The 141,362-nt window shown below is 36.8% G+C and overlaps 1 protein-coding gene across 1 annotated transcript; it reads left to right on the top strand.

The window, feature by feature from the left end:
- Positions 1 to 20,726: 20,726 nt before the first annotated feature.
- Positions 20,727 to 131,359, top strand: LMBRD1 (LMBR1 domain containing 1; the record flags this gene model as incomplete). Its single annotated transcript, XM_080699980.1, has 16 exons — positions 20,727 to 20,801; positions 27,650 to 27,826; positions 45,068 to 45,128; positions 66,337 to 66,434; positions 69,394 to 69,461; positions 75,393 to 75,481; positions 79,490 to 79,563; positions 86,789 to 86,914; positions 91,967 to 92,119; positions 96,776 to 96,840; positions 97,581 to 97,683; positions 98,215 to 98,319; positions 100,946 to 101,095; positions 102,220 to 102,298; positions 130,979 to 131,070; positions 131,246 to 131,359. 16 exons carry the CDS (start codon positions 20,727 to 20,729, stop codon positions 131,357 to 131,359), a joined length of 1,629 nt encoding a protein of 542 aa, XP_080556106.1.
- Positions 131,360 to 141,362: the final 10,003 nt, after the last annotated feature.

The raw sequence follows: 141,362 nt of genomic DNA, 5'->3' as shown, positions 1-141,362 counted from the left end.
ATTAATCTTGGCCTCCTGAGCATCCAAGAAATGGCCCCAAACCAGGCCCCACAAGAAGAACTGAAATCTTCTTTGGTAGGGTTGGGTTTCAAGGACTTCAAGAGTGTAGAATTCATTGGGAATCCCATCCATTGTATCAATTCCTGTACTGCATAGTGTTTTCATCCTTTCCCATATTTCCTACTGCTGGTTAACTTTCCACTTACCTCCTTCTTGCTGACGCATAGCTTGTGTTTCTTGCTCTTGGTTCCTGGTGTTTAGTTGCTCACTACTTCTGCCTTGAGACTTCTATTGCCAGATGTTAGCTACTGCCTACTTTCTGTATTTCTCCTTCTGCTCTGTTTATTAACTGACCAACTCTCCTGAATCCAAAACTTCCCAAGTTTACACAGTTTATCCCCATTTTCGTTGTTGAGCAAACCTCTGGGGGCTGCCTCCCTCATGGCCTACCATCCAGCCTACAGACTGGCTGTTTTCCTCTTCCCTGGGCTCACTATCTGCCTACAGAACCAGGATCATACATGGCATAACATGGCCATGAGTGTGTTCTACTCTTCCCTCAATAAAGGGTTACATCAGGTTCAAAGGGCATGGCACTTGGAGACTAGATTTGACCGAGACAAAGATCAGTATTTATAATAATATAACATTCAAGCTGTCAATCACAAAACTTTGTTGAAAATATCATAGTTGTATAGAAGGTATCAAGATTGTGTGTGTGTGTGTGTGTGTGTGTGTGTGTGTGTGTGTGTGTTACTAGAAATTGAATACAGGGGCATTTCTACCTTTAAGCTCCAGCCCTTTTCATTTTTTATTTTGAAACATTCTCACTAAATTGCTGAGGCTAGTCTTAAACCTGTCATCCTCCTGCTTTAGCTTCCCAATTACTGAGATTAAAGGTATGTGCCACCATGCCCAGCTCAAAATACTTTTATAAGGTGAAGCCTAAAAGATTTTAGGCTTCTCTCTTGCAGATTCCAAGCTCTTGATGTGAAGCCACAGATGCGTGGCTTCATGCAAATGGCTTTATGTGAGTCATAGTGTTAAAACTCTTGTTTTTTAGATACTCTCTTCTACTGTCTAGTATTATGTGTATATCACACATAAAGAAGTAGGTAAGTAGTTATTTTAGAAGCCTAAATGATATTTAAGCATAACTATTCATGTAAACTGATAGTCATAATATTAGGAGTAAATTGATTGGAAGCACTTTTGCAATTATATTGTTTAGTAAAGCAACATAATAATTGTGCCCTCCCTAAGCCCTTTTTTATTCTGTATTTATGTTCATGAAAATCATACGAAATTGATAAGAGCATATTGAGTCATCCAAATCATTTGAAGCACTTGATCACTGAGTAAACTCCTGTGCAGTTTATGTATCCTGCTCTCTTTCCACTGGGTAAAGGTCAGATGACAATCCAACAGAATGTATCAAAGTGATTCCTTGTTTGAAAAGAAAAATGTGATGGCAGAATGCATGGGTCCCATTACACATGCTCATGCAGGTACACTAAGCTCCCAAGAACCTCTTTGGTTCAGCAGTGTTCTATTCACACTGTGAACAAGTGATTTTAAAAATACTACCTTAAGCCATGCATGGTGGCTCACGCTTGTAATCCCAGTGCTTGGGAGGCTGAGACAGGAAGATCGCACAGGTTCGAAGCCAGCCTCAGCTACTTGGTGAGGCTCTCAGGAACTTAGTAAGACCTGTTTCCAAATAAATTATAAAAAAAAAATAGGGCTGGGGTGTAGCCCGGAGCTAGAAAGCCCCTGGGTTCCACCCCCAGTACCACACACACAAAAAAAAAAATACTACCTTGCTGGGCATGGTGGCATATGCTTGTAATCCCAGCATTTGGGAGGCTAAGACAGAAGGATCACGGTTCGCGGCCAGCCTCAGCTACTTAGTGAGGCCCTTTGAAACTCAGTGAGACCCTGTTTCAAAATAAAGAATAAAAAATAGGGCTGGGGATGTAGCTTGGAGATAGACTGTCCCTGGGTTCCATCCCCAGTACCACACACACACAAAAAAAATACTATCTTGTACATCTATTTGATACTTTATATGAGCACAAAATATGCAACCATAAATAGTTTTATTTCCAGTTCCAGCAATAATTGAATTACATACCCATTCAGCGTATTTCAATGGTGTCAATACCCACATTTTCTCCAAGTGAAGAAGAAAATTCATACAATTTATCAAATGACTTCACTTTAAAACTGGAACTTAAGAATTATTTGCTATAAGAGATTTAGTTAAGCATAAATTCTGATTTTACATAGTTAATAAACAAAGACCTAAAGTTATTTTTAAAAATTATTCATTAATTGTAGTCATATATCTTAATGGGGTGTAAGAGGGTAGAGGCATACATGAACACATCACTTGTTTAGCCCTTCCCCAATTCTCTCCCCATTTCCTACCCCTTCCCTCCTTTTCATGTTTAACTTACTGATTGTCTTTGATATGCTTGTGAATGTAAATCATGTACATTAGGGAATTTCCCTCTCCCCCCCTCAGGTTGCCTTATTTACACATCTATATATTCTCCTTCATCTAGAGTTTCTCCTATGACCCATTTTCTCCCTAGCTTCCACATACTAGGGAGAGCATTAGAATTCTTACTTTTTGTGACTGACTAATCTCAGCATAAATGGCCTGAATTCCCCAATAAAAAGACATATACTGGCAAAATAGATTAAAAACCAGAATTCATCTATCTGCTGCCTGCAAGAGACACACCTTACAAGTGATAATAGTAACAAACCAAAGGTAAAGAGCTGGAGCAAAGTAATCCATGCCAACAAAACTCGAAGGAAAATTACTCTGAGATTTCCCCTAATTTCAACTAGAATGGCAATATTAAAAACACAATCAACAACAAATGTTAGAGAGGATAAGGAAAAGTGGGAACTCTAACACATTGTTGGTGGAATTGCAAATTAGTACAACCACACTGTAAAACAGTATGGAGGACCCTCAGAAGAATGGGAATGAACTTACCATATGACCCAGCAAAACCACTTCTGGGTATCTACCCAAAAGAATGGAAACCAAACTACCAAACTAATTTATGCATATCTATGTTCATAGCTGCAAAATTCACAATTGCCAAACTATGGAACCAGCCAAGATGTCCGTAAACAGATGAGTGGATTACAAAACGATGGGACATGTACACAATGGAATTTTACTCAGCTATATTTTTATTTGGAAACAGGGTCTCTTAAGCCAGCATGGCTGACTTCGAACCTGCCTCCCAAGTATGAGGATTACAAGTGTGCGTCACCACGCCCAGCTTTACTCAGCTATAAAGAACAAAATTAAGTCATTTACAGGAAAATGGATGGAACTGAAGACCTAAAGTTATTAATACCATTTTGTAATGTGTGATTATTGGAAGAGGCATTTTCTACATTTGTGTTATTAAAATCAAAATCCCCAGCAAATTAATTTAAAAGAAGACATGATTATGCCTCTTTCTACTATTAGACTCAGGACGGGATGATTTTATTTCAACATTATATATCAAATTAAAATAATATCAACATTAAAATAATGATATTAATTACTGTATTTCTAAATTTTGCTTTAATTTTATTTGTTTTAAAGTCATATAAATTCTATAAGCTCCAGCTTTTTATATGTAGTTTTAAACTTTTACTCATTTAAACGGAATCATAAAAATAATTTCAGGGGACTTCCGGGAAGATGGCGACCGAGAAAAGCGGGGCTTAAGAGCCCCGCTAACAACAAATCTCCATTACCACAAAATCAGCGCCTTTCAAAGCCAGAAAACAACATCACCAGAGAAACAAAAAAAATCACCAGGCTCCAGAGAGAAAGCAGACTGAGAACAGAGCCACAGAGGAGATCCTCACGCCCGAGGACGCGGCTTCACGCCCGAGGACGTGGCAGCAGCGCCATACTGCCGGTGGCACCGGCGAATTCACGGGACGGCCACAGCAAGCTGAGGGGAGCTGCTGCGGAACAGCCAGGCGGGATTTCTTGGCGCAGAGGGCATCTAAAGCTTCCAGTGGCTGAGCTCAGCACACGCTGCAGGGATTCAGAGTGGAAATCAAAACCAAGAAAAAAAAACGCCAGCCCCATAGCCGAGGGCGTAGCAGCGGCGCCATATTGCCACAGGTGGCAACAGCACCGAATTCACCGAATTCAGTACAGCTACATCTGCGTACTCAAGAACAGTGAGTCAAATTGTGGGCCACAGCGGAGAAATCCCAGTACTGTACTCCCTGGGACTTGACCCAGTGGGAGAGGGGCGGTGGCAGTGATATCACACCATAGGAGAACGTGCAACCTGGCACCCCCCACAGTCTAAAGCAGCCTCTATCGACTCTCTGGGTCGGAGACTCTGTGATACAACCCAGTAAAGGAATAGTGGGGTCTGAGATACTACTGACTCGAGATCCAGAACACCTTAAGTGAAGTCATAGTGACCCAAGGGAAGAACCCAGAGAAGGCACAAACTTCCGAAATCATGGGAAAGAGGAATAATACTGGAGCAATGAATGCTCACAACCCCACAACATCAGAACCCAATAAAACAGAAAATCAGAGATTTCTAGAAGATCAAATCAGGAAAATAACTGTAGAAATAATAGAGGTGCTTCGAAAAGAACTCAGAGAGAGCCAAAAAGAGATAAAGGATGCAATTAATGAAGTAAAGGCCTCAATTCAAAGCACAAACAACCGATTAGAACACATGGAGAACAGAATCTCGCTCTTAGAAGATAATCATTCCAAAAATGAACGCATAGTTTCTAATCTAGAAAAAAATATCCAACAGCAGGAATCTGATATTGAAGAAATATGGGCCCATTTTAAGAGAGCTAACCTAAGAATAATTGGAATAGAGGAGGGAAAAGAAAGTGAAACCAAAGGGATCAACAATCTCTTCAAGGAAGTAATAGCAGAAAATTTTCCAGACATAGAGCAAGAGGTCAATACGCAGGTCCAGGAAATGTATAGAACTCCTTTTAGACAGGATCGGAGAAGAGGATCCCCATGCCACATAATTGTCAAAATGACCAATGTGGAAGCCAAGCAGAGAATCTTAAAGGCAACAAAAGCAAAGGGCCAAGTGACATTCAGAGGCAAACCAATTACAATCACTCCAGACTTCCCAAACCAAGTTATGAGAGCCAGAAGGGCTTGGAGTAACATATTCCCAATTTTGAAAGAAAACAACTTCCAGCCAAAAATTTCCTACCCAGCAAAACTTTCTATCAAATTAGATGGGGAAATAAGAAGCTTCCATGACAAACAGAAACTGAAGGAATTTATGTCTTCAAAACCAGCACTAGAGAAAATACTCAAAGAGATTAACTACAAAGAAGAAATAGGTAACACACATCAGAACTAGAGAAACAAGATTTTCCATCCAACAGACAACTAAGATTGGTTATCTGTGGAGATTCATTGTTTATGTTAGTCTTTTACCTATCTCTAAAGGGTATTGTTTGGGTCATAAAACCTCACAACATTGAAATTGGCAGTGATTTCTTGGTTATGATTTCAATGGCACAGGCAACAGAAGAGTATACAAACTCCCTAAAAAATAAAAAACATATTGTATATCCAAAGACAATGTAAACAGAGTTAACAGTTACTAATAGAATGGGATAAAATATTTCCAAATGCTACTTCTGAAGGTATATTAATATTCCAACTAGAAATCCTAAAAATTAACAACAATAAAGGCAAACAATTTTCTCCTAAAAGTTTATAGTCTTAAGATTTATATTTAGGTCTTTTATCTATTTTGAGTTAATATTTGTATATGGGATTAGGTAAGGGTCCAATTTTATTCTTTTCCATGTAATTATTATTTTTCAACAATATTTAGTTAAAAGATTATTATTCCCACCACCAAATGTTCGTGGAAACCTTGTCAAAAATAACTTGACAATATAGGGAAGAATTTAGCTCTAGGCTTTTATTTAACTCCAATGGTTTATATATCTGCCTTTAGAATAGTACTACACTGTTTCAATTATTGTAGCTTTATATGGTTTGAAATCAGAAAATATACATCTTCTAGCTTTGTTCTTTTTTGAGATAGTTTTGGGTATCTAGAGTCCATATTCCATATTAGGATAGATTTTTTTTCTTAAAAATAAATATATAAATATATGATAGTTTCACCTAAAAAATAGAAAAAATAGATTCTCTGGTAAGAAAGAAAGCAAAAAGAAATATTGAAATGTTATCTTTAAGTCATCAAAAGCTTGGTATCAGACAAATGAAACTGTTATGTGAGATTATCATTTTTAATTTTTGATAAATTGCTATAATACTAGATGTCAATCACTAAGCCAAGCATGGGAGGGAGGGATAGGGAGAGAATGGGGTGGGGATCGGGTGGGGGCTGACTGGGCAATGTGTGCATGTATGTCTACAAAAGTATGTATCCCACTATGATGTATGAATACAGTGCACCAATTAAAAATTAAAAAAAAAACTACTATTCAAGTTTTTTAGAGGGTCATTTGACAGTATCTATCAAATACTTGTATCTTATACCTAGGAAGTATATTTCTAGAAATTTGTTTTATAGAGATTCTAATTCAAGAGAGTATATCTGCAAATATATGTATAAATATATAAGCATACTTATGTTAAAAAAAATAATTTCAGTTGATATTGGATTCTCCCAACGTGTTTCCTTCTTAAGAAAAAAAAAAGTGGTAAGAAGGAGGGGAGACAAAACCCAGACACCAATACTGGGCAGGTGATTTGTGAGTGGAAACAGTGTACATAAAAATTCAATATAAAGAGGGGAGACACTGTAGTATCAGAGGTGGTGCTGAGGGTGAAAAGCCTGCCATTCTGGCTTTTGGGGAAGTTTCTAAGAAGGAGCCAACAAGAGGGAGGTGAGAATATTTTTCTCACCTATAGGACATGTCCAGAAGACCAAAATTTTCCATTTTTGTGCGTGTGTGGGAGGGGTCCACTTTTAAAAAATAAAAATGATGAAATTCATATATTCTATTTAGAGTAAGAGGCAAAAATTGGAAAATTGTGACAACTGACAAATACCATAGACATCACACAATCCAAAAAGCCATGATTTGATTGTCTCCATACTATCAAATTCTGGGTCTCTTCCATCACCCACAAACTTCTGGTTTTGGGCATTGTGAGATATATCCCTATTATACACTTACCACTGGCCTTGCCTTTCGTGGCACAGTGATTGTTAAACTAGGATCTTTTAGGATTAGTTTAGGATTCATCCTAAACTAATAGTATCCCTAACTCTACCTAACCCTGTAGGATCCTCAGATTGCCTGTGGCCACTCCAGTGATACTTGTGTGAGGGAGAAGTGTAATGGAGGGAGAGTTAACTGCATTAAAATGAAACTATATTACTTACAAATATTGTACAGAATACTTGGGACCACATGGCCACACTGGTAGGAACTCTCCGAGCCATGGAAAATACCTGTGTCAGTGGGCCATTAAGTTTAGGCCTTTTTAACATCATGGTAAATCTACCCGGCAGACCTGTGAGTAAATGAGAGCAAATTCTAAAGAAGACTTCAAACAGTTTATTTAATCACCCTTGTTACCCTTTGGCAGCTTCTCAAGAGGCTGAATAAAGATTTCACTTGCTTCTAATATACCTAAACCCAACTGGCATTTCTCTGAATATGAATCCATAAGACTGGATTATGAGTAGCCCCAGAATCACATACATTACAAGGCAATTAGATAGTAGTGAACAGATTGTTAATATCAGTAGATACTTAAGACTGAGTGGTATTAAAATGTTTCAGAAATTAGAATTTGCATATGGTTACCAGAAAACAAATCTAGCTTGATGAAAAATAAGTTCTAATCATTGGAAGTAAAACAATTCCTTCTCATACACAAAGCTCTATTTTTCTTTCAATATTTAGTACATCAGATATTAATTGCTATAATCACTTATGAAAAAAATGTAGGTTTATTTTTCAGTTTGTTTAAAAGATTAGAAACAGAATTTTCTTTCTTCTTTCTTTCTTTCTTTCTTTCTTTCTTTCTTTCTTTCTTTCTTTCTTTTTTTTTTTATTGCGGGTCTGGGGATGGAACCCAGAGGCATTTGACCTCCGAGCTACAGCCCTGCCCATTTTTTTTTTTTATTCTTTATTTTGAAACAGGGTCTCACTGAGTTGCAGAGGGCCTCATTAAGTAGCTGAGGCTGTCTGTGCACCATAATCCTCCAGGTCTCAGCCTCCCTAATGCTGGGATTACAAGCGTGCTCCACCACGCCCAGCTTAGAAACAGAATTTTCTTGAGAGTTTTCTATCAAATCTAACTATCAAAGCTGTCATCCCCTTTAGTATGAAAAAACTTTTCTAAAGTGATAATAAATTCAGAAAGTGTGCATGCAGACACATTTTGTATTCATGAAATTAACTTTAAAAATAAAAATTTAAGTGTCGGGCATGGTGGCTTGGGCTTGTAATCTCCGCTCTTGGGAGGCTGAGACAGGAGGATCGTGCTGGTTCGAAGCCAGCCTTGCTGACTTAAGAGATCCTGTTTCCAAATAAAAATATAAAATAGGTCTGGGAGTGTAGCCCAGAAGTAAAAGGGTTTCCAGGAACCCCAGTACCACCAAAAATAAAATAAAATAATAAATAAAAAATAAATAAAAAATAAAAATGTAAGCAGAGCATGGTGGTGGACACTTGTAATTCCAGCATTTGGGGGGCTGAGACAGGAGGATGCCAGTTTGTGGACAGCCTTAGCTACTTAGTGAGGCCCTTTGGAACTCAGTGAAACCATTTCACAATAAAAAGAATAAAAAATAGGGCTGGGGGTGTAGCTCAGAGGTAGAATACCCCTGGGTTCCATCCCCAATACCACACACACAAATATAGAAAAATCAAAATTTGATATTCTATTGATGATGTCTTTTTCCTTCTTGTACTAGTATTGGGAATGGCTTAGGAAGATTTGAGAAAGCTCTGAATATTAATATATTTCTGAAGGGTCCGAGAATCGCCCACCAACCCAAATATCGAAGGACTCACAAGGGATGTAAAATGCAAGCCAGGTTTATTGTGCTGCAGCTCTGTCCCGGCTAGCCAGGGGTCGAATTTCGACCCCGGGCTCACTCCACAGTCTGGATTTATAGCCCCAGGAGGGAGTGGTTACAACATCAGAGCCCGCCAAAAGTCTGAGCCCGCCAACCTTAGAATACAACCAATCAGATACAAGGACAAACAAGTACAACCAATAATTTTAAAACATGCATCCACACATGTCAGACCCTGCTAAAGACTGCTTATCTCCCTTATGGTATGTGTTCATTCCCTAGGGCTGCCTTTCCCACCCACCTTGGCTGGGCCAGGCTTATCTCTGTACTTAGGACTCTGCCTGGAAAGCAGATTAGCATGGCCTTGTTTGCTGATCTGGCTCAGAGATATGGGGATGGGGCCCATGTTCAAAGACCTTGGACAGCAAGCTGGAGATTAGAGGCTTTGACCTGGTGGGTCCCCTGCCCTGGTCCTTGAATCCTGCAACCTGGGCAGCTGGGCTTACGGATCTTCATTCTGTTTCTAATCCTACCTTACTTCTATATCTTAACTCTATATTCTAATATCTTATTTCTAATCCTAATATGGGAGAAGACTTCTCTAGTTAACTTTTCATGCTGGGGTGGGGAAAAGCGCTTCTTCCAGCCTGCTTTCCAGCATCCCTACAATTTCAAAAGAAAATAATTGATATATTTCAAAATAGTTGTGTCAAAATGGTGGCAGACATGGGTAAAGAAAGGGCTTGGTTTCTGCCTAAAAGAAGGCAACTATTCCAGTGTAAATTAACCTAGCTCAAAGTAATTAACAAGTCAATAGAGGAGAGCTAGGGCTTCCTCTATCTAAAGACAGATCTTAAGAAAGGAGAACTAGGCCTTTCTCTAAAGACAGATCTACATGATTGGATAAGCCAGCTAGGATGGTAGGAGGGGTCGACCTTCATGGAAGGAGACACCTTGCTACACTTTATTGGGGGAGGTACCTTACAGGGTAACGGGAGGTACCTTATAGGGATGTTCACTACGTCAGGATTATGTGAACAAGATGGAGGTCATGGGTATAAAAGACCAAGTCCACGTGTAATCCCTTTGGTGTACTCATTCGAGTCATCCCTCCATGCCAGTCTAGTATGGAGCTGTACCTATTCTCTGTATGTCTATATTTTAATAAACTTCTTTAAATCTTCAGCAACTGTCCAAGCTATGCATATTTATTCTTAGCTTAGGACAAGAACCCGCAGTTTTTTTCCTGTCTTTGGTCGTTTTGGATTTTGTTATGGGTTGGGGGAAATTGTGTCTGGGACCCTAGCAGGGGTCCCCGGGGAACAGTTTCCCCAAACCATATTCTCCCAATCCGTAACACTTCTAAGCTCTCATTTGTAGAAATAACATTAGCATTTTATTTTGTACAATCCTTAAGCTCTATACCAGCTAAACATTACTAAAATGGTGCTAAAAGTGAAATCAATATGGAATCAACATTCCTGAAGTCCCTTGGTCTATCAAGATTTGATTATCTGAGTGTGGTGGTACAGACTTTTAACCCCAGTACTTGAGAGGCTGAGATGGGAAGATTTCAGGTTCATGGCCAGGCTCAGCTACTTAGTAACATCCTTCACAACTTAGTGGAACTCTGTTTCAAAATAAAGACTAAAAATAGGGCTGGGGTGGACCTTGGAGGTAGAATTCCCCTGGGTTCAATCTCCAGTTCTGCAAAACAAAACAAAATAAAACAAAGCCAAAAGACAATTAGTTATATCAGAGAGCACACCCAAATAGTCTAAGCTAAGTGAATAAACCTCCTAACTCCAAACTTAAGTGAGAATATGAAAGACTTACCAAAGTTTTAACATTTTTTTCAGGGGTAAAACTAACCAGTTGTAGTTATTTGTTAAAATATTAGCTTATTCATAGTTTAAATGGGAAGCATCCTTTTAATAGGAAACTATATTTAATATAAATATGAGGCCATTATATGAGTAATTTAACTATTCTGAAGAGAATTAGAATAGTCTCTAAAACATAGATGTCACTGGCTGTCTTCATTATATATACAATACAAAATGAACAATGGATTTTAATTAAAACATGGTTGTTGGGTCTTTTCTTATTTAGAAATATCAGTTTCTCATTAACTATGCAAAAATTAAAGTAGTATTTTTTCCACTACTGTTAGAACATGCTATAGAATCTGTTACAGTTTGAGAATATGATGTTATGGTTTTGGAGAAACTGTCCCCGAGGACCCCTGTTAGGGTCCCGGACACAATTTCCCTCAAAACACACAAAAAAACAAAAACAGAAAAACTGCGGGTTCTTGTCCTGAGCTGAAGATAAGTATACAATAGCCCGGACTCATGCTAAAGATTTAAAGAAGTTTATTAAAAAGATAGAAATACAGAAGACAGAGCAGCATATACCCAAGCGTAACATGAGGGGCTGGTTCGAAAGAATTCACCAAAGATACAATATGTGGACCAGACATTTTTATACACATGTCCTCCATCTTGTTCACATAATTCTGAAGTAGTAAATGTCCCTGTAAAATTCCTCCCCCAATGTGTCTGCTTTCAGGAAGGTCAAAGGTTGACCCCCTCCTCCCATCCTAGCTAGATTATCCAGTTATTATGTAAACCTGACTTTAGAAAGAGGAAGCCCTAGCTCCCCTCTCCTATTGACTTGCTAATTACTTTTAGCTAAGTCAATCTAAGTTTCAATAGCTGTTTGCTTCCTGACCGAAACCAAGACCAAGTCTTTCACAGATTTGCCCCTCACCCAATTTTTGAAATATCTTAATAATCAGAGCTTTCTCAAATCTTCCTAGGCCATTCCCAATACTGGTACAGAATCTGCGAAAACAACTTTATCTTCACCAGATGTCCCTTGTCCTGGGTCTTACTCCCTTGTGAACAAGTCTTTCCTCTTCTGCTGGGTTTCTTCTATTTGCTTTTCCAGAAGCATTTTCTACCCTTCTTCCCTCTGTCCTGTTATCTGGAAGGTTGATCATTATGTTTTACATTAAATAGACTCCTTTGCTTTCTAAATAATAATAATAATAATAATAATAATAATAATAATAAAATAATAATAAATAAAATAATATTTATTTTGATGCAGGTTCTAAGGGTCTTGCTAAGTTGCTGAGGGTGGCCTCAAACTTGTGATCCTTTAGTCTCAGTCTCCCAAGTACTGAGATTACAGGCATGTACCACTGAGTCCAGCTTCTTTCCTAATTTCTGAATCTTGTCAAATTACATCACATACCTCTTTCAGATGTACTCTTTGTTAGCTGATAGAATCTTGACTGATTGTCCCCTCCCTCTTACCCAACTACCTCAGTTCTTCAGAGTTCAAGTTGGCAATAAGATAATTCGATAACCAAATTTAGGTTGATATGTAAGGGTGGCATGTTTCTATTCATCTTAGAAACAAGTCAGAGTCACTTCTTCCAAATCCACTTTTGGTCTCATTTCATTTAGCTCTTCCTGTTGTCCCAGCTTTCTCTCACCAAAAGTCCTTAGAGTACAGTTTGCATTTGTGACCTTTGCTGTCCTGAATCTTCTTTAGTCCTCAATCCAACCTCTTCCTAATCAGTCCACTGAAAGCATTCTGGGGAAGCCCTCGATGATGTCCACATTGCCACGCTCAGTGGGTGCTTACTGCATTTAACACTGACAACTGAGACTCGTTTGCAAACAGTTCTCCCTTTGCTTATGACATGTTCTGGTTTTTCCCCATAACTATTCCTTTTCCTTGGTTCACCCTTAAATTTCTTTTTTTTTTTTTTCTTGCAGGTCTGAGGATGGAACCCAGGGGCATCCGACCTCCAAGCTACACCTCCTGCCCTACTTTATTTTTATTCTTTATTTTGAAACAGGATCTCACTTAGTTACAGAGGGCCTCACTAAGTAGCTGAGGCTGTCCGCGAACCGTGATCCTCTGGTCTCAGCCTCCCAAATGCTGGGATTACAAACGTGCGCCCCTACGCCCAGCTAAAAATTTGTTATTTTTAAGGTTATCTGTTTAGTTATTGTACCAGTATTGGGAATGGCTTAGGAAGATTTGAGAAAGCTCTGATTATTAATAGGTATATTTCAAAAATAATTGTGTCAAAAGGCAGACCTGGAGAGAGAAAGACTTGGTTTCAGTTTCCAAGCAAACAGCTATTGAAACTTAAATTGACTTGGATAAAAGTAATAAACAAGTCAATAGGAGAGGGGAGCTAGGGCTTCCTCTTTCTAAAGACAGATCTACATAATTATCTAGCTAGAAAGGGAGAAGGGGGTCGACCTTTGAACTTCTTGAAAGGAGACACCTTGGTGGGGGAGGAACCTTACAGGGTTTTTACTAGGTCAGAAGTGAACAAGATGGAGGTCATGGGTATAAAAAAGTCTGGTCCACATGTTGTATCTGGGTAAATTCAGTCGAACCCCCCCCCCATGCCTGAATGGATGGGTCTGTAACTATCTTCTATATTTCTATCTTTCTTAATAAACTTCTTTAAATCTTCAACAAGAGTCCAAGCTATTGTATACTTATCCTTAGCTCAGGACAAGAACCCGTGCTTTTTTCTGTTTTTTTTTTTTTTGTTTGTTTCTTTGGGGAGTTTTCAGGAAATTATTCCCAAGTGGTCTAACAAAGATCCCTGGGAACAGTTTCCCCCAAACGGTAACCCTCACCCCCCAAATCGTAACAGTTATTATTCTCACTTATGTCTTTAACTTTAGTAATAACTTCCCAAACTGTATTTCTGTGGCAGGCCTCCTGGCTGTTTCCTACCTACACATTCTATAAACAGGAGCTATCCATGTCCCTGAGACCTGTCAAATTCAAGACCCCCAAATCAGACCCACTACCTTTTCCTTTAGTCTAAGGTGTTGTAGATTATAAGATGTACCATCATTTTATAAGCTATTAAGAAAAAATGATGCCAATGATTTTTTATTTTTTTAAATGATGCCAATTATAGTACGAAGATCCTATTAATTTTATAACAGAAATGTTGAAATGTAACAGAAAGAAATCCATATTAGCATTTATGAAGTACAGTCATGTCTCAGTCAACCCTCACTCCCAACTGCTCTTCTAGTGCGTTCTTTAATTAGTGGGATCATTATTTTCTACCTTTCTCAGTTCAGAATCCTGAAAGACATCTCTAGTAGTCAGTTGTAGGTGTCAAATTGGCTTGGCTATGGTTCTCAGTTATTCAAAGGGTAGCTAGGTATTGCTGTGAAGTTGATGTGATAATTATCACAAAAATATTCAGTTGAGTAAGTCAATGGAGTTATTACTGATTATTTGAACACGTTTTGTTCAATCAGTTGAGAAGCCTGGACAGCAGGACTAAAGTTTCCCTTAAAGGTAAGAAATTCTACCTGTGGACTACCAATGCCAGTTCCTGCATGAGAGTTTCCAACCTGCTCTTCTTGACAGCCCACTCTGTGGATTGCAGACTTGTATAGCCCAGCTGCCACAACTGCATAACCCAATTCCATTCATTCTCCTCTCTCTCTCTCTCTCTCTCTCTCTCTCTCTCTCTCTCTCTCTCTCTCTCTCTCTCTCTCTCTCTGTCTCTCTTTGATTTATATCAGTCCTACTAGTTTAGTTTCTGTGCTGGAACTCAGATAAATGCCACACCCTACTTCTTTCCCCTCTGTCCTCCACCTTTCATACCTGGACACCATGACTTAGAAATTAATTTTAATTATTAATCACATAAATGTATCTTTTCCTTTCAAGCAACAGCCTTGATTAGCTTTTTCACCTCATACCTTGGCTGTGTAGCAACAGTGTCTTTGTTGAAAGGAATCCTGCTTTAAGTCTTCCCACCTCAAACCTAGTATTCAGATTAACATAAAGGAACCTTTCTAAACAAACAAACAACAAAACAAACAAACACACTGACTATACCTTTCCTCTGTGTGGAACACTTCACTGTTTCTTATCAGCTATAGGATGAACCCTAAGTTTCTTGGTGGGCTGCATACATCGATTTATGATCTAGGTTCTTCCTGGCTAATTCCTGCCACTTTCACATTGATACCTCAAGAATGAACATCTCAGACTTTTCAGTGCCACTGTCCATGCTTTTTTTTTGACGGAATGTTGCTCACTCTCCTAGTCTGATAACCCCCCCCCTTCTTCTTCTTGTGGTACTGGGATTGAACCCAGGGACATCCTAGCTCCAAGCTATACCCCCAGCCCTAATATATTTTAGTTTTGGAACAGGGTCTCACTAGGTTGCTGAGAGTTTCACTGCCTGCTGAGGCTGTGCTGCAATCTGTGGTCCTCCTGTCTAAGTCTCCCAGGTACCAGGATTACAGGTGTGTGCCACCATGTCTGGCTCTTTTTATCCTTTAAAATCTAGCCCACTATTACCACTATTAGCTTTCTCTAAGTCCAATGACTATATTTAATATATTTTTATTTAAAATATTTTAAAATCAGCCAGGTACAATACTTGTATTCCTAGTAATTGAGAGGCTAAAACAGGAAGATCAAAGATTCAAGACTAGCCTCAGAAACTTATTGAGACCCTGTTTCAAAACAAATGGATACACAAAAAGGGCTAGGGTGTAGCTCAGAAGTAGAATGCCCCTAGGTTCAATCCCTAGTACCCAAAATTCAGTTAAAATAGTTGAAAATCCATATTTTTATCTTTATATGATGATAAAACAATAAAAATGTTTATATATTTGACAACAACAACAATGTAAGGATAAATGTATTTAGTCTATCAATTTTTAGAAAATCTAGAGATCAATTTTAAATTGTTTAACATTGTGCTACAGATATAGGTTATTTAGACATGAGCATCTTTAGTTCCATTTATTCTAAAAGGACCAAGTGTTTCATACAATTTTATGACCTATATATCATTAACAACTGGGAATTGAATATCAGAAGTTATACTTTGCTGGACGTGGTGCATGTTTGTAATCCTCGTGCTTGGGAGGCTGAGACAGGAGCATTGCACAGGTTTGAAGTCATCCTCAGCTACTTAGTGAGGCTCTCAGCAACTTAGTGAGACTCTGTTTCCAAATAAAATATAAAATAGGTCTGGGATTATAGCCCTGAGGTAGAAAAGCCCCTGGGTTCCACCCTCAGTACCATAAAAAAGGTTATACTTTGAATTAAAATATAAGCTGAGAAGCTCTTCCCACAAATGAATAAGACAAAACCACACAATGAAAAAGAAAAAATGTTTGAGTAGAAGAGCCTTATTGTTAGGAAAAAATTGCAACATATGCTACAAAAACACCCATTAAAAAGTTATTATTGTGTGCTATGGGTAATTGTAAAATGTCATAAATTTAAAGGCAACTTTTATTGTAATTTCTACTTCTATTACAAAATGACTTTGACATTACCTTATGTTTGAACTGTATATGTGAGTTTATTTTTTATACCTTAAAATACATAAACATCAAGCTTAAGAAGTGACACAATGGAAAATAGTTGGAGGTATTAAATAATATTTTAACATTTCTAAACTATGAATAAATCATTTCTTTCATAGCCAGAAGAAAAATCTTTTTAAAAAACTAGTACACATTACCAGCTCATGTGAGAATGCTTTTTCCATTAGAAGTTTATAAACAGCATCCAGTGAGAACTTATATTTGTAGGAACAAGGAAATATGAATTTCACAATTTACATTATGAAAATGTGTGCAGTCTAATTTTAGGATAACAAAATGGAAAGTTGCCTATGTGTCTGCACATCAAAAATACCCATATATTAACACTTCAGTGGTATTTTTTCTGTTTGATGAAGTAGATGAGCTATTTTTTTAAAATATACTTTATACATGTGGGCTCAAATAAAAGATATTCTGATTTTGAATGAAAATATAGACCACAAATTTAGTTTTTCCATGAATTGGCTCTTGTGCAAAACCTCTGGTTCCCCACTGGTTTATATACAAACGAGCAAATGCTTTAGCAGAACCAAATGGGCTTCAACCATATGTACCCCCAAAAGCGCTTCCACAAAGAAAACAAGAAACTTCTTAGGGCTGTGATACTAATTTAGTTGGTTGACAGTGGGAGGACTGATGAAAAAGGAGATAATTAGTACTGAGAAGTAAAGGTAGACATGGTCACACTTCCTTAGTCCACATTAGTGTTCATGCTAGATCATGCTAAATCCTTGTGATAAAAGAATAATTATAGGTGGTTCCATGGACCACAACAGAGAACTAAATACTAAATAAATACCTTAGGGTCAAGAAAGACATGTGCAAAGGTACGAGGTAGCAAGGCCTAGTAACCTGTAACCAGACTGAGGAATTAAATAGTTGAAGAAATTGACAGTCAGAAGGGGATTATCTGTATGTAAGCAATTGAACTGCAGATAAAATGACAGCTGGAAAGACAAATTTTGAGGCTTTCTAAGTGTCTTATTTGGACAGTCCCCAATGTTTTCAGTTTTGAAGAAAGTAACAGATTTTTAAAAATTGATATATAATAGTTCTTTTCCTTCCTTCCTTCCTTCCTTCCTTCCTTCCTTCCTTCCTTCCTTCCTTCCTTCCTTGCTTGCTTTCTGTATTGGGGATAGAATCCAGAGGCTTTCTACCTCCAGGCTAACTTCCCAGACCTATTTTTTATATTTTATTTGGAAACAGGGTCTGAGTAAGTAGCTGAGGCTGGCTTCAAACCTGCCTGATCCTCCTGTCTCAGTCTCCCAAGTACTGGAATTACAAGCTTGTGTCACCACACCTGGCACTATAATAGTTGAAAAAGCTATCAACATTTAAACGTGGTGCAAGCTGGGCGTTGTGGCACACACTTGTAATCCCAGTACTTGGGAGGTTGAGACAGAAGGATCCAGGTTTTGCCGCCAGCCTCAGCTACTTAATGAGACCCTCCACAACCTAGTGAGACCCTGTTTCATAATAAAGAATAAATACTAGGGGTGGGGGTGTAGCTCAGAGGCAGAATGCCCCTGGGTTCCACTCCCAGTATTGCAAAACAAATAAAAAATATAAAATCAGTGGTGCAATACACAGTTAATTTAGATACTCAATAAATTTCACCATGGCTTAAATATAATTTCAGGGTGCAAATGGTATCCATTAGTGTAATCTCCATTATGCAATTAGCTTGACTCATTTTTCATCCACTGAGTCCTGAAGTCATTTCCTTGGGCATCTCCTAGGTTGCTGATCATTGTAGTAGGCTTCAGACATTTACCCATCTGCTTTCCAGTTCCAGGCCTATGTAAGCCCCTTCTTGGTCTTCAGGTTTGTGGAAGAGAACAGTCCACTTCTCTGTTCTCATTATTTACCTTGTGTTCCATGAACATAAATAGTTCTTTCAGGCTTTTTAAAATTTTTCTCGTAATACTTTCAGTATTATTTTTGTTCTTTCTATTAATTCCATTGTGTACACATCCCATTCAAGCCACTCCCAATACTATAATACTTAAGTGGTCATAGACAGCAACAAGACTAATACAGTTAAATAAGTGGGCTTATTTCAATAGAGGGCACAAAAGATATTAAAAATGTTCAGTCCCAAATCAGTAAAAACTCTTAATTTCATACATAATTTTAAGCAGTGGGATGAATTTTCTTATATGTGCAACACTTAAAAAGGATTTTTAAGTGTGTTTTTAAGATAATTTATTCTATACTTCTTAGGCTGGTCATACCCAAGTAAAATTTCAATACCTGTATTAGAATGGGTAGAAGATAAGCTAATGAATAGATTTCTTTAATGAGAACTCTGCTGAACCCTGTAATTCTACCCTTAACCTTAAGGAGTGGTATGTATGTGTTTATGGGTGGGTTGAAGTAGAGTATTACCCTCTAACCCCTAGCCTACTAAGAAAAGTGCTATTGTTTGGATCTGGACATTTCTCTAAAGGGTCCTGTATTAAAGGTTTGGTTCCCAGCCTACGGTGCTACTGGGAGTTGGTGGAAGCTTTAGGGGTGGGGCCTAGAAGAAGAAAGACCACCAGGGGAATGTCCTTGAAGGCAATATTGAGACCCTACTTTCTTCTTCTCTCTTTGCTTCCCAGTTGCCTTGAGGTGGTGTGTGCCATCACAGGCCAAAGCAACGGGGCTAAGGGATCATGAACATAAATCTCTGAAGCCATGAACTGAAATAAACCTTGCTTCCTTTTAAATTACTCATCTCTGGCATTTGTCTCTGCGACAGAAAGCTCACACAGATGACTCAAGGGAACTACTTGGAGAATTTGAAATATGGTCCTTGAAATTGTGAGACACAGAGGGTTGACGCCTGACTTTGGGCTGAGAGAACTACAGCCGTCTCTGAAGTGGGGACTCACTCTTGTGGAAATAGCCAGAAAGGGCTGAATTATTGGTTAGTAGAACTAGGAGAATGCAGCTACACTGGGATTAGACTGTGCTTTCAAGGTTGTCAATGCAAAGTACATAAGAATGTTCCCAAAAAGGGGGATTGGGGCTATGTAGGGGCATAGGGCTGTCTTGGATCTTTCCAACCCAGGGGGCTACGAAGAGAGGATTTGAAGACCTTAGCAGGAAAAGGCAAAAGTGTATCCTAGTACATCCTAGGGTTGATGGAGGAATTCTATGGGACTACTTGGAATGGAGGTGTTACTTGTTTAAAAAAAAACAGCTATAAAAGAGGCGCCTCCAGGGATCTGAATGCCCCACAGGACAGCCAAGTTCAGGCATCTGCAGATTTAGAGAGCTTGAAGCCAGTTTATGATGGTGCCAGTTCACATTAAAACTGAATCTCTCTTCTTCTCTTCTTCTCTCCTTAGGCTATCCTGGCAGAAAATACCTGCTCACCTCTGTAACTACTGCAGGCCGCTACCTAAGTAAGGAGTAGCACTGCCACATAATAAATTGTAAAAAATGGTATTCACTCATAAAGTTATGTTTTGACTACATCACAAGCTATGCTTGTCTGATTGAGTTGTTAAATATGCACTCACACACAAATGGACCCAGGCAAGCTATCCCTGGAATTGTCTCCCTCTGCCTCAAGTAGGGGCCTACAACAGTGCTTACTTCTGAATATTACAGGAGCCCACAACTTTATTATAAATATGTGCATACAATGAGATATTTTTTAGTGTATAAAGCCGTCATGGAAATTCATAGGCATGCATAGATCTAAACAGAAAGGCCATCACATCACATTACATCAAATAAGGCCGTGTCCTGCCAAGCAGTTACCCGGAAGGGGCACCAACACCAGAAAACCAGAGTCCTTGTCAGACTCAGCTATCCTGCGTCCCGGTGAGTTCTGCTCATCACACCTGTACACTAGAAACAGACTTCATTTGCGGGAAGTGCAAACCCTGAAATTCGTTTAGATTTCCGGAGCCACCCAGTTCTTCCTTCATGGGTTCCTTGTCTTTTCCGGCCCATCAATTTAGGATGGGGCAATGATTCCCAAAGAGTTGCATTGCCCCGGAGCCCCCTTCTTAGGAGCCCAGCAGGCGCGGGGCTGCGGCGTGCTGACGTCACCGCGTCCCCGGCGCGCCCCGCCCCCAGGCCGGCCCTCTCGCCCCGCCCCACCCCGCCACGGCCCGTCGCCAGGGGACGCTCGAGGGTCTGGTCTCCTGGGCAACCGGTGGCCCCGCCCCCGTAACCTTTAGGGTCGCGGGTTCGGCGTCCCGTGCCCGCTCCCTTCCCGCCCTCCCCGCCCCGGCCAGCCCCGCCGGGACCGGAAGCGAAGATGGCGGCGGCGGCTGCGGGTGCGGCTTCCGCCGAGCTGGTGATCGGCTGGTGCATATTCGGCCTCTTATTACTGGTAGGGGAGGCGCTAGGAGCTTGCACTGGGGGAGGAGAGGGGCAGGTCGCGAGCTGGCCTCTCGGGGTCCTGGAGACCCCGCGCCGCCTGCCTGGGCTCCGACCTGGGGCTCGAGGGGGCGTCGATTTCCCGCGTCCTTTCACCCGCGGCGTCTCAGGTGCAGGCTTCCTTTGTGGAAACTCGTGCTCGATCCCCTACTTGGGGTCTGGGCTGGTGAGGTCTGGGCTGGTGAGGTCTGAGACCCCAGAGGTTAAGAGGGTGTGGCGGCCTGGGGCCCCTCGTGAGATGAAGCACAGGGTGTGGGGCGCCGCGCAGGACCTTCCCCAGTCGGTAGGCACTGGTGGTGTTGACTCGTCGGGTTTTCTAAATGTGTTTTGTGTGTTCCCCACCCTTGGCCTTAGTGTCGCCAACCTCCAGTGCCCATTGTGCGATTCTCCTTGGTGACGTCAGTTGTGGCATGTTCTACCTTCTAGGTGCCACATTCCTTTCCAGTCTCTTACTAGATGTGGAACAAGTGTAAGGGCAGAGGAGTAGCCCCCGTGTGGCCAGGGTCAGGGCCTCCGGTGCCTTCTCTTCTATCCATCTGATTTCTGATTAAGTGCTCAAAATGTGGACCTCGCTGGACCCGAATGGCCTGGTTATTACTTCCCTTACCCAAATTTAAACAATTTCAGTTTGTTTCTCCTTATATCTCTCTACATCCTCAGAACTCTTTATTGTTTCCTTCATCCCATCCTGTTACTTCGTGTTTCAGTGCATTTTGACTTCTTGCTTTACAAACAGAACAAGAAAAAATTTTACTTCTAGAAATCAGACTACTTGATTTTATTTTATCACATTCCCAGGACGTCTGACTTCTGTGTAGTATGTTCTGCAAGTAAAATTTTCTCAGGAGAAAGTCCACCACAAAACAGAACAACGAAATTGCATGAAAATCTAAGGAAAGGCTTCTGTTTACCTTCACTTTCATAGAAATGCCTTTACACTGGAACATGCCTTGACTCCTCCCATTGGAGGAGCTGGAAATCTTAAAGGTTGGCTGTGGTCTCCAAGTTATTCATTCCTTTACCTCAAGAATTGCTGGCTTATCCAGTCCATCAGATTTAGTTTATTTAGAAGAAAATGAACAATTATGAAACCAGTAGTAAAGTCTAGCAGGACTGTCCTGGCCGTGTGAATGAATAATCATTTCAGCTACAGCACTTTCGCTGTGCATTGTAGATGGATGCAAACAAAATGAACTGTAGGTGGGAAAACTAAAATTCTTGAAATGTGTTTTAAGCAGTGAAAGCCAGAGTTTGTCTTTATAAAGAAATAGGACTTATGGAAATAGAGAACAATGTTCAAAGTGAGAATTGAGGTAGACTTTGGACAGATGAAAAAGAGAAGACATTTTATTTGGTGAAATCACAGTAGGAACAAATAGAATTAGAGTTAGAAACTTGGATGCTAGAGTGGGAAAACAATAGTTAATAAGGGCCATTGTTTAAATTTCCACAAATCAGCTGGGTGTGATGGCACACGCTTGTAATCTACGAGCTTGGGAGGCTGAGAAAGGAGGATGGAACAGGTTCGAAGCTAGCCTTAGCTGCCTTAAGAGACCCTATCTCCAAATAAAATATAAAATAGATCTGAGAGTGTAGCCCGGCAGTAGAAGGCCCCTGGGTTCCCTCGCCAGTACCACCAAAAAAAAAAAAAAAAAAAAAAAAAAAAATCCACAAATCTTCTTAATTCCTGGTTTATTAGACAACTGGATTCTCATGTCTACTTTTTCATTCATCTTTGAGATAAGTTATTTTGACTGAAGTATATGAAAAAAATCCGGTTTCAGCGGTATGTAATTGGAAGTGATGGGCAGTTCTTAGATAGTTGTGGGTATTTGCTACACTGAAGCTCAACAAGGGAAAATTCCTTAATATTTAGTTGCAATGTGGAATCTAAAACCCAATCAGTGAATTTTTTGTACTGTTACATTAAAATTTATTAGTCAGGTGTGGTGGTACATAATCCCAGGTTTTGGGGAGGCTGAAACAGGAGGATCACAGATTCAAGACCAGTCTCAGCAATTTAGAGAGACTCTTAGCAGCTTAGTGAGATCTTGTTTCAAAACAAAAAAAAAGAATTGGGGGTGTAGCTCAGAGGTACAACTTCCCTGGGTTCAATCCTCAGTACTACATTAGTCCAAGTATGCTTTAAATGGACCTGTCCTTTTACCCATTCATAGCTTTATAAAATAATGTGTTGGCCATTTAGAAAATATTCACTTACCTATCTTAGAAAATACTATAGAAAATACTCATAATGTATATCTTAATGCATATCATAATGTGTATAGAAAATACTCATAATACATATCTTCCAAATGTGGATTTATTTCATTACACAATATCAAAATATTATATTAAATCACCACTAATCTTGTCAAAAATGCCTCTAAATTTTCTTATTATTGAGAAGTTGTCAAGTTCACAATAGTGGACACAAGTTTTTCAAAGTTCTAATTTTCATTTGAAAATTTGAATTTTAACTTTGTTCATTTACTAAAATTGCTAAATACTCAAGTCTGAATAACCATAGTTTAATTGTTCTTTCAAGTAAATAATATGGTCTTGTTTGACAAGAGTGGCTACTTTGATTTTCAGCTTTTAAGCATGGAAGTATTTTTCCCGGTGACAGCCACCATACCTTGGTATATAGCAGGGCTTTATGCATGCTTCTGCGTGTGTGTGTGTGTGTGTGTGTGTGTGTGCGCACTCACGCACGTGTGCCTGTGTGTGGTACTGAGGATGGAACCCAGGGACATTCTGCCTCTGAGTTACATCCCAGCCCTATTTTATTTTTTATTTTTTAATTTAATTTAATTTTTTTAAACGGTACTGGGGATGAAACCCAGGGACATTCTACCTCTGAGCTACACCCCTAGCCCTAATTTTTAGTCTTTTTTTACTTTTTTTTTTTGTACTGGGGGTGGAATCGAACCTCCTGGCTATACTCCTAGACCTATTTTTTTTCTATATAGTTTTTGGAAACAGGGTCTCACTAGTTGCTGAGAGCCTCACTAAGTTAGCTGAGGCTGGCTTCGAACCTGTGCGATCCTCCTGTCTCAGCCTCCCAAACTCAAGGATTACAAGCGTGCACCACCACACCTGGCTTACTTTTGAAACAGGGTCTCACTGAGTTGCGAAGGGCCTCACTAAGTAGCTGAGGGTGTCCATGAACCGGTATCCTCCTTTTCCGCCTCCTGTATGTTGGGATTACAAGGGTGTGCCACCATGCCCGGCTTAGTTTTTATTTTGAAACAGGGTTTTAGTAAATTGTGGAGGGCCTTGCTAAATTGCTGAAGCTGGCTGTGAATCTGCAATCCTCCTGTCTCAGCCTCCCAAATACTAGGATTACAGGCATGCGCCACCACACCAGGCTGCATGCCTCATATTTTATTCCACATATAGTTGTAAAAACCGTGGGCCAAAGTTTAATAAAATTAATTTTTACTGCTTCATCAAGTACAATCTCAAGTTAAATAGTGCTTTTTCCAGTGTGCAGTAGTGAAGAATGAGTGATTACTGGCATGGTTTGGTGCCATTGTCTTCACTAGCAGTTTTACCCACATGGCTTATGAACCATGAGTGTAAGTATTAGCACAGTGTAAAAGGCTAATGGCATCTTTAATGAGAATAGTGTTTAATTTTTGAGACTTCAGGAAGAGTTCTGGGAATGAGCAGGGGTCTGGAGACTTCACACTTTTGTACTGCTTTCATCCATCTTCTAAAGAATCAGAAGGTACATGTTTTGATTGCGGGCAAATAATGTACTTCAGTTTCTGCTCTAACATAACTAATGATTAGATTTGGTCCATCATACTTATAATTTGTGTTTACTATATCAATTCTAAAGTATGCTATTTAGCTTCCAAAGTCTTCAGTACTTTAGCTGAAATTTCAGTTTTTCAGATTTCTATTTTCATTTTCCTACTATTTTAGATAGTCTTTATTTCTCTAAATCAAGCTTATTCTTGTTACTCAAAGTGTGGGCATTACCTGAGAATGTGTTAGAAATACAAAATGTAAGGCCCTGGTCCCACAGAATCAGAATCTGTAGTTTAACAGGATCACAGGAAGAATTGTAAGCTTGTAAGTTTAATAAGTAGGCCTTTATTCTCATTATTTCCTCTGTCCCTTTCATTTCAGCCTTGGCCACCCATGAAAACTGCCTAGGGAGTTTTTAAAATCCCAGTGCCCAGATTTATTAAATCAGAACCTCTTGGGAGGGCTTGGGGGTACTATTTACCAACTTATTTATTTATTTATTTATTTATTTATTTATTTATTTATTTATTTTTACGGGTTTGGGGATGGAACCCAGGGGCATTTGACCTCCGAGCTATACCCCCTTCCCTATTTTTTTATTCTTCATTTTGAAACAGGGTCTCATTAAGTTGCAGAGGGCCTCACTAAGTAGCTAAGGCTGTCGGCGAACCATGATCCTCGGGTCTCAGCCTGAATGCTGGGATTACAAGTGTGTGCCACCATGCCCAGCTCCAACATTTTTTAATTGTTAAAGTTATATATTAGTTTTCTTTCCTTTTCTTTTCTTTTCTTTTTTCTTTTCTTTTCTTTTGCGGGTCTGGAGATAGAACCCAGGGGCATTCGACCTCTGAGCAACAACCCTGTCCTATTTTTTTTTTTTTTTCTTTATTTTGAAACAGGGTCTCACTGAGTTGCAGAGGGCTTCACTGAGTAGATGAGGCTGTCCACGAACCGCGATCCTCCAGTTTTGTATCAAAATTTGGGTACCTAAGTCTTAAGTCTCTTAATTTTTTCGGGCTCTTCTATCACCAGCTGAAATGCCAGCGATGTGAAGGAATAGTACAAATAATGCAGATGGATTTCAAATGCATAATGCCAAGGGAATGAAGCCGGTTCAAAAGACAGAATACTACATAGGTGTATAATGAAATTCTAGAAAAGACAAGCTGTAGGGACAGATGAAGATAGTAAAGAGAGTTGTTAACTACAAAGGGACAAAGGAAAATTGGGGATAGGGGGTGAAATTGTTCTTATATCTGGCTCATGGTAGGAGAATTTGGAAGATGTAAAACTAATTAGATGGTTTTTCTTTCTTTCTTTTTTTTACAGTACCGGAGATGGAACTGGGGGCATTCTACCTCCGAGTTACATCCCCAGTTCTATTTTTTATTTATCATGAAACAGTGTCTCACTGAGTTGCAAAGGGCCTCACTAACTAGTAGCTGAGGCTGGCCGTAAATCGTGATCCTCCTGTTTCAGGCTCCTGAATGCTGGGATTACAAGCATGTGCCACCACGCCCGGCCAATTGGATGGTTTTATTCAGGCTTCTAACTCACAATTTACCGTCTTCTCAAGTTTGGCTCAGACTAGAATCCTCAGGCATTTCTCACTAAGTCACTGATTTGATGAGGACTGGGAGAGGCACAAAGGTATTTTAAAACTACCCAGGTGATTCTAACAGATAAGGCTGAGAACCATTGATTTAGTGCCTGTCTGCAATTCCCCTGAAATTAAGTTGAACAAAGGTTCTCAAAGTTCCTGGAACAGGAGCCAGCCCCATTGTAGAACCCATTTACTAATGCAGATTTTTAGGTCCACACCAGACCACTTGAATCTGAAACTTGGGTGGGGCCCAGTAGTCTTTGTTTTATCAAACCCTGCATGTGATTCTGATGCTCTCTAAAGTTAAAGAATCACTATAAAGTCCTATGCTCTGTGAGTCTCTAGAAAGGCCTTGGTAACTATTAAGAATATCTGGTTTAGCCGGGCACGGTGGTGCACGCTTGTAATCCCCCTGCTTGGGAGGCTGAAGATCACACAAGTTCGAAGCCAGCCTCAGCTACTTAGTGAGGCTCTTAGCAACTTAGTGAGACCCTGTTTCCAAATAAAATATAAAATAGGTCTGGGAGTATAGCCCAGAGGTAGAAAGCCTCTGGGTTCCACCCCCAGTTACCACACACACACACACACAAAAGAATATCTGGTTGACAGCCGGGCGTGGTGGCGCAGGCTTGTAATCCCCGTGCTTGGGAGGCGGAGGCAGGAGGATCATGCAGGTTCGAAGCTAGCCTTGCTGGATTAAGAGACCCTGTTTCCAAATAAAAATATAAAAATAGGTCTGGGAGTGTAGCCCGGAGGTAGGGTTTCCAGGAACCCCAGTACCACCAAAAAAAAAAAAAAAAAAAAAAGAAAGAATATCTGGTTGATTAGAGATGTCAACTTCAGTACCTCTGGGAGCCCCTTCCCCCACCCACTGGAAAGTCCCTTGCCATGCAGACGAATCCATTTTCAGTGTTGACTTTTTTTTAAAGGCTTTTAAAATTTTGAATTATAGCAATTATTATAGTAATTGCATGATGATTGTTGACAGTTGACTGTAGGTGAATCTTGAACTGTCATAACAGGGCAGAGGTTACTTTCCATCTAACGTATTGTCTATTATGGTTCATTTATAGGACAACTTCTAGTTAGATCTCCTTTAGGTTGAGAGGTCTACAGAGCAAAAGGATTCAAAGCTAGTTATAATTATGACATAGCATGTAACCATTAAAAGTTATGCTGTGTTTGGTGAGGATTTATATAACTGAACACTTAATAATGAAATAATGATGTGTGTGTTTACACCTAAGTGAAATCACATAGCATTCATGAAGTAGATTTTGAAAATTCTAAATCTTAAGGGCAAGTTATGGGTTTTCCTTATATATGGAAAAGAATCATCACATGACATTAAATTTCCTGCTGGCAACATTTCTAAAATCAGTGATAGGAAATAAATAGGGTAATAAACATTTCTTTTTTTTTTTTTTTTTCTGTTCCAGGCTATTTTGGCATTTTGCTGGATCTATGTCCGAAAATACCAAAGTCAGAGGGAAAGTGAAGTTGTCTCCACCATCACAGCAATCTTTTCCTTAGCAATTGCACTCATCACATCAGCACTTCTACCAGTGGATATATTTTTGGTTTCTTACATGAAAAATCAAAATGGCACATTTAAGGTAAGCATTATTTTACCATGGGAACTTTTTTTCAAATTCTTAGGAATTAAGTGTTTAAATTTGGTAGTCCAGTATATTTTGTGTTTTCTTTTTTGTAGCTGGAAATAAATAAGAAATGTGTAGATGCCAACAATGCAACCTGGTAGATTAGAAACCAACTGTGTTTTTTTTTAATTGGTGCATTATAGACATGCATGTACAAGATTGTAGAGACATAGATGATACATTACTCTTTTAGCCCTTCCTTACTTCCTACCCCATTCCCTCTTCCCTCCTTACTTCTCCTGTTTGGCTTAGTGATTGACTCTGATATGTTTGTGAATGTACATCATGTGTATTAGGAAATTTTCCTCTCCACCCCTTTCATTCCCCTCAGGCCTTCTTATTTCCTCATCTATGGTTTCTTCTTCTTGATCTAGAGTTCCTCATAAGTAGTGCTGAGGCTGTCCATGAACTGTGATCTTCCTGTCTCAGCCTCCCAAATGCTGGGATTACAAGTATGGGCAACCATGCCCAGCTGAATTCCCACTCTTCCACATCCTCTCCAGTATTTGTTGTTGTTTGTGTTTTGAATGATTGACATTCTAATTGGAGTTAGGTGAAATCTCAGGGTAGTTTTGATTTGTATCTTGTTGAACATTTTTTTATACATTTATTGTCCATTTGAATTTCTTCTTTTGTGAAGTATCTATTTAGTTCACTTGCCCATTTTTTGATTTGTTTTCTTACCATTGAGTTTCTTGAGTTTTCTATATATTCTAGATATTAGTTCTCTATTGGAGGAAAAGTTGGCAAAAATTTTCTCCCATTCTGTTGGCTCTCTGCTGAGGTTCTTGATAGTTAATCAACACTAAAGGCCTATAATTTCTGGAGCTTTGTTTATTTGGTTTTGGAATTAATGTTGTGTTGGCTTCATAGAATGGGAGTGTCTTGTTCCTTTTTCATGGAATAGATTGAGGAAGGTTTATTGGGATTAGCTCTTCTATAAAGGTTTTATAAAATTCACTTGGAAAATCATCTGGTCCTAGACTTTTGTAGGCTCTTTATTGCTTTAATCTCTTTGATTTAAATTTTCTGTATTTTGACTCAGTTTCTGAAGGTTGTATATATTTAGAAATTTCAATTTCTTTTAGATTTTCTGCGTTTTATTATTGGGCAAAGAGTAATACACCTTTAATGATTTTGGACACAGGTAATTAAATAGTTGATTTTAATGATATGAGGTTTTTGCTTCTGAAAAATAAGTGGCATTTTATTTATTTCTTTTTTTTTTTTTTTGCAGTACTGGGGATGGAACCCAGGGGCATTCTACCTCTGAGTGACACCCCTGGCTATAATTTTTTATTTTTTATTTTTGAAACAGGGTCTCACTGAGTTGCAGGGGGCCTCACAAAGTAGCTGAGGCTGTCTGCAAACTGTGATCCTCCGGGCTCAGCCTCCTGAATGCTGGGATTACAAGCATGTACCACCACGCCTGGCCCCATAAGTGTCATTTTAGAATTAAATTCCATAAAATTACTAATTCTTGTGGCTTTGTATACAGCTGTGTTTCATGGAGAAAAGATTTTGACATTTTAAAAATATCTGGATATTCTGTTTAAAAATAGTATAGTACTGGGAGGGAGGCATGTAGCTGGGTAGTACATCTCCCCTCCCCTACTTAGCATGTGCAAGGTCCTGTTTTCAATCTCCAGCACTCCAGAAAATAAAAAATAGTGTAATTCCAGATGGACAACATCATACTTCTAGGATATTTTTCTTTCTAAACACTGAAATCAAAAAAGTACACACACACACACACACACACACACACACACACACACACACCTATTCTGATATAATTAAAGCAGTATAATTGTCCCTTGTATAATTATTGTTTGAATAGAAAATATTTTAGTTTTGAATTTAGGATGTTTGATTTGTTTAAATTTTGTGGGGAAATGTTTTTATCTTGAAATTTCTAAAGTAAATACTTTCACATATTAGAGAAAGCATCTGATTTCTTACTTTTTGTGAATGACTAATCTCACTTAGCATAATGTCCTGCAGTTCCATCCATTTCCCTGTAAATGATGTAATTGTGTTTTTTTTTTTATGGCTGAGTAAAATTCCATTGTGTACATATCCCACAGTTTTGTAATCCATTCATCTGTTGATGGACATCTTGCCTGGCTCCATAGTTTGGCTATGGTGAATTATGCAGCCATGAACATAGATACACATGCATTAGCTTGGTAGTTTGGTTTCCTTTCTTTTGGGTAGATACCCAGAAGGTGTATTGCTGAATCAAATGGTAAATTTGTTTTCATTTTTCTGAGGATTCTCCATACTGTTTTCCAAAGTGGTTGCACTAATTTCCATTTCTACCAACAATGTTTTAGAGTTTCCTCTTCTCCATATCTTTGTCAGCATTTTTTGTTGTTTGTGTTTTGAATGATTGCCATTCTAGTTGGAGTTAGATGAAATCTCAGGGTAGTTTTGATTTGTATCTCTCTTGATTGCTAATGATGTTGAGCATTTTTTCATGCATTTATTGGCCATTTGCTTTTTCAGTATCTATTGAAATCATCATGTATATTTTTGTCTTTGGTTTTGTTTATATGATGAATTACATGGATTGATTTTTGTATGTTGAGCCAGCCTTGCATCCCTGGCATGAACCCTACCTGGTCATGGTGTATGATTTTCTTTATGCGGTTTTGAATGTGTGTTGCTAGTATTTTGTTTAGCAGTTTTGCATCCAAGTTCATCAAAGGTATAGGCCTGTAGTTTTCCTTCCTTGACCTGTCTTTATTTGGTTTTGGTATTAATGTGATGTTGGCTTCATAGAATGTATTTGGTAGAGTCCTGTTCTTTTGTATTTCATGAAATATATTGAGACGTATTTGGATTAGTTACTCTATAAAGGTTATATAGAATTCACTTGGGAAACCATCTTGTCCTGGGCTTTTCTTTGATGGTAAGCTTTTTATTGCTGTTTCAGTCTCTTTGCTATTGGTTGGTTTAAATTTTCTATATTTTCTTGACTCAATTTAGGAAGGTTGTATTTATCTAGAAAGTTGTCAGTTTCCTCCAGGTTTTCCATTTTGTTGGAGGAGTATAGTTTTTCAAAGTAGTTTCTGAAAATCTTTTCGATTTCTACATTGTCAGCAGTGATATCTCCTTTTTCATTTCTTTATAATTTGGGTTGATTCTTTTTTTTTGTTAAGTTGGCTAGTGGTTTATCTATCTTGTTAATTTTTTGAGAAACCAGCTTTTGGTTTTGTTGATTTTCTGTATTTCTTTTTAATTCTCAACTTCATTAATTTCTGCTCTGATTTTAATAATTTCCTGTCTTCTACTGGCTTTGGAGTTAGGTTGTTTCTCTTTTTCAAGGACCTTGAGCTGTGTCATTAGGTTATTATTTGGTGATTTTTTTGTTCTTATGTGAGCACTCACTGCTATTAATTTTCCTCTTAATACTGCCTTTAAAGTGTCACAGAGATTTTGATACGTTTTATCTCTATTTTCATTTGTTTCTAGAAATTTATTGATTTCACCTCTTACTTCTTCTATGACCCATTCTTCTTTCACAAGTGTGGTGTTCAGTCTCCACATGTTTATGTGGTTTTTCTTATAGTTGATTTCTAGTTTCATTCCATTATGGTGTGAAAAGACACAGGGAAGTATGTAACATTTTTTGAATTTGCTAGTGCTCTTTTTGTGGCCCAGAATGTGATCTATTTTGATGAAGGTTCCGTGAGCAGCTGAGAAAAATGTGAACTCCGCTGTAGTTGGCCAAAGTATTCTATATGTGTTCAACAGGTCCGTTTGGTTAATGTTGTTCTTTAGGTCTGAGGCATCTTTACTGACCTTTTGTCTAGAAGATCAGTCTAATGGTGTGAGAGGGGTGTTGAAGTCTCCCAGTATTATTGTATTAGGATTCATGTGTGACTTAATGTCACAAAGAGTTTGTTTTATGAAAGTAGCTTCACCTATGTTTGGGGCATAAATGTTGATTATCGTTATTTCCTCTTGTTGGATTGTTCCTTTTACCCGTAAAAAATGACCTTCTTTATCTCTTCTTTTTTTTTTTTTTTTTTTTTTTGGTGGTACTGGGGTTCCTGGAAGCCCTTCTACCTCCGGGCTACACTCCCAGACCTATTTTTACATTTGGAAACAGGGTCTCCTAAGCCAGCGCACGCTGCTGGCTTCGAACCTGCGTGATCCTCCTGTCTCTGCCTCCCAAGCGCGGGGATTACAAGCGTGCGCCACCACGCCCAGCCTTCTTTGTCTCTTCTAATAAGCTTGGGCTTGAAGTCTAACTTGTCTGATATCATAGTTGCTACTCCTGCTTGTCTTCGAGTTCCATTGGCACAGATTCCTTGCCCTAGCCCTTTACCTAAGTTTGTTACTATCTTTACTTGTAAGATGTGTCTCTTGCAAGCAGCGGATAAATGTTCTAGTTTTTAATCCATTTTGCCACTTTATATCTTTAAATTGGGGAATTGAGGCCATTTACATTCACTGTGATTATTGAGAGATGATTTTTAATTCCTAACATGTTAAGATTTTATTTCAGTTTGAAATACTGTTTGTTCTTCTTTGCTTAGTTGTCTGCAGGATAGAAGTTCTTGTTTCTCTGGTTCTGGTGTGTATTACTTATTTCTTTTTTATAGTTAATCTCTTTGAGTATTATCTCTAGTACTGGTTTTGAAGACATACATTCCTTCAGCTTCTCTTTGTCATAGAAGCTTCTTATTTTCCCATCTAATTTGAGAGATAGTTTTTCTGGGTAGGAAATTTTTGACTGCAAGTTCTTTTCTTTGAGAGTTTCGAATATGTTACTCCAGTTCCCTTCTGGATTTCATGACTTGGTTTGGGAAGTCTGGAGTGATTCTAATTGGTTTGCCTCTGAATGTCACTTTGCCTTTTGTTTTTGTTGCCTTTAAGATTCTCTTTTTGGCGTCTACATTGGTCATTTTTACTATTATGTGGCATGGGGAACCTTTTCTCTGATCTTGTCTAAAGGGAGTTCTGTAAGTTTCCTGAACCTGTGTATCGACCTCTTTCAATATGTTTGTTTGGAAAAATTTCTGCTATTACATCTTTGAGGAGATTGTTGGTCACTTTGGTTTCACCTTCTTTTAGCTCTTCTATGCCAGTTATTCTTAGGTTAGCTCTGTTAAGATGGTCCCATATTTCTTCAGTGTCCAATTCCTGCTCTCAAATAGTTTTTTCTAAGTTGTAAACTATGGGTTCGTTTTTGGAGTGATCATCTTCTAGGAGCGAGATTCTATTCTTTTTGTGGTCTAATTGATTGTTTATAGTTGAATTGATGCCTTTACTTCAAAGATTACATCCTTTATTTGAGACTCTCTAAATTCTTTTCAGAAGTCCTGTATTATTTCTATAGTTATATTCCTGATTTGATCTTCTGGAGATCTCTGCATTTTTGTATTATCAGGTTCTGTTATTATGGGGTTGTGGGAGCTCATTGCTCCATTGTTGTTCCTCCTTCCTATGATTTCAGAAGTTTTTACCTGTTGCTTTTTATTCTTTATTTTGAAACTGGGTCTCACTGAGTTGAAAAGGACCCCACTAAGTAGCTGAGGCTGTCTGTCCACAAATCGTGATTCTCCAGTCTCAGCCTCCTGAATGCTGGGATTACAAACCTGTGCCACCATGCTTGGCTAACTATTAGCTCTTAAAGAACTCAGAGATAAGCCGGGCATGGTGGCACAGGCTTGTAATCCCCATGTTTGGGAGGCGGAGACAGGAGGATTGCGCGGGTTCGAAGCAAGCCGCGCTGGCTTAAGAGACCCTGTTTCCAAATAAAAAAGTATAAATAGGTCTGGGAGTGTGAGTGTAGCCCAGAGGTAGAAAGGCTTCCAGGAATCCCAGTACCACCAAAAACAACAACAACAACAACAACAAAAAACAAAGAACTCAGAGATAGTTTTAACCCTGAAATTATTTTTAATCTGATACACTTAGACAAATAGCATGCACTATTTAGAATAATAAAGCAGAAATAAAATGTAAAACATGCCAACTTAAATCTTCCCAAAACACAAACTGTATAACAACTCAAAAATTCTGATGAGTAAGGGAACAATTCAAATAAGGCTAAGTACACACATGAAGGTATCACTATCAATCTCAGTAACATGGAGCAGGGTGGGATAAGGAGGGGAATACACCAAGTGCTCTACTTGTATATGTTTGTATCATTCTGAATCTATGAAATATAATTACAATGCACCAATAAAAATATACAAAAATTCTGATTTGGTTAAATAATAGCTATAATACTCTATGAGAAATATCTAAGTCATGTGTTTAAAAATCCAAATAATCTTAACTATTCCTACTGAATTAAACTTCTCTATTTTCTTATAAGACTCAAGTAATATAAAGCTACTCCTCCAATGCAAATTAAGCACATTTTGGATACATTATTACTAAATTCTGAGCCTTTAAAAAAACAAAAAATAAGTTGATTAGGAAGTGTACTATCGAGGCGGGTGTAGTGGTGCAAGCTTGTAATCCCAGTACTTGGGAGGCTGAGATAGGAGGACTGAGGTTGAAGGACAGTCTGAGCTACTTAATGAGGCCTTCTGTAAATTAGCAAGGCCTTATTCCAAAATAAACAATACAGAAAAATAGGACTCAAGGTATAGTATGGAGGTAGAATGCCTCTGGGTTCCATCCCAGTACCGCCAAATTAAATAAGTAAAGTTTACTACTCACCAAATAATGTCAGTTTCAGTATGCTACTACACTGAATTGCAAAGGAAAGGTCAGAACTATCAAAAATTGTTATAAAATCTCCATCTGGAATTAAAAAGAAGAAACATTTAGTTTTAGATTTGCAACAGGAGTAAGCTAAGGTACATAAAAAATTAAAATCCAAAATGGAGGTTACAGAGCATAATTAGAATCTCCCATAAAAATCTTAAACAAACACTAAAGGATCTAGGAAAGATGTATCATATCCTCATAAGCAAATGTAGCTAAAGTTACATGCATTACATTTTACTAGTCACTAAGAGATTTGTCAAAACAATATCACAGATTATTGATTTATACTAAAATCTTTTCATTTAAAAAACTTTAAATATATTTGTCAAAAATGAAAGAAACCAGGCATGGTGGCACACGCTTGTAATTCCAACATTTAGGAGGCTGAAACAGGAGGATCGTGGTTCTTGGCCATTCTCAGCTCCTTAGTGAGACCCTTTGCAATTTAGTAGGAACCTGTTTTAAAGTAAAGAATATAAAATAGGGTTGGGGGTGTAGCTCTGAAGTAGAATGCCCATGGGTTCCGTCCCCAGTACCGCCAAAATGAAAAGAAGAGAAAAGAAAAGGAAAAGAAAAGGAAAGGAACAGATTCCTAAGGTTCACATCCTAATTCCAAGTACAATAAAATTTACTGACACAAATGGAAGTGAAGTCATATATAACAGTAACACTGACTTGCTTTAATCAATGAGTAGAGAGTGAAATCTTTCAGGTCACTGATCATTTTGACACTAAGATGAAAACTATCAACTTTCCCCGGGGGGGGGGGGCAAAAAACCTGTATATACAGAAAATCATACATATCGAAGACTGAAATCCTCCTCAGATCCCAGGGATAAAGCATACTATAATTAGCATTCCAATGCATGTCCCAAAGTTTTCTAAGAACTAAGGAAAAAAATGTTCCCTAGAGACAAGAACAGAAAAGCAGCCAGACAAGGTGGTAGTCAGGGGCCTGTGTGGGGTATCTTTGCACAGTTTGGTGGGAAAGAGTTCAGTCCTGTGAAGGCTAAGAAGCTTCTCCAAGGATGCTCTGCTACATCAATTTTAAAACAGACTAGGGAGACTTATTTTGGATAAAGATGCAATAGAAACCATAAATGAGCATTTTATAATTGTTTTTAGTTCTATGTAACCAGATCCACTTCCTATAATGCACATGTATAATGTACAACTCTCTGGAATTCTCCTCATGAACACATTTTTAAGAAAATAAGATACATATGTAAAAGAAACAAACTTCCCATAACTGGACTTTTTCCTTTCCTGAATCCTACAACAGAAACAGTATCTATGATAACAGGAACTTTACTTTAGCTGTCCCTTTACTCTAGTGCCCAACAGACTATGAAACATGTATCTGAACAATTAGAAACATTTTTAAACATGGACATGCTTGTATCACTGTTTTACTAGCCATAAAAAACAAAATTACATTATTTGCAAGAAAATGGATGGAACTAAGGAATATTATGCTAAAAGAGATTAGCCTCTCAGAAAGTGAAGGGCATAATGTTTTCTCTCATATGTGGAAGCTAGAGAGAAACTGGGAAACAAAGACTTCAGATAAACAAGGAGAAATACTAGTAGAATAGGGGAAGGCAACTTGGGATGGGGAGCAGGGAAGGGAAAAGGGAGACTTGATGAAGTAAACAGTTCAAATAACACTATGTAGTTATATGAAGTTATCAATTTCAATCTCAATAAAGCATGTGGGGATTGGGAAGGAGCAGGGTGGAATCGGGGAAACATACCAAGTGCTGTGTGTATGTATGTTTCTATCACTCTCAACCTCATTTTGATGTATAATTACAGTGCACAATAAAAGCATACAAAAATACCATAAAAGAGAAATAAAATGTGATAACTAGACATGAAGCACAAATTTCAACAGTAAGTAAACCCCAAGTTAAAGATCTTCAAACTATGCCCAATGGATTAATCCCTGATTGTATAGGACTATGAACTAAGAATGGTATTGATACGTAAGAGGTTATAAAAAAATAATGATGAGACAAAGGCTACATGTGATTGATTCACAAAGCTATAATACTATGATTCTTTATAGAAAAAGTTTGTGGACCCTTTCCATAGACAAAAATAAGGGATTTAAGAGAAAGCAAACCAGTGAGGTCAGTTTAAGATATACCAAGTTTGAGCTAAGAACAGCATCATAGGTTAAAAAAGAATGCTATTAAAAATTTGAGTTTTAAAGTCAAAACAGAGAAAAGGTAGTATCAAATTAAGGCACACATCTAGAAGTCAGAGGTGAAAGCAAATGTACTATAAGTAGATGCAATTACTAAAGAAAAACATAAAGAAATCTATCTCCCTTAATGTTCATTAACACGACTAACTCAAAAAATAATGAGTGTGCTTTTTTAAAAATTTTTTTTGGTGGTACTGGGGGTGTAACCCAGGGGCTTTTCTACCTTTGAGCTATATTCCCAGACCTACTTTATACTTTATTTGGAAACGGTTTCACTAAGTTGCTGAGACCCTCACTAAGTAGCTGAGGCTGGCTTCGAACTTGTGTGATCCTCCTGTCTCAGCCTCCCATTGAGTGTACTCTTAGATTATACATTACAGGAGGAAAGCTAGATGTCGCTAGACAGCCAGCTTATCAGCACTTGATTTACACTCCCTTTCAACAGAGCCAGTTGTATAAAGTGGCTATCTAGTCAGGGATATTTTCTATTTGTATCATGCCAAAGCCATATGACTGAGTTTTGGCCAATGTAATGTGGTCAGAAATTATATATCACCTTGAAGCCTAGAAGGTGAAATTTCTTAATACTCTTTATCTTCATCTATCTGCCTGCTGGATGTCAATGTCCAAGGTGCTTGTAAGCCATGTGTTAAAGTTAACAAAGCTGTCAGCTTGAGTCCCTAAATGATTTGAGTGTTGAACCACTGAGATTTTAAGACTTTTTTACAGTGGGAGGAATTACTTTAAGCCACTTCAAAAGGAGGTGAAGCTATTAGTGATAAAAAGAAACCCAGGATAAACATGGTCTCAGAGACATAAAAGAATAAGAGTATTTCAAAAAGGATGGTGTGAGATGGGCATGTTAGCACACATTTATAATCTCAATCACTTGGAATTCTCCTGCAGGGACAGCAGTTTCACTTAAGATTTAGGTATGCACTGGTCTGGATCTCTGGCGGATGTGGTGAGCTCAGCTGCTGGAAGTTTTAGCTGATCTTTGCGCAGGAAGAACTGATGTATTACAACCGACTGATCTACAGCTGCTCACTTTAGCTCCTTGTTTTCCTTTTCATGTCTGAAGTCTGGTGCTGTGAGACAAGATGGTGCCAGTGTGGGATCTGCTCCTGCAAGGCGGGTGGGTTTTTTTTCTGCTCTCTGGTTGTTCTTTTAGTCTTCTTTTTCTCTATCCCTTGTATTTATGGTTTTTATTCCTCTACCGATAGTATTTTCTAGCTATGTAAAGTGCTGTTTTTGAGGCAGTGGAGATCAGCAGGACTCATAAGTGCTGTTTCTCTTGTTTGCCATCTTCCTGGAAGTCCAATCTTATTATATTAAAATGGTTGTAATTATATCTTAGAACTTTGTATTCCTTGTTGAACCTTAATTATATTTATTTGCTAAATATAGCATGTGCTGGATAAGGTATGTTTTGAAGATTACAATGAAAGTAAATGAGGTTGTTATTCTCATGGAGCTTACTGTACTATAAGGCCAGAGCAACAGTCAACAAATAAAGGTAACATCACTGATAAATAAATATGATAAAGAAATATAGATTAATATGTGAGCCTAATTATGTTGTGGGTTACTCAGAGACGGGAATAGTAAGGCCTAATGCTAAATGAGATGAGACCAGAACTAGAAGTCAATTAAGTAAAGAGCCAGGGGGAACATTTTGGGAGAAGCAGAAGCAAGTATAGTGGTTCTCATGTAGAGATGAGTTTGGCTTATTTAGCTGCAATGTGTTGTGGAGAGTTTTGCCTTGGTATAAACTAGGAATCAGAGGAAGGTCAGTGTCAGATTCTTTATGACTTTTGAATTATGCTAATGAGTTTAAATTTTCTCATAACTGTAATGGAAATCTAATGAAGGCAAAAATATAGGTAAGTTGGGAGTAGAGTAGTGTTAGTAGAGAAAGATGATTAACGGTTATACATAATTTTGAGGTTGAATTGCTTGGATTTGTTGATGGATTAAATATGAGAGGGTGAAGAAAGGTGAAGAAAAGGGTGTTTTCATACACCTTAGAGAAATAGGGAAACCTAGAAGAATAACAGGTTATATGCATATTCATGGATAAGTGAAGAAGTATAGAAAAATAAGTTGTATTTTGAACCATTTGCCTTCAGAGTCCTTTCTGTATATTTTCAAGTTGAAATATCAAGTAGGGAGTTGAAGTTCCAAAGAGTGTTAAGGCTGGAGTAAACTTCTGGATATCATTTAGAGCTACAGACTGACTAGCGTCTGGGAAGACTGAGTAGTCAGTGAAGACTTGAGGATTGGACCACGGCCTGGATTGTTACATTATGTAAAGGCCAGCCAAAAGAAAGAAGCTGCAATCTGAGAAATAAGAAGAAATGTAGAAGAGGAACTCAGGAGAAGACTGTATTTCAGAAAAAGAGAATGGTAGCTTATTGTGAGTGGTGTTGAACATGGTTAAGGGGGTCAGGTAGAGATGGACTTGGATTTGGTCATTGGTGACCAGAAGAATAATTTTAGTGTGGCCGTTTGGGGTTGAGGTTGGAGTGGGTAAGGTATGGACAGTGAGGTAAGGGAGTGCTGACAGCTTTTCAATTCAGGAACTAGAGTCAGTGGAGGTGTTTTATTGTGGTGTTAGTTATGAATTTAATCTTTCTCTGTTTAATTGAGTTTACTGAGTTTGGTATACTTTAGGAATCAGAAGAGTTGGAGAATTTTTTGAGAGAAGAGAGGGTGGCATTACAGGTATAAGGTCCTTGAGAAGTCAAAGGGTATAGGGTTCTCAAATGAAAGGGTTGATCATAAGCAGGATGGCCACTCTGAAGGGAGGAAGGCCTGAAATTTGGATACAGTTGGAAGTAGGTTTTGGATTGGGTTGTGCATTGAGTGAGCTCCTGTCTTTTGGCCTCCGTTTCTCTCAGAGACCTCTTTGTGTCTCTCCACCCTTGACATTTTCTGCTGCAGTTCTTTGTTGTGGAGGACTCTGCTGTGCGTTGTTGGTGTTCAACAGCATCTTTGACTTCTGCTCACTAGAATTTTTGCCTGTGTAACCATTCCTTCCTCCTCATCAGTGTCTCCAGACATTGCCAAACACACCTGGGGAGCAAAACGGCTCCTGAATGAGAACCACTGAGCTAAGGTGAGACCATCATAACAGTGAGGAGGAGTCATGTTGGAGTTTTAGGTTAGAGGATTTAAAAAATCCATCTTGCCAGGCGTGGTGGTGCATGCTTGTAATCCCAGCGCTTGGGAGGCTGAGACAGGAGGATCACACAGGTTCAAAGCCAGCCTCAGCTACTTAGTGAGGCTCTCAGCAACTTAGTGAGACCCTGTTTCCAAATAAAATATAAAATAGATCTGGGAGTATAGCCCAGAGGTAGAAAAGCCCCTGGGTTCCATCCCCAGTACCACCCCCCAAAAAATAAATTAAAAAAAAAATCCATCTTGCCAGGCATGGTGACACATGCTTGTAATCCTAGTCATGGGAGGCTGAGGCAGGAGGATCTCAGGTTTGTAGCCAACCTCAGCAATTTATGAACCCCCCACCCCTTCCAAAAAAATCCTTAGTAAGACCCTGTTTCAAAATGAAGAATAGAAAATAGTGCTGGGGGAATAGCTCATAGGTAATATGCCCCTGGGTTCCATCCCCAGTGTGACCAAAATAAAACAAAGCAGAACACATCTTTACAAGCAGAAAAGAGAATTTACATATGGGACTCATTATGTTTTTGTTCTAGGGAATTCATATCCTTTTCCTGTCTTCTATAATATTCTTATTTAACAACTTGTATTTAGTACTAGATTTTGATTGTTTTACATTTCTTTGGGTCTTAAATGACTGATGTTTCTTTTAGTTTCTACTTTTGGGAGGTGATAGTTTATAAAACATATCAAAGACATAGTGGTTCTCAAAATGTGGAAGAAAGGAGGTTTTATAAAGTAAGCTCTCTTGACATTGTATCAAATACTTTGGAGACAAGACAGTGTATAAAAGCCAAATACATTAATAGTACTTGAGTGATGTTGTATATTTTATACATATTTGTAGCTCTAAAATAGTAACAGTTGTACTCTTTATTGCCTTAAGAATTGGCTAGACAGAATAATGTGCAGAGTAAGAGATGTTAAATTTGAATGATTATTCAGCTTTAAATTGCTTTCAGACTTTCTATTTTCATTTTTTTTCTTCTGAGATTAGGCTCTTGTTCATTTTTCATCAGGGATGGAACCAATGGGCGTTGGACCTCTGAGCTACCAAGGTCTTATTTAATTACTGAGGGTTTTGGTAGGTTGCTGAAGCTGGCCTCAAACTTGGGATCCTCCCTCAGCCTCCTAACTACTGAGATTACAGGTGTGTGCCACTATGCCTAGCTGCTCATATCCACTTTGAAATTTGGACATTTATGTAGTTCTTAATGAGGGCATAACTACCTCCTGGAGTTGTTTCGGAAACTTGTGGGGACTTTGCACAATGTCTAAGAAGTAAGAAGGGATGGATGTAATTATAATATATAGCACATTGATACGTTGCTTTTAGTTTGTCTTCTTCAGAAATCTTCTAAACTTCAGTTTTGATGCATAAGCAACTACTAAAGAAGCACAACCCTCAGGAACTGAAGCTTTGATTATATACATATTCCTTTGGATATTTAAATCATGAGAGAAAATTTCAGTCATTGCACCAAATTCTCCTCAGTGCTTTTTCATTCTATTTTTAAGCACTGTTTATACTTTGTTTTTGGTTTTTGTATATGTTTGGGTGTTTCTTTTATTACGGGCATTTTTGGATTTTTTTTTTAGGGAAAGATTGCATGTGCTAAAACTACTAGTTACAATTGTTTTGTTTTCTTCTACTCAAAAGTCTTCATGGATATTTATGGTATTTTATAGGTCACAGAATTTTTCATATCTACATAGTATTCTCTGTTATCAGTGTACAATTATATGTTTTACCATCTTTCCCCTGGACATTTAGATTGTCTCCAGTTTCTTTTTTCTTTTAAAAATACCTCAACACTACATTTGATATGGCTAAGCAAGGAGCTTTTAAGTGACACTAAATAATTGTTACTTGGTGCAGGGTGGCATTTGCCAGGATAAGGATCAGCAAGCACTCAGGTTCATGTATAACTTGACATTATTCAAGAGATAAGCTCCCCCATTTGCCTCAGAGGGGCTTTTCAACCTCCTGTCTTCTCTCAGAGGGTAGAGAAGAGTGGACTTATAGGTTGATAAACACTTTGGGCTTGAATGTCAATAGTCAGAACTGAGTATAAGTTGTTCATGGTGTCAGGACATTCTAATTGCTGAACATCCGAAGATGTTGGGCTCCCATGAGAAACTGAGTGTAGTTCTTGTGTGGTAAAGGAAAGCCTCATTTGGGCCACCCTTTTGGGAGACAAATCAGTGGGAATCCTAAAGTCATTCATTGGACAGTACTACTATTAAAAACATCTGTGTATAATTATTTATCTTAATGTATCTTATGTGTGAATATTTTTAGGATAGATTCAATAAAGGCAGTCTAGGCCATGGACCAGAGAGTCCCAAAGTAGGTGATACCACCACCAAGGATGATGTACACAGATTCAGGGGGGACAGTAGTAGCCTCAGATATAATTGGGAGGGCGGCTGAATAAAAATTAGAAAGCAATGCCGGGCATGGTGGCGCACGCTTGTAATCCCCATGCTTGGGAGGCGGAGACAGGAGGATCTCACAGGTTCGAAGCCAGCCTTGCTGGCTTAAGAGACCCTGTTTCCAAATAAAAAATATAAAAATAGGTCTGGGAGTGTAGCCTGTAGGAAGGGTTTCCAGGAACCCCAGTACCACCACCAAAATAATAAAATTAAATTTAAAAAATTAGAAAGCGATAGAAGTGTCCAAGATGATGCTGGGTTATTTTTTCTCCCTAAGCTTGGGAACCTATGACCTAATCTATCCCCACCACCCCCCGGTACTGAAGATGGAACCTAGGGCATTCTACCTCCAAGCTATAACTCCCAATCCTATTTTGTATTCTTTATTTTAAAAATAAACAGGGTCTCACTAAGTTGTGGAGGGCCTCACTAAGTAGCTGAGGGTGGCTGCCAACCTCGATCCTCCTAAGTACTAGGATAACAAGCGTGCGCACCATGCCTGCCTTACTAATCTGTCTTCCTTCCTATTTCTGGGTAGAAAATGGCATTTCTTTCATGTTTTGCCACTAACTACTGCATATCACTGTTTATTATGCCAATTAGTAAGTGAAAGGTTGCTATGATAGTAGATTTTATCAGTAAAATATAGTGCTTGTGAAATTCCTTACTTGTTCATTTTCAAATTATTTCCTGGTGTATACGTATTTAATTTCTACTCTGTCCTTCATATATTGAGGTCCTTTTCTCTCTCTCTCTCTCACTTTCTCTCCCTCTTCTCCCCCCCCCCTCTCTCTCTCTCTCTCTGTCTTGTTTTGTTACTCAGGCTGGCCCTATATGTAGAGTCAAGAAATCTTCCTGCCTTAGCCTCCTGACTAGTTGGGACTATAGAAATGTACCATCATGCTTGGCTTAGTACATTGGGATTCTGATTGGCAGTATATATTGTTTTTATAGATTAACTTGGAGGGAATTGCAATCTTTTCATATGGGAATTTGTAACATACCATTTATTTAGATCTTTTATAGTCTATATTTAATTAGTTTCTTTATATAGTTAACTTTTTTTTTTGGTGTGTGTGGTTCTGAGGTTCCTGAAAACCCTTCTACCTCCCGGCTACACTCCCAGACCTATTTTATATTTTTTTATTTGGAAACAGGGTCTCTTAAGCCAGAGAGGCTGGCTTCGAACCTGTGCGATCCTCCTGTCTCTGCCTCCCAAGCGTGGGGATTACAACTGTGCGCCACCACGCCCGGCTTAGTTAACAATTTTTAAAATTTGGCTTCTTAAGCTCTATTCTTTGTAGGTATCAGGAAAATACTGTTTTTATTATACATTGTGTATCTGGGTTGACATTTGTAGAAGTTTGCATTTTCCACATTTTTGTTCTTTTATCTATTTATCAGCAAGAAATTAATAAATGCTCATTTTTAGAGGTGTTAGGAGAAAAAAATGAAAAAATTTCTGAGATATTTTTAGAAAATTAAGAGTTGGTGCTCTTCCCTAAGAGCATTTGTATGGTATGCTGACATTGACATGAGCTCTTAAAATGTATATTAAAAGCTTGACCTGAAGCCAGGCGTGGTGGCGCATACTTGTAATCTCAGCACTTGGGAGGTTGAGACAGAAGAATCGCACAGGTTCGAAGCCAGCCTCAGCTACTTAGTAAGGCTCTCAGCAACTTAGTGAGACCTGTTTTCAAATAAAGTATAAATTAGGTCTGGGAGTATAGCCTAGAGGTGAAAAAGCCCCTGGGTTCCACCCCTAGTACCAAAAAAAAACCCCCCAAAAAGTTGACCTGGATTCTTATTTGAACCTCACTACTTAAAGCAATGATCAGTCCTATAGACTCTCCAGGTTTATTTTTTCACATGCACAAAATTTAAAGTGTGAGGCAAAAAGACCTGCCATTATAACTTTATTCAGACTATATAACTTTATTCAGTATATAGATTTTTTCTATTAAAAATTTATTTGAATTATGTCTTCTACATTTAATAATTTAAAGAACATATGTGGCATGATGCCAAGGAGTTTAGGTTGCCTTTTAGGGTTTATTTTTTTAAGTGTGTAGTCTGCTCAAATATATAATTCTAAAATACAAATCAGACTTGCCGATTTCTGCCTAAAACTCATAATATTTTATTTACATTGCACTCAGGGCAAAGTCTGAAATATTTTCCACAACTCATAAATCCCTCCAACACACCCTTCCTCTTCTCCGCTTTTACCTGCCTCCTCTCACCTCCAGTGAACCTTTATTTAGCTTGTAATATTTTATACCATTATGTATATTCCTTCTTCTCTTCCCTCTCTTATACTGTCTTCTCTCCTTTTCTCTGAGAATATATTCTCTTCCTTCTGGTCTCACATTAGATAAATTTTAGAAAACCATCCATTCTCTTCAGTCTGAGGGGCTTTTGTGTTCTCCCAGAACTATGTTGCTATGTAAGCTTTAGTATAGGGAAAGTTGCCTGTTTACTTGTCTGTTTCTCATTTCTCAAAGATATATATCTTACTTTATTTGAATTAACGATTGATTCTAGAAGTGATATTCAGTCATTAAATATTAACTATAATTGTTAGGGAAATAGATGTTAAAATTAATATTTCTACTATTACTTTTTTATCTTAGGACTGGGCTAATGCTAATGTCAGCAGACAGATTGAGGACACGGTGTTATATGGCTATTATAGTAAGTATTTTTCAGTTTTATTTTCTATTTGGGCTGCTAATCAAAATGTAGAATAAGGCTACATATAAACTTTTAACTTTAATATCACATGAGATTACTGTTTTTTATACCAAAAATATATAATCTGTGCTCATTCTCAAGATCCTAAAGTTTTTTAAACCTCCTTTGCTACATTTAGGTTCACTTAAAACAATTCTTTGTGATAGTTCAATCAAGCCATTTTAAATTTCACATCTCTTGTTTTGTCAGCATAGCCAATTTCTTACACTTATGCTTCTGACTTAAAAATCTGTTTTAGCCAGGCGTGCTGGCACACGCTTGTAATCCTCGCACTTGGGAGGTGGAGACAGGAGCACCGTGCAGGTTTGAAGCCAGCCATGCTGGCTTAAGAGACCCTGTTACCAAATAAAAAGTATAAAAATAGGTTTGGGAGTATAGCCCAGAGGTAGAAGGGTTTCCAGAAACACCAGTACCACCAAAAAAAAAAAAAAAAAAAAAATCTGTTTTATAGAGTTTCTAGGTTGATAAATAGTAGAATATTCATCATGGAAAGTTATCATTAACTTTATTACATTCTTCAGAGACATATTAACCCAGGGATTATGGTGAATTGGTACTGAACCTTGTCCCTTTTTCTCCATATTAGATTATAATTGCCTTATAATAACCATGTTTCTTTCTCTTTGAATAATCATGAGAATTGTGCTTTTATAAAAATATGTAATTTCTGATTTTGGAAAGGCATGCCATTTTTTACATCAGTAAATCAAGATATTATATAATATTTTAGTAGACCATTAAATTGGAAATGATAATATTTAGATAAAACACTCAAGTTTCTTTTGATAGAATACTTTTTTCAAGTATATCAATAGATTTTAATTTAGCTGTTCTGGTTCTAATTTTACTTTTTCTCCTGCTCTAAAAATTCCTTGCCCCCATGAAATCCTATCACTTTAGTACAAGTTTTAGGAAGATTTCTGTAGTATTTTAGTGTAGAAGCTAATATTATAAAATAGTTATTATTAAATAAATTAATTTTGAAACTGTTGAAATGGTTCTATGTTAAAAAGTATATTGCCTTTTTTTTTTTCTTTGTGGGTTTGGGATAGAACCCAGGGGCATTCGACCTCCGAGCTACACCCTCTGCCCTAGTTTTATTCTTTACTTTGAAACCAGGTCTCACTGAGTTGCAGAGGCCTCACCAATTACCTGAAGCTGTCCGCGAACCGCGATCCTCTGTTCTCAGCCTCCCAAATGCTGGGATTAGAAGCTTGCGCCACCATGCCCGGCTTATATTGCCTTTTTAGTACAAATTTGTTGGAAGGATATAAATTATGTCTTCCAAAATAGTTTTGGGGGAGGAGTCTGTCACTTTTATAACACTAAATTATTATCCTGTAGAGCATGTGACAAGATGAGCATGTTTACATATTAGTGAGGTTGAGTCCATCAGTCATACCTTATCACTGAACCTAAAGGCCACTGACTAGTCTGTTGTAATCAAGGTCACAAAAGACTTGAAAACCAGACTATTACATCATATAGCCTTTTTCAGTTGCTTACATGGGGAGAATTAAAACTAAAGAAAAGGATGTTAGTGAATATTTTTCTCCATCCTCCCACGGATAGTATGTCCTCTGTCCTCTCATGGATAATGTGTCTTAGTATCATTTTAAATGCATAAGAGATGAGTTAATCATCTATTCTCCTGGATCCTGAGAACTAAAAAATCCCTAAACATTGTTTTTTTCTATTGCTCTTTCAGATTCTACATTCATCTAATCTCTCATCAAAACATTCTCATTTTCTATGGCAATGTGAACACAATACAATCATATCAATCCATTCTCATTGCCAGGCACTGTGAAAGACTTTCCTATTTAGGATCCTGTTTAATTTTTATGATTGCCTCACCCCATCCTGTTTTTCCTTTGAATTTTTCTGTTTTTTTGCAGATGAAAAAAATTGATGTTAAAGATCACTTAGCTATTGAGTGGCAGAGCCCAAAGTAGATCTTATTTTCTAAGCTGGAGCTATTTTGCCATTAAGTGAGCTGTCTTTTAGTAAATGACTCTGGGGATGTTAGCCAGATGAGTGGTTGGCAGCATTAAATCTCCAGGGCAGTTTCAGAAGTCATCTGGGAACCTTTTAAATAATACAAGATGCTAGATTATATACAGAGAGATTCTGATTTACTTGATTTGATAGGTACCTTGGTAATCTGTTAGTAAAAAGTTAAAGGAACTAATTCTAATTTTATGATAGGCAGGTTTATGAAACAGTGGTGGTGGCCTTGGTTAGGTCTTTCATGAGGTATCTCATGTGTCTGCTGTATCTCATGAGCTGTGTCTGCTGCTCCTTGGCCCCAAGAAATCCCTGGCAAGGATGCGAAGGACTTGAGGTGAAGTAAGCAGTGGTAGAACTCCAACATTTTAAGCGACTTGCTCTTCAGGGGCAGAAGGTTTTGGATTAATGAGACTACTATGCTTTATCTTCTATGGTAAAGTTTTTATCTGTGGTTTTAAAAGAAATTCTGTAAACAAATCATTTAGCAGTCACTTTTCTAGAATTTTGGAGTTAATGTTCAGATGCTTAAATCATGATAATTTAGAGTAGATTTTCTTTCAACGAGATGCTGCTATAGGTTTTTTTTTCTGTACTTATCAGAATTTTTAGGGGCCAATTTAGGTGGTGGTCTAAATGCTGGTTATCTATGAAGATAATCAGTCAAAAAGATTTAAACTTTTAAATTTTTATAAAGTAGTTTTAGTTGTCTTCCTCAATAAAAAAGGTTTGTTAGTTTTATCTACTTTCAAATAACTGATGGGAATTTATACCTTCACTGCGTTTTCATCCTCCATTACATTGAAATTCATTGGTCTATTTGTACTTTGAATGAGTCTTTTATCCAAGCTTGAATTTTGACATTTCATCACCTTATTCATTTGGAAAGTATTGGTCCACTAAATAATACAGGTCTTTCAAATTTGATGCATAAAATTATATTAAAAACATATTCAAGCCGGGCGTGGTGGCGCACGCTTGTAATCCCCGCGCTTGGGAGGCGGAGACAGGAGGATGGCGCAGGTTCGAAGCCAGCCGTGCTGGCGTAAGAGACCCTGTTTCAAAAATATAAAATAGGTCTGGGAGTGTAGCCCGGAGGAAGGAGGGCTTCCAGGAACCCCAGTACCACAAAAAAAAAAAAAAAAAAAAAACACATATTCAAGAGGAGGAAGAAAATGGTGACTGTGGTACGCAGCACATCTCAGTAGCTTTACCAAACGAAAATCAACTACCAAGAAGGCATCTCCTTGACAAGAAAAACAGAGCAGCGAAGATACATATGAATAAAAACACAAAAAAGGAACCACAGCAGAATAAAATCCAGTAGTCAGAACACATGATAGCAAAGAGCCCAGAGTACACATCTGACCTGGTGAACACCACTGCTGTGGAAGCCCATGCCATCTTGGACTGCCTGCCTGAGCTGTGTCTGCTGCTCCTTGGCCCCAAGAAATCCCTGGCAAGGATGCGAAGGACTTGAGGTGAAGTAAGCAGTGGTAGAACTCCAACATTTTAAGCCACTTGCTCTTCAGGGGCAGAAAATAAAAGATTGAACAGCCCATGTGTTTACCAGAATCCCGCACCTGCAGCAGTGCACTGTGCCCTCTAGAGGCCCGGGTCCACAGGACTGTAACGTAACTGCGTTTCTCAGCAGATGACCACCCAGAGAAGCTGCAGGGACCTCGGTGGTCTAAGATTTGGCAGCCCACCCCTTATGTGGCCAGGTTATTACCTACAGAGACACAAGAGAGGCCTATAGTGCCTGGGGCACAGTACCCGCACAGGGTTACAGGTAATCATTCCAACATTACACTGGACACCCTCTGCCATTGTGGATAGAGAGGCTCAGGCCCAGGGCTGGAAAGAGCAGAACCCTGCGCTTACTCAGAACCCATTTACAGGGACTCACACTGCCCTGAGACCTGAGTGCACAGCTGTGAGAGGCGAGAGAGGGGCGTGGGTACTCAAAATGTGGATCCAAAATCTGACTGAGAAAATGAGAGATATTGTAATATGTTCCAGAACCTACTAAAGTGAACAGACATTAAATGGCTGAAGGTATTCATGCATACCCAGGAGGACTACAGAGGTCAAGTCAACCCTTTATGTGTATATTTGCAGTAATTTTTTTCATTGTTGTTAGTTTTTAAATTTTTAAATTTTTTTGCTTGGTTTGTTTTTTATTTGCTACTGTTGTTATTATTAGTTGTTTGGTTGTTTTGTTATTTTCTGCATGTTTGTTTGTTCCCTTCCCCATTCCCTTTACAAGCTTCCTCCCTCTATCACATCTGCTCTCTTCTTTCAAAACTGTTTTTTCTCTTTCTGTATCTCCTTGGTTTATATTCAAGCTGTTTTATATTTATATATCTAAATACTCTACACTGACCATAAGAATCCTACTATATATTTACTATCTCTCTTCTCAACCAGATACTACCTTATTATTATTAAACTCTCATTCAACTTGATCATATCCTCTATTTTACCCTATTCCTATACCCATTACCACAGATCCCTACCCCTCACCATTAAAAACCTTCTGTCACCTCAAAATCCCTACCACTAAGGTGCTCCACAGGAAAGGACAACCAGATCCTAAATATAAATTAACCACAGCTGAGAGAAGGAAACACTCAACAGACTGCACATAACTGCTGAACTGACTCTTTGACAGAATACCTTACCTTAGCACCTAAAACCCATCAACGCCACCATAGCAAATAGGCAGAAGAGATCCTGATAGCTGGGTAATAGTAGACACAGTTTTCAGAATTAATATCAAAGTGTGAGTGACAGCTGGAACCATCTTTTCCAATAGCACATGGAACAGTACCTATCAACAATGACTCACAAAGAGAAAGAACATGCCAAGACAACAGAAGCACAAACCCAAGAATTATGAAAATATAAGAATGAGGAACAGTGAGGAAATAAGGGAAATCAAGAATACTGACCTATAAGAAATGCAAGGAGAATTCCGAATTCTGATTTTCAATATGATGAAAGGCCTCAGAGTAAGTGTACAGAAAATGAAAGAAGAAATTGAGACGTTAAGAATCAGAAAGTGGCCTGGAATGAAATGTAATAATAAATGAAATGAAGATAGCAGTAGAAAGAAATTCTGGAAGATTAGGTGAAATAAAAACAGAATATCACTGTTAGAAGACAGTTTTGTTTATTCAAAACTGAAAGCAGAGTTAACCATTTACAAAAGAGATTACAACAACAGAACTTAAACATCCAACAACTCTGGGACTATAGCCAAAATTTTGAGCCAGCCTGGGTGTTTATCAACAGATGAATGGGTTACAAAATTATGGGAAATAACATACAATGGAATTCTACTTAGCAATGAAGAACAAAATTATGTCATTTGTAAGAAGATAGAAAGACCTGGAGAACATTATGTTAAGTGAGTTTAGCCAGACACAGAAAGAAAAGGGACATATGTTTTCTCTAATATGCCTGAGCTAGGGAGTATATGGGATACCAGAAGTAGTCCAGGTAAAGGAGGAGATCCTCAGTGAAGATAGGGAGGAAGGGTAGGGGAGGAAGGAGACTGAGGTTCATTATCACCACTATTTTTATTAGAATGGTCTTTAAAACTCAAATCCTCAATGTAGTAGATTCAGATTTTCTTAAATTCTGATTTTCTCTTGAAAGATTTTTTTTTTATCAATGGTGACAAATACTGCCACTTATTTACTTTCTTTGAATTCTCACAGGTTTCTGTCAGTTGTTTTGTTGTTGTTGGTGGTGGTTTGTTTTGTTTCTGAGATGACATCTCACTATGCTTTCCAGGCTAGTCTTGAACTCCTGCACTCAAGTGATCCTGCATTTGTAGCCTCCTGAGTAGTGGGAACTGCCAGTGCATACCACCATACCAGGGCTTACTCTTCATTTTTAACAAATTCTTTCATCATTGCTCATCTTGAAAGTTGGGATCTAAAAATAGGGATTTTTAAAAATGTGGGCATTGAGGCTCCTACCTACAAGAGTACAAACACACATGCTACTGAGACACAAAGTAAATATTCTTTATGTATACTTTGATTTCCACCGAATATTTAAGAAGATATATACTCAAAGGTTGACATTTATTAGACATTTATTACTTCCAAGGGAGACTTTTATAGGGAAAAAGTCATACGTTTTCTCTAATATGCTCATCTATATGATGTTGCCTTTATTGCCAAATAATCTCTCTAGCTTTCATATATAAGAGAAAACATACATCTACTTGTTCTTTGGGACTGAGTGTACTCACTTAGTATATTCTTGAGTTCCATCCATTTTCCTGCAAATGGTGTAATTCTGTTCTTCTTTATGGCTGAGTAAAATTCCATTTTGTGTATATACCAAAGTTTTGTGACCCATTCATCTGTTGATAGACTTCTAGGCTGATTCTATAATTTGGCTATTGTAAATTGTGCTGCTCTGAACATAGATACTCATGCATGATTATAATATTCTGATTTCATTTCCCTTGGAAAAATGCCCGAGTTCTGTTGCTGGATCATATGTTGGTTCAGTTTCCAATCTTCTGAGAAACCTCCACACTGATTTCCAAAGCAGTTGTACTAGTTTGCATTCCCACTAACAGTGTAATAGAATTCTTATTTTCCCACACCCTGGCCAGAATTTATTGTGTTCTTGATGGTTGCCATCCTAACTAGAATGAGATGGAATCTCAGTATAGTTTTGATTTGCATTTCCCTGATTGCAAAAAAAATCAACATTTTTTCATATACTTGTTGGCCCCTTGCATTTCTTTTGAAAAGTGTCTATTCAGTTTGGCTGACTTTTTTTCCCCTAGTGTTAAGCTTTTTAAACTCTTTGTATAATCTAGATATTAGACCTTGTCCACTGGGTAGGTGGTGAAGATCTCCCATTCTGTAGGCTCTCTGTAGAATCTTGATGGTTTATTTTGCTGCATACAAGCTTTTAAATTTAATGCTAACCTATTCATTTATTCTTGTTTTAATTTTCTGATCTTTTGGAGTCTTAATGAAGAAGTTTCTACCTGTATGTGTATGTTGGAGTTTTGGGCCTGTACCCTCTTCTAGCAGTTTTCAAGTTTTTTGTAAAATTTGTAGGTCTTTGAATCATCTAGAGTTGACTTATGTGCAGGGTAAGAGGTTAGGGTTTAGTTTCATTTGGATAGCCACTTCTCCCAGCAGCATTTGTTGAAGAGGTTGTCCTTTCTTCAGTATATGTTTTTGGCACCTTTATCAAAGATCAACTGATGATAGATATGAATCTTTGTTTCTGAATCTTCTATTCTGTTCCATTGGTCTATATGTCTATTTTTTCCACCAATAGCATGCTGGTTTTTTTTTTTTTTATTACTGTCACTTTATAGTACAGTTTGAAATCAGGTATTGTGATGCTTCTAGCATGGTTCTTATTGCTGAGAATGGCTTTGGCTATCCTGGGTGTTTTGTTTTTCCATATGAATTTTATAATTGATTTCTTTAGACCTGTGAAGAATAATGAGGGTATTTTTACTTAGAAGATCCAATAAGCTAATCAAGAAGACTTCTTGAGGTGATAGTTTTAGCAAAGGAGCAGATAAAAAAATTAACCTATGAAAATAATTACATTCCCTTAAACTAATTATGAATCCACTGAAAAAGAGATACAGAAAACAATTCCATTCACAATAACCTCAAAAGAGATAAAATACTTAACAAATGTAACAAGGAGATGAAAGATCTCTATAATGAAAATTATAAATGACTAAAGAAAGAAGAAGATGGAAAAAACTCAAAGATGAATGATCTAATCTTGAAGATTAAGACCAAGATCTTATCTTGAAGGAAAAGATATCGAAGAAAAAGCAACAGAACCTCAGAAACCTGTGTGTCAGCATCAGCCTTACCTATAATGTATGAATAGACATTCAGAATGAAAGGAGAAAGTAGCAGGAAAAAAAAATTGAAAAACATATTGTCAAACCTCAGTCCACACATCTAAGAAGCTCAGTACAGTTCAGGTAGTAAAAATAGAGATCCACACCTAGTCTCATCACTGTTAAAATAGTGAAAAACAAGAAGAAAATCTTTAAAGTAGGGTTGAGAGGAATATGCGAGAGCATCTGCATGATTTATGAGTAACTTCTTTTTTTTTTTTTCTTTTTGGTGGTACTGGGGTTCCTGGAAGCCCTTCTACCTCCGGGCTACACTCCCAGACCTATTTTTTATTTTTGGAAACAGGGTCTCTTAAGCCAGCACGGCTGACTTCGAACCTGCGCGATCCTCCTGTCTCTGCCTCCCAAGAGCGAGGATTACAAGCGTGCGCCACCATGCCCGGCCTATGAGTAACTTCTGAGGTCAAACAATGGATACGAAAAGACATGAGAACTCAATGGCCACAAAATTATCCTCAGAAAATGAAGGTGAAATACATTTTAAGATAAAACCTGAGAGACTATATTGCCTCATTAAAAAAAAAAAAAAAAAATGAAGTAGGTCCTTTAGGATGAGAGAGTCACTAGATATAAAGTCATATTCACAGGAAAAAGTGAAAATCACCAGAATTTATTAATAGAAATGGTTAATCATTATGATAAAGACACTGCAATTTTTCTCCTTTCACCTTTGTAAATAAGATAAAACATTTTATAAAGCAGTGTTGGATTTATAATTTATAATTGTAATATAATATTAGCATACAAGAAAAAAGAAGAACTATAGCTGTATGGGACCTCTTCGAAAATATTTTGTCTATATAATGTGACTAGTTATTAGAAGTAGAGTGTGATGAATTAAGATATATAATGTAATTTCTGTAGCAACCACTAAGAAAATCACTAAAAAATATACAGTAAAATAAGAAAGGAATTAAAATAGTATACTGGACAATAATTATTTAATGCAAAACAGAGCAGTAAAGGAGATGCTGAGAACAGTAGCAACAGCAAATATTCAGAAGCCATGATAAAAACAAATGGCAAATAAAAGTATAGCCTTATTAATAATTATGGTACATTAAATATAAATATATAATCTAACTATCCCAATCATATAGTCATAGTGAATAGAAAATGAAGATCCCACTCAATTTGTTCCCTATAAGCGAAATACCTTAGATATAGAGGGATAAATGGTATAAAAACAAAAGGTTAGAAAAAGAGATGCCATGCAAATAGTAATTATAATAGCTAAAATAACTTTTTTAATATCAGACAGAATTAAAACATATTACTAGAGATGAGAGCATTTCATAATAGCTAAAGCATTAAGGATAAAATGATTATAATTGTATATATACCTATTAACAGAGCTTAGTGATAAGTGATAGGAGAAATAGATGATTATGTATTAATTAGATATTTGAGTAGCCAGCTCTCTATTAATAGAATAACTGAACTGAAAATCAGTAAGAGAAAAGGAGAATTAAACACAATTACCATATGGATATAAAAAATTCTGTTTACTAGAGGCAGAGTACAACTTGCTTCAAGCACACATGGAACCTTCTTCAGTATAGAGTATATAATGTACTATCAAACAATTTTCAGTAAATTTAAAAGGATTAAAAATTATACCAAGTGTGATTTCTAATTATGATGCAGTGAAGGTAGAAATCAACACATGGAAATCCACTAATATTTGAAAATCAAACAATCCACTTCTCTGGGTGTGGTGGCGCACGCTTGTAATCCCTGTGATTGGGAGACAGAGACAGAAGAATCGTGCAGGTTCGAAGCCAGCCTCGTGGATGTAAGAGACCCTGTTTCCAAATAAAAAATAAATATATAAAATAGGTCTGGGAGTGTAGCCTGGAGGTTGAAGGGTTTCCAGGAACCCCAGTACCACCAAAAAAAAAAAAAAAGAGGATTTTAAAGGAATATTATAAATAACTTTATAGCAAAAAATTAGACAGATTCTTAGAAAGATACACATTACCAAAACTATTTTGAGAAAAATATTTGTATAGCACATAAATTATTTTATATATTCCCACAAAGAAAACCCCAGCTAGGCGTCATGGTGCACACTTGTAATTCCAGCATTTGGGAGGCTGAGACTGGAGGATCGCGTTTTGTGGGCAGTGTCAACTACTTAGTAAGGCCTTCTCTAACTTAGTGAGTGAGACCCTGTTTCAAAATAAAGGATAAGAAATAGGGCAGGGATTGTAGCTTGGAGGTCGAAAGCCCTGGGTTCCACAAAAAAAAAAAAAAAAAAAAAGAAAGAAAACTCCATATTACATTTCTTTACTGATAAATTCTATTCTATATTTAAAGGCAAAATTATATCAGTTCTTCACAAAACCTTTTAGGAAATAAGATTGAAAACTTCTTAACTCTTACCTTGATACCTGAATCAGACAAAAGAAACTTTGGAATAATAATCTCATGAAATTGAAATATATACAAAACCTAACAAAATACAAGGAAATTGGATCTGTCATTGTACAAAGGATTATATACCATGATGAATTATATATGAATTCATCATTAGAATGCAAGGCTGGTTTGATTACAACTCTAAGCAAAGTAGTTACAGAATGGAATTTTCTCAATCTGATGAAGGGCATCTATGAAATACTAGTAGTTCACTTAGCTGTGGAAAACTTGAGTGCTTTTCTGTAAGATTAGGAGCAAAGTATCAATGTCTACTCTTATCACTGATACTAAACTTTGCATAGGGGATTCTATCCAGTGTACAAGTCTAAATAAATAATATCACTTACTTATTACTTAAATATTTGTTTAAATATATCCAAATTGGACAAAGAAATATGATTTATTTTTTATAGGTAACTCAAGATCCTTTAGGTAGAAAATATAAAGACACCTATATAAAGACAAATACAACCAATAAACAAGGTTAGCAGGATCACAGGATGCAAGATTGACAGGAAAGCTAGAAAAAGAATTTGAAGCAAATTAGGAGAACAAGTCCAGTCAGAAACCATCAATAGGAAGAAAAATATAGAAGTACAAAATTTCTACAAACAGTATAAAATTATTTCTGATAGAAATAAAAGAATATCTAAATAAATAGCAATTCCCTGTTAAAGGATTGGAAGAGACAGTGTTATAAAGATGCATTTATGGCAGTTTTTCTTTAAACTTAGGAAGTAATTGACCATAGTTCCTATCAAAATCACACAGGTTTTTTACTTTTTTTTTTTTTGAAAAATTGACCAAGCCAATCCTAAAATTTATACAGAAGTGAAAAGGACTTAGAGTTACCAAAAACAATTTTGTAAAAGAAAAAATAAGATTGGAGAAATACATGATCAAATCTCAAGACCTACTATGAAACATAGTACTTAAGACTAGTACTGCATAGTACTTAGACTAGAATGGAAGAGTAATGGAATAGAATTCAGAGTCTAAAGATAACCCTTTATGTTTTAAAAAATTCTTGGGAAAATAGATATTTTTGCTCCTCATCATATATCATTCACAAAAATTGAGTTAAAGAATTTATGTAGACTTAATAAATGAGGTTGTAAATCCAGGAGAAAGAGCCAGGCATGGTGGCGCACACTTGTAATCTCATTGCTGGGGAGGCTGAGACAGGAGGATTGCCCAGGTTCAAAGCCAGCCTCAGCCACTTAGTGAGGCTCTCAGCAATGTAGTGAGACCCTGTTTCCAAATAAGTTATTAAAAAAAAAAAAAGATCTGGGAGTATACCCTGGAGATAGAAAAGCCCCTGGGAAGCCGGGCGTGGTGGCGCACGCTTGTAATCCCCGCGCTTGGGAGGCGGAGACAGGAGGATGGCGCAGGTTCGAAGCCAGCCGCGCTGGCGTAAGAGACCCTGTTTCAAAAATATAAAATAGTTCTGGGAGTGTAGCCCGGAGGTAGAAGGGCTTCCAGGAACCCCAGTACCACCAAAAAAAAAAAAAAAAAAAGAAAAGCCCCTGGGTTCCACACCCAGTCTCTCTCTTTCACACACACACACACACACACACACACACACACACACACACACACACACACACACATATACCACAATCCAGAAGAAATAAAAGATGACCGTGGTGAGCTGAGGCTAGACAAAGAATTCTTAGATTTATCACCAAAGGTATGTTTTATAGGTGAAGACTTGATAAATTGTGCCTCAATTTTATTAAAAATGAAGAGAAGCCCATTGTGGTGGTTCATATTTGTATGCCCAGCTCATCATGTGTTTGAAGCAGAATTGCTCATATGCTTGAGACCAGTCTGGATGACACAGTAATAAGATCATGTTATAAAAAGATATCTATAGACTGGAGACAGTTTGTAAAACAGATGATAAGGGATTTGTGCAGAAAATTTATCTTACCAGTCATTACATGCCTGCAATCCTAATACCTGGGAGAATGAGATAGGAGATTTACAGGTTCAAGGCCAGCAGTAGCCACTTAGTAAGACCTAACCCTCAGCAACTTAGTGAGACTGTTTCAAGATAAAAATAAAAGGGGATTGGGGATGAAGTTTGGAGGTAGAATACCCCTGGGTTCAATCCCCAGTACAATGATCCAGAAAGAGAGGGAAAGGGAGAGAAAAAGAGAAGAAAAGATAAGAAGAGAGAGAAAAGAAAAATGTCTATTATTAATCATTAGGAAATGAAAATTACATTTCAGGCTGGGCGTGGTGGTGCATGGTTGTAATCCCTGCGCTTGGGAGGCGAAGGCAGGAGGATCGGAGGATCGCACAGGTTCTAAGCCAGCCGTGCTGGCTTAAGAGACCCTGTTTCCAAAAATAAAAAAGTATAAAACAGGTCTGGGAGTGTAGCCCGAGGAGGTACAAGGGCTTCCAGGAACTCCAATACCACCACCAAAAAAAAAAGAAAGAAAGAAAGAAAGAAAGAAAGAAAGAAAGGAAGAAAGAAAGAAAGAAAGAAAGAAAATTATATTTCAAATGAGGTAGATAATACATCAACTAGAATGGCTATGTTTTAGCTGAGACTATTTTAACAAATTACCAAAGACTTGTTGGCTTATCAATCCTTAGTTCTGGAGGCTATGAAGTCCAATTTCAAGATTGAGATGCCAATAGATTTGATTCCTGATAGAAGCTTTTTTCCAGTTTTCAGACAGCCACTTTTTTCACTGTGTCTTCATATGACAGAAGAATGTGTGTACTCTATTTCCATTGTCAGAGAGGACACTAATCCTATCCTAAGGGCCCTCAACTTAACCTAATTAGTTCCCACATTGAGGTTAGGACTTCAGTAAACCAATTTTGTGGGGACAATTTTTCTACATACCATTCTACCTTTGTCCATGCACAGTTTCTGTTCTTTTATAAAAATACATTCATTTTATCTCAGCATCCCCCAAAGTTTTAACTTCTTCCAGCATCAACTCTGAATTCTAAAGTACAAAGCCTCATTTAAATATAGTCTAAATCAGATATGAGTAGGTCTCTACCCACAATTCATCCTGAGGCAAAATTCCTCTCTGACTGTGAATTGTGAAACTAGATAAGGGGTCTGCTTCGAAAATGTTTGCAGTGGTAACACAGTCACAGTGTGGAGACTCCCATTCTAAAAGGAAAATCAGAAGGAAATAAGGGCTAAAGCAAGTGCAGAGCCTATCAAGGCAAGCCTGAGGCTCCTGTGGCTGAAGAATGACCTGCTGGGTTGGAGGCTGTGTCCCTGGGCCCACTGGCACTGCGATGGTTTCAGTTCCACACTTCTGCTGGGTAGGATTGAATCCCCGCGGCTCTTGGGGAAGGGTTTACACTCAAAAGAGTTTGGGCAGCTACCATTTGGCCTAGAAGGTAGCCTTGAGGATCTGTGAATAACTATTTATTTATTTATTTATTTATTTATTTATTTATGAGTCTGAGGGTGGAACCCAGGGGCATTTGACCTCCGAGGTACATCCCCTGCCCTATTTTTTATTCTTTATTTTGAAACTGGGTCTCACTGAGTTGCAGAGGTCCTCACTAAGTAGCTGAGGCTGTCTGTGAACTGCGATCCTCCTGTCTCAGCCTCCCAAATGCTGGGATTACAAGCATGTGCCACCATGGCCGGCTAGGTGAATAACCTTTAGAGTCATAATTCCTTGTCTTGTAGAGTAGTACACTTTCATTGTTGCGGGGTGAAATAGAGTAGTACACTTTCATTGTTGCGGGGTGAAATATGCGTGGTGTGTGTGTGTGTGGAGAAGTAAACCCCCACTACCACCACCACCACACAGACAGAAAAACAGAAAAACCGTGGATTCTTGTTCTAAGCTAAGAATAAGTATTCATCGCTCGGACAGCTGCTGAAGATTTAAAGAAGTTTATTAAAAAGATAGAAATATAGAGATAGTTACAGCCCTGTGCTGCAGAGGGGCACAGGGGGGCAATTTGAATGAAAAATGCCATAGAACCCCAGTGTGCTGAGTTTTTATCCTGTCTAAGTCCAGCAGGTCCCTTTGATTTTGGAGATAATGTTACCCCTTATCTCCAGCCCAGGCTCTGCTTCTGTTATCTGTCCAGCTGGATTTATGGCCTGAGGGAGGAGGCATCTTTGTCTCCAGACACAGGCTTTTACCTTTTGTCTTAACCCCCCAAATGTGTGAAGTTGTTCTTAGGAATGCAAAGACACATTTTCTCCTGGCTCCAGCCTTCCTTCCTTTACAAATGGAAATGACAAGTCTCTTCTTCCTGTTAGCTAACCCTGGCTTTCTTAGTAAAGAAGGTATATTATAAAATTGGAAATCTTTCCCAATACTGATACATTAATACATTTTAAAACCTCTTCCCACTACCAGTACATTCATCACTAAACAACTGTATGGCCCTGTTGTGTAGGATCTGAGAAACTCATCAGCCTCCCTTTCATTTCATCCTGTCTCCACTGACAGTGTTTCTGCTGAATGGCTGATTGGGTCCGTGGTTCATACCTACACTAATTTAACAAGTAGTTTTTGAATTTTGATAGGACACCAACTTCAGTCTACCACGTGCCATAATAAGGAACCCAGAAAACATCTTCAAATGCTGCTTTTGGGGGAATAGAAATAGTACCATTGCTTTGGAAAGCAATTTGTAACTTTCCAGAAAGTTAAACTTATTGTGTTGCCCAGGAGTTCCCCTTCTAGCAATATACCCAGCAGAAATGAACATGTCTACACAGATATATATATCCCCCCACACACACACATACACACACATATACACACACAGATGTTCACAGCAGCATTGTGGTAATAGCTTAAACTGGAATATACTCCATAGTCCAACAACTGATGAATGTCTAAACAAAATTTGTGTTGGTATAATGAAATATGTTTTGAATAATCGAAGAGATCAGCAAACTCTGGCAAGGCCCTGGGTCTAATCTAAATCTGGCAATCCTTATCTGTTTACCTGTTGTCTATCACTGCTTTCATGTTACAACAGCTCAGCTGAAGAGTTGAGACAGAGATACATGGGCTACAAAGCAGAAAATAGTTATCATCTGAGCTGGCCGTGATGGCGCACGCTCGTAATCCCCGCGCTTGGGTGGCTGAGACAGGAGGATCGCGTAGGTTTGAAGCCAGCCTTTGCTGGTTTAAGAGACCCTGTTTCCAAATAAAATATAAAATAGGTCTGAGAGTGTAGCCTGGAGGTAGAAGGCCCCTGGGTTCCATTCCTAGTACCACCAAAAAAAAAAAAAAAGTTATTATCTGATCCATTACAAACAAACACAACTCCTGAGTTTAGTGAAAGAATCCAGATGGAAAAAGACTGCATTTTGTGTAACTGTGTATATGAAATGCCCAAAAAAGACAAATCCTTGGAGACAAAGCAGACCAGGCTGTCCCAGGGGGTAGGAGTGGGTGTTACTTGCAAACTAGCAAGGCAGCCCCTGGGGAGTAGTGATTATATTCTAAAACTGGATTGTGGTGATTACACAACACTATAAATTTACTGAAAAATCATTCATCGTACATCTATAATGTATGAATCTTGTGAAATTAAATTATATGTCAAAGTTACTGAGAAAAAGTATTAAATGTGCTAATGTAAATAAAGAGGATAACACTGTTTTGTGTAAGATGGACGGTCAAAGGTAGTTTCTGTTACTCTAACTTAAAATTTTAGAGAACTTGTGTTGCAGGGGATAGGTTGCGGGGGGGGGGGGGTGCGTGGTGTGTGTGAAGTAACCACCCCACCCCCCACCAGACACACAGACAGACAAACAGAAAAACCATGGATTCTTGTCCTAAGCTAAGAATAAGTATTCATCGCTTGGACAGCTGCTGAAGATTTAAAGGAGTTTATTAGAAAGATAGAAATACAGAAAATAGAAATACAGCCCCATGCCAAGATGGCATGAGGGGATGACTCGAATGAGTATACCAAAGGGCATACACGTGGACTTGGCTTTTTTATACCCATGACCTCCATCTTGTTCGCGTGACTCTGAAGTGAAAGTCCCTGTAAGGTACCTCCCCTAGCAAGGTGTGGTAAGGTGTCTCCTTTCATAAAGGGCAAGGTCAAACCCTGCCCCATCCCCCCTAGATCATGTAGATCTGTCTTTAGAAAGAGGAAGCCCTAGCTCTCCTCTATTGACTTGTTAAGTACTTTGAGCTAGGTTGATTTACAATGGAATAGCTGCCTGTTGTTAGGCCTAAACCAAGTCCTTTATCCATGTCTGCCTCCATTTTGACACAACTATTTTGAAATATACCAATTATTTTCTTTTGAAATATATTAATCAGAGCTTCCCCAAATCTTCCTAGGTCATTCCCCATACTGGCACACTTTGGATAAATGTCCTGCAAAGGTCCATGTGTTAAAGAATCGGTCCTGTAGATGTTATTGGGAGGTACTGTGGTCCTTTTTGAGAAGTCTAGTGAAGGGTCCCTAGGTCTCTGGGGCCGTGCCTTTCATAGGATCTGTGGGACCCTGCCCATTTCTTTTCCACTCCTTTGCTTCCTAAGAGAGAAGTGTTTATTCTATCAGGCCTACCTTACCATTACCATACACACTCCTACCAGAGGCCAAAGCAATGGGTCTGCTCATCTTGTACTAAAATTCCCAAAATTGTGAGCCAAATGTTCTCCCTCCCTTCCTTGCTGATATTGGGGGTTGAACCCACAGGGCATTCTAACTCTGTGCTATACCTTCAGCCATATTTATTTTTATTTGAAGTAGGGTCTTACTAAGTTGTTGAGGCTAGCCTTGAATCTGAGATCCTCCTCTCTGACTCCCACTCACACAAAGTGTGCACCACTATGCCTGGCTCAGGTGTTTTTTAATAGTATTGTGAAGCAAACTTACACAACTTGTAATTTTATTAGTTCACTTGATTTTTTGGAGTTGGACTCTTATCCTTAATGTACAGACAAAAAATATGAGGCTAAGAAGTTATGAAGACTAAAGCTTATAAATTGAAATGTGGAGGAATCAGTTTGTAATACTAATTTTCCTTGCGTTATTTTACTATTTTTAATTTTTAATTTTTAATTGATGTATTATAGTCATACATCTTAATAGAGTACAAGATGGTAGAGGCATGCATGCACACATCACTCAATTAGCCCTTATCTCAGTATTTCTATGTAGCTTTGGAGTCAACATTCTAGTCACTAATTGCCACTCACTTGGAATTATATATTCTCTTCTCTGGTCATTTAGTTTAACAATTTATTTTAGCAATATATTTTTTATAAAAATATCATTGTAGCCGGGTGTGGTGGCGCATGCTTGTTATCCCTGCGCTTGGGAGGCTAGACAGGAGGATCACACAGGTTCGAAGCCAGCCTCAGCTACTTAGTGAGGCTCTCAGCAACTTAGTGAGACCCTGTTTCCAAATAAAATAGAAAATAGGTCTGGGAGTATAGCCTGGAGGTAGAAAGCCTCTGGGTTCCACTCCCAGTACCACCAAAAGAAAAGTCATTGTAGAGCCTGGTCTGATAGTGCATGTTTGGACTGGGAGGCTGAGATGGGAGGATCGCAGGTTTTCGGCTAGCCTCAGCTACTTAGTGAGGCCCTCCATAATATAGTGAGACCCTGTTTCAAAATAAAGAATAAAAACTAGGGCTGAGGGTGTAGCTTACCTTCAGAGGTAGATGTCCCTGTACTCAATCCCTAGTATTGCCCCCACCCCCCAAAAAAAATGTGTTGTAGTGTACAAAGAGAAAAGAAAGTCATTTTGGAAAATGGCAGTTATAAGTTATATACAAATTGTAATGCTTTTCATAGTACATATTCTTAAGGTATATACAGCAGAATGTTTGAATCACTTTTTTCTGTATTATCAGAATTTGTGCTAGTTTTCTATTGCCATGTAACAATTGCTACTAAATTGAGCAGTTTAGAACAACCAACCTTATCTGTGGTTTCTGTTGATCTGTTGATCTCTAGTTTCTGTTGATCTGGATGCATCTCTGCTAGGTCCTCTAGTTCAGGTTCTCTTGGAGATTATAGTGAAGGAGTCCCTTGGGACTGCAGTCACCCTGAGGATCCCCAGGGGAGAGTTGCCTCCTTGACTCCTTCACATGCATATAGACCTGTCTGTTGGCTGGCAACATCAGTTTTGTTCCATATGAACTTTTCCATAGGACATGTTACAACATGGTAGCCCAGGATGTCTCAGAGCAAGAGAGGAATAGAGTGATCGGAACGGAAGCCAAAGCATGAATACCATACTCGGGATCATCAGGGGCCATTTTAGAAGTTGCCTACCACAGCAATCTTGCAAATAATAGTTTTGATGTTCACTCTACATATAATATGTTTATACTTACACGATGTTTATTAATCATAGAAGGTATGCATAGAAGGTATGCAGTTTAAGGTAGGCAGTTTGAAGTTCCCCCCTAGTATACTTTTCCCTGGTGTCATTTCTTCCTCTCCCCCTTTAAAAGTAACTGATGACTCTGAATTTAGTTTGTGTTTATCCTTCCCTTGGCTTTTTTTTTTTTTGCCATGTTGCTTTTTTTTTTTTTTTTTTTTTTTTAGTTTTGCACTTATTTGAACTTTATGTAAAATGATTTGTTTTTACTCACCCTTATGTTCTTGAGGTATATCCATGTTTATACATAAAGGATATTTTATTTTCATTGTCTGTGAATACATTCACACGTTGTTTAATGTGTACATTGGGTTTTTCATTAAAATTTTGTAATGCAATGAAACCATTTGTTCTGCCTAATTAAAATATACTAATAAAAAGCCAAGCATGGTGGCACACGCTTGTAATCCTAGTACTAGGGAGGCTGAGATAGGAGGATCCGGGTTTGTGGACAGCCTCAGCTACTTAGTGAGGCCCTTTGTAACTCAGTGAGACTCTGTTTCAAAATAAAGAATAAAAAAATAGGGCTGGGATTGTGGCTCAGAGTAGAATGCTCCTGGGTTCCATCCCCAGTACTGCAAAAAAAAAAAAAAATATATATATATATATATATATATATATATATAAATAAAAAACAGGAAAATTTGTACAGTGAACTTTTTATACCTGTTTCCTGATGTATATACACAAAGTACATACACAGAGAAGAATTAATAGAACATAAGTTCTATGTATTTTCAATACTGTAAATGACAAGTTATTTTCTAAATGTTTATACTAATTTAATTTGCCTTCTATTTGCTCTATTTACTAGTTTTTTCCAGTATCATAACAAGTGAGGAAAAACTGCAGGAATTCACTTTAAAATCAGGAATAGGTCTACGGTCACCACTCCTTTTCAATATAGTCCTTGAAATACTTGCCAGAGCAATAAAACAAGAGAAGGATATAAAAGGAATTAAAACAGGAACAGAAGAATTAAAATTACCTTTATTGGCAGATGACATGATTCCATATTTAGAAGACTAAAAAAACTCAACCAACAGGCTACTAGAGCTAATTAACCAATTCAGCAAAGTAGCAGGATACAAAACCAACTTAAAATAATCAGTAGATTATTTTTAATATGCAAACCATGAATCCACAAAGAAATCTAGAAACAGTTCCATTCATAATAATCACAAAACCAATAAAATACCTAGGAATAGACTTAACCAAGTAGGTAAAAGATCTCTACAGTGAAAATTATAAAACACTAAAGAAAGAAATTGAGGAAGAGCTTAAAAGATATTAAAAGATCTCCCTTGCTCTTGGATAGACATAATAAATATCATCAAAATGTCTATTCTACTATAAAGGATCTATAGAATCAATTCAATTCCTATTAAAATACCAATGTCATTCTTCACAGACCTAGAAAACCAGTCATAAATTTTACATGGAGAAACAAGAGACCCAAAATAGCTAAAGCAGTTCTCAGTAATAAGAACCATTCAGGAGACATCACAATTCCTGACTTCAAATTATACAACAGAGTTTTAGTAATAAAAACAGCATGATATTTGCACTAAAACAAACACATAGTCCAGTGGAAAAGAATAGAAGATACAGCAACAAATCCACACATTTATAGCCAATTGATTTTCAAAAAATGATGCCAAATATATCCACCGAAGAAAAGACAGCCTTTTTAACAAATGGTGTTGGGAAAACTAGTTATCCATTTGTATAAAAATGGAACTAACTCCTTAACTCTCACCCTGTGCTGGTGTCAACATGAGATGGATTGAAGTAGAATTTTAGAAGAAGCAGTTTGTTCATTATACTAGTAGTAGTAATATTTTTTTTTTCATTTACAGCTATCTAAGCCCAAATTGGCATTAGGAATTATTTAAAATATATTATAAATGTTAATTTAATTATATCTTTACAGTCTAACATTTATGGGCTAAAGGAAGAAATCTTTATGAAGGATCCTGAGAAAGATCGGTCATTTCATAATGTTGCATATTTAATGTCCTTTATCAAAAGGACAGTAACATTAATAGCTGGTTCTTTAATTTTTTAGAGTTACTGGCAAATGATGAGTCATCTGTGCTCAGTTTTAAGTTGGAATGAATACAAAACTAGTTGAAGTGAGTTAGTACCCAGAGAGACCTCGGAAGTGAGCTGCCAAAGTTATTATAGTACTTATTAGTATGGTTATTATCATTTTTGTGGTGACTTTTTACTCAAATTATGCTGTGTTACTTTAATAGTGGTATTTATTCCTTGGGATGGGGGATAGCAAACACTGTCTGAGTATCATATGTACAGATATAGAAAATACGAAGGAGAAAATTTGGAAGTGAATATATATGCATACATTTAGATAAATACAATGAACTCAGTAGAACTCAGTTTATTATTTATCTCCACAGCTTTATATTCTGTTATACTGTTCTGTGTGTTCTTCTGGATCCCTTTTGTCTACTTCTACTATGAAGAAAAAGATGATGATGATACTAGTAAATGTACTGTAAGTTATCTCTATTTCAGACTTCCGTTATAGTTATAAGAGATTATTTACTTCTTCAAAGAATTGACTCCATTTGAGTTTATATTCTAGATGATCATTGTTTAGTAGAAATATAATGTTAGCCACATGTAAAAGCTGAAATTTTCTAGTGGCCACATTAAAGTAAGTATAAATAAATATTTGAAATGAATTTTAACTAAACATTGTTTGAATATAATGTTGCAAATATCATTTCAAATATAGTCAAGCATACTATTAATAAGAGATTATATGTTTTCTTACCTAGGTCTTTGAAATTCAGATAGTCTTTTATACTTACAGCAATTTGAACTAGCCACATTGCTCAGAAGTCATAATATGGCTTGTGACTGTGATTTTAGATAAAGCAATTCTAGGCTGGGGATCAGCAAACTTTTTTCTGTGCAAGGCCAGTAGTAAGCATTTTAGGTTTTGGGGGCTCTATGATCTGTTTCTCTACTATTTCTGTCTGCCCTTACGCTGTTGAAGTATCCAGAGACAATACTTAGCATTTTGTGAAGTACTAAAAGAGGAGGTAGTCCACATATGGCATACAGGGTATGGTTTGCTGGTGCTTGCTCTGGGTCATAGGGAAGGAGTATTTACAGGTAGTTCTTACTAATTCATGATAAACTGATGTGGAAATCTGACAGATACGACATACCTGTGTGCCCAGAACTGCAGATAAGTACCACCCAAGTGCTGGTATTAAAATATTGGCTAAAATATTAATAAATATAATTGTGGAATGCCTTAAAATATAGATATTGTATAACCAAGTTGGTCCTATATGTAGATTACATGAATGGCTTAGAAAATCTACTGCTATATAATGTTTAATAGATCAAGGAAAAAATTGTGTTTTGAAAGTTATTTGTCAAAACAACACTTTTTTTTTCAAGGAGGAAAAGTAGTACAAAGAAAAGTAGTAGAAATTTTTATGGAATTATAGAAATTTCTTTTATATCTTGTTTTACTTCAATATAAATATTTAATACAAATAAACTTAATGCAGATATATTCACTCAGTAAATACTTAAAGACAGATATATTCACTCAAAAACCAGCATCATGCTGAATCATGCTTTAAACTTTAAGGGCATTTACATTTAAATGTAAATTAATATTTTATTTATTTATTTATTTATTTTTCACTGGGCTGGGATTCACAGGCCCCTTCATGTGCTAGGTGCATGCTCTGATCCAGGCATGATGGTGCAAGCCTGTAATCCCCAGTACATAGGAGTCTGAGACAGGATCTTAGGTTCCTGGCCACTGCAACTTAGCAAGGTCCTCTGAAACTTAGTGAGAACCTGTTTCAAAATAAAAAAATAAAAATAAAATAAGACTGAGGCTGAAGCTTAGAGGCAGCGTGCAAACACACACACATTTTAAGTGAACCGGGAGTGAAAATGAGTGTGATGTCTTAAAGCAAAAAGTAAGATGATTGTTTGTAGAGTAAAAATTATTTGTATTTGAAGTAACTGTGGCTAATTACAAATTCAATAAAATGTCAAAGAGATGTATGTTGTCACCTCCCCCTCCCTTTAGTTGATCTTAGAATCCTTTTTATGTTTTTGTTTACTTTGTGTTTTTTTATTTTGGAAAGAAAAAAAAACTTATCTCCTTTGGGGATAACAACTTAATATGTGAAACATGAATTTCAATTTTAAAAGGTATTAAGAGACTTCATTAGTCTGAAGGACAATTTCTAATTTAATTTTTTCTTTGAAAGCATTAACTTTTCATGTTCAGAATGTCTAGCTTTTTGTTATTGCATATGTTTGCCCTCTGAATTACATTATGGTCACTGATGATTTAAATTCCTAAATTTCTGGTTTCAATTTTTTATATTTAATCATTTATGACCTATGCAACTTAGGACAAATTATTTAACCTTTCTGGGCCTCAGCTTTCTTATCTCTAAAGTAGGGATTAAAGTACCTATATTATCACTATTGTGAGAATTAAATGAATTAACCTATGTAAAGTTCTTGGACTAATGCTTGGCATGACATTTGTATATATGTATATATATATATTTACACATATAAGCATATGTACATATAAATATATGTTTAAAAATAAATGTAAACATTCATATGCTTATGTTTATCTGTATATGTATACTTATTTCTAATATATACTTATATTAATGTATGTATATACATATGTACACATGCATATGTATATCCACATGTATACATGTGTAAATACGCATATATTAAATGTTCATTATTTTTATAACCTATTTTTGTGTACTTTTTTTTTTATTGGTGGTACTGGGGTTGCTGGAATCCCTTCTACCTCCGGGCTACACTCCTAGACCTATTTTATATTTTTATTTGGAAACAAGGTCTCTTAAGCCAGCATGGCTGGCTTCGAACCTGTGCGATCCTCCTGTCTCCGCCTCCCAAGAGCGAGGATTACAAGCGTGCACCTTCTAACCTATTTTGATAAATTAGTTTAGAGGCATGTGGGTTCTGATTACTATTTATTTGGGAGAATATTTTGTTAAATATGATGATAATTTTACTAAAGATGCCCACTGGATAATTGGGCTTTTAGTGTATTGCTTTTCATAAAGGCATTGAAAAGCTTTTAAAATCTTGCATAATTTGCAGTGACACTTAACAAGCAAAACTTTACACTGTTGACATTCAGTATTGGAGGGCCCAGTGCGCCTGAGTCCAGGCCATTCCTTCTCCCAGGAACTGCACTTCCCTCCTGGCCCTTCAGGCTGCCTCATCCTCTCCTGCCTGGGGCACAGTAGGCTTGAGTTGGCAGAGCGGTTACATATCCTGTTTTGTGGAAAGCTATTTTTGTTAAAAGGTTTTTATAAGAAAAATAAATGAATAAATGTATATTTGATATGAAAGTTTTATAAAAATTTTTTATATAATGGCTTGCTAAATGATATATTTTTCTCCTTGGCCTCTAGCAAATTAAAACAGCATTCAAGTACACTTTGGGATTTGCTGTGATTTGTGCAATTCTTCTTTTAGTTGGGTAAGTCTTGACTTTTTTACTCTGACAGTGGCAATAAAATTATTTGAATGATAACAATAAAAAGGTTCATTCAGAAAAATGTAGGTAAGAAAAGCAAACTGGAAAAAGAGTAGATTACCATTTATATCACCAATGAATGGTCTAGCCACAAGTAACATTTTTGTCGATGTTGTTCTACCTATACATTTTCATGTACTTAAATAAATGCAGAGCACTTTCCCACATTGCATGTATTCTCCATGTTTTAGTTTTACCCAAATATGATTGTATTTTACCCACTTCTTGGTAACCTATGTTATGTCATTGTGGGCACCTCTTCACGATAGTATAGATCCATCAATTTTGTCTCTATTGCAGTCTCTTCTAAGGATACAGCAGTTTCTTCAGTTATCTCTGAAGTGATGACTGCATAGATACTTATGTTAATCACATTTTCTCGTTATTATAAAGAACGCTGATAAAAATTCTTGTCTATACAAATTTTTAGATTTGACCCGTTAGTCAAACCTTGTCAATGACTTCTCTTCCTTAGTTCTTCTTCCTTAAATTTTTATACTCATATAAAAAATTCTATACATTTGTTTATATATCTGAATTTGTCCTTTTTAATGCTAGACATTTATCTTTGTTAAAATAGGTCTTAGATTCCTTAATACTTTGTGTTAGAAAATAGTGTTAATAAATCTTAAAAAATTTTTGTTTATAATTTGGTATTATAAATTCCAATAAATCACTTTTAATAAATAAGTTCATTTATTAAATGTATTTGTGATGAAAATGGAATTTGTCAGTAACTTATTGTAGTTCCAGGAGTTATTTATAGTTATAATCTAGTCATGTTGCGGTTGTTTTTTCTATCTTGTTGTGTCATGAAAAAAAGTACTCATTGAAAGGGCTTTTTTTTTTTTTAAGTGGTATTTGCTATTTAGTTTGTTACTAAATATACTTCTTAAAATATTTTGGCTTTAAAAAAACCTGAATCTACTATGTTAATTTGCTTTGATAATGTGGAAGTCCATTGTGTATTAACCTAAATTATCTGGAACGGGGATCAGCAAACTTTATTAGGGGTATTTTAGGTTTGTAATCGAATTAATCTGTTTATCTCAACTGTCCTTTTGTAACTGAGAAGTAATTACAGACACTATATAAACAAACAGGTTCCAATAAAACTATTTATAAACACAGGCAGCCAGTAGTTTGGTAATTCTCAATTTCAAATTTGAGAAATTTGACTGAGAACAGTCAGTAAAACTATACATTTTTACAGCAACCTGAGTTAAAGAACAGTGAATTAAAGTGTTTTGGTTATCCAGGATCGTTCTCATTACCATAATATTTAATGAGGCATGCCATTAGGTTGAGTGACTGACTAAATTTCTTGATGTTCTCTTGAAGGTGGCATACCTTCGTATCTTGTTTTGTTTTGTTTTTTTTTTTTTTTTTTTTGGTGGTACTGGGGTTCCTGGAAGCCCTTCTACCTCCGGGCTACACTCCCAGACCTATTTTTACATTTTCATTTGGAAACAGGGTCTCCTAAGCGCGGCTGGCTTCGAACCTGCGCGATCCTCCTGTCTCTGCCTCCCAAGCGCGGGGATTACAAGCGTGCGCCACCACGCCCGGCCATACCTTCGTATCTTTGAAGAAATGTATTTGTTTTTTTTTTTTGTTTTGTTTTTTTTTTTTTTTTTTTTTTTTTTTTGGTGGTACTGGGGTTCCTGGAAGCCCTTCTACTTCCGGGCTACACTCCCAGACCTACTTTTTATACTTTTTTATTTGGAAACAGGGTCTCCTAAGCCAGCGCGCGCGGCTGGCTTCGAACCTGCGCGATCCTCCTGTCTCTGCCTCCCAAGCGCGGGGATTACAAGCATGCGCCACCACGCCCGGCATTGTTTTGTTTTTTTCTGTAGATAATTTTATGGCAAAGATGTTGTCTAGGTTTAACATTCATGTAGCTCACACATTTTTGGAGCATTTGTCTAATTGGATTCTGTGCTGGTTTTGGGGACCAAAATGGAGGGTTCTGATCTCTATTCTCAAGATTCATACTGGGGAAATATGCAAATAAATTATACTATTTAAGTGTGCTCTAATAAGAGACATATATCAGGTATTGATGTCAGAGGAGCAAGTTCTTATTCTGCCTTGCAGAATCAGAAGACCTAAGAAGTAATACTTTCAATTTAAAGGAATGTAAATTGTCCACCAACTTGATAAAGAAAAAAATGATGAATAGAATGAATAGTATATTAGCCTGCTTGGGCTGTCATTACAAAGTACATAGATTGAATAGACTGAACAACAGACATTTATTTTTTACATTTGTAAAGACTAAAGTCTGAGCAAAATGCTGGAAAATTTGGCTTCTGGTGAGAGCTTTCTTTCTGGCTTGTAGGTGTGTACATCTCACCATGGTCTTCTGCATGGAGAGAGAGAGAGCCCTCTGTTCTCTGGCATTTCTTCCTACTCTTATAAAGGCACCAATCTCATGGGATGAGGACCTTACCCTGCCCCTTATGACCTCATTAACCTTAATTATCTTTCTGAAGATCTTGAATTTAAGTACCATCATATTGGGGTTTATGGCTTCAACAAAACTTAGAGTCTATTCAAATAATTGCATAAATGATATGAATTCCAACCATCTAAAAAAAAAAGTATAGTGTGATGTTTCAAGTGTAAATGTGGACCAGTAACAAGATATGACATTTGTAGGTAGGTACGCTCTGAGTCTTACATGCAGTACTTAAAAATTTTGAATTTTCTTTCTTAGCAATCAAAAAACAGTGAAGATAAATGCATATCTGTATGTAAGAATGCAGGAAAGTTAGTGATTTGTTTTAAAAGTTACAGCACTGTGAAGGAAGCATTGAAAGGGGATTTGGGATTGGGTTGGAGAAGTGATGCATTCAGTGGTAGGTAAGGAGATCAGCTCGGTAGCCATTGTAATAACTCAGGTGAGATCTGAGGGTCAGGACTAAGATAATTACAGAGCAGAGAGGAAGAAACAGAGAAGCCATTTGAAAGAAAGATAAATATGACTTGACTTGGTAATTGAGTATAGGAGGTCAAAATCTTATTTTCAGTACTTGTGAATTCATCATTTCATTTTCATATCTTTGTCTCTTTCTTGAAAGGATAATATATATTAAGCAAATTCAGTGAGTCAGATTGGGTATGAAATTTTACTAAGCAACTCTTCCATTTTATTATTTTCAAGGGCATGAGGGAAAATTATAGTCTTACTAGGCTCCAATTCTTATTTTTATCTAGTACTGTCTGTTTGGAAACTAATGGAGTATGTATTCATTGTGTTTTTAAAAGGATTGAGATTAAGAAAATACTTATAGGTTTCTGCCACATAAATCCTATTATGCTCTAATTCTTGATTACCTTGGTATCACCACCATTTAGTAAGTGCCTGATAATCTTATTAACTGCTTCTTCCCTCCTCAAAACTTACATGTCTGCATTCATCCTCATTTGGTGATTGCCTTTTTATCTGTTAGGAGGTATTCCTTTTTCTTTTTTGGAGTTCTTTTACAACTCCGTCTTTGGAGTTGGTATTTGGCCTGTGAACAGTGGTCTGTTTCTTCCTGGTGGCTCAAAGGTTGAGGGTTTTCCACAGCAGTCCAGCTGTGTTATGCCTTCCTGAGTCTTTAGCTCACTGTAGCCTCCTTTAAAGAGAAAAGCCTGGCTCATGAGAGTCCTATAGAATTAAGCCTCGCATCTCTGTTCGTTGGTTAGTGCTTTTGCCTGTAATGGTTAAATGTTTCCAATTGCTCAAGATTTTAGACATACTTAATTTTAATTATTTTGAGTTGTGCTTATGGATGTTTCTATTTATGTTCAAATATTATGTCTGTTTCTTATAAGAAACTGTTTTGAGTTTGTGCTTTAGTTTCTACCTAAATAATAAGTGCTCAAATATTAACTTTCATGGATTTCTTCAGAGGAAGTATTTTTCTACCTGGGTGCAGTAGTACATACTTGGGAGGCTGAGACAGGATAAAGGTTCCAGGCCATATGTGGTAACTTGGCAAGACTGTGTTTGAAAATGAAAAAATAAAATAGGTCTGGGAGTGTAGCTCAGAGAACCCCCTGGGTTGAATTCTCAGTAACACACACAGACAAAAGTATTTTTCTGAAGTCATCCTGCAAATGGTTTTATTTTTATATTTTTATATTGTAAATTGTGCTGCTGTGAACATGGGTATGCATATGTTACTGTAGTTCTGATTTAAACTTCTTTGGAAAGATACCCAGTAGTGGTATAACCAGATTATGTGGTGAATTTCCATACTGATAGTCATAGCTGCTGAACTAGTTTGCACTCTCACCAACAATGTAGAAGAGTTTGAATTTCCCTACATCCTTGCCAACATTGTTTTTTGACTTTTTGATGATTGCCATTATGACTGAGGTAGATGGAATCTCAGTGTAGTTTGGATTTGCATCTCCCTGATTGCTAATGTAATGACTACTTTTTCATGTATATAATGACCATTTGTATGTAAAATGTTTTATTCTGCCTCATTGCTTTTATTTGTTTTATTTTATATTAAGGTGGCCAGTAATGAAATAATGAAATGTTTTACATTGTTGCTGTATTTCTTTAAATAGTTGTTTTTCTTTTTAAATGGTCAGAATTAAGTCTCTAAGATTAAAGTGTATTAAACTGAGTCAGCGTGAATAGTTATATATTTTAATACCTCTATATGTTCTTCCCATTCATCTTTTTAAAGAATTATTGGTAATACCAAAGAGAAAAGATTTTTATAATTAAAAATAAAATTTTAGAATAATTTGTTTCCATTGAAAACCTTGCAAAAACTGATACCTTAATACATTGTTGAATCCATCCAGTATTTTCTTTTTATAAAAGTGGATAGATAGCTGGGCATAGTGGCACTCATTTGGAATCCTAGTACTTGGGAAGCTGAGATAGGAGGATTGGGGCTCATGGCCTGCCTCAGCTACTTAATGAGACCCTCTGCAACTTATTGTGACCCTGTTTCAAAGTAAAGAATAAGCCAGGCTTAGTGGCGCACTCTTGTAATCCCAGCATTCAGGAGGCTGAGACCAGAGGATTGCGATTCCTGGACAGCTTCAGCTTCTAAACAAGGCCCTTCACAACTCAGTGAGACCCTGTTTCAAAAATACAAAGAAGCCAGGCATGGTGGCATGTGCTTGTAATCCCAGCCTTTGGGAGGCTGAGACAGGAGGGTCATGGTACGGTTCAAGGACAGCCTCAGTGAGGCCTTCTGCAATTCAGTGAGACCCTGTTTCAAAATAAAGAATTAAAAAAAAAAAATAGGGCTGGGGGTGTAGCTTGAGGGTAGAATGCCCCTGGGTTCTATCCTCAGTACTGCAAAACAAAACAAAACAAACAAAAATACTAGGGCTGGGGGGTGTTGCTCAGAGGTAGAATGCCCCTGGGTTCCATCCCTGGTACTGCAAAAAAAAAAAAAAAAAAAAATAGAATAAAAAGTTGGGTTGGAGGTGTATATTGGCTGTAGAATGCCTTTGGGTTCATGCCTAGTACCACACTCACACACACAAAAGTATCCATTTTTAGATTTACTGCTTTGCTTATAATTAAAATTAGATTGGGAAAGAGGTAGTATTCGAGTTACTTTATGCCTTCCTATTTGATTTTTCACATGCATGATCTAAGAGATATCTAGCTCGTTAATTTTATCACTTGATTATCTTTTTGTTTATAATATATAGGTAATAAAGCAACCTTTTTTATTTTTCATTTTTCTCTCAATGTAAGTTCTAGGAGAAATTTCTAAGAACATCATTCTCTGATATTTTGATAGACCCCTTCAGTTATGGATGAAAAAGTAAACAGAATTTTCATTATTTTTCTTAGGCAGACTCTTGAAAGATATAAAAATAGTAATAATGTATTTTTCTCATTTTTAGTGCCTTTGTCCCATTGAATGTTCCAAGTAACAAAAATTCCACAGAGTGGGAAAAGGTGAAGTTCCTGTTTGAAGAACTTGGCAGTAGTCGTAAGTATTCTCTCTTTTTTTTTTTTTTTTTCCATTACTGGGGATTGAACCCAGAGGCATTTTACCTCTGAACTATATCCCCAGCCCTATTTTTTTTTTTTTAATTCTTTATCTTGAAACCGGATTTCACTAAGTTGTGAAGGGCCTCCAAGTTCTTTGAGGCTAGCCAAGAACCTGCAATCCTCCTGTCTCAGCCTCCCAAGTACTAGGATTACAAATGTGTGCCACCATGCATGTGAGTATTCTTTAAAATCTCCATAGTAATTCATATTTTCTGACTTTAGGAAAGTAAACAATTTTTACCAGTTAAGAATTTAACTCCACATTGCTTTTCTTAATACATTCCGCTATGTAAATTAAGAGCTTTGTGTTGTTAAAGCCATTAGTTTCTTGACTTCTGCATTAAATTACCATGAAAAAGAAAATTTTTAGCAGTAAGAGTCTTATAATTTCTGTATGATCTTTAACTCAGGATAGTATAGAATAATATACTAAAGAAATGCACTGGTGTGCCTGCATGCGGGGTGTGTGTGTGTGTGTGTGTGTGTGTGTGTGTGTGAGAGAGAGAGAGAGAGAGAGAGAGAGAGAGAGAGAGAGAAAGAGAGAGAGAGAGACATACATACATACATACATACATACATACATACATACATACATACTGAGTTTTTGAACCCAGGGACTTTTTACCCCTGAGCTACACCCCCGGCTAGCCACATTTTGAAACAGGATCTTGCTAATTTGCTGAGGCCGGTCTTAAATCTGCTATCCTCTTGTCTCTCAAGTACTGGAATTACAGACAAGCACTACCATGCCTAGCTGACTTTTATTTTAAAATTTTACTTGGTAGTAGATAGGTATATTATTATCTGAGATGAAGTAATCTTTTGCACAGGATATAAAAGGGATTGCATGAATTAAATAATGTTTTATTATAAAACTGTCTCACGAAAACCTTTTGACTTTGTTTTTCCAGAAGTTCTTAATTCATGTAACCTAGGTTTTTAAAGGAAAATAAATAGGTAAGTTGAGGGTTTAGGTTAAGAGAATTGCTTACTCACTGGAAAATATCTTTGCCACTAAAAAATGTTAGAAGTTAAAAATGTGTACACTATTACTCAAAATTTTAAGTCCATTGGGAATAGCTTCATTTTCAGAGGAACCTAGAATAATTATTTTTATAAACATTATATTGAGCTCGGCATGGTGATGCACACCTGTAATCTCAGTAATTGGGAAGCTGAGGCAGGAGGATGGCAAAGTTCAAGACAGCTTTATCAACCTAATGAAACATTGTTTCAAAACAAAGGGCTTGGGGGTATAGTTCAGAGGTAGAATGCTCCTGGGTCCATCCCCAGTGCCTCTTCTCCCCCATTCACACACACTAAAAATTTTTATATCTTTTATGAGTATTTATGCTAATAGGTACTGTATATTCTTTGGCCCACATTTCTTGCTTTTTACCCAGATAGAATATTAAATAATGATTAAATTGTATCTTGGAATCTTCTGTATAGCTTTCTAATTTTCTTGTGTTTTACTTAGGACTTTATCTAGTAAAATGTGGTCCATTAATATCTTGCTGATACCAGCAAGAATAAGAATAGCAGATGGTACCTACTATTAATGAATTGTCAGGATTTATGCACCTTGATCTTAACTGCTGAGAAATAGCTTCTTTTCTTGCAGTTAACTTCAAGGTTTTTTTGCGTTTTTTTTTTTTTTTTTTTTTTCGGGTCTGGGGATGGAACCCAGGGGCATTTGACCTCCAAGCCACATCCCCTGCCCTATTTTTTTTTTTTTTTTTTTTTTTTTTTTTACTTAGAATTTATTTAGAAACAGGGCCTCACTAAGTAGCTGAGGCTGTTAGTGAACCGCGATCCTCTGGTTTCAGCCTCCCGAATGCTGGATTACAAGCATGCGCCACCATGCCCGGCTTTCTTCAAGTTTTTGAGTACTCTTCTCCCTAAACATTATTTCATAAATTGTACTACTCCTTGAATATTGGTATAACTTGACCCATTGTTATAAAGGAAGCATTATTATCATTGTTATAATCTCATTCTTTTAATAGTCTCAATTTTATTTTGTCTCATATCTTTTATTTTTTTCAGTACTGGGGATGGAACCCAGGGGCATTCCACCCTCAAACTACACCTCAGCATTATTTTTTATTATTTATTTTGAAACAGGGTCTCACTGAGTTGCAAAGGGCCTCACTAAGTAGTAGCTGAGGCTGTCCACGAACTGCGATCCTCCTGTCTCAGCCTCTCAAATGCTGGGATTGGTATGTGCCACCACGCCCAGTTTGTCTTATATCTTAAATATCATATTTTAAAGTAATTTCACCTTAAATATGCTATCTTCCTAGATCCAAAATAGTCACCCAGTTATTTTTAGTAATTAATTTCATTTTCCCCATACCACCTCTCTGACTTTTTTAGGCACCAAGAATATTTGATTTTTTTAAAATGTATTATTTAACGGCAATAAAATACTATATCTTATGCATACATGGATGTAATCAGTTTAACTGATTGCAGTTAAGATATAGAACACATCATCACCCAGACATTTCCTCAGTGTGCCTATTTAAGTTACTATCATCCCCCGTCAAAAGTACCACTGTTAAGCCTTTTGATATATTAGCACAATACTTCATCAACTCCAAAACAGTTTTTATTCTATCTCTATTATATAAGCATAATATATACTCATCAGTAAATATTTTATAAATAATAGTAACTTTAAGTTGCTATCAGCCAGATGCCAGACTTGTATTAGTGGTGTCAATATCTTCTCTTGATACTTGTGTTATAAGAAAATAATAACATCAAAATGTCTTTGACTTAATAAGATGTAATTTTTAAAACTTAAGGCTTAAAAATTTCCTTGTGTAAATTGTGAATTTGTTAATAATATGTTTTGTTTATATGTTATATGAAACAGATATATCATTATAGTTAATATTCATGAAAATATAAATGTTATTACATTAGTTTAATTAAAACAGTGTATTTGGCCTCTCAGGAGCTGCATTTAAAATAAATCAGTACAAGCCCAATAGAAAAATTATTACTCCCATTAAGTAGTAGTCAAATTTTCATAGTATTCTTTATGTAATTTGATATATGTTCCTCTCCAAGCTCCTCAGTTATGACCTCCCTTTAAGTAAAGTTCTAAGTTCAACATATTAATATATTTTCTTTTTGGTTTTAAATTTAAATCTATTTTCTGTTTGTGTTTGCTTTTATTTTTCTGACAGTTGGCAAGCGATTATGCTCAAGTTAAAAAGTGAAGTAAACTCTAGAATCTTTAAGCCAGACACACACCTGTAACCTGTAACATACACTTGTAATCCCAACTACTCAGGAGGCTAAGGCAGAAGAATGTCAAGTTTGAGGCCAGGCTGGGCAACTTAATAAGATCCTGTCTCAAAAATAAAAAGGATCCTGATATAGCTCAGTGATAGAGTGCCCCTCGGTTCAATTCCCAATTCATGGAGGGAAAATATTTTAGCTTTAGGCTATATATTAAAAACATATTTGATAATTAAGTAAAAATCAAAACAACAAGACCTGTAAGAAGATTCAAGAAAGAAGGGAAAACTCATCAAGGTCAATAGCTTTCCTGTGTGTTGCTGTCACTCCGGGTATGCCATTGAGAAAGGTTGGGCAATCTTTATTACCTTTTGAGCATCTTTTATTTTGCGGATCAGTATTTAGGCCCAATAATTAAACAGTACTTTCCTCTTAATTCTAAGAGATGAAGGAACAAAAAGTTTAGTCTGAAAGATCCTTTGTAAATCAGTTTGTGAAGCGCTTTTTAAAACCTCTTTTCACACTTTGAGTTAGCACTCTAGCATGTGGTACTTGTTTTACTCCTGAATACATGAATACTTGTTTTATTTTTGAATAAGGAATCTAATTCCTTACATTTATATTGATTTGCTGCCTATAAACATTTGAATCATATGTACGTACATTTTAACACAGTTCTCCTTCTTCACAGATGGCTTAGCTGCACTGTCGTTTTCTATTAGCTCTCTGACCTTGATTGGGATGCTGGCAGCTATAACTTATACAGTAAGTGTAATGGTGATAATTGAGTTAAAATTAAAGAAGCACTCCATATGCCAACTTTTTACCTTAGTAATCTATTCAACTTGTTATTCTTCTTTATTCTTTCTTCAATTTTTTTTCACTTAAGAGGATGATAAACTTTTAACTGTTTAGACATAATCATTTTATGCGCATTTATGAAATTTAATATTCAGAAGCAATTTTATAACTTAAACCTGGAAAGTAGATACAATAATGTAATTATTATACAGTTATAGAATAATAATTTTAGTGATGCATAAGCAGCTAGAACTCTGAACTATAGATTAAGGCCTGTTACTGATTCCATAAATTTATCTTAACTTGGGGACATGGGGCTTTTCAAATGAGGTATTTTATATGGCTTGATATTTTTTAGTATGTAGGGTCTAATATTATAATCTATAACACTTTTTTTATTTTTCTGTTTTTCCTGGAAGCAGCAAAGTGTGAATTATAAGTAACTGACAGACTTATTTGCAGATTGTTCCTTGAGTCTTTTGCTCAAATTATAGAGGGAAAAGAAATTAATAATTTGTTTTTTCTTACCTCCCCCCAAGAGTTGGAAAATCAGTATTAAAATTATCTGGAGCCTTTTCAGATTAATGAATCTTATGTTTAGAGCATTCTTGCTTTTTGCAAAGAAGGAAAATACTGTTGATAAGCAAAACATTTTGGGATATTTTCCCAATATGTCTTCCTTTAGACATAAAAGAAAAAGATATTATACTAAAATATCTCTTAGTATAATAGCAGAACCTAGTTTTGTTGCATGATCATTCGTGTGTCATAATGTATAATAAAAGAAGCCTAGAAGACATACATTTTATTATATTTCAGGTGCTTATATGGATACTCAGTTTTATTATCAATTGCCGCTTTTCTGTTTTTATGTATTAATACATAAGAAATTTGCCATCTGATATCAGTGGGCGATTATTCTCCCATCTCATAGTATATATAGCACATTAGTTGTATTTTAAGAAGCAACCACAAATTAAAAACACATTAGGAGTTAGAGCTGGAATTCTAGTTACTATTCTGCAACTGACTTATTATGCTGATAGGGAGTTTTTCTTTAAACTTTCCTAGGTCAGTGTCTTCCCCATTAAATAGGAATAGGAAATAATAATAGTATCTACTGCATGGGAGTGTTACAAAATTTCTCATCAGATCCCTCATTTCTCTGTCTTTATTTTTCTATCTTTATAGGCCAATAATGACTCAAAAACTTTAATAAAAACTAATTGAAAGCTTATGCAAAATTTAATAAAAGTTAATTAAAATTCAGCTATTTACAGATAGAAGTGTTTTTGTAAATAAGTAGATAATAGTATATTTATTTAAAGTTGGGATACAAAATTTTCTTATTATTATTAAAAAGGTTGAAAATAGGGCTGTTTATCTGGCACAGCATGAAAAGGGTTGTGGTACATATCCATGAGGTGTGGGAGTTTAACTTGAACTAATGTACCCAAAGTAGGAGAGGAATACTTAGAGCTCCCTGAACAGAAGAAATTAATTCAGTGTAAAATCATGTCTTTTAAGCTGGGCATGGTGGTGCACACTTGTAATCCCAGTACTTGGGAGGGTGAGACTGGAGGATTGCATAAGTTGGAAACCAGCCTTAGCTACTTACTGAGGCTCTCAGCAACTTAGACCCTGTTTCCAAACAAAATGTAAAATGGGTCTGGGAGTTTAACTCAGAGGTAGAAAGCCTCTGGGTTCCATCTCCAGTAACACACACACACACACACACACACACACACACACACACACACACACATCTGTTACAAAGTTTGTAACTAGTGTTTTGTATTGAGATGTTCTGTACTTTGTCAGTCAAATGTGGATTTCTAAGATATGTATTATTAACTTGGAAACTAGTTGATTATTTAAATTTTACTTAGATTCTGACCACTGTATCATTTCCTAAGGAATAGCCAAAAGATTGAACACTCAGATTTAGAAGAAAAATATCAAACAGTATATTAGGTTGCTTATTGTTTTAAACCTAAACTGAAAAGGAATCTGGTACTTTTCAAATTTAAGAAAGTGAAACTTCTAAGCACAAATATCTATGTTGATATTTTAATTTTTTTGGTGCCACCAAGTGGGGAAAGGTTGAAAAATGATGTTTTCATGCAAAATATATTTTATGGGCCAGTGAAGCACTTATAAAGGCAGAAATAGCTAATCATTTTATTACATACCATGTCAGTAGTAAAGCTTCAAATGTGTCCTCCAAGTTGTTTATGAATTATAAATAAATATTATCCTAATTTATGTACATTTAATATAAAACAAATTAGTATATATTAAAGAAAATTGATAATTTAAAGATTCAAATATAGAAATAAACCATTTAATGTTTTGTGTTTGTGCTCATCAAAAGTTTTTCTTAAGTTGTGTGGCTATAACAAATATACCTTAGGCTGGATAGCTTAAACAACAAACATTTATTTCTGACAGTCTGGAAGCTGGGAAGTATAACATCAAAGTGCCAGTAAATTGGTTGTCTGGCGGGGTCCACTTCCTGATTGGCTGTTTACTCATGGTTTTTCATTGGTAGAGAACAGAGAGAGAGAGAGGAAGTAAACACTCTTCTGTTTGTCCTGGGATCTACCTTCATGATTTAATTACCCCCCAAAGGCTTCACTTTCAAATACCATACTGGGGATTAGCTCCAGCATGAATTTGAGGAGGAGGGCACAGACTTTTAGTCCACAGCCCTGGATGCAGTGGCACAGTGGTTCTCAATAGTATCTAGAATCAGAAATCCCGTTTAAAAGTCAGTTTTGTCCTTTCTATGTGATACCATATTTCTTTGAGTCTGTGCCACCATATTTCTTTGAGTCTGTGCCACCAGTTAGTTGTAAGATGCATCATTATTTTATATATTTTAAGGAAAAAACACTGCCAATGTTTTCTAATCAATGATAACTTTTATTCTACAATTAGTGAGAGAAATTTTTTGGACTTATATAGATTCTTTATGAGCATCATATCAATTATTTGCATATGTTACAAGGAAAAGATGAATAAAATAAATGGGAAAGGTATTCCTAAAACTTTACATTTTGAATGTGAGAATTCTGAATCACTGTGTGTGTGTGTGTGTGTGTGTGTGTTACTGGGGGTGGAACCCAGGGGCTTTTCTACCTCTAGGTAGACCTATTTTATACTTTATTTGGAAACAGGGCCTCACTGAATTGCTGAAAGCCACACTACGTAGCCGAGGCTGGCTTCGAACCTGCGCCATCTTCCTGTCTCAGCCTCCCAAGTGTTGGGATTACAACAAGCGTGTGCCACCACGCCGGCTCTGAATCACTTTTTGAACTGGTTTTTAATGTTCAGTTTTTCTGTACAATAGTGTCTTTTGTACTATCGAAAGTGCTGTACTTTTGTCTCTGGGATTTACTTTGAAGCTGCTAAGATACCAAATCTGTAAATTTGTTTGGTCTATTCTACTTAGCTAATGACTCTAACTTCATGTTGAAATGTATCCAAATTTTACTGATGTTAAATGTAAAGATAATATATATATATTATATGTATATATATTATATATATTATATATATATATAATATATATATATATATATATATACACATTTCAACATGAAGTTATAGGTGTGTATGTATATGTGTCCTTGAATCAATATATGCTAAAAGGAAAGTCTTGAGTACTGGTTAATTATTTCACTAGTTGTAACAGCATGTATGTTTTTGAATAATAGATTTTTTTTTTAAGTTGGAAGATACTTATTCTGTCTACAAATAGTGCTGGGTGTTGATCTTTTGTAGCAATCCACGGCTTAGGAGTTAGTTGAAAAACATCATTCTTTAGATGAAATTTTGAGAGATACACAAAAGATGCTCTTCTAATCTGAAAAATTTAATACAACATAAATACTTGTAGGTTGTATATATTATTTACAAACATTTTTGTTGATTTACTTTTTGAAGTCAAAACAAAATTAAGCATTTTTGATTAATCTTTTAAACTGCAATCTCTTTTTAGCCTGGTTGATTTCCCATAAATTCACTAGAGGGCAGTAGTAAGCAGTAAAATTTTGGTTTTGTACATTTTTTTAAAAGAAGTCTGAGGTTAAATTTAAAAGGCTGTTATATAATGACCTTAATGTTTCTTAAATGTTTATTTCAAGCATATTAAAAAATCTAAATATTGTAGTTAAATTTCTGATAATGATTGTAACTTAAACATGCACTCTAAAAACAAGTTAAATACTTGGTGACCAAATAATAATTTCTTTTATTTGCTGTTTTAAAACAATTTAAAAAATACAGAAAAAGGTCTTGTGTTCTGGTCTTATTTTACCCACAAGTTGCTACCATGAATATATTTCTATTTTCTAAAATTTATTAAGTTACTCAGGAATTCTGTTTTGCTTTTTTTTTTTTTTTTACTACTTGGTTAAAATACTTTAATTTTTTTTTTGTATGGGAAGAGATTCATTTTCTTTTTTTTTTTATTTTATTGGTGCACTATAGCCTCACATCATAATTAACCTCAGCCTTCTTCCTCTTCTGTCCCTCGTTTCTGGCTTTTCTTAGATTTTCCCTCCATTACCTGGAGTCCTGCTGGAATCCCTAATATTCCCTAACTTGAGCATATTAGAGAAAACATATGTCCTTTCTCTTTCTGTGTTTGGCTAATCTCACTTAATGTAATATTCTCCAGGTCTTCTAACAAATGTATTACTTTCATGCAGGGAAATGAAATGAATTAAGAGCTCTCTCTTCTTAATAGATTTTTTTTTTTTTTTTTTTGGTAATGAGGTTCCTGGAAACCCTTCTCTGGGCTACACTATATTTTTATTTGGAAACAGGGTCTCCTAAGCCAGTGAGGCTGGCTTCGAACCTGCATAAACCTCCTGTCTCTGCCTCCCAAGCACGGGGATTACAAGCGTGTACCACCACGCCCAGCTTCTTAACAGATTTTAATATTGCCTTTTTAGAATAATTATTTTATTAATAAATGTTTATTTTTTAAAGGTAGAATAAAAATAATTGGGACCTAGTCCTAACATACCAAATAGTTTATTGTAGTTGTTGAGTAATTAACTGGCTCAGAAATTTGATTAGTTTGGGAGATCTAATGAAAAAAGAAAACCAGTAATGGTAAATATAAGTTGTTATATATTATAAGCAAGGGACATTTAAAATCAGGGAATGTTTCTGACATGTGGTATAATTAAACTGAGACCTGAATGGCATTGAAATTTGCTAAGACGTAGGGTGAGAAGGTAGTCAAATGATGATGGCACTGCATATATTCAAGTTTAGATGCTGGACAAAACATGGGGTAGTATAAAATTGGAGTGTTTTAAGAATTGTGAACAATTTTGATATATGAGATAAGGTTAATAAGTTGGTAGTACATTAATTGGAGTCTATTCACAAGACTAAATTCTACCTCTCGTTGAAAACTGGCAACTTTTCAATCTTACCTGGATTCTGATATGTTATCAGAATTATATATACTTAATACATATATATATATATATACACATATATACATATATACATACATATAGTTATATGTATTTGCATCTTTTTTTTTTTTTCTGAGCCCACAACCAAACTTCTCTACCCAGTCTCTCCTAAAATTTGGGCTAATGAGTTAGATGAACAAATAGATGAACAAATTGTCCTTGAGAGGCTGAAATTAGCACACTATCAGCTTCAGATCCAGCCAACCTAGCATGGAGCGAACCCTAAAAATCGGCATTTATCCGTCTGCCCACATTCACAGTCCTGAACTCAACCTCACTAGCCCTACCTAATTTCAGGAGAAACTGGATAAAAAAGTTTGGTTGTGGGTTCAGAAGAAAAAAGAAAAAAAAAATAGATAAAATTTTACATCTGCTTCAGAGCCTATTGTTGGAATAGGAGGTGAAAGTTAGCAACTTTCTTCTAAGAATTTACATCAATAAAGATTCTGAATATTGACCACATGGCAATTGTCATTGACTATTATGTTCATGGTTATAATACAAATTAACATTTTAAGACTGGAATATGGAATTAAATTGTATATATAATCTGTTTATCTTGGGGAGGGCTACTGGGGGTTGACCAGGGGCCTTCTTCTATTTTGACAAAGTGTTTCACTTGGTTGCTGAGGCTGGCTTTCAACTTGCCATCCTTCTATCTCAACCTCCCAAGTCCTGGAATTATAGGCATGCTCTATTGTATCCAGCTTAAAATGTTTGTTTATTTTTTTATTTTTTATTTTTTTTGCATGGTACTGGGGTTCCTGGAAACCCTTCTACCTGCGGGCTACACTCCCAGACCTATTTTATATTTTTATTTGGATACAGAGTCTCTTAAGCCAGTGAGGCTGGTGTCAAACCTGTGTGAATCACCTGTCTCCTCCTCCCAAGTGCAGGGATTATAAGCATGCACCACCACACCCGGCAAAAATGTTTATTCTTAATGATGACTAATAGTTAAAAATTATTTTTTGGGAAAATATTTAAAATACCTCTTAAAAATTAGCTATAAAGCTGGGTGTGGGGGCACATGCTTGTAATCCCCATGCTTGGGAGGTGGAGACAGGAGGATCACGCAGGTTTGAAGCCATCCGCACTGGCTTAAGAGACCCTATTTCCAAATAAAAAAGTATAAAAAAGGTCTGGGAGTGTAGCCCGCAGGTAGAAGGGTTTCCAGGACCCCCAGTACCACCAAAAAAAAATTAGCTATAAATATGTACATATAAATAAGCTGCACATATAGATAATTGATCTGCTAATCAAGTTCCATATATATTAAAATATTTTTTCCAAAGATTAACTATATGTACTTGAAAAAATTGTTTTTATTTTTATAAAAGATAAGTTTATAATCTTTTGTTGATTTATATAATCTTAACTTGATTGGCCTGCCAAGAGCGGTTGTAACATTACTTTGATAAAGTATTATATTTATGTTAAATGTGCAACTTGTCTCTTGAGAAATAGTGTCATAAACATAGCTATGTAAATGAAGTATAAAATAAGTAAGACAATTATGAAGTAGTGTAATCATGATACGCTCCTGTGTACCACGTGTTTCATTCACTGTGGTTTTTTTTTTACAACTGCTCACTCTCAAATTACTACTCAACAGAGCAGTTTTTACTCGAAATTTGTGAGTTTGTTTAAAATATCTTTATTAAAACACACTTGAATTTTCTTTTTTTCAGGCCTATGGCATGTCGGCATTACCTTTAAACCTAATAAAAGGAACTAGAAGTGCTGCTTATGAACGTTTAGAAAACACTGAAGACATTGAAGAAGTGGAGCAGCATATTCAGACAATTAAATCAAAAGTGAGTTGGTGCTTTGTTGTAAATAGGAAGCATAAAATTTCTTTATCTTCAAACTTTTTGATGTGATTTTTGTCATTGGCATACCCATTATTGTTTACATTGCTTGAATTTTTTGCAACAAATCCTTTAAGAACTATGTTTCTATTTTCAAAATTTATCATCTGTGTAATGTAGGACATTGGTAGTTTTATAATTTCTGTGTTCTAATAACTGAAAAATAAAACTTCTGCTTTTTTACAATCAAGGCCTTGCTAGTTTTCAATTACTCTGATTCTATGTGTAGCATATTTGTGATTGTGTGTGTGGTACTAGGGATTGAATCAAGGGTCATTCTACCTCTGAACAGTATACCTAACCATTTTTAGTTTTGATTTTGAAATAGGATCTCACTAGGTTGCCAAGGGGCTGTTCTCAAAACCTTTATCCTGTCTCTAGCTCCTAAATACTGGGATTTATAGGCATGTGGCACCACATGAGTTCCTGGTTAGCATATTTTACTATATCACTTACGTTTAAGCTTTATATATTTAGTCGAACAAGGCAAAGATTATATGTAACCACTTGCCAATCACTTGCTAATTAATGTACTTCTAAAAATGCAGTGAAAGTTTTTTTTTTTGTTTTATCCCCTTCAAATAATACAGAAATCTTAGAGAGTATAGGAAACTGGTCATGGCGGCAAACACCTATAGTTCCAGTGAGATCCTGTTTCAAAGCAAAGTAAAAAAGGGGTGAGGGTGGCCGGGCGTAGTGGTGCATTCTTGTAATCCCAGCATTCTGGAGGCTGAGACTGGCGGATCGCGGTTCATGGACAACCTCAACTACTTACTGAGGCCCTCTGCAACTTAGTAAGACCCTGTTTCAAAATAAAGAATGAAAAATAGGGCAGGAGGTGTAGCTTGGTGGTCGAATGCCTTTGGGTTCCATCCCCAGACCCACCAAAAAAAAAAAAAAAAGGGTCTGAGGGTATAGCTCAGAAGTAGAATGTCCTTGGGTTCATTTGCCAGTACCACAAAAAAAGAAAGAAAAAGAGTATAGAAAAAATGACAAGCTTTCTAAATTATTCTAAGCCAGTGTGATCCTATTAAAGAAATCAGACAATAATAGTAGACAAAAAGAAAACCATACATATATACTATTTCATATGAAGATAGAGACAGATATATAAAGTACTAGCAATTCAAAACCTATGCTGTAACAAAAGATTATTTCATAATGATTCAGGATCGGTTTATCTCAGAAAAACAAAGATGATACATTATGTTAAAGTATTTCGATATATTGAAATTAAATGAGAAATATAACATTTTAACAGATGCCAAAAAATACTTGGTAAATGTGGATTTTTAGATATATTTTTAAAAAGTGCAAAAGAAATCTTACCCAATTCAGAGGAAAAAATACTGAACAAAGGAAGTCTCTAATGAGCACTATGCTTTCATAGTGAAAGGAACATTTCCATCAAGGTCAGATAAAGGACAATGACTTAAGTATCATTTCCGTTCCTTAGCATATTCTTAGAGATCTTAGAAAAGAAGGAAAGTAGGTAAAACATTGGCAGGATGGGAGAAAAAGAGGAACACAATCTTTGCTGTGTATAGATTTACTAAGACAAAAAAACCAACTGACTAATATAACTAATAAGAGTTCTTCAAGATGCCTATATACAAACCTATATCAACTGTTAACCAATTGGAGGATGAAAGAGAATTATTTCATTCAGAATAGCACAACCTACAAAATAATAAGGAATCTGAACATCTTCCCAGTGGAAATTTGAAAATATACTGAAGTGTATAATAGGAAATTAAAATAAATGAAGAACTTTCTCGTTGAGAAGATCTTACAGATGATAGTTTTTTTTTTAAGTTTGGGTATAAATTCAATACAATACACAAAATATAAAGCAATGAAATTAGCATTAAACTTCATGCCATATGAAATTGGATTTTGAATTCAAATCAATTGCAAAATTTATGAAACACCATAGTAATTGAAATTGTATCTTAGTATGGAGAAGAATTCTAAATAAGGCCCAAAACCCAGCTTGATAATTAATATTGTTGAATTTTAATTTTCTGTGTATATATTGGTAATTAAACCCATCTACTACTGGGCTACATACATCCCAACCCTATTTATTTTTTTATTTTGAAACAGGGTCTTGCTAAGTTACCAAGCTGATTTGAAACTACAGTCCTCCTGTCTCAGCCTCCCAAGTGCTGGTACTACAGATACACACTAAACACACTTGGCTAAGTTTAAAATTTTTAAGTGGTAATATTTATGTACCAGAAAAGAATATTTGCTGGATACAAGTGGTGCATGTCTGTAATCCCAAAACTTTGGAGGCCGAGACTGGAGTATCACAGATTGAAAGCCAATGTGTGGTAACTTCGACCCTGTTTCACATATGTGTATGTGTTTGTAACCATATAGATGGTGTAGAAGGATACTGATGTGCTTAACAGGCTTAACAGTGATAACCATAGGAAAGGGAGTGGTAATATGATGACTGGGGACAGTGTGAAGGGAAAATATCTTTTACTTTTTCTTAACAAGGGGTGTGTGTGTGTGTTACTGGGAATTGAATCCAGGGGCATTCTGCCTCTTTTCTTTCTTTCTTTTTTTTTTTTTTTTTTTTTGGTAGTACTGGGGTTCCTGGAAACCCTTCTACCTCCAGGCTACACTCCAGACTGACTTTATGGTTTTTTATTTGTTTGTTTTTGGTTTTGTTTTTTAATTTGGAAACAGGGTCTCTTAAGCCAGTGCGGCTGGCTTTGAACCTGCGTGATCCTCCTGTCTCTGCCTCCCAAGTGCGGGGATTACAAGCGTTACCACCACCATGCCCGGCCTTATTTTATTTTTTATTTTAAAACAGAGTCTGACTAAGTCTCAAAAGGCCTCTCTAGGTTGCTGTGGCTGGCTCTGAACTATGATCCTCTTATCTCAGCTTTCCACGTACCAGGATTACAGGCTTGTGCCACCACGCCCAGTTATTTACATACTTTATAACTACATTTTCCCCCCCAAAAGAGATAGATGCTTTCCTACAGAATTTTTATCTTCACATATGTTTCTTTGACCAAAATTTATTTTTATAGTAGTTTAGTTAATTGGCAGTGCAGAATGGACTTCCATCCCTCACTTACTGATATACTCATCAAATAAGCAGACAACTTGGGTTTAAGTTGACCCCTTTGTTTGTGGGGAGTACTGGGGATTGAAGCCAAGAGTTTTCTACTACTGAGCTATACCCCCATCCCTTTATAGTTTTTATTTTGCCTCCCAAGCACTGGGATTATGGACATGCACCAACTGCACCCTTAAATGCCATTGACTCTTAAATCAGTTTACTAGGTTTGGTTGTTGTTTCTGAAACCGTTAGAGCCAACAGTGAAACAAAACTACCTCATTGTTGGTATCATTGTGATATCATAATGGAAAGTTTGAGAAAAATTATTATGAGTAAGATATACAGTGTTGAGCCCTTCTCAAATTACATACATAAAGTGTTGTTGCCTGGATCTGTCTTCTAGAAGGGACTGTTTAGTTTATTCCTCTGACCTTCAGAAAATATCCTTCATATTCTGAGATACAGTTTGATAGTACTCAATGTACTTGATTTATAAGGACTTAAAGGAATGAAGATAATAAAATATAGTCTAGTGGATATAAAATGTAGTGTCTGCACCTGTAGCTTCATCAGCTCTTGGTAGAAAGTGAAAATTGGCAGAAGTGCATATTCTAGACTTTCTCAGGACCTAAAAGTATTATGTGGGGTGAGAGCCTAGAAATCTGATTCTTAGGCCTGCTAAAGTTTGAGAAGCAATAAAATAAGGTATGGAAGAAGATGTTTGGCTTCAGAAGAGCCTGGTAATGCAAATATGTAAAGAGATTTTTATTGAAAATCTTTTTATTAAAGAGTTTTGGGGTATTATCATCATTATATGATTTCAAATTGAAGCTGCACTTAGGATGTGCTGGAGAGCATTGTGTTATATCTGCTAAGAAACTAAGCCTTACTAGGAATATGATTGGAAACAGTTCAAATAATGCTTTGTTCTCATAGGAAGTTATCAGTACCAATCTCAGTCATCTGTATGGGGAGGGACAGCGTGTGGGTGGGGTCTGGAGGGAAGCACACCAAGTGCTGGGTGCATGTATGTTTCTGTCATTCTGAACCTCATTATAATGATAATTATAATGCACCAATAAAAATATATTAAAAAAGAAGACATTCTCCTCTATACTATTGTACATTCTAAAAATGTAGTCTCATGTAAATATTTTTCTTCTTCCAATAAAAGCAATTATCTTTTTATAGCTTATTATTGTGTCCCATTAAAGACACTTAGAGGCAGGGAAAGTATACCAAGTATACATGTGTGAAAGTATGACACTGAGACTTCATGGAAAAAGATACTGCTCATGGTTACAGAAAGCATCACATAAAAATAGATGGAAATGATCTGTCAGGCAGGTTGGCCAAAGAAAGCAGGACTCATTTGCAAATGTACTCAGACTCAGAGACTAAGGAAGTGCCAACTGTTAGCAGTTGTTATAAAAAACGCTTCCTGTGCCCATATTGCATCACGCTGCCAGTATCTGAATTGGGCTGAGGGGCATTTGTTCAAGGAACACAAGCACTTATCTAAAGGGAAGGAAGGGGCAGTGCCAAATAAATTAAAATAAAAGAGAAGCAATTTGGAAGGTGGGAAGAATAAAGTTCATAGCATTTAACATTACTTACAAACAAGCTGCTTTTACGGGGTGGGTTTGCAAATAATGATCTCCACATAATTTTACCATATATTTGGAAAGGAACAAGAGGAAGGTCAGTATTAAATGCATATGTATCTTCGTTTTGGTGCTGACCTTGTTTTAGATACATCAGTTATTTTTCAGTTTGTAATTTGCCTAAGGTGTGCTCAAGCTAAAAATATTGTGAAGTCTGATTTGTTAACTCGAGTGGATACTTTATTAAGGCCTTAATGGAAAAACAAAAACAAAAACCCCAAACAACCTTTAATTTTGATCTCTTCTTTGCAGAGCAAAGATGGTCGACCTTTGCCAGCAAGGGATAAACGTGCGTTAAAGCAATTTGAGGAAAGGTTACGAACACTTAGGAAAAGAGAGAGGCACTTAGAATTCATTGAAAACAGCTGGTGGACAAAATTTTGTGGTGCTCTGCGTCCCCTGAAGGTAAGTGGAGTTTTAAAAGTTACGCTCACTCTTCTCTCACATTATATGGTGCCTCTCAGAGAGACTGCATTCTACTTTTGAGGCTTTACAAAATAATACTTAAAGAGCATGGTTTTTGGAGTTTAAATAATCTGGCTTTGAAAGAAAGGTTTCTTGTTTGATAGTCCAGACAAGGTACGTACCACTTAGAGCTTTATTTACTCACCTGAATTAAAATGGAATTGTTAAATTTAAATAACAGTAAAAATAAGTACTGTAATATGCTGTTAAATATTTTGCAAATTTCTATTATTCTATAAATACAAGACCTGGGACCCATATGAGTACTCAGGAACCCTAACTAAAAGTAATAGAATTTACCTTATTGTTAGAAGATTTTCTGAAAGTATGTAAAAAGGTATGATTGAAATAGAAAACTTTTTTTTTTTTTTTAATCACTGTTTGCTACTCTTGAATTCTTGGGACCATAGTACCTGAATTTAAGTATAGATTGAATCAGGGACATCATGACTTGATTAAAAAGTAACTAGAGCTGCTGACCACAGACTTCCTGGTTTGCCTCTTCTGCATCTGGGGGCTCACACAGCAGTCCTTTGTGTATAATAGTATGTAAGTTGTCCCTCAGAACATTGGCCACAGACTCATTTGAAGTGAAGTTAGACAAGATAGAGCAAGGAAGTGTAAAGGGTATTTCCTTTAATTTTGAAAGAAGTATTTCAAGTAACTACATCACAGATGAGCCAGTCAGGTTGGATCCCCATGCTGCTTTATCTGCCTCTTGTAATTAGTGGGAATGCATTAACTGCTTATTCTAAAAGCATCCTTTTTTGAAAGAGGTTTTTAAAAATGTACCATAATCAGTTCTCCTCTCTTCCTTTACAATTTTCTCTTTTGTGATACTGAGAGTCTAACCCAGGACCTCACACATGCTAGGCAAGAGCTCTACCACTGAACTATATCCCCAAATCAGAACAATTTTATTTATTTATTTATTATTTATTTATTTTGTGATACCGGGGATGGAACTCTGGGGGATTCTACCTCCAAGCTACACCTCTAGCCTAATGTTTTATTCTTTATTTTGAAACAGGGTCTCACTGAGGTGTAAAGGTCATTAAGTGTCTGAGGCTGTTCATGAAATGGCATCCTCCTGTCTCAGCCTCTCAAATGCTGGGATTACAAGCATGGACCACCACACATGGCTAGAACTTTTATTTTTTTTTTTATTTTTTTTATTTTTTTGTGGGTCTGGGGATGGAACCCAGGGACATTTGACCTCCAAGCTACACCCCCTGTCCTAATTTTTATTCTTTATTTTGAAACAGGGTCTCACTAAGTTATGAGTACCTCACTAAGTAGTTGAGGCTATCCGTGAACCATGATCCTCCGGTCTCAGCCTCCCAAATGCTGGGTTTACAAGTGTGCACCACCACACCCGGCTTAGGACAAAATTTTCTTAAGGACTCACCCCAGTCCTTTTTCTTAAAGTCACTTGTCTTCATAGCACCAAAGGTAGGATGACAGTCTCTTAAACGCTTATTTTAATCCTAAGTTTTTATAATGTCTTATAAATATTTATAACCTGATCTCTGGCATTAGGCACTAGACATGTGTGTTCCATTTCACTGAACATATGTTTAGAAGGGTTTTAAAATCAACTTCATTAAGTATACAGATTGATTTTGACAAATATAGATGTGGAGATACTTAGAACATCACATCACCCCTCAAATCTACCTTATGTCTTCCCCTATTCCCTAGAGCTCAGCCCACATACACTGATGTCCTTTCTCTCATTAAATAAGTGTAGTTCTCCATGTTCCAGAATTTCATGTAAATGGAATCATAGACCGTAAAATGTTTTGTCTGGCTTCGCTGGCACAGCACAGTGTTTTTGAGATTCACTGCACTGCTGCTTGTTTCCAGGCTTCATTCTGTTTTATTGTTGGGCATGATTATCACATGTGCCTGCATCACAATTTGTTTACCCGGTTACTTGTTAGTGGCCACTTTGGTTGTCCCTAGTTTGCGGCTATAATGAATAATGCTGATGTGAACATTTTCGTACAAACTTTTGTGTAGACATGAGCTTTCACTTATTCTCATGGAATAGAATTTCTGGGCCTAATGTTTAATGCTTGCATAAATTTACAATAAACTGCAAAATGTTTTCCAAAATGGTTGTACTTTTTTGCATTTCCATAGCAATATAAGATTTCTAAGTGCTTTATGTCCTTGTCAACTCTTATGTAGTGTGTTATTCTAATGACGTGCTATAATACCCATGGTTTGACTTTCCATTCCCTTTGACTAATGACATTAAGCATATTTTCGCCATTTTCTTTAAAAATATATTTTAACTGATCAGATTAGACTTTTATATTATGAGTATCAAGAGTTCTTTATACTTTTCTAATATAATGTTAATATTTTCTAATTTGTGGTTTATATGCTTTGATTTTATTTTCTGAATAATTACTCAAATAGATATCTCATAAATTTTTACTAAATTCAGTATTTTGAGGGGGTATATTTTTGTGTCCTTACAAATCTTATTCTGTCCTAAAGTAACATTTTCTCATATATTGTTTTCTAGAAGTTTGGTAATTTTAACTCTTATGTTTAGGCTTCTGGTCAATTCTGAGTTAATTTTGTGACATAAGTTATTAGGGTTTTATCTATTTTTATATTGATATTGCAGTTGTTCCAGCACCATTTGTTGTCAAGACTATCTTTTGCTTATTGAATTTCTTGGCAGTTTTGACATGTCAATTGAGTATAGATGTCTGAGTCTGTTTCTGAACTCTTATTTCTGCACCATTGATCTATATGTCCTTGTGCTAATACTTCATTACTAGAATTTTTTTTTCTTTTTTCTTTTTTCTTTCTTTTTGGTGGTACTGGGGTTCCTGGAAACCCTTCTACCTCAGGGTTACACTCCCAGACCTATTTTATACTTTATATTTGGAAACAGAGTCTCTTAAGCCAGCGCGGCTGGCTTCGAACCTGTGCCATCCTCCTGTCTCCGCCTCCCAAATACGGGGATTACAAGCGTGCCCACCATGCCCGGCTCATTACTAGAACTTTTTAATCAGCCGTGAAGCAGGCAATATAAATCCTTCTGTTTTGTATTCTTTTTTGAAATTGTCTTGACTATGCTAGATTCTTTGTATTTTCATCTAAATTTTAGAATCACTTCATAGTTTCATAAAACATCTAATGGGCTTTCTTTAAATCTTTACATAAGTAGGGAAGAATTGGTGACCATATTGAATTTACATGAATATGGTATCTTCCTGTTTATTTATATTTTCTTAAATTCTCTCAGCAATGTTTATTAGTATTGTACTAGCTTACAAAATATCTTGATAACTATTTCTAAGTATTTCTTTTTTAAACTTTTGCAAAGTATGTTATTTAGTTTCAATTTTCAAAATTTATTGCCAGTATATAGAAATTTATACATTGACCATGTATCCTATAACCTGGCTAAATTACTAGTTGTAATAGCTTTCTGGTCCCTAGCATTTCAGATAAAGGATACCCAACCTGTAATAGAAAGGAACATTAAAAACAAAAACAATGGTCAGAGAAATTTGTTGCATGAAACACATTTATCAACAAAAATATATAAATCTGAGCACTAAATTCTAACTCTCCCAAAAGCTAGCAAAATAACAAAGCACAGGAGAGAACAAAATAAAAGCAAAAAATAGTGAGTTAGGGAGAAGGAAAAAGATCAAGTACTTTTTTCTATTTGTATATGTTTAGGAAAATGTTATTTTACTTATCTCTTCAACACTCTAAAAGACACTGAAACATACATTTGAAGTGAAATGAAAATCTCCCTATCATTCATGATTTTATCTATTTCTTTGAATTCCAAGGACACTTAACTGTGCTTAGTTAAGACTCCTCTTTTCCTCTGACTTTGCCAATTCTGGCCCAGTTGTCCTATGAACATGAGGAAGCTATCATGGGACAAAAAAAGGCCCAACATATTGCTACTACATATTTCACTTTTCTTTTTTTTAATTCCAAAACATTTCCTTAGAAACTCAGTTCCAATATATTTTCTTCTTTTTCTACCATCCCTAACAGTGGGGGGGGGGGTAGCAGTTACAGCGCTCAACTCTTTTACTCCTTTTTTCCACAGAAATAAAGTTTTATGACAGCTTCTTCAATGCTGTTAGACTCTGCTTCTATATAAATGAGTAACATCACTTATATAGATATTTTTCTAGGTTGTGATATAATTTAACCACCATACTCACATACACAAACACATACTTCTGTGAGGAAATTCTGCAAATTTCCTATTTTAACTAACCTGGTAATATAACCTGATCAGTTTCTTGTTTATATTCAAATGTAATAGGATAAAAACCTTATATTTGACCAAATTGTTTAATTTGTTTACTTACTAATGAAGACTTTTAAAGTGTTATCATTTTGTGTCCATGTTCTTAATCAGATAGCCTCATAATGAAAATTTAGGATCAAATGCCTGGGATTCTATACTGAATTAAAATGTGTCTTGAATCATATTAGTTAGGTCATTGCTACGTACTTGCAACTCATATAGAACACAGTGTTATTGTGCTTTTACTATCAACTTTTAGAACTAAATTATAATGAATATATTTTTCCTTTCAGATCATTTGGGGAATATTTTTCATCTTAGTTGCATTGCTGTTTGTAATTTCTCTCTTCCTGTCAAAGTAAGTACAGTAGACATAATTTTGAAGCACTATTCTGTGATATAATATTTTTGGTGTTGAATTAAATTCATCTCAAATAACTCTTCTACCTGAAGTGTTCTACAGTATTAACTCAATGAATAGTTAAAATGTCCTGTAATAGACAGTTATTTCTATATTCTGTATCATTTGAACAATATCTGTGAGATACTTAAGTGAGGTTTAATTTCTTTTTCATGCTTTTTATTGACTCAACTCATTTTGCATGCTTAAGTGATGATATTCTTTCTAGATCAATTAAAAATGTGATAGTGAGCCAGGTGTGGTGTGTGCTTGTAATCCCAATACTTGGGAGGCTGAGACAGGAGGATTGAGCAGGTTCAAAGCCAGCTTCAGCTACTTAGTGAGGCTCTCCGCAACTTAATGAGACCCTGTTTCAAAATAAAATATAAAATAGGTCTGGGAGTGTAGCCCAGAGGCAGAAGGCCCCTGGGTTCCATCCCCAGTATCACACACAAAAAAAGTAATTGTGAGCCAGGTGTGGTGACACACTCAAAATCCCAGTACTTGGGAGGCTGAGACAGGAGGGTCACAGTCAACCTCAGCTATTTAGTGAAACCCCGTTTCAAGATAAAGAATAAAAAATAGGGCTTGGGCTGTAGCGTGAAGGTAGATGCTCCTGGGTTCAATCCCCAATAACTCAAACAAAAGAAAAAGAAAGTGTAACATAAACTTACTCTGTATAATTTTTTTCCTTTTAGTTTAGATAAAGCTCTTCATTCAGCTGGAATAGATTCTGGTTTCATAATTTTTGGAGCTAATCTAAGTAATCCACTCAATATGCTTTTGCCCATACTACAAACAGTAAGTAAAATATCAGTCATCTTATGCTCCAGCACACATTTTGGCAGGCACCCTTTTCTCTTTAAAATTAGTATGCTGCAGATTTATTAATACTTTGATATGTATTTGTGCTCTTTACTAATTTAACTTTTTATTTGCATGTAATTTCTACATTGACATTGTGCTTTTGAGGTTATTATATTGCTATATAGCTAGACTTTAGTTAAACATAATTTGACTTAGGATCTATTATATGACATAAGATAAACTTTCCCAGACAAGTTTAGTTCTTAATTGTATTTTGGTCATATTATTAACATAATTTTCAGTTTAATTTGTTCTAGAATTTTTCTTGGAATATTGGTATTAAATAATTTATTAATAGTTTGTTCATATTTTCAAGAATTTTTCTTTTTTTATATAATTATAGTACTCTAATATAAATCATGGTTGATATTTTAAACATCATGTAATTAATGATGTTTTCAGTTACTTTTATGTCTTCTAGAAGTCTTAAAATTCATGTATTAAATTTGATTTCATCTTTTCCAGGTTTTTCCTCTTGATTATATTCTTATAACAATTATTATCATGTACTTTATTTTTACTTCAATGGCAGGAATTCGAAATATTGGCATATGGTTCTTTTGGATTAGAGTAAGTATATAATACATTATTATTTTGTGGTTTTTTTCTCATTACCTTATTTATGATTTCTAATAAAAAATATATTTAGAATATATAAATAATATATTGATACCCAGAATATGGGCACATTAGTTTTTTTACTCATGATATAAATGCTTTTTTTTTTTTTTGGGAGCAGTGTCTTTTAAAGATCAGTTTTTTGCCCTTGAGATATTTGGCAAAGTCTAGAAACATTTGTTGTCTAGAAATACAGCAAGTGCTATTATCAAGGAGTGAATAGGGACCAGAGGTGCTATCCAGCATCCTATAGTGTACAGGGCACAGACAAGTCCAGCCCAAAATGTCATTGGGCCAAGATTGAGAAACCCTTATCGAGAAGATAAATTATTTTCCTTAGTGTCTATGTGCATGGAAGCACAGTGAGACAAAGTAGATACACTGAAGCTCGATAAATGGCCCTCCTTGCTAGAAGTTAAAGATTACTACAAAACCAGGCATGGTGGCCCACACCTGTAATCCCAGTAGTTGGGAGGCTCAGAAGAGAAGCTCAAGAGGTTGGAGACCAGCCTCGGCAAATTAGTGAGATCCTCAGTAATGTAGCAAGACCCTGTTTCAAAATAAAAAATAAAATAGACTTAGGGTATAGTCCAGAGGTAGAACACCCTGGGTTCAATGCCTAATACCAAAAATAGGAAAAAGAAAAAAGATCACCCTATGTTTCTCATTTGTGCACTTAAATGTTTGAAAAAAAATTGCATCTGTACAACTTGTATAGACTTTTTCTTGTACCATATCATTCTTCTTTAAACAGTATAGCATAACAACTATTTAATACAGCACTTATGTTATATTAGTTATTATAAGTAATATAAATATGATTTAAATATATGAGAGGATATGAATAGATTGCATGCAAATACTATGCCATTTTTACATAAGGGACTTAAGCATCTACAGATTTTGATACCACAGTGGATCCTGGAACCAATCTCCTGCAGATACCTAGGGACAAATGTACACAATTTGTTATTTTCTTCTTATATTCATTTCAAGGCAATTTAAGAATTTTAAAAAGAAGATGAATTAGATGGACACTACTTCTACCTTTGAGCTAAAGAAACCCCAGTTAATTAGTGGTTTGAAATAATAAGAGTTTTGCTGTGGGAAAAGAAGAAATCGAACATTGCTGTAGTAGTTCAAAAGTTATCGGGTCTAATTGCTTTGTAAATTTTTCCAATCTCTTGCTCATAGTTGCAGTATGGCCACTGCTGCTCTATTTCTTCTGTACAGGTTATATATGAAAAAAGTATGGAAGAGGAAGGAATATACACTTGTATTAATGAAACAAGACTTTCCCAGAAATTTATAGCTTTTCTTTTGATGATTCTTATTTTATCACATGGTACTAGTCATAAGGGAAGGCGGGAAATGTTCAATTGAAAGTGTTCTTACTGTTATCTCATCCAAATAGCTGTATAGTCTGTACTGTACTGTAATCTAGTGTTAAAATAGGGTGGTAAAACCTGAAAAATTAAAGTGTGGTTGGCTGTTAAAATAAAGCAAGCTAAGCTGGGCGTGGCAGTGCACTCCTATAATCCTAGTATTTGGGGGGCTGAGACAGGATGATCTCAGCTTTAAAGACAGCCTCAGCAAGTCGTGAGACTCTCATCAACCTAGTGAGGCCTTGTTTCAAAATAAGACATAGAATAATCTGAACGTATAGCTCAAAGGTAGAATGCCTCTTGGTTCAATCCCCAGTACCACAAAAAAGAAAGGAAAGGAAAGGAAAGGAGGAAGGAAGGAAGGAAGGAAGGTCCTCATATTATGGTTATCGTATATTTCAATGTATGTAAAAATATCTGTGAACAGGTTATAAATTATCTTAATCTAAATTTTATATCAGAATGTAATAGAGTATGCGTATTTAATTGAAATTATTTTTAAACATATAACATGTTCTTGTGTAGTAACATTATATAAAACTATAAATATATTACTAAAACTTATAATTTAGATTCATACTGTTAATCTTTAGTTAGAACTAGCAGTACTTCATAATTCTTAGTTCTATGAACTTCTGACAGATGCTATTACATAGTACCTTTAAAAGGTTTCTCTGGAAGCAGACCAACATGAATACTAACAAATTCTCTTAAGTTGTTTTTTCAATACTCTTATTGATACATTATATATTATGGTCTCACATATACTGTAGTTTATAGTGATAGTGACATACATGCACACAGCATATGGTGAGTTTTCCCCCAGCTTCCTTCATGTTCCCCCTTCCCAATACAAAATATAGAGATTGGTATTGTCACATATGTATATAATGTCAGTGGAAGTGTTTACTTCATTCCTAATTCTCCTGATTCTTTGGATATATAGATGTTTTGCCTTTATCTTAAAATAAATATAAGGCTAAATCTAAAAGCTTTATAGGGAAAATTGTCTTTTTCAATTCTTCTAATTATTTGAAATGGTTAAAAATTCTTAGTATTTAATTTGGAACAAAGAATGGTTGAGTGAACTGTGTAAGTCATCCCTGAAACACAAGAGCAGCACTTTAATGCTTTACAAATAAAATACATGGCTGATCTTTTGCCACTGTCTTTTTTTTTTTTCTTTTTTCTAGTTATATAAAATCAGAAGAGGCAGGACCAGGCCTCAAGCACTCTTATTTCTCTGCATGATACTTCTGCTTATTGTCCTTCACACTAGCTACATGATTTATAGTCTTGCTCCCCAGTACGTTATGTATGGAAGCCAAAATTATTTGATAGAGGTAAGCTCAATATTTTAAACTTGATTTTTGTTATAATTTAAAGATATGATATCTAAATGCAAATTTTAATTTTGGTAGCTAGCATATTAACTCCTCAGATTAAATTTAATAGTGCTAAAACTATTTTTATCCCACTTGAAGTATATTTATATTTGTTCTATATTGTTTTTTTTTAATAACACAGAATTTCATTATTGTTCTTTACATTGATCCTGTGGTACTAAGCTATTGAACTTTATCTCAGCACTTTATTAAAACCCTTAATGCTTTCTCTAAAATAATGTTTTAAATAATTTTAATAATGTGGTTATTAAAGTAATAAAATGCTAGTTCATTAAAAATATTAAGTAATTGATAATATAGATGAAACAGATAAGAGACAGATCATAATGACCTGTACATGAATGACCTGAGGTTTAGAACCAGCAAACTAGCTCACTAAACCATATTTCTCATTTCTTATACTATTTTGTTCTTTTTCTGACTCATCTTCTGCACCTAGGTCATGCTTACTAAACATTTCTAATCAATAAAGGAAAAATATCTTATTGCATGGGCAAAGTTATTCTTTGCCTGTCTTATACTTTTATCTTTTTAGATGCCATGTCTAGACTTACCAGTGGGATTAATTTTTTGTTGTTGTTCCGGGGAGAAGCTCTGTTGTTTAACACAGGACCTAAAGGATTATTGCAGAAAGCTCTAATATTAAGTTTACCATAATTATTTTTTTTCTAATTGTAATTTTTACAATTAGGTAAATTTATTTAAGAGTATACTTTTGGAATAGTAGATATAGTTAATAGAAGAGCATAAAGTTCATAGTATGATTGCTTTTTTTTTTTTTTTTTTTTTTTTTTGGTGGTACTGGGGTTCCTGGAAGCCCTTCTACCTCCGGGCTACACTCCCAGACCGATTTTTACATTTTTATTTGGAAACAGGGTCTCCTAAGCCAGCGCGTACCGCTGGCTTCGAACCTGAACGATCCTCCTGTCTCTGCCTCCCAAGCGCGAAGATTACAAGCGTGTGCCACAACGCCTGCATACGATTGCTTTTTAATCTAAATGTAGTTAGTATATTGACTAATAGTTAATATAAATTTACATTTTAACTTTTTCATGTTTCAGAGCAATTTAACTTCCAGTGACCATAAAGGCAATTCAACCCTTTCTGTGCCAAGAAGATGTGATGCAGATGCCCCTGAAGGTAAAGTGGCTTTTAAAAACTCTCCATAGACTTTATTATTCTATAGGGGAAAAAATGCTTTGCAGTTTGATGTGTTAATCATTTAATACATTTGTTTTAATGCATGGTAAATTTAAAGGAACTTTTTGCAAGTAGAATCTGCTAAGTCTCTGTTTCTCAGTGATGGAATGATTTCCATTAAGGAATAAATCATTACCAGTTAGTAAATTAGGACATATCAAAAGGTAGTTATTTATCAGATTCACTATTATAAGAAGAAATGATTATTATATGATTTTTTCTTAAAAAAACATAAAGAGAGTTTGGTGGAATCTACAGTTACTAATGCCGAGACCAAATGTACCTATGACATAGAACAACTTTTAGTTGATCCCAGTCACTTTAATTTGTAATAATAGTTTTAATTATAATAGTTTTAATTTAAGAACATATAGTGTGTTCAGGCACTGTGCTAAGAATAGCATTCAATTCTGATTAATGATTCCCAAATCATTCTTTTTTCTAAGTTATAGAAAAAGTGTTTGCCTTCAAAATACTTTTTATTTCATGATAAAGTAATGTGTCAAATGAAGTATATTTCTTTACAAGTAATTCATACATACCATTATGAAAAACATAAATTTTGAGGTTTTGTTTTAGCAGGGTAAATTATACAGTATTCTAAATAAAGGTTAAAAGGAGTAGTCACAGAGCAGAGGGATAACAGAGATGACTTGATTAACCTGTTGAACACTGTTGTAGAGTGGTAGTCAGATTTCAGAAACAAATACTAGAGCTGCATTTCAAGATCAAAGAAGAGTTTAGAAGAGTTTATCTGATAAATGCATTAAAAGAAGGCTGTTGTAGGCCAAGGAACAGAATGCACAAATAAAATTACCTTACATTATATACATGTGTTCAAGAAAGTTTAAAACAATTTTTTTTTAAATTAGGAGGGTAAGGGTTGGAGTAATGGAGGAATGCGATTGCCCAATTAGGAATGCAGTCAAGTAAAGGTCTTGAAAATTGAAATTGACTAAAGAGTCAATGAAGCCAGGTGTGGTGGAGCATGCCTATACTCCTAGTACTTGAGAGGCGGAGACAGAGGGTTCACAGGTTGGAGGTCACCCTTAGCAGTTTAGGAAGACCCTCAGAAACATGGTGAGACCCTGTTTCAAAATTTAAAAAATGTAGCCGGGCGTGGTTGTGCACGCTTGTAATCCCTGCGCTTGGGAGGCAGAGACAGGAGGATCGTTCGGGTTCGAAGCCAGCCGCGCGCGCTGGCTTAGGAGACCCTGTTTCCAAATAAAAATGTAAAAATAGGTCTGGGAGTGTAGCCCGGAGGTAGAAGGGCTTCCAGGAACCCCAGTACCACCAAAAAAAAAAAAAAAAAAATTAAAAAAAGTAAATAAGGCTGTGGTTTAGATGAGATATAATGCCCCTGGGTTCAATCCTTATTACCTCCTTTCCTCATATATATACCAATGAAGAGTTTTAAATTATGGCCTGACTTATTTTATTTAGTTCATTATAAACATTATATAGAAAAGCGATTTGAGACCAGAGCACAGAAATAAATGGGAGAGAGGAGGATGTTTACAGCAATCTAAAGAGAGATGGTGAAAACATGAACTAAACATTGATAATGAGGGTGTGAAGTAGTGAAATAAATGTAGGGAATAAATCTAAAGAGATTCTGATTGCTTAGATCTAGAGCAGTGATCCAGAAAACAGATTCTAGAAAAACCATCTGGTTATTGAGTAGTTTGATAAATTTTGGTACTATTACATAAGGTAAGAGTTACCAAGATTAGAGAGATGTAAGAAATGTTCAGGTGACAAGAAATGTCTTCAGTGTGTGCGAGTGAAGATCACATAGGCAGTTGGGATATATCTGTAAGAAGTTCAGAGAACAGAGTCTGAGAAGAGAACAGAGACTATTCAGGGGGGAAAAAACCTTCCAAAGGTCAAGAAGACGATGAAATCCAGAAAAGACTAAAAAGAAGCAAGCAAATGTTTGATGGAGATAAAACTAATTGCATTGAGTGAAAAGGAATATGAAGTAGTAACAAATTATATTAGTCTGTTGAAATTATTAATAGAGACAGATTTGAAGGAAACTAGAGGGCAGGCGTGCAGCATCAAGGGTTTTGCTGTTAAAGGTCAGGAGAGTCTTTAAGGTTTAGGAGGGACGTAGTGGAGCAAAAGACACTGAGGAAACATGTCAGAAAGGATGACTATAATTTAGATTTTATGATTAAAAACATTCAAGACCTAACTCTAGAAGATAAATGATGCACTGTAAAAGTATACTGTAACTTTTTTTGAATCACATCAGTATCTTTCAGTCCAGTTTGGTTTAGTGGAGTTAAAATGACTCACTTTGAACTACTGACTATTTTTCTTTAATATTTCAGTTACTCATCCTTTGAAATATTACTTTACTGTTCAGAAACATTCCCTTTAGGTTTGTGGTTTGAATTTACTTTTTTTGACCTTTTCTGTAACACGTCTAAATGTTAAATATGCTTGTGCATACTTAGAAGTGGATGGTAGGTATAAGAAAATGAATTTGGGGTATCAGGGTAGTATTCTTTAAGAGAATACTTTAAATGAATATGGTAGCATGAAGAAGTAGGTTAGTACACAAGATTAGACTTAAGGACAGTGATTGGGTGATATGTATGATTAGGGACTTAGGGACTGGTATGGCAGTATTCATTTTAAATGAATTTTAAATGAATTCATTTTAAATGAATTCATTTTAAATGAATTTTAAATTCATTTTAAATTAGAGAAAACTTAATACTATTCTTTGTGACATTTTGGTGGGAAGATGACCATATTAGAGTAAATGATAGGATGGTATGTATAATGCACAAGACAATGTGATCTTTATGTATTCTAAAAGTAATAGAATTTTATTTTTTCACTTATTTATTTTGTGTGTATGGGGTGGGGGTACTGGGGATTGAACCCAGGGACTTGTGCACTCTAAGTAAGCATTCTTCTGTGGAGCTACATCCCTGGCAAGTAACAAAATTCTAGAAAATGATTTTTAGATTTAGAAATTAAATGTTGTTAGCATTATAGTTAAAACTATTGCCAAGAAATTATAATCTTCCTGGAAAAGTTAAAGCAGTGATTTTCAGAAATACATATATTGATTTCTTATCAATATTAAGCATATTTTGGAGATCTTTTATTTTTAGACTTTTTAAAGTAATATTTTGTTCATATATGTAGATGCCTATTAAATATATAGAAAATACTGCTTAATTCTTAGTTTCAAGTGTTTAGAATTGAAGAGAGTAATTTTATCAAAGAATTGTGTAATTACTTTCTGTTCAAAATAATCTGTTAAAGAATAGAATGATTTGGCAGTAATCTTAAAAAGACTATCTTTTTATGTTTATAAAGTTCTCTTAAGATGAAAATAGTACTTACTATATCCTGACAGTCATCTTGCATAATTAATACTGTATTTGAAGGGGCCATTGTGTTTTTATATTCTTTAATTGTGACTTAATTTAATAAGCATTAAAACATAGATAATTTATATGTAAATGTGAATAAAATAAATAATTACTAAAAGAAAGATATTTATCTTGAAAATATAAGTATTTGAGTGAAAATAGGAAAATGAAACTAGTGTGCCTTAATGGACAAAAATAGTAGACATTGTAAGTCCTGGATTCGAATTTTGAGAAAGTGTCAGAGGAATCACATGTAGAATCACTTTTTCAGAATGGAACTGAGTATGAGAATAGATGGTTGAAATAGGAGGAAAAATAAGTGGCCAGCCATAGTAAAATGACAAGCAAATGCCATGGGAAGGCAGAGGGGGTAATGATTTATTCTGCCTCGGTGGCAGCGTAACATTGGACCCAAAAGATGAGTTAACTCTAAATTAACAAACCAAACAACCTGAAGATATTCGAAGCAGAGAAAAGAACATGCATTAAGGAAGCATATAGCCATGAATATATTTGACATCTTATAGTAACAATAGATTGTGCAAGGAGCATTGAATATTTGAAGAGTCTGGTGAGTGGGGAGCTGTTCCCAAATGGCCATTTTTAAAAATTCAGGAGCCTAAAATCTTATTTTTGCTGTCCCATTTAATTATTCTATCTTTTCTTGAAGCGAATAGGTATTGTCTTATTTGGACATTAAAGTAACTGGAAATGGAATGCTTTCTACAAATTAAACTTCATTGGGGGAGTATTCTGATTAAGTATATACATGAAGAAAGAGGAACCTTAAAAGTAAATAATATATAGGATTAAGTTTTAGCTTGAGGATATGTTACAAGGACAAGTGATTATGGTAACTTCAATTAGATGCTAAAATAAAAACTGCACAAACCATTAAAAACCTGATGCTCTCCCTAATATGTGGAATCTATAGATGAGCAAATAAGGCGACCTAACTGGGGAGGATGGGAGGAGAGAGGAGGGAAATTCCCTAATGTACATGATGTACATGTGCAAACATATCAAAGTCAGTCACTAAACCAGATTTGTGCAGGAGGAAGAGAATGGGGTGGGAATTGGGGGAAGGGCTAAATTAGTGATGTGTGCATGTATGCCTCTACCATCTTGTACCCCATTAAGATGTATATATGATTACAATTCACCAATAAAAAAAATTAAACTAAAAAAACCTGAACAGGAAAAACTAAAAGCTAAAGCAAATTTATATATAGGAAATACAAAGGAGAAAATTAAGAAATATTTTGAATAACTATAATAATAATGTTAGAGAAAAGCGAAAGTAAGCTAAAGCAAATTTCTATATAGGAAATACAAAGGAGAAAATTAAGAAATATTTTGAATAACTAATAATAATGTTAGAGAAAAGCGAAAGTAAGCTAAAGCAAATTTATATATAGGAAATACAAAGGAGAAAATTAAGAAATATTTTGAATAACTAATAATAATGTTAAAGAAAAGCGAAAGTAAAATTTGTATTGATTTTTTTTATTTTTATGTGGAACATATTGAAAATGGCATACATTCTGACTCTGCCTAGTACCCCCCACACACTTTTCCTTCCCCCCTCCCCAACAATGAGTGTCCAGGTTAACCATGCTATATTTATATTTTTACAACTACTAAGATGTAGCTCCTTCATTAATCAACTTCAGTCTTCTTTCTCTCCTGTCCTTCCATTCTAGCTTTGGTGAGGTTTCTCTTCCATTGTCTGGAGTCCCTCTGGTATCCCTAATACTCCCTAGTTTGGGCATATAGAGAAAACATATGTCCCTTCTCTTTCTGTGCTTGGCTGATCTCACTTAACATAATGTTCTCCAGGTCTTTCCATCTTCTTGCAAATGACATGATTTTGTTCTTTAGAGCTGAATAGAATTCCATTATGTGTATTTCCCATAATTTTGCAATCCATTCATCTGTTGATGGAGACCTAGGTTGGTTCCATATTTTGGTTATTACAAATTGTGCTGCTATGAACATGGGTATGCATATGTTACTGTAGTTCCCTGATTTCAGCCCCTTTGGTAAGATACCCAGGAATGGTATAGCCGGATCATATGGTGGATCTATTCTCAGTTTTCTAAGGAATCTCCACACTGATCTTCATAGTGGCTGATAGTTTGCACTCCCCACACTTTTAGAAAGTGGTTGAACATTAAGTTTTAAACTACAAGTTTATCATCAAGAGTATTCAAAATACAGTATATAAATTTATTTACCAAGTCATTTTGCTTTTTCTTTTTATAGTACTGGGGATAGGATCCAGGGACATCTACCTCTGAGTCTGAGCAACACCCTCCAGCCCTATTTTTTATTCTTTATTTTGAAACAAAGTCTCAGTAAGTAGTTGAGGCTAGCCACAAACCTGTGATCTTTATGTCTTAGACTCCCAAATACTGGGATTTCAAACTTGCACCACCAGGCCCAGCTTCAATTTGATTTTGCTAACAATGGTCAAGCACTTATCCTCTGCCATTTTTCTAAGTTATTAAATAAGTTAGGGATAAAGACTATCACCCCTTAATTTTTTACGAGAGTCATAGAAGTGGGAATAAAAAGCATGAAATACCATGTAAGTTATAAACATTTTCTTAAATATGAACTAAAATACTAAAGAAAAATTCTTCTAGAAAAACCATCCAAGCAGTTTAATTCCGTCTTCTTTTTCAGATGGGCCACAAAAGATAGAGTTAAAAGTTGCACCGATAGTGATTGAATTAGATTTTGATGAAAGTGTCTGAATTCCTACTCTCTTTTTCTACAGTTTTTTGTTTGAGAGAGAGTAAAAATGTAACACTTGCATCATCTGTGTTTTAAATTGTATGAATAAAGTGTTACTGCTTTTTAAATATAATGGAAGTGGTCATTTGAAACCTTGAAGGAATGAAAGTCAAAGATAATATAAACTCGAAGTCCAAAGGCTAAGCCTAGGTTATTGGAAAAACATAAGGGTTTAGAAAATGAGAGATGAGAGCCGGGTGTGCTGGCACACGCTTGTAATCCCAGCATTCAGGAGGCTGAGACCTGGAGGATCGCGGTTCACGGACAGCCTCAGCTACTTAGTGAGGCCCTCTGCAACTCAGTGAGACCCGGTTTCAAAATAAAGAATAAAAAATAGGACAGGGGGTGTAGCTTGGAGGTCAAATGCCCCTGGGTTTCATCTCCAGACTGCCAAAAAAAAAAAAATAATAATAATAAAAAATATATAAAAATAAAAATAAAGGAAAATGAGAGATGAACCAGAAGATTATAGCAGTTTAGTACCTAAGAAAATGTCTTTTTCGTTGTCAATAGTGTTGATGCTTTAGAGAGAGATTTCATAACTAGCAAATCTTAAACTTTTGAGAATGCAATTTAGGCAGGATTGAGTAGGCTGAGATTAGAAACATGAGTATCATAGATTTGAGTGCAGTGCATGGTAACTTAGACTCTTTCAGAATTAAAAAATAAAAAGGGTTGGGGTGTAGCTCAGAGGCGAAATATTGACAGTCAGTAAGAAACTATTTAAAAATAATTGAAGGAATGGATGAAACCATGGTAGACTTGTAAATGACCCAAATAAAATATTTGGAGATGACTATAAACAGTAGTAATTTAAATTAAAAGCAATATAGTTAAATACAGATTCAAACCACAGAGATGTCTCTCCATAGAGACTTATTAGTGGTAATAAGAAAAAAAATAGTACCTATAACTTCAGAGAAACTGGTCAGTGTCTATGCAATATGATCAAAATTAGTATCACTAAAAAAGTATATCACTGAGGAGTAAGTTTACTTTGTGTACCTCATGAAGAAGACCTTTGGTTTAATCCCCAGTACTGCATAAACTAAAAAATAAAGAGGACTAGAGATGTAACTCGGTGGTTAAAAAAAAAGGAAAAAAATACTGGGACAAATAGCAGATTTTGAAAACTGGAGTATATAGTAAATAAATAAAATATCAGTGTTAGGTTTCTTGAATTTAATATCTGTTACTCTAGCTATATATGACAATACCTTTTTATTTAAAAAATGCTGAAATGCTGAGGTTAGTCTCCATGATGGCAGAAAACTATCAGTGCACATGTTTAGAAGTTGATGCAGGGCACAAGGAAAGCCATTATATACTACTCAAAATAGCTACTGTTTTTTAAAAAACAGTATAGGCCAACATAAATTGCTGAAGATGACATTTTTAAGTACCATTTAGATATTTTATATATGCTGTTATTTGTATAATTATATTTATATACAGTTTTAATACTTAACTTTATAGAATATAAAGTATGTATCCCCATTGTGGTTCAACACTATGTATTTTGCCCTATAAAGGAAGATTTATTTTGAACATAAAAGTGAGTGAGGATAATTCATAGCACTGAATGCTCACATACAAAATATCAGCCTAGTGTAGTGGCTCATGACTGGAATCACAGCATTTGGGATACTGAGACAGGAGAATCATATTTCTTGATCAGCCTCAGCTACCTGAGACCTTGTTCAACTTAGCAAGACCCTGTTTCAAAGTAAAAGAATAAAAAATTGGCCTGAGGGTGTAGCTCAGAGGTAGACTGCCCCTGGGTTCCATCCCCAGTACTGAAAAAAAAAAAAACCTAGAAAATCATCAAATAAATAACCTAATGATACACCTCAAAGCCCTTGAAAAACAGGAACAGTCTAACCCCAAGCCAGTAAAACACAGAAAATTATTAAAATCAAAGCAGAAATCAATGAAGTAGAGAATAAAAATACTACATAAAATCAACAAAACTAAAAGATGGTTTCTTGAGAGAAAAAAAAAAACTAGATAGACCACTAGCTAACCTAACCAAAAGAAAGAGAAAATCAATCAAAATTACTAAAATAAGAGCTGAGAAAGGAGGTAATGCCACCAATAGCATGAAATCCAGAGGATTATCAGAAACTACCTTAAAAAACTATAATAAAATGGAAAATATAGAAGAAATGGACAAACCTCTAGATACATATAATTTTCCTACATTGAGTCAGGAAGATATAGGAAATTTAAACCAACCAATAGCAATTAAAGAGATTGAAGCAGCAAAAAAGAGCCTGCCCTCAAACAAGAGCGCAGGACCAGATGGTTTCCCAAGTGAATTTTATAAAACTTTTATAGAGGAGCTAATACCAATACTCCTTAATCTATTTGTTAAGAAAGAAATAGATAAGACTTTCTCAAATAGATTTAATGAAGCTAACATCACATTAATACCAAAACAAAATAAAGACAGCTCAAGGAAAGAAAACAATAGGCCTCTATCATTGATGAACTTAGATGCAAAACTGCTAAACAAAACACTAGCAACACGCATTCAAAACCACATTAAAAAAAAATCATACACTATGACCAAGTAGGATTCATCCCAGGGATGCAAGGCTGGTTTCAATATATGAAAATCAGTGCATGTAATTCATCACATATATAGAACCACAGATAAAACTCACATGATCATTTCAATAGAGTTGAAAAAGCATAATTCATTTATGCTAAAAGTACTGCAGAGAAACAGAATAGAAGGAACATACCTCAACATTATAAAGGCCATCTACATTAGGCCCACAGCCAACATTATATTAAATGGGTAAAAACTGCAAAAATTTTCCCTGGAAACAAACAAGAACAGGATGTCTGTTATTACCGCTTCTTTTCAATATAGTACTTGAGACTCTAGCCAGAGCACTAAGGCAAGAAAAGGAAATTAAAGGAATACAAATAGGAAGAAAAAAAAAAAAAGAACTAAAACTATCACTATTTGCAGATGACATGATACATGATACTAAGAATACTCTACAAATGCAACCAAAAAGCTTAAAGACCTGATAACAAATTCAGCAAAGTGTCTGGATACAAAATCAGTCTTAAAAAATCAGAAGCTTTTCTGTGCCAACCAAAAATCTACTGAAAAGAAACCCAGAAAACATTTCCACTCAGGATATCTCACACACACACACACACACACACACACACACACACACACACACACACACAAAATACTTAGGAATTAACTTAAACAAGAAGGTAAAAATAAATTCTAAAAAGAAAATGATAAAACATTGAAAAAAGAAATTGAAGGCCTTAGAAGATGGAAAGGTCATGCATGTTTTTGGATAGGCAGAATAAATATCAAAATGGACATTCTTCCAAAAGTGATCTACAGGTCATTCCTCACAGACATAGAAAAATCAGTGCTAAAATTTATTTGGAAAAACAAAAAACCCAGAATAGCCAAAATAGTTCTTAGCAACAAAAACCATGCAGGAGGTATCACAATACCTGACTGTAAAGTATACTACAAAGCCATAGTAATAAAAACAGCATGATACTGGCACAACAACAGATAAATAAACCAATGGAGCAGAATAGAAGACTCTGCACACTTAAGGCTAATTGATTTTTGACAAAGGGGCCAAATTCACACACTGGAAAAACGCCTGTTCACCAAAACTGGCTAACTGTATGCAGAAAACTGAAAATAAGCCCCACGTTCTCACCCTGCACAAGAGTCAATTGAAAATGGATCAAAGATTTGGAAATCAGACTAGAGACTTTGCAGCCCCTTGAAGAGGGCATAGGTTCAACATTTCAACACACAGACACAGGTAAAAACGTTCTCAACAAGACCACGAAAGGCACAAGAAATTAAAAGGAGGGTCAATATGTAGGCTTGTATTAAACTGAAGAGCTTCTGTACAGCAAAAGGAAACTATCAAGAATGCCAACAGAAAGCCATCTGAATGGGAGAAAATTTTTGCCAACTATTCCTGTGATATAGGACTAGTATCTAGAATATATAGAGAAATTTTATTCAAGAAACTCACCACTAAGAAAACAAATAATCCAATCAAAAATGGGCAAGTTAACTGAATAGACACCTCACAAAAGAAGAAATTCAAATGGCCAATAAATACATGCAAAAATGTTCAACATCATCAGCAATCAGAGAGATACAAATCAAAACTACTCTCGGATTTCAGCGAATTCAAATTAAAATGTCAATCATTAAAAACACAAAGCCGTGCATGGTGGCACAGGCTTATAATCCCAGTACTAGGGAGGCTGAGACAGGAGGATCACATGTTCAAAGCCAGCCTCAGCAGCTTAATGAGGCTCTCAGCAACTTAATGAGACCCTGTTTCCAAATAAAATATAAAATAGGTCTGGAGGTATAGCATGGAGGTATAAGGCTCCTGATTTCCATCCCCAGTACCACAAAAATAAAAAAATAAAAATAAAAGAACCACAACAACTTGTTGGTGTAATTACAAATTAGTGCAACCACTTTGTAAAACAGTATGGAGGATCCTCAGAAGAATGAGAATGAACTTACCATATGACCCAGCAATATCACTTCTGGGTATCTACCCAAAAGAATGGAAACCAAACTACCAAACTAACACATGCTTATATGTGTTTGTAGCTGCACAATTCACAACTGCCAAACTATAGAATTAGCCAAGATGTTTACCAACAGATGAATGGATTACAAAACTATGGTATATGTACACAAAGGAATTTTGCTCATCCATAAAGAACAAAATTATGTCATTTGTGGGGAAATGGGTGGAGTTGGATAACATTATGCGAAGTGAGATTAGTCAGTCACAAAAAATAAGAAATTGGATATTCTCCCTAATATGTTGAAGCTAGGGAGAAAAAGAGTCATAGAGGAACTGTAGATGAAAGAGGAAAAACCATAGATGAGCAAATACGGAGACCTAACTAGGGGGAGATGGGAGGAAGAGGGAAATTTTATTAAGCCAAACGTGAGAAGAAAGGAGAGGGTAGGAAATGGGGTGGTATTTGGGGAGGGCTAAATGAATGATGTATGCCGCTAGCATCTTGTATCCAATTAAGATATATGACTACAAGCCACCAATAATTTTTTTTCAGAAATTGAGTACAAAGCTACCTGGTGATTTCCTAAGTGATTTAGATTAAAAGGTAGAATGTATTAAAGAGTGAATTAATTTTCTTGTTCACTTTTCATTTGAATCTGCTACAAAATTTTCATTTCTTACAATTTTTTCTACTATTTCTGGTACAAATTTTTATTGCATCAAATAAACTTTGATTTAACTATAAACATATCTAGTCATGTAAAATGAGTCATTCTTTAACTACGTTTAGAGGATATCTTTCTTTTGAGATTGTATGGGGAAAGACCATTTAAATCCACAAAGAGCATATTAAAAACTCCTCAAAAATCAAACTTCTTTTCTACAGACACAGTATTTTAGAACTTATTAAATATGTTTTTATATTCTATATTTTAAATAACTCACTAAATGCAAAGATGCTATTTTGATTTGGTAATGTAACCCAACTTTCTTAAACAATTTTAAGATTTTTCTATGAACATCCCACTTATTTTTAATAATGGAGCAATTTTTACATTTTCTTATGTGAAGCTTTGGCATTAAACGCTATGAATCAAAATAGTCAGATTTCCTAAATCAAAGTAGATTCAGGTGATAATTTTAGGAAGCTAGCCTTCTTTCTGGTTCTTTTCTGGGTATACTCCATCAACTCTAGCAAATCATCCATCCCAGAGTTCCATGTTTATCTTTAACAATTTATAATAAAACTTAAACCAATCTCAATATTGATCAATACATTTTTAAAGTTTTTTTATCACTATGAAGTATGGTTAGCTGACACCAATATAATGTTGCTATGCTGAACAATTCTGAGTCCAGAATCTTCCCCTGCTCCTATGTTAAATATTTAGAGAAAAGAAAACATAGTTATTTACTTGCTCTAGTAAACATTTAATCCTTACAGAGAAACAACTAAAATGGCTTATTAAGATTAATTGTTCAATGCGACACATGTGTCAAGACTTTCTTTTCATTGTGGTCACTTATTCAAAATTATGCAGTCATAAACTTTGTCCAGGTCTAGCCATTTCTACTCTAGCCAGACTTTGAGGAAAGTGGTCCGGCCCACCCCACTTCCTAAAACCCCACAGACATCCTTTTTTTATTATTCCTTTTTCTGTTTTCTTTCATTGTAGTTTATCTAATAAACTTAGCTTTGCTAAATCAGTGGGGTTGTCTTTTTAAAAAATACATATTATTTTAAAAGTGTTATTTTTATTTTTTTAGATGTGCTTTTTTTGTACTTTTATTGGGTCATTATGTCATATCATAATGCAAAAGGGTGGAACCAAGAATTCTGAATCTGAAGTTTCTGTTCTTATTTTCTAACTGCCTGTTAATTTATCTGTATGGATATTAATGTCCTGCCAGTCTCTGCAACATTAGTCTAAAATTGAACCTCTTTCTTTTTCTATTCCACTTACCTTTCTTATCACTCTCCCAGGCACAGGCTGGAAAAGAAAAGTTCTGTTCCTTTTCTGTCCCCTAAACTGTTTACTCTGATAGAAGTCTTGGAATTATATTCATATTTTCTCTCACTTCCAGTAACTACATTTCCAAGTTTAAATAAGTTTAAATAAGAAAAAGCAAAACAAACAAATATTTCTTCATCAATGAAGCTGTTTTAATTAACAGTAATTATATACATATAATGTATATATTTATGTAGACATAAAAAAAGTGAATACTAATAAGGTGGTAGGTGGAAAGGGTATATGTGTTACCTAATTTTTCAGTGCTCTTATGTGTAAAGTCTAAAAATTCTGGTTTTACCTCAGGCAGAAAGTAGGTATTTACTCTCTTTTAAAAATAAACACCTTTTATTACTTCTTTAATTAAAAAACATGCTATTAAGCATTTTAAGGGTAAAATCAATGAGAGATAAGATAATGACATGCAGTTGCCAAGTAGATATTGATTTTACGAAGACCTTTGTTTTTTTCTTTGTATCATCGTCACCAAGAACATGAATATTTCTCCTAGAATTTCTAAGTAAAATTTTATTAGAAATTTCATTTCAAAGTCTAGATAACTAAGCAATAATTTTTATGCACTTTACATTATCACATACAGTGGGTTCACATGATTTTAAAAAAACTCCTTTCCCTCAAAACTTCGGCCTGTTTGAGAAGATAAGAAAAATATATTTTTGGTTTTATTTGTGTGTATGCTGATGGGGATGGAACCCAAGGGCATTCTACCTCTGAGCTATACTCCCAACTCAATTTTGTATTCTTTGTTTTTAAACAGGGTTTCACTAAGTTGCAGCAGGCCTTACTAAGTAGCTGAGGCTGGCCATGAACCTGCAGTCCTCCTGTCTCAGCCTCCCGAGTACTGGGATTACAAGCATACGCCACCACACCTGGCTTGAAAAATATGTTTTATACATTTTTCTTTGTTAGAAACCAATGTATTAAAAGAATCACTACCTAAGTTGTTATTTGGCCTTTGAATTTTACAGTGATTGATAAGATACTCATTTTAAGGAAAGCCATTTTTAATAGGCAGAAATGAAGCTGGATAAAAGATTCCTTAGAAACTAAGTCTTAAGGGCTTCAGTAGAAAAGTGACATTGATGCTTTGTGATAATGGTATTTGTTAATGTCTTCTGTGGTGCTGTGTCCAGTGGTGGTTCATATATGTGATTTGAAGTGAAAAGGGTAGAAGATTGTCTTGATTTAAAAGGTAGACTTGAATATCAACTATCCATTTAAAACCTCCTTCCATAGTAAGGGAAGCTTTTTGGAGGTGATAAATTCTAGAAGAATAAAGATTGTCTACTCTCTCAGACTCAAGATTTGGGGCAGTGGCTTTTTAAAAAGCTATATGGTCCATTGGTTTTATTGTCTAAGATTTGGAGGTTGGTTGGAAAAATTAAGTTAGATTTAGTCTGTATGATGAAGAGAAGTCGACTCTAGTAGAATCATAGTTTTTTTTAATTTATTTTTTAACCTTATTTTTTATTTATTTTTTAATTTATTTATTTTTATTGGTGCATTGTAGTCATATATCAATCACATTGGAGTACAAGACTTGAGAGGATATACAAGCACACATCATCCAATCAGCCCTCCTCCAGCCCCCATCCCATTCCCTCACCCTCCCTGGATCCCATGCTTATTTGGTGATTAACTTTGATACATTTGTTTATGTACCTCCTGCGTTTTAAAGAGGCTCTGTCCTCCCCTATTCCATACCCTCTGATTGGTCACATTAGTTGCTTCACTATAGGGCTCTTTCTATAGCTCAACCTCTTCCTGTTGATGAGGGGAAGCATCTTATTTATATTTTCTGTGATATTTCTCTCCGCATGCCACGTTGCAAGTACTGATCCCACTCTTGACGGCCCCAGTATTGGCCTGGCTACCCAGTGGACTGATCCAGACCTCGCTGGCTCAAGCAGTGGCCTTGCCTCATGGCAGGCCCCAATTCTGGTCTCGCTGGCCCCGACACCAGCCTAACCCCTCAGCTGGCTCTGATCCTGGCCTCGGAGGCCACAGTAGTGGCCTTGCCTCACGGCAGGCTCCGATGCCGGCCATTGGCCCCGGCACCGGCCTAACCCCTCGGCAGGCTCCGATCCCGGCCTCAGAGGCCCCAGCACCGGCCTAGAGGCTCCGATCCCGGCCTTTCTGGTCCCATCACTGGCCTAACCCCTTGGCAAGCTCCGATCCCAGCCTCGGAGGCTCCAGTAGCGGCCTTACCTCCTGTCAGGCTCCGATGCCGGCCGTTGGCCCCAGCATTGGCCTAACCCCTCAGCAAGCTCTGATCCCGGCCTCGGAGGCCCCAGCACCAGCCTTACTCACGGCAGGCTCCGATGACAGCCTCGTTGGCCCCAGCCCCGGTCTAACCCCTCGGCAGGCTCCGATCCGGCCTCAGAGGCAGCCTTGCCTCACGAAAGGCTCCTATGTAGGATGTTGGTCCCAGCACCAGCTTAACCCTGCAGCAGGCTCCGATCCCGGTCTCGGAGGCCCCAGCACTGGCCTTGCCTCACGGCAGGCTCCGATGCCGGCCATTGGCCCCGGCACCGGCCTAACCCCTCGGCTGGCTCTTATCCTGGCCTCGGAGGCCCCAGCACTGGCCTTGCCTCATGGCAGGCTCCGATGCCGGCCTCGGAGGCCCCAGTAGCAGCCTTGCCTCACGGCAGGCTCCGATGCTAGCCATTGGCTCCAGCACCAGCCTAACTCCTCAGCTGGCTCTTATCCTGGCCTCGGAGGCCCCAGCACCAGCCCTGCCTCACGGCAGGCTCCAATGCCGGCCTCGCTGGCCCCAGCACCGGCCTAAGCCCTTGGCAGGCTCCGATCCCAGCCTTGAAAGCTCCAGCACCGGCCTTGCCTCACGGCAGGCTCCGATGTCAGCCATTGGCCCTGGCACCAGCCTAACCCTTCAGCAGGCTCCAATCACTGTCTCTGGGGTTATTATTTCAAAGGTTCCAGGTGTAATGTATCAGATCTCTGCCTCCCCTGAGTACTGGCCACTGCCCTTACCACTGCCTCCACCATTTCAAATCCTTCCCAGGCTCTTTTTCCACTCTGAATGTTGTCCAGTGTTCCTAAGCATGCGTGATGGTAGCATTCGACATTTGGTGTAATTTCTCCAAAAAAATAAAAAATAAAAAATAAGGTTGGTAGGATCTGGTTTCTGCTTCTCCTGAATACAAGTCTCCACCGCCATCGCGGAGATTGCTTTCAACACCGCCTTTCTCCTTTGTCTCCGCTAAACTCCTTACAGGTGATGTCCAAGATTCTTAACAATATAGAGAAACAGCAGTCCTCCTTCATGGGGAATTTTTCCATAAGTTCCAGTGCATTTAGATAAGTTTTGTCTGCATCTCCAGTGTCCTGGCATCCACAACGGCTTTCTTAACTCCTCTCCGATATTTTTCTTTTTCTTTTCCTTTTTTTTTTTTTTTTTAATAAGAGAAGACAGTATATGTGGTTTGAGGAGGTAGTGGGATCAGGCACTCAGTAGCACTGTGACCCGGTCGGTTTCCCCATGGGTCCAGAGTGCTCCGCACTACTCTGCCTGGGGCCCAGGGTCCTGCGACTCGGGCCCCAGCTGGCGTGCCTCGCGCGACCCCCGCCCAGGACCCAGGGTACTGGGCTTGGTTTCTCCAGGGGTCTGGCGTGCTACGCGCAGTTTAGCCCGGGGCCCAGAGTCTCGCGACCCAGGCCCCAGCTGGCGTGCCCCGCGCGACCCCCGCCCGGGACATAGGGTACTAGGCCCGGTTTCTCCAGGGGTCTGGCATGCTACGCGCAGTTCAGCCCGGGGCCAGAGTCCCGCGACCCGGGCCCCAGCTTGCGTGCCCCGTGCGACCCCCACTCAGAACCCAGCGTCTTACTGTGCCTGGCTTCTCCAGGGTGCCTAGGTAACCTTATTTAGAAAATTACTCTACATGAGGGATAAAACATTTAGTAAAGTCCATATTGCAATGCTGGTATCTTTGGAAGATTTTCGATGGAACTTTTTCAGTAATACTGAGGACCACAATCCAGTTAGTCTTGAAATTATAAGCTTTTTTCACTGTGCCTATCTGGCATTTCTGTGCTTTTTCATTCAACAGATATTTGTTGATGTCTGCTGTGTGCTGAGTACTGTTCTAAGTACTAGATTCAGTAGTAAATGAAACAGTCAAGTATTCTTGTCTCTATCAAACTTACTTTTAGTAGGAGACAAGGTTATCAGGTGATAAGTACTTTGGAGAAAAAGTACCAGAAAAAGGGTATGTAGTGCTCAAAAGGAGAGATGGTTCAAACATGTAGGTGCCATAGGGAGCAGACCGTTACTCAGAGGATGTCATTTGAGGAAGTGAGAGCAGAATTTTCTTAGAGGAACTCTGTACAGGGTGCCCTTGGTGTGAGGAGGGTGAGGAAGAGCAACCAGGTCACCCTAAGGACTTCAGGTTTTAGTTTTAGGGGAACGTATTTAAAAGATATGGGCAGAAAAATGGAATGGTGAAACCTATATCCTTAAGAGATCACTCTGACTACTGTGTTTCATATATACCAGAGCTTGGCAAATTTTCTGTAAAGGGCCAAATAGCACTGTTTTAGATTTTGTGGAACATAAACTGCCTTTGCAGCGTGGAGGATGCCATAGACAGTGCATAATAGATAGCACTGGCTGTGCCCCAGTGAGGCATCAAGAACAAGTGGTGGCTCTCCCTTGCCCTCTGTGCCCACCGTGACCACCCTGATAGAGACCCTAACAGACCAAGGCAGACACAGGTTGAGGGGAGGCTCTCCCAGGAATCCAGGCAAAGTTGGTGCTGGCACTGGCAACACATGGTTAGAATCCAGAAATACTCTAAAGGTAGATTTGCTAGTGAGTCTCATACAAGGTATGGGAAAGAAAGTAGAGGTAATGTCATGTTTTTGAGATCTGATTAGAAAATATTTGGTTAAGGTTTCACCTTCTGCTTTTTTAATATCTAGATTAATTATCCTTAAGGTCTGTTTATAGCTGTCAAGGGTGTACATTCTTTCTTCCTCTGGGCCTATTTGACTTTGTTTTGTTCTAAGTATTCCTTCATTAGTGGAGAACTAAATGGCACAGCTTATTAACTCCTCAGAGCCACATTGGCCATTGCACTACAACTTGCTGAAGTTTTCTTACGACTGAGAGCATGTGTATAGTTATGACGTGATATGTAGGTTGGCAGTGTTACCCTATGGTCGAGGAAGAAAGAAAGATGTTAGACTATTGGCTTTCTGTGGGTAGTTCTCTATGAGGCGTAGCAATTCTGTGAAATGAATGTACCAAGCCTTGCCTTATTTTGCTAATGCATTTATAAGAATGTTTAAAAATAAGATGGTACAAACTGTTAGGTAGGATCATGGATTTTATTCAAGACTTACTATTTACTACGCTTCCATCATCCTTCAAAGCCCAGTTATTTCATTCACCTTTTTTCCACACCTCATCCTTTACTAAAGGCCACAGAGTCTGTTGCCATAATGACCTTCACATGCCACCTTCATTACATCACTTTGTGTTTCAATTATTTGTTCACTCTACTCTACAATATACAATTATATTAGTTTAATTATGCTGAAACGGTAGTTGTTTTTTTTTGGTTTTTTTTTTTTTTTTGGTGGTACTGGGGTTCCTGGAAGCCCTTCTACCTCCGGGCTACACTCCCAGACCTATTTTTACATTTTTTTATTTGGAAACAGGGTCTTCTAAGCCAGCGCGCACGGCTGGCTTCAAACCTGCGCGATCCTCCTGTCTCTGCCTCCCAAGTGCGGGGATTACAAGCATGCGCCACCACGCCCGGCCTGAAACGGTAGTTATTAAACTTTTGTTTATATCAGAATCTCTTGGAAAGTTTTTTTATTTATATATTTTATTTTTATGGTACTGAGGATGGAACCCAGGGACTTTCTCCTTCTGAGCTATACTCCTAGACTTATTTTATATTTTATTTGGAAACAGCTTTGAACCTGTGCAATCCTCCTGTCTCAGTCTCCCAAGTACTGGGATTACAAGCGTGTGCCACCACACCTGGCTTTTGCAAAGTTTTTTGTTTACTGGTTCTGAGCTGTAACACTAAGATTTTCTCCTGGTTCTAGTCTGGGAACCTTATTATGGAAACCTCTCTTCCATAGTAATGCTATTTAGCTAATAAAACCATCAGTCCTCCCTCCTCCTCATCTGATAAATTCAGTCTAGCATTTAAGCACAACCATTGTTTAACCTATCTTACAAATTTGCATCTTTTTAAAATATACTTTCTGGCCATGACCATCTTTTCCATCTTTGCTAATCAGCTTCTCTTGAAGTATCACAGTCTTCACTCTACCCCTCTCATTTTTATTAATCAGAATACCGATCATCTTACAAGATTTATTTCAAACCAGACTTTTTAAAAAATCTCTAAACATGTTTGCACTCTTTTGCCTTTGAATTCCCAAAACACTTTATATTTCTTGTAACATCTCTCTTTACAGTCATCTGTATATCTTATCTCTTTCCTACTCTTTGATATGAATGTAAGTAAACTCCTTAAGGATAAAATATTTATACATAGGTATTTTTTGTATGCATGTATCTTTGTCTTCCTCTGACTATCTTGGAGCAGTTATGTTGATCTTGTTCTTTTCTCATACTGATAGGTTTCTGTATATATCTGGTAATTCATTCATATTTATGTCAGTTTATATTTTAAGTGTCAGAAACTGTGACGTGACATTGCTGGGAACCCTATGTATGTGGCTGGGATTTCTTGATCCTCAAATTATATTTTAAAGTAAATGGGAGGGAAAGCAGCAGTTTTACGGAGCCCTTTTGAGTGTGGTTTTCCATCTCCCATACTATTGTTCAAACCTCTCTTCAGCATCTGGCTCCACTCCTGTTTGCCTCACAGTTAAAGTGTTCCTGGCTTTGTTCCTATATGTAACTTTAACAAGATCTTGGGAAGGTCAAGAAGCAAATGACTCTGCTCAGTCTGTCATCTTGGACCAGAAAACTTAGTTTTTAACAGATTAAGTTGTTCTGCATAGTTATGTACTATATATTTACATATAATCTTTTGTTTGATAAATAATAAATTTGAGTTGACATCTACATTTCATTAGATTCTAGTAAAATATTTCCATGAAATAGATAATGCAATATTAAAGTTAGAGTAACAAGATCGGATTCTTACCTAAAAGCTACCATACCTTAGTCTCCAGCATCTTTACTTAGATTCCTATAACCAGAGAAGAGACATATGTCAGCCAGATGACTGCCTATTAATTTATTATCAGAAGTATAGCTGTTAAAGAAGCTTAGAGGGTCACGATTAGTGAATTCTCACCAGAAAAAAGAATCTGCATGGAAAAACAAATTTATGGTCATACAACATCTAGGTAAGCATGGAGTCAGAAAGAGGGCCACATTGATCTTATTGGCTGGTTTCATCAAGATGAGGTAGCCTGATGGATTATGTCCATTTTCAGGCAAGGTTGCCATGCAGACCAGAAAATTGAGTATTGATCATAGCATCATTTTTCTTGGATTTTACTAAAGATGGAGAAAGTTTCCTAATGGCAAGGTTCTTTTTCTATGTGACATTTTGATTATACAGATAAAAGTTCAACTAAGACAATATAGTGGAGTTAATTAGTGATAAACTTTCCAAGTTCTCAAGCGTTCACACCAGAGCCAACTTAAATAATTTTGTGGAGCTTCTCAGCTACTTAAAGATCATTGCTTAAGATTGTTAATTCCAAAAACATCAATCTGTTCCTTTAAAAAAAGCAAATGAGATTTTTCTCAAAATTTATTTGAAGGTTGGTATAACACATTGATTCCAAAATTTGACAGTTATCCTGGATCAAGAGTGAGGATTACTGGACCAATCCAGGAGGTGATGGTAGCCTAGCCTTTGGTGCAAATGGGGGGCATATTAAATAAAAACAAGGGGGCCAATGGAAGCACCCAATGGGGTGCTGAGTAATTCATTTCTGAAAAGGGTAAGCCAGTAAGTCTGGGAATCAATGATAACCTATTACCACCTACTATAAGCAGATATTATCTTTATGTACTTTACAAAGAAATTGATATATAGAAGTTAAATGACTAACCCAGAACTCAGAAACAAAGTCAAGATTATCTGTCTTAATATTTTCAAGTATACCCCTTATAATTATGTTTTATATAAAATATAAAGTAATAAAATGCTTTATATTTACTATACTTGGACAGTTAAGACTAGCATTTAAGATACCTTGATAGTTTATAATTCACTAAATTATACAGTTTCTATAGGTAATATTCCAATGCTTACCTCTTGTACCCTTTTAGTAAGTTTTATATGGCCAATTAGTAATATAAGTGAAATTAGGAACTTTCATTCTTAAAAGAACAATGTATATTTTGCCCTCTTAGAAATGCTCTAAATTTAAATATACTTATATCTCAACACTAATTATACTGGTGTTTAAAAATAGGTCCACTCTCAAGTGAGCCTGGTGATGCATACATATAAGCCCAACCACCCAGGAGGCTGAGGCTGGAGGATTTCCAGTTTGAGTCCAGCCTGGGTTATATACTGAGATGCCCTATCTCAAATAAATAAATGCATGGTTACTATAGAACTTATTCTTCAATGTACATCATCTGACAGATTCTTTTTTAGTCTGATACAGTTTGTATATTCTTAAGACATAATAAAATTATTTAACTTTTTTTCTTTAGGATTTCTGTGATCTTTGGTGTTTATCAAGTTTTTCCCACCTTCCTTCTGCTCTGCCAATGAGATGTAACAAAACATTATTTGTATGCCATTTGCTAATTTTATCATCATCAGTAGTAGTAGTAGTAGTAGCAGCAGCAGCAGCAGCAGCAGCAGCAGTACTCGTTTGCAGTGCTAGCAATCGAACCCAGATCCCAGTGCTAGACAAATGCTCTACCACTGAGCCATACCTGAACCCTGTTTGTTAAATTTTAAGTTAAATAAATAACTTTAGTTTTTGTTACATATTTTATATGCTTTCCTGCTTATTTGAGTTTATATTGCTAATTTCTCAAATTTTCTTTTCGTAGGTATTTTATATGCTCTAAATACATTTGACAATAAGACAGTGATTAATTGTGATTTTACTTCCTAAAAATCTTTTAGGTTCAACCTTCCTTTCCATCTGCATGGCTAACTTTTTACCTGAGTGATACCCTAATTTACTGAACCTCTTTCTACTCTCAGTCCTTGCCTCCAGTCTGTACTAATCTTATGACTTCCTTTATAAAACCGTTTGAGCTGGGTGTGATGGTGCTTGCCTCTCATCCCCGTACTTGGAGGCTGAGACGGGAGGATTGCAGGTTTGAGGACAGCCTTAGCAACATAGCAAAATCTTGTTTCAAAACAAAACAAAAATTAAGAAGGCTGGGAGTTTAGAATCATTCTAGGTTCAATCCCTGGTACCACACAACAACAAAACCATTTTCTAAGTAATTCCCAATCATATTCCAAAAGTCTAAGCTTCTAACTCTATATACAGTTAAAGTTTATCTATCTCTTGCAATTCAATAGTTTCATGACCCTGATCAGAAACCAAAGTTGGAATAATCATGGGCAACCATGAGATACTAAATATTCTTAAATAATCCAATCTCCTATTAGATTATTTTTGTCACTAATCAAATGAAATACTTGCTTGAAAATTATTCTCTATGCTACATGAGTTTTCTCATTATAAATTATTTCAAGTGAAGAGTTAACATGATGACTTAGCTATATGACTTATATCAACATTATATGACTTTTGAAGTACATTTAAAGTAAATGATGCTATTGTAGTTGATAAAGTATCTTAGTGGCAGTCCACATACATTTAAAATGACATAATAAGGGGTCTAAAGAAAATAACAAATATATAATATCCAAATTTTCAGGTTAATTAATAAAGGCTGTTAATATGTTACACAGTGGTCAGGTACATTTCTGGTAATTATTTCTCTGATGGCCTATGAGATAAAGAAAGGATGGTGAGCAGAGCAAGACTTAAGTCTTTCAATTGTATTCATGTATTTCAAACTCTTAATTTTTATCTTTTTTATGGCCATTGTCATCAGAATGGAAAAAATAATTTGTTTTTAGTTTTTATTAACATATCATTAGTTTTTTATTTGGGTTTTTTTTTTTTTTTTTGGTGGTACTGGGGTACCTGGAAGCCCGTCTCTCTCCGGGCTACACTCCCAGACCTATTTTATTTTTGGAAACAGGGTCTCCTAAGCCAGCGCGGCTGGCTTCGAACCTGCACGATCCTCCTGTCTCTGCCTCCCAAGCGCGGGGATTACAAGCGTGAGCCACCACGCCCGGCCAACATGTCATTAATCAACACTTTATCTGTCTTTTTGAGTAACAACAGTCAGAAGTGTCTTGAACATCTCTGATTTTAAAACACAAGTCTTACATGGAACATCTACCAATTTAAACTTACTTTAGCCGGGCGTGGTGGCGCACACCTGTAATCCCAGCATTCGGGAGGCTGAGACCAGAGGATCGTGGTTCGCGGACAGCCTCAGCTACTTAGTGAGGCCCTCTGCAACTCAGTGAGACCTGGTTTCACACTAAAGAATAAAAAATTGGGCAGGGGCTGTAGCTCGGAGGTCAAATGCCCCTGGGTTCCATCCCCAGACCCTAAAAAAAAAAAAAAGAAAAGAAAAAGAAACTTACTTTAAAGGTCATGCTAAGCTCAAAATATTTAAAATAATTTTTCTCACTTAACTGTAGAAAGAAATCCATAGTTCTCCCAGGTATCAGGGGTTGGTGAGCACTGGAAGCTGCAGGTGGCAAGGAAAGCAAACTCCTTTTCATGTATTCAGTGCAGAATCATCCCTTGAACATGTATGAACCTATTAGCACAAATTCCTCTGTGTGCATACACCGCTCCATATAAATATAACTAAATAAAATAGACATACTACAGTAACTATAAAAAGCTGTTGCATATTCTTGTATGTGTATTTTTAGTCATGACATTTTTCATCAAGAAAGCAAAATACAAGCAATGTTGTTTACTCTTTTTGTTTCTTTAGAAAGCTTGTGTCAAAGTCCACAACTTTTAAAAATGGTAAACATGTAAATAATGTGATAGGAAAAATATTTAAAATAAGGCTTTGTTGTTGGGCCAAAGACCCAGAGTATAAACCATTTTAAGATGTCACTCAGTGGCTTATTGGACTTCTGGGAGAAAAGGATTTAATTTTACTTGTTTCTCTCAGTTCAACCTCTGTCTTGTCATCCTTGTTCTGCCCTATAATTTTTAATTCTATCAAGTTCTGGCTCCCAAGAAAATATTTAAATATGGAAATGAGTAGTAGAACTTTTATATTTTAAGTGTAGAATACTCTCAGTATTGAGAAGATGCAGTATTGAGTGATGCAGTTCAAACAGGTTTAGCTTGTGCAGTAAAGTTCATGTACTATTTAAGCTGTGGAAGATACCATTTTCTTTTCTTTTTTTTTTTTTTTTTTTTTTTTGGTGGTACTGGGGTTCCTGGAAGCCCTTCTGCTTCCGGTTTACACTCCCAGACCTATTTTATATTTTTTATTTGGAAACAGGGTCTCTTAAGCCAGTGAGGCGCGATCCTCCTGTCTCCGCCTCCTAACAGCAGGGATTACAAGCGTGCACCACCACGCCCAGCACCATTTTCATTTTTAATACAATTGTGAACAGGCATTTTTTTTTGCATAGGACCTAGCCCATATCTCTGTCTTCATTTTTTTAATTTAAAGGAATATCACTTTTTAGCAGTATATCCTCTTACTAAAAAAATACATTTGAATTGTACTCAAACCACTTTTGCTTAACTATATATAAAGACAAATTATAAACATGTACAGAGTAGTCATAATAGTAATGCCTGAGTAATTATTTTTCTCATTACTCTTGGCCATGTACTTCTAAAATCTGAAGATCACATCTTGCAACCATCTGGGCAGCTATGGAGAAATGAATTCTTTACCATGGGTTAGATTATATTTAAAGAAAAAAGAAAAAATACAATATAATTATCACTCTGCACAAGGCTTTTGCTTTGTCTCAGTTGGTCTTCCAAGCAGCAATTCTCTGAAGAAAGGCAGTGATATTCCTGTGTTACAAGTGTGCAGGCCTCTTCTGGTGACCATTTACATAGCAAAGTGCCCACACTGTAGTCACCTCCAGGTGTGTCTGAGAGCAAAACATGGGTTCTATACTTTTACTTTTTAAGGTATATTCAACCATCTTGTTTTAAAATCCTCAGAATCGTGTCAGATTTTAATTTTAAAAAATTAGAAAACTGAACTAATAATGTTCTTTCTTTCTTTATTGTGATAAAAAATTTTTGAAACATTTTTTGGTACATACTAGGGATTGAGCCCAGGACATTCTGCCTCCAGCCCTTTTTTATTTTTTACTTTGCAAAAGGGTCTAAGTTGTTGAGGGTCTTGCTAAGTTCCTGAGACTGGTCTCCAACCTGCCATTCTCTCCAATCTTAAATTTTTAGTTCGATAGTCATATTGAATATTAATGTGTCCTCTAACAGGTACTTTATTATTTATTTATTTATTTATTTATTTATTTATTTATTTATTTATTTATTTAGTGGTACTGGGGTTCCTGGAAGCCCTTCTACCTCTGGGCTATACTCCCAGACCTATTTTCATATTTTTTTTATTTGGAAACAGGGTCTCTTAAGCCAGCGCGGCTGGCTTCGAACCTGCGCGATCCTCCTGTCTCCGCCTCCCAAGCGCGGGGATTACAAGCATGCGCCACCACTTCCCTTTAGAACATGCAGACATACTTAATGGAAAAATGGTAAATTGAAAAACAATGTTTATGAAGTAAGTTCTGTAACTGAGTAAATGATGAAGGGCTTTCCTCTCTAGGTGTCTCATTTGGTAGACTCAACTCCCAGCACCTAGTATAAAGCTGTGATCTATGGTGCTAATGAAAGGAGAGCAGAGAAATATTTCTTGAGCACTGCTGCTTGATGGCTTTGGGGTTCTTAAGGAAATATGAATATTCCTTACAGACTTTTCTGTTGATTAAAAAAAAGTAAAAACACTGTGAGGGCAGGCCTTAGGGGATCAGAGGATAGGAATTAGATTGGTGGTCCTTCCTACTGGAAGGAAGAGGTCACTTCTCTGTAAAATATGTGTTTTCTCGCCACAAGAAGAGATAGCTTTGTCCAGTTAGGTTTTGAGCTGCTCAAACATAAATGTTGAAGTACAGTGGAAAGGGTTAGAGTCCATAAGATTTATATTATCTAAATCTTTATAAAATATCAGTATGACAGGTCTTATATTTTGGTAAAATGCACCCTAATTTCTACTTTTCCGAAAATGATGTGTCACCCTCCAAAAAAATAAAATGCATATTAGATCCATTATATAATAAACTGGGCTACAAAGTTTCCAGCTCAATTTTAAGAAAAAATAGCACTTATTGAAGCTAAGAAGACAGACCCTTAACAAAAATAAAAGGCCTGTTTTCTTAATTAACAATAGGATATGATATTGGTGTTGTAATTACATTTGAGATGTTTAACTGTTTTTCATTTTAGATAAAAATAGCAGAAATCATAATGTTTTGTAGATAATGGACTGAAAAAGAGTTGCCTTGTAAAATAAGAATAGGCTCCTGTTTTAAGAGTTTGTATTTTATTTAAGGAGAAAAACATATGCTTATCAGTGTGTGTGTGTGTGTTTTACTGGAGATTGAACTCAGGGGCATTCTACCTCTGTGCTACACCCCTATCCCTGTTTTGTTCTGAGATTTATTTTTAATTGCAACTGTAATGTTACCTGGAGTTGAAACAACTGTCTATCTAATATCATGTGTGTGTGTGTTACTGAGAATTGAAGCCAGGGGCTGTCTACCTCTGAGCTATACCTCCCAGTTCCTTTAAAAAAAAAAAAAAAAAAAGACAAGGTCTCACTAAGTTGCTGAGAATCTCCTGTGTTGCTGAGGCTGGGTTCCTCCTGTGAACCTGAATTCTTCCTGTCTCGTTCTACCAAGTACAGAGATTACAGACATGTACCACCAAAATCAGCTTTAATAGCATGCTTAAAAATAAAATCTTCAGACAGGAGGATTGCAGTTCGCAGACAACCTCAGCTACTTAGCAAGGCCCTTGCAACTCAGTGAGACCCTGTTTCAAAATAAAGAATAAAAATAGGACTGGGGATGTAGCTCGGAGGTACAATGCCCCTGGATTCCATCCCCAGTACTGCAAAATAAATAAATAAATAAAATAAAATAAAATTAGAATAATGAATAAAAAAATAGGGCTGGGTGTGGTGGCTCACAGTTGTAATCCCAGCTCTTGGGAGGCTGAGACAGGAAGATTGTGCAGTTTCAAAGCCAGCCTCAGCTACTTAGTGAGGTTCTCAGTAACTTAGTGAGACCCTGTTTCCAAATGAAGTATAAAATAGGGCTGGGAGTATAGCCTGGAGGTAGAAAAGCCCCTGGGTTCTATCCCCAGTACCACTTTTAAGAAAAGGGGGGGGGGGAGGCTGGCAGTATAGCTCAGAGGTAGAATGCCCAGTACCGTTAAAAATAAATAAATAAACAAACAAACAAACAAATAAAGTGGCATTCCAGGTTAAAATTATTTTTCTATATCAAATAAATTAAACTAGCCAATGTAAGATCCAGATTACAATGGTGGCTTTAATTTTTTAAAAGTCTGTCGTAATGATTGGCAAACCAACACTTTATCAGGTGATTGAGCAGGCTTGGGAGAGAAATCTAGATTCTATTCCTATCTAGCACTCACTGTGTGATCTTACCCATTAGCTTTGGCTAATAATTTTTTTAATGCATTATAATCTCACATCATAATGTAGACCATGTTGACAGTGGCATATATTCACATAGTACTTGGTCCGCTTCCACCTTCCCATTTCCATCTTTCCCAGTACTAAGTGTCCAGGTTAACAATGGTATATTCACATGTATAAACCTAGTAGCGCAGGTAGTGTGTCCGTTAGTTAACCTCAGCCTTCTTCCTCCCTGGCTCCACTCAGGATCTCTTGCATCATCTGGAGTTCCTCTGGAATTCCACGTACTCCCTAGCTCAAGCATATTAGAGAAAACATGTTCCTTCTATTTCTGTGCTTGGCTAATCTCAATAAACATAATGTTCTCCAGTCTTTTCATCTTCTTTTGAATGACATAATTTTGTTCTTTATTGCTGAGTAGAATTCCATTGTGTGTATTTCTCATAATTTTGCAATCCATTCATCTGTTGATGGACACCTAGGTTGGTTCCATATTTTGGCTGTTGTGAATTGTGCTGCTATGAACATGGGTTTGCATATGTTACTGTAGTTCTCTTAATTTCAACTCCTTTGGAAAGATACCCAGGAGTGGTATAGCCGGATCATATGGTGAATCCCTTCCCAGTTTTCTAAGGACTCTCCACACTGATCTCCATAGTGGCTGAACTTGTTTTCCCTCCTGCCAACATTGTAGAAGAGTCCCTATTTACGTACATCCTCCTCAACGTTTGTTATTTGACTTCTTTATGCTTGCTGCTCTGATTGGGGTTAGATGGAATCTCAGTGTAGCTTTGATTTGCGTCTCCCTGATGCCTAATGATGTTGAACATCATTTCATGTATCTTTTGGCCATTTGTACCTCTCTCTTCTTTTGTGAAGTGTCTATTCAATTCGGTTGCCCAGTTCTTGATTGAATTATTTATTTTGCTAGTGTCTTTGCTAGTCTTTTAAGCTCTTTGTATATTCTTGATATTAGCCCTCTATCAGTAATATCTGGAATAATGTTTTAAAAATACAGAATAAATGATCAGTTATATGAAAGAAACTTTCTTACCATAGTTCTCCATTTGCTTTTACAGATCAGTGTATTGTTACCCGGACATACCTATTTCTTCACAAGTTCTGGTTCTTTAGTGCTGCATACTATTTTGGTAACTGGGCCTTTCTTGGGGTAAGTACAGGTGTTCCAGGCATGATTTGACTTTGCTTTATGAAGTTAAATGTATAAACTACTTGTGTGTATCTTGGTAGTTTATCTGTATTGCAGTACTGCCACTGAATTAAGTACATTACTTCTGAATTATTTTACTTCTGAAAAATAATACATGGCTTATTTAAATTTACAGGTATTCTTGGTTGGATTAATTGTGTCCTGTTGTAAAGGGAAGAAATCAGTCATTGAAGGAGTAGATGAAGATTCAGACATAAGTGATGATGAGCCCTCTATCCATTCTGTCTGACAGCCTCCTGTCCTACAGGTTTTGTAAAGCTCACTGAATATCTGTTATGCATTTTTAAAGTTTTAAAGTGACATTAGGATAAATAACTAGCTTTCATCAAAAAATGAGAGCATGGCCATTAAAAAGAACTATATTTTTTATGATTTTCTGAAGTAACATTATTGTATCATATATTAACATTTAAAATTGCTATAATAATACTATGTAAATATAAAACTACTGGCTTTTTGAGGGAATGTTTTTGGAAATTTTTTCTTTAATGTATAATAGTGTTAAACTGATTAAAAATCTTCCAGAATTAATATTTCCTTTTGTTGCTTTTTAAAAACATAATAATAAATCACTTGTATTCTTGCCTTAGGGTTTTCAGAGTGATGTGGAATTTTAAAGTATCTATATCTAATTGTCTGAAAATAATACTCACAATAGATCTGATGAATAAATGTTTCTCCTATGTGCAATTTGTTTCCAATTTTCTACATAAATTCATTAGTACCACTCAAGTAAATAACATGAAAAAAAAATTGAAACTGCTTAAGACCATGACATTCTAACGTGTGTTACCTTGTTCAAATATTGATCTTTTAGATATCTTGCCACCACTGTAAGAATAGTTAAGGCATACACACACACACACACACACACACACACACACACACACACATATATTTCTATGTTGTATATATATATAAGTGCTACATGTATACATCTATTGCTGCATTAGCATTTATTCTATATTTGGCCACAGGATTCATATTTCAACATAAATGGAAGTTTTCTGAAATATATGTACTGATAATTTTAAGATACATGACATCATATTTAGAGATATGTTTTCATTTTAAAGATTTGAAATTTGTAGAAGATATAGTGAAAGCTGTATAACAACAGTATTTTGAATATATTCTTGATAGTGAAAAATAATCACAAATAATAATATTTATTTACTAATGTTTGTCATGATCCTTTTTTTTTTTGTGGTACTGGGGTTCCTGGAAACCCTACTACCCCCGGGCTACACTCCCAGACATATTTTTTATACTTTTTTATTTGGAAACAGGGTCTCCTAAGCCAGCACATGCAGCTGGCTTCGAACCTGCGCGATCCTCCTGTCTCTGCCTCCCAAGTGCATTACGAGGGATTACAAGCGTGCGCCACCACACCCAGCCTGTCACGATCCTTAAATGCCAGGTTTTAGAAAAGATTTAAGAATTAACAATCATCTCCATTTTTTGTGCCACTTTTTCCTATTCTCATCCATTGCCTTTTTTCATATGCCTTCAAAACTCTATGCTTGGTTTCTTCTTTGCCTAACCTTTACTGCTATTCACCAAGATTTCATTTTGCTTTATTCTTATTTTACATTTTCTTTTCAGACAATCTCACTGTACCATTAGCACCCAGCCATTTACGTTTTCCTAAACTCTGAAAATTTATTTACCTGTTAACTAGAAAGTACAACTTCACTTCAACATATTAAAAATTGAACCAAGCCTCCATTTACATCATGGGGGGGCATATAATAAGCCTCCCTCTTATTTTTTTATTTTTATTTTTTATAAATTTGTCAAAACTGAGCCTACCTGGTGATTTAAACCCAAAATCAGCCAGATCTATCTTATGTATACCTAACTCACCCAAGTCAAATCATACTGATTTTTACTAATATTCTTCAGCTTGTCTCTTTCTTTTTATTCTTTCTGCTATTCACTGTGATATAGACTGAATATTGTCCCTCCAAAATTTATACGTTGAAGTCCTGACCCCCAGTAACTTAGAATATGACTATTTGCAGACAGGTTCTTTAAAAAGGTAATTAAGATCAAATGAGACATGGTGGATTCCAAAGCCAATGTGACTGACGCCCTTATAAGAGACATCTGGAAGAGGCCCTTTGAGAAGGCACTGGTCAGCAAGCTAAGGACGAGGCCTCAAGAGAGCATTCCCTGCCAGTACCTTGAATTTGGACTCCAGCTCTTTGCTCCGTGGGGGAGAAAATTCTATTTTATAAGCCACCCAAGTCTATTGCATTTTGTTATGGTGGCCCAAGCAGACTAATACGTGAATATACACCAGTTCATGAACTACCTCACTGGACTTTATGCCAAGTCTTGAGCCCTTCCAGCCTTTCCTTGACATTAAAAATACAAATCTGATTATATTCTTTCTTTGATGTGAAAAGTGTAAATTATTTTAGAATGAAATTCTGAGGCCCTCATGTGCTATTTTAAGCTTTTCTGGTGTTTCTTATCTGACTCCAGCTTTCTCTGGCTTCTCCATACCATTTATAAGAGCCAAACTAACAAGCTATCTACTTGGCTGAGATACCTCTTACCCCCACTTTGTCGAGCTATTTCTTCGGCTTGTGATGACCTTTTCTTCCTTCGCTTCTTGAGAAAATCCTTACTCTTGAAGTCTCAACCTAAACATCATCTCTTTAGGTTTTTCCTCCCTTAGGTCCCTCGGGCAATGTTAGATGCTGATTTTTCCCACTCTCCTGTGCCTTATGCACTATGTCATTGTGACTTATTGCCAACTCCTGAACACAACATCTGGCTTTTCAACTTTGTTCCAGTGGTGAGGATATCATCTTGCATATGGATGCTATTCAGTTGACAAGTGAATTTGCTAGTTAGAAGTTTTAAGCCTGTCTACATGGTTTAAGTCTGCATAAGTTATATTTTGATTAAAGGAATGTATATTTAGCCTGTTTGAGATTTATTTTGCTGCTCAGAGGTTTGTAAATTTTATATTTGTCTTGAATGTTCTCTATACACATCATTACTTCTTGAGATTATTTTTTTGTCAGACCAACTTCTTAGCTTTTTTTAAAAATCATTATATATATATATATATATAATATATAATATATATTATATATATAATATATATTATATATATATAATAATATATATTATATATATAATATATATTATATATATATATATATAATATATAATATATATAATATAATATATATATATATTTGTACTGGGGATTGAACCCAGGGGCATTCTACCTCCAACCTATATCCCCAGCCCTATTTTATTTTTATATTTTATTTTGAAATACAGTCTTGCTAGGTGGATGAGAATCTCACTACTTGTTGAGGTGATCCTAGAACTTGAGCCTCCTGTCTCTTAAAGCAGAATATAAAACCCCTATATGAAAGATAACCTCTCTAATACCAGAAGGAAATTTATATTCTTAACACCATGGCCTCCAAATCTGCACAAATCATATTAAGTCAACCTTTTTCTTTCCCGTTACTTTTTCACCATTACCTTCCCTAGCCCATCCTTAGTCTTGTTCCATGTCCACAATTACTGTTTGTTTTAGTCAGCTTTTTGTCACTGGTACCAAAGTACCTGAAAAGAACAACTTAGCAGAGGATTTGGGCTTGTCATTTTGGAGGCTCAGTCCATGGTCATCCAGCTCCAAGGAAGAAGCATTATGATAACGGTATGGTAGATGATAGGTGCTCGGCTCTCGGAAGCCAAAACATAGAGAGGGAGAGGAGTCTAGAGACAGATGGAGTCCTCAAGACTATGTAGGCAGCGATCCGCCCCCTACTTATGCTCCATCTTGGAACGTGGTTGCACTGGGGACATGAGTCTTTTAGGAAGGACATTACAGATTCAACCCTTGACACTACTCTGACCAATTAGTATATAAGCATTCAACTCTTCTTCTTTGAGTTTTCATTTTTTATGAGGGCCTGGGTCACATGAAATTGTAAATAAATTTGTATGCTTTTCTCCTATCAAACCATCTTTTGATATAGAGCCACAGCTGGAATCCTGACATAGATAGAAAAGAGATAATTTTCCTTCACTATGCTTCACTAAAATTGTGAAAGTAAATGTAACCAATAGGACTTTGAAATGGTAAATAACTGTGTTGGGAGATGGGGAAAGCAAGGAGGCAATGTCTCAATCTAAGCAAAGGTCTTTTATCATAGGAAGTCAGTAGATAATATTTAAAATGGGTAAATTTAAAATAACAGTATACCAAAATTTATGACAACAGTATTAAACAATCAAGTATTATTAAAAAGAGAAACTTTATTAGAAGAGAAAATCCTTGTTGCAATTATATGTAAATATATCTTTGAATCCTGGCAGCCAAGACAAAATTGAGATGATGGGTGATGGCATTTTTACACCTGATAAAAGGAAGCATTCAGTTTGCCTGTAGATAATTTTTTGGCACTGAAATTTAGAAGGAAATTACCTTATGAATCTTACATAAAGGAAGTTAATGAACAATTTTCTTTGCTAAAGTCTTACTTCAAAGGCAAATGCAAGGAGACAGATTTGGGGATCTTTAGGGAAAATCTCATTGGTTTTCAAGAATTCTCGGCATGGATTAGCTTCTTTAGCTTTTTTATGTATGTCATTTATGATTCTACTCAACAACTGTCTGAGCTCCGGTGTGTTCCAGGCACCGATGGTGCCTTCTGAGTTCATAGGATTGAAGAAGCCCCATTCCTCAAGAATTTGGTTTCACAATTTGTAGGCAAATGGCTCTTAGCAATGGCTGAAACTTATCGGTGTCTAATAAGATTGTCTGTGTCTGATATGAATAAATATACAAAAAGCAAATCATTTTACTAAATTTGAGTTACAATGTAATATGCCAGTGACTGGACGCTCACATCTTCAAACATGTCCTCCCTACTGCTGTGATCAGAAGGTTGCTCGATGAGCTTGGGGTTGGGGTGATGTGAGAGGTAGCTGTGAGGGGTGGTGAATTTCAGTTAAATAGCCACCCCTCTTCAGTGGAAACTGCCTACATTGTGCTCAAATTGTCCAAGCACCCCAAATTGAGTAGTGTTGCCTAGCTATTCCTAGACACTGGTAATATTTATACCCCACTTGACACATTTATTTGGTTGGTACATGTAGATTGAGCTACTCCCTGTTTCTGGGAAAGTCTCCTTCCTTTCCTTCTTTCCCACATCATTTTGATTTAGTAAGTTTTCTTGAGGACTGTCTTATTTCTCTCCTTACCAAATGATCTCAGGAACTACACAGTGTTAAGGTTATATATAGAATGGCCCCTTGAAGAGTTTATAAACTGGTGTTTGGAGTTGATGTGACTGAGTCTGGAGGGCCGTAATCCCAGCAGTGGATAATCCAGTGGATAACCCAGATTTATCTGGGTCTTGGCCTGGGCTGGTAGGCTGTTGCTGGAGGGTACAAGTCCTTGAGGCTGCAGCCCTAAAGATTATATATGGTTCCCCCTCCCCTTGCTCTCTCTTGCCTCTGGCCTCCATGATGTGAGGAACATAGCCCATGTGCTCTCCCTCTCCTTTCACCTCCATCTCTGAGATCTGTGGTCCCTGCCTCACCTGGGCTGAACCTGAAACCATAGAAATAAATCTTTCCCCTCTGTTATATGAACAGGTCTTTAGATTATGGCTGTGAGAATGCTGGCCAGGACACACAGTGAATGTAAACACTTTCTTAAAATAAAGCCAATAACCAAATATTAAATTATGACTTGGGGATAACAAATTTTCTGGAGATCTAAGCTTATATGATCCGGTACAGAGTTATCTGTGTAGTTTTCCATAAACTCATTTCTGCTACAGCTCTGCACTGAAGCTCCTGGGTGGTTCTCAGCCCAACCACTTTTGAGTTCTCAGACAAGCATATGTGTAAAGCAGTGTTGTCTTTTCTTTTTCTTTCTTTGCTGCAGTTCTGGGGATGGAACCCAGGGGCATTCTACCTCTGAGAGACACCCCAGCCCTATTTTTTATTCTTTATTTTGAGACAGGGTCTCATTGAGTTGCAAAGGGCCTCACTCAATAGCAGTTGAAGCTGTCCATGAACCACAATCCTCCTGCCTCAGCCTCCCAAGTGCTGGGATTACAAGTGTGCACCACCATGCCTGGCTTAAGCATTGTCTTCTATTGTCCACAGAAGACACATCTTACAGCAGATGAGCAGGCAACAAAAGAACTTGGGGAGATTCCAGGGCATTCAGGATTGCCTCCTTTTTCACATCAAAGTTGGGGTATCCATGAGCCAAGACAAAATTTGTGTCTAAAATGATTTTTTATTTAACAGAGTTCATCAATAACTATCTACCTTGTACCTCTGTTGTACCTCATTCTTATATTTAATGGAAAGTACAAACTTGATAGCATCTACCCTCACCAGTTCCAGTTCTATTTTTAGCTATATTTGCTTGAAACTTGAAAACTTCAAGTGTTTGTGTAAGTAACTATTTATAAAGGCACACATAATTTTAACTGATGTAAGTGAAGAATCATCTTCCCAGTAAGAGAGCAAATTAATGGGAGTGTAAGTTTATTCTAGATGTATACAATAGCTTAAATGCTAACAAAACTATAATCGAGTCTAAAAGCCTCTGTAATGGATTCAGTGGTGCATTCTCTTGAACCAGTATCTGAGTGCCTCCTATGCTATAAACCAGAGAACAGAAATGGGAAAAACTAAACAGTGCCTGCTTTCAAGGTGTTCCTAAACCAGGGAACAAATTCAAAAATAGAAAATTATAATGTAACAGATGCTATAAAAGAGGTATTACAGAATGCAAAGAGGCTGAAACTGATATCTTCTTGAGATGAAGGAAACCTTTTGAGATAAGCAAAGTGAGTAAATATTTTATGCTTTGCAGGGCCAGTTTGCAATGTACCTCTTTTTTTTTTACAACTCTTTCAAAATTTAAAATTTTTTTTTAATTTGATTTGGTTTCATGGTGATAGTATACCACCCATGAATTGAATGATTCTATCAACTGATTGTCTAAATGAGTCGATAAAATTGAAAATTTGACTAAATAAAGAAAAGTTGGCTAAACACACAAAATTAAAAGTGAGGTGGGATAAAAGAAATAGGTTAAAAGGAGACAAAAAGGAAACAGGGAAACATTTTTTAAAATTTATTTTTATTGGTGCATTGTAATCATATATTAGAATACAAGACTTGAGAGGATATACAAGCACACATCATCCAATTAGCCCTCATCCAGTCCCCATCCCATTCCCTCCCCCTGCCTCGATCCCATGCTTATTTGGTGATTAACTTTGATACATTTGTTTATGTACCTCCTGAGTTTTAAAGAGGCTCCATTCTCCCCTATTCCATACCCTCTGATTGGTCACCTTAATTGCTTCGCTATAGGGCCCTTTCTATAGCTCGACCACTTCCTGTTTCCCCTTTCCTCCTAGTTATTGCTGATTAGGGGAAGCATCTAGTTTTTATTTTCTGTTATATTTCTCTGTGCATGCCGCGTTGCAAGTACCGATCCCACTCTTGACGGCCCCAGTAGTGACCTGGCTACCCGATGGACTGATCTAGACCTCGCTGGCTCAAGCAGCAACCTCATGGGAGGCCCTGTCTGGTCTCGCTGGCCCCGACACCAGCCTCGGTGGCCCCAGCACCAGCCTATCCTCAAGGCAGGCTCCGATCCCGGCCTCGGAGGCCTCAGTAGCAGCGTTACTTCACGGCAGGCTCCAATGTCGGCCGCTGGCCTCGGCACCGGCCTAACCCCTCAGCAGGCTCCAATCACGGCCTCGGAGGCCCCAGCTCCAGCTTTGCCTCACAGCAGTTTCCGATCCCCGCCTCGCTGGCCCCGGCACTGGCCTGACCCCTCGGCAGGCTCCGATCCCGGCCTCGGAGGCCCCAGCACTGGCCTTGCCTCACGGCAGGCTCAGATCCTGGCCTCGCTGGCCCCAGCACTGGCCAAACCCCTTGGCAGGCTCTGATCCCGCCCTTGGTGGCCTCAGTAGTGGCCTTGCCTAACGGAAGGCTCCAATGCCAGCACCGGCCTAACCCCTCAGTAGGCTCCGATCCCGGCCTCGGAGGCCCCAGTACCAGCCTTGCCTCACGGCAGGCTCCAATCCCAGCCTCGCTGGCCCCGGCATTGACCTAACCCCTCAGCAGGCTCCGATCCCGGCCTTGGAGGCCCCAGCACCGGTCTTGCCTCATGGCAGGCTCCAATCCCAGCCTCAGAGGCTCCGGCACCAGCCTTGCCTCATGGCAGGCTCCAATCCCAGCTTTGCTGTGTCCGTCACTAGCCTTACCCCTCAGCAGGCTCCAGTCCGAGCATCCTCTTTGCCCATCCATTTGTCCCACATTCTCGAGGGTGCGTGGTGGTAGCATTCTGCCTCTGGGGTTATTTCTTCAAAGGTTCCAGGTGTAATGCATCAGATCTCTGCCTCCCCTGAGTACTGGCCACTGCCATTGCCACTGCCTTCACCTTTTCCAATCTTTCCCAAGCTCTTTTTCCACTCTGAATGTTGTCCAGTGTTCCTAAGCATGCGTGACGGTAGCATTTGACATTTGGTGTAATTTCTCCAAAAAAAAATAAGGTTGGTAGGATTCGATTTCTATTTCTTCTGAATACAAGTCACAGCCATCTCGGAGACCGCTTTCAACACTGCCTTTCTCCTAGGTCTCCGCTAAACTCTCCTTAACAAGTGATGTCCAAAATTCTTAACAATGTAGAGAAGAAGCAGTCCTTCGCGGGGATTTTTTCCCAAAAGTTCCAGTGCATTTGGATAAGTTTTGTCTGCATTTCCAGTATCCTGGCATCCGCCATGGCCTTCTTGACTCCTCTCCGATATTTTCCTTTTTTCTTTTTCTTTTCCCTTTTTTTTTTTTTTAAATAACAGAAGACAGTATGTGTGGTTTGAGGAGGTTGTGGGTTCAGGCACTGAGTAGCACTGTGACCCGGGCCCGGTTTCCCCAGGGGTCCAGCATGTTCCTCAGGACTCTGCCTGGGGCCCAGAGTCCTGCGACCTGGGCCCCGGCTTTTCCAGGGATCCGGCATGCTCCACTTGACCCCCGCCCAGGGCCCAGGGCCTTGCAACAGGGCCCTGGTTTCTCCAGAGGTCCGGCATGCTCCGCATGATCCCGCCCGGGGCCCAGGGTCCTGCTACCCGGCCCTGGTTTCTCAGGGGGTCCAGCATGCTCTGCTTGACCCCCGCCCGGAGCCCAGGGCCTTGCTACCAGGCCCCAGTTTATCCAGGGGTCTGGCGTGCTCCGCGCAATCCAGCCCGGGGCCCAGAGTCCTGCGACCTGGGCCCCGGCTCTTCCAAGATCCGGCGTGCCCCGCCTGACCCCTGCCCGGGACCCAGGGTCTTATGACCGGGCCCTGGTTTCTCCAGGGGTCTGGCATGCTCCACACGGTCCGGCCCGGGGCCCAGGTTGCAGGACTCTGGGCCCTGGCTTTTCTGGGGTCTGGCGTGCCCTGCCTGACCCCCACCCAGGACCCAGGTGGTAAACAAATTTTTAATTCAGAAGTTCCACATACTTTCCAGGCCTATCACTCCCAATTTCCTGGGAAATTTGTAAATCTTCAAATTAACCAAAAATTTATTCACCCGTGATAATTACCTTATGCCCTATTAAATAACCCTCCCAATAAGTAGTTTAAATAAGAGAAATAGGACATCTCCTCCACAAACCTGAAATAGGGCACATTCCAACTTTATCTATTGATCAGACAATGGAAATACCATCAAAGATCCTTAAGATGACCAGGCCGCCGTAAACCATTTGTGATCAGCTAACAGACGTCATCCTCACCTTCCCATACCTACCAATACTTCCCTAAGTTTCCTTTAAAAGAAGAGCCAAGATCCCCTAAGTGCCTCCCTCTCTGAAGGTGGCCCACATTTTTTCTTGAGTGTGTATTCCTTGCTTTCCTAAATAAATTTCTGTGCTTCTATTGACACATTTTTTTCCCATTTGTCAAGGACATCACTGGTTCTGAGTCAAGCTTCCTCCTCTCTCTGGGAACTCCTCAGACATTCTTCTGGAGATATCTCTTTCTGCATGACATATAAACCATTAATTTTTGCCAGCTATTCCTCTAATATCTAGAATAGACTAATTACTTAAAGGATTTCACATTTAAGAAATAACCCAATCAAGAATTGAGCCATTAAACTAAATAGATAAAAGAAGAAGATCTCTGAATGAAGCCATTGTGCCCCACAATCTCTACACTGCTCTCTTGCTGGATC

The sequence above is a fragment of the Muscardinus avellanarius genome (assembly GCF_963383645.1).
Source record: "Muscardinus avellanarius genome assembly, chromosome: 8".
In the NCBI taxonomy this organism is placed as follows: domain Eukaryota; kingdom Metazoa; phylum Chordata; class Mammalia; order Rodentia; family Gliridae; genus Muscardinus; species Muscardinus avellanarius.
The sequence above is the reverse complement of the archived record's forward strand: the minus strand, read 5'-3'. Positions and strand labels throughout refer to the sequence as shown.